This window comes from Amyelois transitella, chromosome 24 (assembly GCF_032362555.1).
Source record: "Amyelois transitella isolate CPQ chromosome 24, ilAmyTran1.1, whole genome shotgun sequence".
Lineage (NCBI taxonomy): Eukaryota > Metazoa > Arthropoda > Insecta > Lepidoptera > Pyralidae > Amyelois > Amyelois transitella.
The window spans coordinates 1,309,467-1,453,645 of NC_083527.1; the positions used below are offsets into that span (position 1 = coordinate 1,309,467).

Genomic DNA, 144,179 nt, shown 5'->3' on the forward strand with positions numbered 1-144,179 from the left:
TTCTTCCAGTCAACCAAAATAAAAAGAAAAATCTATAATCAAAGAGGCAGCGCAGATTAAAAGCATTGAGAATGCGTTACAATAAAATCAATTAACATACATACATACATACATACCGTCACGTCTATATCCCTTGCGGGGTAGACAGAGCCAACAGTCTTGAAAAGACTGAATGGCCACGTTCAGCTATTTGGCTTAACGATAGAATTGAGATTCAACTAGTGACAGGTTGCTAGCCCATCGCCTAAATAATCAATTAAAACCAAACTAATTAATGATAAACATACATAAATAAAATATATATAAACTTACATAAATATAAGAACACTCAAATGTTAGATGCAACAGAATAAAGTCTTTTCTTTTGTTATTTGCATTTGTGGTTTTCTTACCATGGTTGGCGGGTATTAATGCCAACTGCTCCCGTGGGCACGCGTGACGCCCTAAAAAGCTATCGCTCTTTCACTTATGTGTGGTTCCCGGCACCAATACAAAAAAGTATAGGACCACTCCATCTCTTTCCCATGGATGTCGTAAAAGGCGACTAAGGGATAGGCTTACAAATTTGGGATTCTTTTTTAAGGCGATGGGCTAGCAACCTGTCATTATTTGAATCCCAATTCTATCATTACGCCAAATAGCTGAACGTGGCCATTCAGTCTTTTCAAGACTTTTGGCTCTGTCTACCCCGCAAGAGATATAGACGTGACCATATGTATGTATGTATGTATGTAATAAACTTACATAAAAAATATACAATATATACCAAATTAGCAAGGCTTTAGCAAGTTAATAATTTTTAATTATTGTTTTTTTATTGAAATAGTGATTTACAGTCACGTATCTCAGGAGGCAAAGAGTTACACAAATTAACAGCATGATCGCACGGAATCGTACATAGATACACACCTTGTGACTCTTACCACTGATACAGAGGTCAATTTGCCCCTGTTACAACAATATAAACATCATTATGACACGGCAAAAAGTACCGTCAACATTTTCTATTGTAAGTGCCCCTGAATGGGTATGCGCAAAAAGAGTTAATTATACCAAAATAGGTCTTTCACGGTCTCACGCTAGTCATTGCCCAAATGGAGGTTTTAGTGAATGCTGATATGTTTTTGTTGACGTAAGAATTGGGAACATTTTCAGTTGTATGAAAGCAGATATGTTGTTATTTACAGTGCCGTGTGGTTCCCGGCACCAATACAAAAAAAGAATAGGACCACTCCATCTCTTTCCCATGGATGTCGTAAAAGGCGACTAAAGGATAGGCTTACAAACTTGGGATTCTTTTTTAGGTGATGGGCTAGCAACCTGTCACTAGTTGAATCTCAATTCTATCGTTGAGCCAAACAGCTGAACGTGGCCTATCATTCTTTTTTAAGACTGTTAGCTCTGTCTACCCTGCAAGGGATATAGACGTGATTATATGTATGTATGTGCTTACCTTTAATACAGTCATTTGGTTCTGTAACAGAGAAAAATATTTACCGAAATAATTGCGCAGGTGTGAAAGATTGATTAGTGCAAATCGATTTAGGGTATCAAAGAATTTCATGTTAGCAACAAAAGTGATCTCATTTGTAAAAACATAACATAACATAAAATCACGCCTTTCTCCCGGAGGGATATGCAGGGACTACATCTTTCCAATAGCCATTATCTCATTTGTATGTTGAAAGAATCTATCATTTCAAAATTCACACACACACACACTCACACACGCACACACTCACACACGCACACACTCACACACGCACACACTCACACACGCTTTTCATTTTCCATTGGTAAGAAAATACATACATACATACATATGGTCACGTCTATATCCCTTGCGGGGTAGACAGAGCCAATAGTCTTGAAAAGACTGAATGGTCACGTTCAGCTATTTGGCTTAATGATAGAATTGAGATTCAAATAGTGACAGGTTGCTAGCCCATCGCCTAAAAAAGAATCCCAAGTTTGTAAGCCTATCCCTTACTCGCCTTTTACGACATCTTTGGGAAAGAGATGGAGTGGTCCTATTCTTTTTTGTATTGGTGCCGGGAACCACACGGCACTATATGGTGTACGGTAAGAAAATAGCTTTCAAAATTCGTGTAGTAACACATGTACGAGTGATCTATTTTCTTAAAATAAATAAGGGTACAGATTTCGAGACCGAGGGTCGAACCCGGAACCTTGTCATTCTGTGGTAAGCGCTTTACCAAAAGCGGTACTAAAATTTTCTGTCCACGTTTCGAAGGCAAAATTTCTCTTTAGTTTTAGTTTTAGTCCACTCCATCTCTTTCTCATGGATGTCGTAAAAGGCGACTAAGAGATAGGCTTACAAACTTGGGATTCTTTTTTAGGCGATGGGCTAGCAACCTGTCGTTATTTGAATCTCAATTCTATCATTACGCCAAATAGCTGAACGTGGCCATTCAGTCTTTTCAAGACTGTTGGCTCTGTCTACCCCGCAAGGGATATAGACGTGACCATATGTATGTATGTATGTATGTAGTTTTAGTTCTATTCTTGTTTTTTTCCTTGATGTACATAAATATATATATATATAAAGACTAAGGACAAAGATGAGCGGTAGGTAAATTATACAGTTTCCCCTTACCAATTAGGTACTTCCTATAATAAAATTAAAGCCTATTTAATTAAACATTATTCCTACAAAGACGTGACAAAAACATTCGTACCATTAACAAACGCCGAAGCCGTTTTTTGGATAACATAAACACAAAACAAATAAACAGCTACAATTAATGAAATTCCTCAAATTATACGACCGGCGGAAAAAAGATTTACATCAAAAGGAATGCGAGACGAATAATGAATGTGCGAAGTTGGGAATGATGATTGCCGTAGTGCTTAGAATACATTAAATCAGTAACGTACATACATATGGACACGTCTATATCCCTTGCGGGGTAGACAAAGCCAACAGTCTTGGAAAGACCGATAGGCCATGATCAGCTTTTTGTTTTCAGATTGAGATTGAGATTCAAATAGTGACAGGTTGCTAGCTGTTCGCCTAAAAGAAGAATCCCAAGTTTATAAGCATATCCCTTAGTCGCCTTTTACGACAATTAAATCGGAAACTCATCAATCAACCAATGTTGTGAAACCAAATAATAGGACAATAATAAAGTGATGTGAAGTGTCCCATAATAACGAATAAAATTTTTAAATTTTGAATTTGAATTTTGAATTGTTCAATCATATTTAATTTGTGATAACTACCAATGTGTTAATTACCAATAATTTCAATATTTTTTTTTGTAAATAACCAATAGATAGTCGTGCCGTTGAGCATGAGGTAATAATATTTACTACATTCAAATAGTCTTTCTGGAAATCCGAAAATATCGTTACCTACATACCTCGGTTGGCTAAAAAGCTAATCAATCTTCATTCTCAAATAAGAAAAATATATTTATTTGCAAAAAACGTAACGAATCTTACAAATTCCTCTGCTTAAGTGCTTCCGAATCCATTGGGATCCGTCGAAAATGTATTCGTATTTTCTTTCATTCCCCATAACAACTATTGCTCCGTTATTTCATATAAGTAAACTCACTAGTTATTGCCCGCTACTTCATTTCCCTTCAACGGTCACTGTAAAAGCTGGCAGTCTTTAACTTTGCTACATTAAAGACTCTTAGTGTAAGATAAAAAACAATTAATAAAAAAAATAATACGGAATATAAAAAAGCACTAAAAAGCTTAAAAGTAATTGAAATTTATTTAACAAAGTACGTCGTAACTGGAGTATTTTTCATCCTGGTAAAAACTATAGTTTCCGTGGGGTTTGCCTGAGACCTGTATTATTTTGTAGCTGGCGCTAAATTCGCGCGGGCGAAGCTACGGTTTAAGCATGAAAAGTTTAAATGAATGTAGATACACATATAGCAAAAGAAGTTTAAATGGATCGTGGTATGTGGAGAGAAGTTAAAAGAGCTGAGTTTTATAAGTTGGTCTTCCAACTAAAAAACACACAAACAGGCAGACAGAATATCGATTTGACTAAGCTGTTGATTACGAGAACAAAAAATGTATAATATATTTTGAATACCATAAACAGCACCTGTCAGAAAAGTATTTACGAAAACTTATAACCTCTAACCCTCAATTACAAAGGATAGTGTTAATTACACACTAAAACTTTTAAATTTATTCATCCGCCATTTGCAATTCTAATCCTAATACAAGATGGCCGCGTGTGACCAAAACTAGCGTTAAGATTTTCGATCAAGCTATTTTAGCCTCTGTGTGTGAAACTATAAAGAACATTTTGCAATGGAAAAATATATTTTTAAGTTTAGAATTGTTATGATTTATTGTGTTAACACTCTGGGAGTAAAATATTTGGACATCGTGCTTGTCCCTTTAGGAAATAAGATCATAAAGTATATTATGAAAACTATGTTTAAAATGCTTTAAAATGCAAACTGTCTTGGGAATAGGAGCACTCTGTCTACTCTTTATGGGATTTAAACGTGATTGTATATTAAAAAAGCCAAATGTCTGTGGATTTATGAAATGAACTGTAGCTGCTTTGATGGTCTGGTTGGGAAGAAAAAATTAAGTACTATATGCTTCTGTTCCTGCGTTGAATTTGGCACAGACAATATTTTAGGCTTGCAGTAATAGTACGAGTAAGATTTTATCCATGAAAACATTTGACATATAATCACGTCTATATCCCTTGCGGGGTAGATAGAGCCAACAGTTTTGAAAAGACTTAAAGGCTCAGCTGTTTGAATTGAGATTCAAATAGTGAGAGGTTGCTAGCCTAAAAGAATAATCCCTAGTTTATAAGCCTACCCATTAGTCGCCTTTTACGACAGCCATGGTAACGAGATGGAGTAGTCCTATTCTATTTTTATTGGTGGTCAAGTTGGGTATATCTTACTATGTATTTATAAATACTATAGGTATCAAATGCGCACGACGATTTATCTCAGACGTTTCGAAACATGTTACAATGATCCGTGGTCACGAAATACGGTACGGTTAAAATAATGTTACCTACGCCTTTAATTATAACCGTAGTAGTATTAATAAATAGTACCTATAACGCTAAGCGAAAATTCAAAATTTGTATAAATACTCTCACTGTTCTTTCTTTCTTGTTTTTTCGTAGCATCGGCTGATTTTTATTGGTTTATAGTAAAATATCAAATGACGAACTTTAATCAATAGTATTTTCCAAAAGCTCTCGATATCATTTCTTGAATTATAGTGACTGGAGTCTCGATAAAGTCAAGTCTGTGATGATGCCATAACCTTGAACGGAAATAGGTACTAATGAAACTCGAATGCACAGTTTCCAGCATTAATATAAAAAATATTAGGACCACTCCATCTCTTTCCCATGATGTCGTAAAAGGCAACTAAGGGTAGGGAAGGCAAACAAAATTGGGATCGCAAGTAACCTGTCAATCCCATGCAACCTGTCAATATTTTTCAATATCTCCATTCCATCGTTGAGGCATATAACTGAATGTCGCCTGTCAGTTTTATACTGCTGGCTCTGTCTACCCCGCAAGGCTTATAGACGTGAAAATATGAACGAATGAATCAATCAAACAGTTTATGATAACAATTTGTGCAAAAAGATTATGGAGTCTCTTTTTGAAGGTGCATTCATTATCTGGTGCATAGATTTAGGCTCTCTATGTATCACGATTTCTACAAACGTACATACATATATATGGTCACGTCTATATCCCTTGCGGGGTAGACAGAGCCAATAGTCTTGAAAAGATTGAATGGCCACGTACAGCTATTTGGCTTAATGATAGAATTGAGATTCAAATAGTGACACGCCTTTTACGTCATCCATGGGAAAGAGATGGAGTGGTCCTATTATTTTTTGTATTGGTGCCGGGAACCACACGGCACTTCACGACTTCTTTTACATTTAATCACACAATCGAGAACCGACAGTATGTCCGATATTTTTATTTCTCCTTGAAAACGACGATAAATGATCAAGATGACGGATTTAAAACATTATTTAGCGGAGATTTAGCGGTTTTTCACTGTTTGGGAAATAACCCGATGCCCGATATAAGATTAATGGAGTGCTAAATGGGTTTAGGATGCGTTCGGGTGTTGGTTTTCAAGTGTGGCGTAGTATAAAGTTGTTTTTAATTTATTAGCTTATGCCAGCGTAAAACTGAACGTTCCTTTTTTCTACGTATATATAATCGTATATATTTATGGATATATAGGAGAGTGAACGCGGGGAACATGGTGAATGGAGCTTTGCATGCCTTTATGAGCAGTCAGAAACTATCCAAAAAGGCTCGACTGGCTGTGCACAGGGGCGTGTTGGTCCCGACATTAATGTATGGGAGTGAAAGTTGGGTATGGCAAAAGAAGCATGAAAGCAGAATAAATGCAGTGGAAATGAGAGCGTTAAGGAGTATGATGGGTGTGAAATTGAGTGACAGGATAAGGAACAGCGTGATAAGGGAATGTTGTGATGTGAAAGAAGATGTAGTTACAGGAATAGAAAAGGGTATGTTAAGATGGTTCGGTCATGTGGAGAGGATGAATGAAAGCGGGTTGACTAAGCAGATATACAAGGAGAGTGTGGAGGGAAAGGTCGGAGTGGGAAGACCTAGACGAACGTATCAAATGATCAAATTAAGGACGTCCTGGTAAAGGGTCAGGTCAAAAGTACCCGAAACCGCCGAGCTTGTATGAAGAGAGTTATGAATGTGGACGAAGCGAAAGAAGTATGCAGAGATCGTGGCAAGTGGAAAGAGGTAGTCTCTGCCTACCCCTCCGGGAAAGAGGCGTGATTTTATGTATGTATGTATGTATGTATGTATATTTATATACATATATAAATACGGGGTATATTTATATATATATATAAATATATGTAAATCTTTAGATAGGTAGATTGTGTTTTAAATATATTGGATATTTTTTGCCGTGTGGTTCCCGGCACCAATACAAAAGAATAGGACCACTCCATCACTTTCCCATGGATGTCGTAAAAGGCGACTAAGGTATAGGCTTAAAACCTTGGGTTTCTTCTTTTAGGCGATGGGCTAGCAACCTGTCACTATTTGAATCTCAATTCTATCATTAAGCCAAATAGCTGAACGTGGCCATTCAGTCTTTTCAAAACTGATGGCTCTGTCTACCCCGCAAGGGATATAGACGTGACCATATGTATGTATGTATATATTTTTAAAGTGCTTTATTGTTTAGTTGGCATAATTTCTATGGTTGGGTATACTAGGTATTAGTGTAGAAAGGATTGCGTCCATGGATACCTGCTATTTTTAATTAGGCCAAACAGCTTACCGTGGCCTGTTAAATTTTTAAGACTGCTGGCTCTGTCTTCCCCGTAAAGGATGCAGACGTGATTATATTTATGGATGGATGGATTATTGGTTAAGTGGCGGAATATTCTAGCTAACCATTTTACGGTTAGTTCGCTTGGCTTTATCTAATTTTCTAACGTCTGTTAGCTAGTCTAAGAGCTAGACTTTACTTTTCAGAGAGGGTCATCAAATATTTTCGCATCTATTAATTATTTATTGATTACCCGGTTCAAAGGATATCCATAGCAATCCAAAAAGTTCGCCGAGATAGTCGCAAAATCGTTCTCAGTTTAGCTTTTATGTAGCGGTTCAGCTTGTCTGTGAAACCGGAGGTCCCAGGTTCGAATCCCGGCCAATCTGTGTAATTTGTCCCGTATATATTTATATTTTATTATACCACAGGGAATCCTTCAATGGATCCTTTTGTATTGTATTGTATAGAATAGAATAGATTTATTTTCAAAATTGGATACAAGTTATCACTTATTGATGTCACATCACATAAATCTAATTATAACTACCACCGCTTCCAAAGCGCTTGAGTAGAAGAAGCGGCGGAACAAACTACACTGAAGCATTTTCACCTGACGTCAATTGACAAATATAGATATCTTAAATCAAAATTGTGGACGACTGCTCTTGTCTACATTAAAAAACATGGATGAAATGTAAAACTATTATAATTATTTCAATACGAATATTTCGTCAAAGTATTTGTAGCTAACTCATTTTAGCTGACTTAAGAATTTTCGATGTTAGCTCTCGGACTATGAATGTAGTTTGCAACACCGCACCAAGTTAATATTGTAAAAGATGTTAGGATCGCTTGCTGCGAGCATTTAGATTGCATTCCCCGCAAAATAAAAATGTGCATAGAAAATGTGACAAATTTTTAAGTTTGTAGGGTATTAATATCGGTTAAAAGTAGTTTTTTTTTTGATATTCACAATTGTAAGATTTTTTTTTGGCAAATAGTAGAGACTAGTATAATAGTCCCCTGCAAATGTCGCTGAGGCAGCCGGGAGTCGCTTAGTGGAAATACCTGACTTGTCCAATCCAGAATTCTGTATATACATATACATACCGTGATAGATATTTTCAGGCGGACGAATTTGCTAGCAACGGCTAGTATAACATGTCCAAACATTATTATAAATGGGAAATTAAGTTTGTTTGTTTGTTACCTCTTCACATGTTAGGTACCTACTGAACCATTCTTCTTAAATTTTGCGTATATTTAATTACAAGTCTGGAAAAGGACATAGGGATATTTTCATCTAGGTAGAAACTTTAGTTGCTGAGGGATGTTTAAAAAACCTGTATTATTTCGCCGAGCTTGCATGAAGAGAGTTATGAATGTGGATGAAGCGAAGGAAGTATGCAGATAGTGCCAAGTGGAAAGAGGTAGTCTCTGCCTACCCCTCCGGGAAAGAGGCGTGATTTTATGTATGTATGTATGTATGTGGCGCTTAAGTCGTTCAAGTAGGTGGCGGTAAATTCGCACGGTCGAACATACAGGTAACTCTTCCTTCGTTGCAGTCTGATAAAAACATAAAAAATAAACATCAGCCCATTGAGAAACCTTTATTCATTCATCTTTTCACCCCTCTGACATTCAAAGTAATTCTTACTCGAACCTTACGCTCTTAATTTTGAGGGTAACATCATTATAAATTAGGGTTAAGAAATGTGGAGGAAACAGCAGATTGCGGACGTAATTTATTTTGAAGTTGGAAATTTAAGATGTTGATTTGAACTACCAGGCCCCCTTTGTAAAGTGGGTGACATTTGAAATTTCTATTTCAAAAAACAATACAAAGAATATATTGATCTATGTGCATTAGTAGGACAAAACAAGTATGTAAAAGTACATACCTACATACCCCTTCACTTCTTCTTTTAGGCGATGGGCTAGCAACGCAAATATATAACCTGTGAAAGATTTATAACTATTTCTGTTATTATTAAAATTGTTCTCGTAAAAATAATATTATTTAAGTACAAAAAAGGCTGCCATGGATATTTCCAATTGCCATTTTTATTAACAGTGATTGTATATTTCTTTGAAGGGACTTCTAAATCTCAATTCCATCATTAAGCCATACAGTTGAACGTGGCCTTCCAGTCATTTACGAGACTGTTAGCTCTGTCTTCTCCGTAAGGCGTAGAGACGTAATTATATGTATGAACTACTTTATAATCAAGGGGGCTGTGTTTTATGATCTGCAGTAAAGTTCAAGTAAATCATTTAAATGGTGATTTTATGCAACTTAATTACGGTGTTTGTAAAAATAAACAAAATGAATTTTGTTCTACTTGAAGTGAGTCGTTTAGTCGTATCTTGCACCCAGATACAAGCGATCTACTACACGATTTATGATGATACTTTACAGTAATGTAGCTTAGTCATCAGAATAAAATAATAAGTTCAAACTTATAGATTATATAACGTATTTGAAACGAAAAATAAGTATTTTACGCAAAGGTCGGATTATTTGCTTAGGTTCTGTAATCATCAGTCGGGGTATAGCGAATTTTTATCCAACTTTTAATATCGACCCAGTTGTTTGTCAAAGGCCAAACAAAAGCGATACGCTTTTGTCTCACGGAGTCGCTTAAAACTTGCCCGCTACGGTTTCTTTAGGGTTGCCAGATATAATACAGAATCCATACTAATGTTGATCAAAGAATCAGCATTGCCATTCAAAGTGACAATGCTTCCAGCCATCGGGGCACACTCCCGCAAGTTGATGCTATGCAGGAAAAAAAATATGAATTAGCCTATCCTCTAGTCGCCTTTTACGACATCCATTGGTAAGAAATGGTGTGATCTTATTCTTTTTTTTTGGCACTAGAATTTGGTATTAATTAATTTAATTTATTTTTGTAGTAGAAAAAAAAGATCTTTATTTATGGCAACCCTAACAATATCAGAAAACACAAATGGATCATTGATTAGAGGGCGCCGTATCCGTTCGTAAATCGATACCTACCTATGTACCTATATAGATATAGTGTACAGTCACACAAAAGGTTTTACTAAGAGCCTCCACTTCGTTACTCAAAGAATTTTCTCCCAAGCAAAGGGGTCGTAGGAACAAATGGATTTTATTCTATTTAAGGAAATGCAATAAAATTTCTGTAGGTTTCTTTTTTTTTGGGAGCGAGTTAAATTTCGATTTCTCTATGGTCGCGGTGTATTCCCTTACCTGGGGACTTTTTCTACATTGGATCTTCATCTTCCTCATGGCTTTAGTCCCGGTTGCATCCTCACCTCTCTGGAGAGGAGCCCGGGGTATGCCTTTGACCATGGCTTTGGGTGAGTCAGGTTTTGACACGAAGCGACTCCCATCTGACCTCCGCAACCTTTGTATATAAACCTTACCCGTATTGGATCGTATGGTTACATACCCAGTTGCCTCATGATGCAGGTTTCCTTACGATCACTATAAGAGTATCGGTTGGTATTCAAACTAATGTAAGTAACTTTGAAAATAGTCATTGGTACATAGCCGCGATACATTACCGATTCGACCATCGATTCACTTACATATTGTGTTTAAATAGCAGTCGAAGTGATGATTCTATAATATGATTCTATCACATAAATTCTTACATACATATACATAATCATTCTCGTAAAGACATGACCACGTTCAGCTGTATGGTTTAATAATATATACATACATAAAATCACTTGCCACGATCTCTGCATACTTCCTTCGCTTCGTCAACATTCATAATTATCTTTATGCAAGCTCGGCGGTTTCGGGTACTTTTGACCTGACCCTTTACCAGGACGTCCTTAATTTGAGCAAGATACGTTCGTCTAGGTCTTCCCACTCCGACCTTTCCCTCCACACTCTCCTTGTATATCTGCTGGTTTAATAATAACTAATTAAATTAAACAATTACTAAAAGTATATCTAGTTACTATGGTTATATCTAGTTGCCTGCCTCAGTAGCGTGTCACGCGCCACTCTGTTTGTTTCTATCGCACGAAAAACTATCGCCGTCCCGTTTCACGGCATAATAAAAAGAACGAAACAGCTATAGTTTCTCGAAACTCCACTAATTTTTCATTGAAATTCTAAGTTTGTCTGGTGAACTTCCGTTTCCGTTTCCATAAAATATAGAACAAAACATGCGAGGCGGACAATACGCGGCAAAGGCAACTTTTGAAACAACGGAGCTTTCATAACGTAGCTCCAGAGCTGATAATCTAATAGACATGTCATTTGCTCTTCGAATCGGGCGACTTTTAAATTATCAACGTTAAATAAAAAGGTGAACAAAATTCGGCAGGTAATTTTGAAATTTTCAAAATTTTAAAATGAAGGTGTGGTACACATAAAATATTGAAATTATTTTGATGTTTTTTGTTTTATGGATTTTTAAGGAAATTAAAAAGACGAGCTTTCTAAAATAAAACCATTTGTTAAGCAATTTTTCATAGAAAGTTTTCAGTTTTCAATTTAAACGTCATGGTGAGTTTTTAATTATAAATCAACTATTATTATTTATTACAATCGCGAAACAATACTGAAAAGTACTATTCACTGGAAAAAATTGTAAAGTGCAAATGAGTGTGTGTGTTTATAACTCTTTCACGCAAAAACTGCAGAACGGATTCTCATGAAACTTTGCAGTAATACGGCTTACACATTGGCATACATTTATGACGATCATACATACATACATACATAAAAATCACGCCTCTTTCCCGGAGGGGTTCCTTCGCTTCATCCACATTCATAACTCTCTTCATCGGTTCGGCGGTTTCGGGTACTTTTGACCTGACCCTTTACCAGGACGTCCTTAATTTGATCAAGATACGTTCGTCTAGGCCTTCCCACTCCGACCTTTCCCTCCACACCCTCCTTGTATATCTGCTTAGTCAGCCTGCTTTCATTCATCCTCTCCACATGACCGAACCATCTTATGACGATTAAGGCGGACAAATTCGTCGGTGACAGCTAGTAATTAAGAAAACCGCTATCAGTTCATACAATAGTTGTATAAACTATACTAGGTGCCTAAAAAAACACGTCCACACTTCAAGGCCCGTCCCCCACTTACGCCCTGTAAACATAAAACAAGGGGTGACCTCATAAAAAGATAATAAATGGACGAGGGCTGTTTAAACTGAGGGTAGTTTGTTATTTATGTGGCGTTTGGTATTTAAAGCTAAGTATCATCTATACTTATATTATAAAGCTGAAGAGTTTGTTTGTTTGTACGTGCTAATCTTAGGAACTACTGCGTCGAATCGAAAAATTATTTTTGTGTTTAATAGACCATTTATCGAGGAAGGCTTTAGGCAATAAGGCAAATAATGGAGAATGTGCAAAAAATCGGGGAAAATTATTCAACCTTGAGGGCTTCGATGATGCCCAAAATAACTATTCCAGGCGGACGGAGTCGCGGGCACAGCCAGTCTGTATTATATAGTGAAAACTATTCACAGTAAGAGAAGACATCTTAGAGCGTAGGTGATCCTATAGGTAAGGTGCCGGTAAATGCGTGTGGCGCAAAAAGGGCACTGGTTCGAATCCTATCTCGGCCATGTACCAATGTTTACTTTCGAAGTTATATTAGTTTGATAACCGACGCTCTCACGGGGAAAACGTCGTGAGGAAACCTGCACATTCAGGCAACTGGATGTGTAACCATGATCAGTCCAATACGGGTTAGGTTCTCCTGCAAAGATTGCGGTGGTTAGACGGGAATCGCATACATACATATGGTCACGTCTATATCCCTTGCGGGGTAGACAGAGTCAACAGTCTTGAAAAGACTGAATGGCCACGTTCAGCTATTTGGCTTAATCATAGAATTGAGATTCAAATAGTGACAGGTTGCTGGCCCATCGCCTAAAAAAACTAAACGGGAATCGCTTCGTGAAAAATACCTGACTCACCCAATCCAGGATCCTTGGTCAAGGGCTTACCCCGGGCTCCTCTCCAGAGTGGTGAGGATGCAACCGGGACTACAGCTAGTAGGAAGAAAAGACATCTTAAATCACGTTTTTAGGCGTATGCAGGGATCGGGGCAAGTGGAATGATGTAGTCTCTGCCTACCCCTCCGGGATAGAGGAATTTATGTATGAATAATTTTGTGTAAGGTGTGGTTAAGAATAGGACCACTCCATCTCTTTCTATGAATAACGTAGAAGAAGGAAATTGGTTTTACCCGTAGTCATATTTTTTTGAAGTAGGTACCCCCTATTTTATGTATGTTTATGTTGGGCTTGATTATGAGTATGTTTGACTTCGGATGATATACATACAAAATTTCATCTTCATGCATACCATTTTCGCTTCATCCAGATTCATAATTCGTCCAAGCTTGCGCGTCATTTGTGTCGTATCTATAGTTTTCGATATCTGTGGCCCATAGATTAATGTCAGCTTCATATCCGGGTTGGAGCGAGCGACACATATACTTTGTAATACACCCTCCAATATCAGAATATTGGTTGGCTGGGAAAAAATATGGCGAGAATTTTCTAAAAAAATCGACCCATAAAGAGTACCTCCAAAGAGTCTTACTTGTACATTTATACATATACATAACCACGTCTTAATCCCTTGCAGAGTAGACAGAGCCAAGAGTCTCCAAAAGACAGAAAGGCCACGATTAGATGTATGACTTAATGATGGAATTGATATTCTAATAGTGAGAGGTTGCTAGCCCATCGCCTAAAAGAAGAATCCCAAGTTTATAAGCCTACCCCTAAGTCGCCTTTTACGACATCTATGGGAACGAGATGGAGTGGTCTTATTCTTTTTTTATTGGTGCCGGGAGCCACAGGATTCTTCTTTTAGGCGATGAGCTAGGAATCTGTCAGTTTTTAAAATCTCAATTCTATTATTAAGCCAAACAGCTGAACGTGGCCTATCAGCCTTTTCAAGACTGTTGGCTCTGTTTACCCCACAATGAATATAGACATGACCATATGTATATATGTATGCAGTTTTATTTTGTATGTAAATTCCCGCGGGCGAAACTGCAGGTAAAGACTAGTTCAATTATAATATAACTAAGTTTATTACAAAGCTATTGTTATGTAATGCAGATCTGATTCAGTATTCAGTGCCATATATTCAGAATAATCGGCAATGAACGACCGACAATTGGCATATTCAATTCAGCTTGTATACCCCGTTAATGCGCTGAATAGCGGTCTGAATGCTATTAGAAAGCAGTGGCGGATTTATTTTGTGGGACCCTGGTTTATCATAAAACTAGCTGTGCCCGCGACGTCGTCCTCGTGGAATAGTTATTTTGGTCACCATTGAAGGTTTTTTTCACATTTTCCATTATTTTTTGCCCCTAATAGTTGCAGCGTGATGTTATATAGCCTAAAGCCTTCCTCGATAAATGGAATATTTAGCGCAGCCATAACTTTTCAATTCGAACCAGTAGTTCCCGAGATTAGTGCGTTCAAACAAACACACAAACTCTTCAGCTTTATGATATTAGCATAGATTAGTATAGATAGAGTTTGATAGCAAGAAATCAATATTATAGTGATGCACAGAGTTTAAATAAATAAAATACTGTTGTATTTTATTTATTTAAACTTTGTGCATTCGTCCACGATTTAGATTAAGGATTATGACTATAATATTTAAAATAATATGTATATTTGTTTTTCTTTTGTTGGTATCCAAGAAAACCAGCGTCGTTGTGGCGTTGTTGTATCACGCACAACGACATAAAGCTGAGTGGAGACCCTGTCGGTGTTAGGAATAGTTTAATTATTTTTAATATTTGCAAATATGCCGAGTAAAATATTTCTTTATTTCTTTTACGCGAACGAAGCCGCCGTCACTCTCTCGTATTATTATAATTTAAAGGTTTTATGTTATCATGTCTTTTGGTTAAAATACAAAGACGATAATTTCAGGTTCTCGTAAGTCGGGAGAACAATACAATGTGAAGTTAAGTTACCAACTTCATCAAGTTAATCTACTTAATTGTTCACTGGTTGAGTGGGAAAGATCCCTTAATAAGATCAGTCTGTTGTTTATTTTGAACTTAACATCACTACATAGTATAAAACAAAGTCGCTATTTTAGTCTGTTTGTCTGTATGTTTAAATCTTTAAAATTACGCAACGGATTTTGATGCGGTTTTTTGTAACAGGTAGAGTGATTCAAGAGGAAGGTTTTTTATGTATAATAACATTTATAATTTTGCACCCGTGCGAAGCCGGGGCGGGTCGCTAGTAACATATAATCACATTTATATCCCTTGCGGGGTCGACAACTGTCATGAAAAGACTGAAAGGTGGCCTTTCACTGGTTCGTGGTTCAAATGTTTCAGCTGTTTGGCTTAATGATAGAATTGAGATTCAAATAGTGACAGGTTGCTAGTTCACCGCCTCAAAGGAGAATCCCTAGTTCATAAGCATATCCCTTAGTCACCTTTAACGACATTCATGGGAAAGATTACAACAGTCACTGGCACATTCCTAAAGTCTCATGAGTATTGAACCCTTAAAAAAAATTACTTTCTTTAATAAAATAAAGAACTGTTCCCTGTCCCTAGTTAGCATATCCCTTAGTCGGCTTTTACGACATTCATGGGTAAGAGATGGAGTGGTCCTATACTAACTGTATAAGTAAATAAATGGAGGTTTCGGTCTATTAGCAAAGACATATCTACAGGGTATAGGTATATATGATATCTACAGGGTGGGCGCCGGAAAGCTTGTACAGGGTGTTCGGTAATGATAAGCTAGTTCCAACTGAGTGCAACTGGGACGCTTGTTTCCGCCTAAGTCTAGACTTAGAGAGTCCATTTGACTAGACACCGACAGTTTGAAATAAATTACTTACATTATTGCTTGATGAATTTTTCCACATGTTGTCGTGTTGTTACCAGGACTTAAGAATGGGATCACTCTGTCTCTTTCCCGTGGATGTCGTTAAAGGCGACTGAGGAAATAGGAGACAGTTACACTAAAATCTCTTGCTTGGACCCCGCAGATAAAATGTTAGTCCTTGGTCTGAGAGATAATGAAAAAAAAATGGCGGAGTCCGATCAGCTGATTGCAGTGTTTTCCACAACTCAATGACGCTTCTATTTCGGCCAAAAAGTATACATACATAAAATCACGCCTCTTTCCCGGAGGGGTAGGCAGAGACTACCTCTTTCCACTTGCCACGATCCCTGCATACTTCCCTTGCCTCATCCACATGTAGTTAACTCAAATTTAAATTATGCTTTCTACGCTTAGTTTCTACGACCGTCAAATACATATGGTCACGTTTATATTCCTTGCTGTGTAGACAGAGCCCACAATCTTGAAAAGACTGAAACGCCACGTTTAGTTGTCCGGCTTATTGATGTAATATAAGTGGTTTGACTGTTGGCTCTGTCTACCTTGCAAGGGATATAGATGTATATATCTATACATATGTACGAGTATGTAGGTATGTCTATGAATGTAAGGTAACGTAGATTTTGAAAGAAAAAAATTTGATGTATGAAAACTAAAATTATATCAAAAAATAAAATGTACATAAATCTACATTAATGTAACTGAGAGGCTGGCAACACTGGCTATAACCCTAAAATACCTTGTTTTAGTAAACAAATTTATTATTAGCACTTGACTCGCTTTATTGAGTCGTTAACTTGGTGGTTATTTTCAGTTTTGGTAATAGCAATATCCAGGTGGCATATATTTGGGTATGAGGTAAAATGTGTGCAATTAATGATATACGAGTATATGGGAATAAGGTAAAATGTGTCAAAATATTATGATGAAACACTAAACATATTGCCGAGTCGTTCCCGACACCGATAGAAAAAATTGGACCACTCCATCTCTTGCCCATGGATATCGTAAAAGACAAATAAGGGATAGGCTTAAAGGCATGGGTTTCTTCTTTAAGGCGCTGGGCTAGAAACCTGTCACTATTTGAATCTCAATTCCATCATTAAGCCATACAGTTGAACGTTGCCTATCAGTCTTTTAAGACTGCTGTCTATGTTCACCCCGCAAGGGATATAGACGTGACCATATTTATGTATGAGAATAGATTGTTTAATCAAACAATCTATTCTCATACATAAATATGGTATAGCTATGGTTCAAGGAGAATATTTTGAAATAAAATAACGCATTAATTTCAATAATAATTTAATTAATTCCACAATAAATTAATCCTACTAAAATGCATTGAATGCATGCACGAGAAATATGACATTAGGTATATGTATTTACAAAAAAAATAATCTTATTTTAATTCATAAAATACTTATAAAATACGAATATTATATTTTATTGATATAAATTATGTACAAGTGACTTACAATATTTATATAAGAGCAGACTAGATTAATTAAAATCATTGAAATACTGTATTGCATTCATCATCAATCATTTTGCTGATGTTTTTTTCAGCCCAGTTGCAACCTCCCCGCGAAAACGACTCACGCGCACAAAATGCAGGCCAAAAGCAGTTCAGTTTGAAATCGGGCGTGCAACATGTTGTAAAGGGTAAAGAGTCAGGTCAAGAGTAAGTACCTACCCGAAACCGGTTGACTAATCTATATATATATAAAAGCGAAAAACACTCACTTAGGAATCACGAAATCTCGAAATCTACTGAGCTAATAAAGATGAAATTTGGCAGGAAGGTAGATTTTAATTAGGAGGGATCCACTAAGAAAGGATTTTTGGAAATTCAATTCCTAAGGGGGTGAAATAGGGGTTGCAAGTTTGTATGAAACTTCGTCATTTTTAGTGTGGGTTACGCGGACGAAGTCGCGGGCAACAGCTAGTAGGATATTAAAGGATAGTGTGGAGGGAAAGGTCGGAGTGGGAAGACCTAGACGAACGTATCTTGATCAAATTAAGGACGTCCTGGTAAAGGGTCAGGTCAAAAGTACCCGAAACCGTCGAGCTTGCATGAAGAGAGTTATGAATGTGGATGAAGCGAAGGAAGTGTGCAGAGATCGTGGCAAGTGGAAAGATGTAGTCTCTGCCTACCCCTCCGGGAAAGAGGCGTGATTTTATGTATATGTATGTAACATGTTGTAAAACAAGAAATTGGTCAAACTTGTCACTTTTCACGTTCGGGAGGTAAGTGATCGTCAGATATCCGGACGCAAAAAAAGATTGCTGGTTTCTCTAAGCCATATTGAGACGGAGATTGGAGATTGATTGAACTTTATCTAAGACTAGCTGTGCCCGCGACTTCGTCCGCGTGGAATAGTTATTTTGGGCATCATTGAAGCCAAGCTCAAGGATAAATATTTTTTTTTTCACATATTATTCCATTATTTCTTTGCTCCTTATAGTTGCAGCGTGATATTATATAGCCTAAAGCCTTCCTCGATAAATGGTGTATTCAACGCAAAAATATTTTTTTTAATTCGAATCAGTAGTTCCCGAGATTAGCGCATTCAAACAAACAAACTCTTCAGCTTTATAATATTAGTATAGATTGATTTTAATTTGTCGATTCGGATCAAATATTGGTTGCGGGCGAAAATTGAAACGCGGGCCTGCGCACGCGCTGCTCTGCAACCGCACCGCAGCGCAGTGTGACTACTTGACGAGTTTCTTGTATCATAACTTGGTACGGGCGGGCGTTCAAACCCCCGACCTCCGTGACCTCTTTTATAGACTAGATAACTTAACCCTGTTAATGTTCCCCCAAACTAATAAAATTTAAATAACTGCTTGATCACTTGCTATTTTCCCCGTTCGACCCGTAGTTGTAACAGACATAGGTCTATCTAGACCCCGTAAGAGGATCTCTGTTGTGCGACAAATTGGTGTTCATTTTATATGTCAATGGCAGAAAAATATTTGACGGACTCTGTGGTCAGCAGTAGTACGCTTGTCTGTGACACCGGAGATCCCGGGTTCGAATCCCGGCCAGGGCATGATGAGAAAAGGACTTTTTCTGATTGGCCTGGGTCTTGGATATTCATCAATATAAGTATTTATTATAAAATATAGTATCGTTGAGTTAGTATCTCGTAACAAAAGTCTCGAACTTACTACAAGGCTAATTCAATCTGTGTAATTTTTCCCGTATATATATATTTTAAATATAACCCCCTTGTCAAACAAACCATATGCGTGGGTCTCGATTTCTTTCGGTGACTTTATCTTTTTTTTAAACTGTTTCATTCGATACCCGTAATCCTTATTACGAAGAAAAAAATATTTTTTTTACTAGGTGTGATTATCAAGCTATCTTCATGCTATTATTATATTTAAAACGTTTAAACGAGCAACTTGTTGACATTACTTAAGCTAACTCTATTCGACACCACAGAGATATAGAATTATTAAATTTATGTTGTGACACGCTTAGTTTTCATTCGAATTGACCCTCTATTTTTAATCCAACATGATTTTCAAAATTAATATTTCCTTCTACTTATGAGAAGGAAAAATTAATGGGAAGAGAGGTAGACAAATAATAAAATTTTGATCAAATTAACACAAAGTAAACGTAATAACAGGCAAATAAAAAAATTGCATAGAAAAGAGATGAATGCTCCACTTAACTACACCGATAAGAGTTAACTCTTAATAGAAGGGTGACTTTGCGGTATCTAGTCAGATCTACATCTGTATTTTTAACCCTTTAAAATTTAAGCATCGTTAAAGAGTAGCTTAGCGCAGTAAGCAAATATCATATAGGGTTATTCACCTACAATTATCAAGCCAATTAGCAAGGTAAAGTATTTGAAAAAAATATTTTACGCTTATTCTGAAAAAGATAGACAAAAATGAAACGTAAAGAAATAATGATGATCGTAAAAGATAGAATTTTACCAAGATGCTAAATTTGATATTGCTGTGTTAGAAAAAGCATAATAGACATTTTTTTTAGTTTGCAATACCCAATTCTTTGGCCCTTATTTTATTTTGGGAATATTCAATCTGTGTGATTTTTACATACATACTCACGTCTATATCCCTCCCTATCCCTTCTTATTCTATCCCTTATCCTCTATCAGGTGGTCTCTCAGATGGAGAGGTCCTATTCTTTTTTCTATTAGTGCCGGGAACCACACGGCACGGTGAATGTTTAACATTCATATTTTCTCGCAGATCCTATGTCAAGTTGTTACAAAAAAAAAGAATTTTATTGCAACAATATGTTTGAACTAGCCATTTCAAGCCTACGTTCCGTACAACATATTTATACGTGTAAAAGTATATTATGAATGTGTGCTAATGAGTCGGTGCTTCGCGAATGCTCGGCGTTAGCGCTCTTTCGTATTAACCTTTACTCTATGACTGCTATTTTTTTGTTATGTCGCGTCTGGAAAATAGTGTATTTTGAACGAGTTTGAAATTGCGGAGGTTCTATATTCGAATTGGAGTATTTGTTTTCACATGGAACTCCTAACCAGGAGTAACAACTGAAAATCAGCATTTTATACTCTTTTAATGCAAAGAGATCTCTAGGTTATGACCATTTCGACTTGCAAATTTTAAGGATTTGTTTGTTTGTTTGTAAACTGTTTATTGCACATAAAAAATTAGAAAACAGTCATTGGATTTGGAAGAATATGTACAATGGCGGACTTATCCTAATCGGGATTTCTTCCAGTCAACCAAAATATAAAGGAAAATCCAGAATCATAGAGGCAGCGCACAATAAAATCATTGAGGATGCGTTACAATAACCAATTAATTACAAACTTATTAATAATAAACATAAAATATGTATATATATAAACTTACATATATTTAAGTAAGTAAACTCAAATAGATGCATCAGAATACCTACAGTCTTTTATTAAGTTCAAAACGATCTCTGTGTTATTGTTTGTTACTGTTTTATTTGTTTTGTGTCTGTAGAACTATCGAATGAACGTTTTAACTATCTATCTATAATATTAGAAAAATATTTATACTTTATCTTGTCACTGTGTAAATTTCTTTGCAATAAAGATAGACAAACAAACCAACAAATAAACATTAATTCTTTGCAAAATTGTGAAGTGATGTGAAGAAGAATTGTGAAAAAAAAAATATCTTAAAAAATCTTAAATACCGAAAATGTTGCGCATACGAACTTAATGACAGATAGATATAATAACATACATGTTTGTATGTTTGTTTGAAAAATACATATTTATTGCATAGAAAATTTACACAGTTATATGAAATAGTACACAGTTATAAAAGAAACAAATCACCTTTAAAATTTCCATCAAAATCACACCAACCGTTAAAGAGTTATCGCCTTACAAACATAGGCACTGAAAATGTACTCATTTATGCCTCAAATTGATTGTTAGATAATAAGTATGGATTCAGATCACGATAGTAGATACGTGCCTGCAAAGCCTGAAATGCCTTCAGTTCTATTTTCGTAAAAAGTAACCCGAGAATGAAAAAACTAGGTTCGTTAGTGGATCTCAATTAATTCGAGTAGAACGATCTTTTGCGAACGGTTTCAATCATCGAACGTGGTAAAATTCTGATTAAACAAGCAATCATTCTACCCTTTTTCATAGTTCTTAAATTTTTAATGCAAACGTCTGTTAAGTTTTCACAACTTTTAGCTGTCAAATTTTGTGGTAATATAGAACGAACATAAATTATATTTTAATGGCGGCCCCTGTGGCGCAGCGGTTGTACGCTTGTCTGTGACACCGGAGGTCCCGGGTTGGAATCCCGGCCAAGGCATTATGAGAAAAGAACTTTTTCTGATTGGCCTGGGTCTTGGATGTTTATCTATATAAATATTTATTATAAAATATAGTATCGTTGAGTTAGTATCTCGTGACACAAGTCTCAAACTTACTTCGAGGCTAACTCAATCTGTGTAATTTGTCCCGTATATATTTAGTATATATTTTAGTTTAGTATCTATAATGGAAAATGAAAACGCCAAAACTTAGTTCCACAAGATCTAAACATGTTCACTGTAAATCTTCCTCTCTTCCTTCGTTTTATAAAGATTTACCGAATCACCATTTTTTTTTAATAATGTGGAGGTTTTTAATCTTCTGGCAGGTGTTCAAAAAAATTTAGCAATGATAATTCGGTGGACAATTGATTTTAATAAAATATTAAAAATTATTAGTCAGGTAGGTATTTAGACAAACTATACAGGTAGGTATGTTTAGATCATTTTCAATAAGGACCAAGAGCGAGGTTATATTGAAAAAAGTGTTTGCTATCGGTATCTTCGAACGCAGTGGGAACAGACGATATCAGTCGTAACATGATCCTGCCAATCCTTGACATCCTTCTACCTACGATCTCAAGCATCATGAACAAATCCCTTACATCCGGTACCTTTCCATCTGCATGGAAAAATGCTAATATTACCCCCATCCCAAAAAAATCTAATCCAACTTCTTTCTCGGATTTTCGACCCATCTCCATCCTTCCATTCCTATCAAAAGTGCTAGAGCGGTTAGTCCAATTACAACTAAACAGTTTCCTGGTCAAAAACAATCTCCTCAACCCATTTCAATCCGGATTTAGGGCTGGACATAGTACGACTACCGCTTTAGTAAAAATCACAGATGATATCCGATATGGCATTGAAAATTCACAAGTCACAATCCTGGCTCTTCTGGACTTCAGTAATGCCTTCAACACTGTGGACTTTGACGTTCTCTTAGGTCTGATGCAATCACTGAACATATCTCCTTCAGCTATTAACTGGTTTCAATCTTATCTGTGCGGACGCCGCCAGCGGGTACGCATTGAGGACGAGTTTTCTTCTTGGTGCCACACCGTGGCTGGTGTCCCTCAGGGTGGTGTGCTCTCTCCTCTCTTATTTGCGTTATTTATAAACTCCATCTCGTTTCAGCTCTGCACTTCCTATCATCTCTATGCTGATGACCTTCAAATTTACTGCCACTCTTCTTTAAGTGACCTATCAAACGGCATCGGAAAAATTAATGGCGATTTGTCTCATATATCCAAATGGAGCAGGGATCACGGGCTTATTGTTAACCCCACCAAAACTCAAGCAATCATTATAGGCTCCCCGTGGCAGATTTCAAGAATTGATTGGTCTTCCCTCCCTCCTATTTCCTTTAATGGTGTAAAAATTGTTTATAGCGAAAGGGTCAAAAATTTAGGTGTTCTCTTTGACCGTCAGCTCTCATGGTCCCCTCAAGTGGCGGAAGTTAGCAGGAAAATATTCGCATCAGCAAGGTCACTCACAAGACTAAAAAAATTCTTACCCATTGCAACTAAAATTTCACTTGCCCAATCCTTACTTCTGCCTGTCCTTGACTATGCTGATTCATGCTATCTCAATCTTTCTGAAGATCTACTTAATAAACTTGAGCGCCTTCAAAATTTCTGTATCAGGTTCATATTTGGCTTACGCAAATATGACCACATCTCCTCTTTCCGTGCACAACTCAAGTGGCTTCCAATCAGGTTACGTCGCAATTATCACATTCTCACACTGCTTTTTTCTGTACTTTTCATCCCTTCTACTCCTCAGTATCTTAAAGAGCGCTTCACCTTTTTTCATCAGAATAACAGTCACATTCCCGTAGTCTAATTGCCCTTCGCCTCAATACTCCCATTAATATGACTGCAGCCTACTCTAAATCCATTACAGTTCAGGCCGTTCGTCTGTGGAATGCTTTACCCATTGAAATACGCACCTCACAAACAATAGGTACCTTTAAAACGAACTTGAAGAAGTACTATCTCTCTTCTTAACTTTATTCATGGTAATATTCATTTTAATCAATTTTTTTTTATATAGGTATGTATATTATTATGTATTTATTTATTTTGTGTAATATTATGTATGTAGTCTGTGTAAGTTTATATTTATAGTTCATGTTTGTGTGTAGTTTATTTATTATACACTAACTAACATATCTTAAGTATGCTGCCCACCCGGTTCCAGGATTTTACCTTTCACTACCCAAAGGTTGGCTGGAAGAGATTGCTTAGCGATAAGTCCGCCTTTGCTCAACATGTTCATAATGTATGTTTTTACTACGTTTGTATTTTTTTATGGGCAATAAAGATAATTTGTATTGTATTGTATTGTATATTGTCTGCCCTTATAGTGCGTTTGACAGTGATACAGCAGGTCCCGGGTTCAAATCCCCGGATCATCCAAGGCAAAATGGAAGAATGGAGAAGGATGAAACAAACTTTTCTGATGGGCCTGGGTCTTGGATGTTTATCCGTTATAAATATTTTAAAAATGTGTTGAGTTAGTATCTCGTAACACAAGTCTAGATCTTACTTCGGGAATTACTCCAATTGCTTACTCGATCTGTGTCATTTGTCCCGTATTATATTTATATATTGGGAGTAAACATTTCTAGAGATTTTTGGTAAATTAAATGGACAGACCGACAGATGATCTGGCTTGAAGTCGTCAGTGATTAATTTACATAAGACTCGTAAATGACGTTGCTGAAATCGAGAAAATGTAAAATATTAGGAAGCGAACCCAGGGTTCCAAAATCCAACAGCAGAGGATGCAACTGGGAACACGCAAAGATGAGAGAGATAAATGTTCCCTTATGACTAAATTCTTAAAAATTAATTAGATTACTGCAAATCACTCAGTTTATACTATCAAATTATATTTTGTTGTGCATTTATATACAATATTAGGACAAACACACACAATATATTTGTTATAGTGCCGTGTGGTTCCCGGCACCAATACGAAAAAGAATAGGACCACTCCATCTCTTTCCCGTGGATGTCGTAAAAGGCGACTAAGGGATAAGTTTACAAACTAGGGATCCTTTTTAGGCGATAGGCTAGCAACCTGTCACTATTTAAATCTCAATTCTATCATTAAACCAAATAGTTGAACGTGGCCATTCAGTTTTTTCAAGACTGTTGGCTCTGTCTACCCCGCAAGGGATATAGACGTGACCATATGTATGTACACAATATCTTTTAATACACTGTATTGACCTTCCTTTTATTCTTGATCTGACAGCTGTTTAAGCTACGATTGAACTTAAATTTAAACCCGTTTTTAGTTTCATCGTATACGTCCTTACATTCCTCTTCTCTGTAATCGGCGTACGTGTCGCTGTATCTTTCGTCAAGATCACATCCACGTTTTGATTCACATCCACTCGGACCGGCGCCTTTAAAGCAATCGTAATAAGGTTTACAATCAATACTGTTTGTGCTTCGAGCTATATAGTTTTCAATGCCGTCTTTCCTGCCGTCGTTGTAGCGCACGAGAAAATTTTTACCCAACTGTCAATCTCTAACCACTTCTGAGGTCAAAGTGAATCTAGTTGCGGACTCGCTGATGGAGTCATCACGAATTTTCGGCCGCCTATTACCGTTTAAATTTTCAATGAAAGACGTGTTCGAATTTCGAATGTAGTCTCGATGTATGCTGTTGTGGTTCGACGGCGATAGGTGCGTTAGGCGATAGCTTGCGCAGGAGTCGTTTCGCCTGACTATGGTCCTTGTTGTGCCGGCTCTGGAACTGCCAATGGGAGCGAAGGACGTCCCGTTCTGATCGGTGGTGGGGGAAGAGAGACAACAGCAGAAGCATTTGAAGTAAGACCTGTGGAACTCCCGTCGGAACTTTCCTGTAACAATGAGAAGAATTGTTGAAAACTTTAAATGAATAAAATATATACGGGACAAATTACACTGATCGAGTTAGCCTCGAAGTAAGTTCGAGACTTGTGTTACGAGATACTAACTCAACGATACTATATTTTATAATAAATACTTATATAGAAAAACATTCAAGACCCAGGCCAATCAGAAAAAGTTCGTTTCTCGTCATGCCCTGGCCGGGATTTGAACCCGGGACCCCCGGTGTCACAGACAAGCGTAATACCGCTGCGCCACAGAGGCCGTCAACTTTGGGATAATAATAAATACATACACTATCTTATGACAGGAATACACTGAACGCAAGGTAGCTTCTAACATTCAAACTTGTTAGCTTATTGTATGTTTTTTAAATAACATCATTACAAGCGCTGATACATGGTTAATTATAAGAAGCTGCTAATTAATTTTATAAAGTGTTACGTTGAAATGTGTCAATGTGCAGTATTACTTAAAGTATTATTTGTGTACGTAGCATTAAAGGTGAAGTGAAATTGATTAAACATAATAAGAAATAATCTACAAAAATCAAATTCAGTTGGTACCGCTACACATATAAAAATAAATTAATATACATTTTAAGTGCTGCATTTAAGAACCTATTTCAAAAACAATTAAATACTAGGTATTGATTATCCCCTCACCATTTTAAACTATTTGTTTTTAATGTGTTTATAGAATGAGATCATAAAAAATAATGAAAACAAAAATATTTCAGTTTCAAAACCTTTAAATTACACTTGATATATTATTAACGATTTTTATAAAATTAATACAACACAAACGTTGATATTCATAAATTAATTTCTAAACACTTTTATGAAATAAAATATGTTGTGTATATCTTTTTCTTATTAGTTTTTATAAAGATTTGTGATTTATAAAAAAAATAATAAAAAAACATATTTTTTATAAATATTTTGTTTACTTTAATTTTATTTAAAATAAAAAAATATATAAGAATATTTCTCAACAAATACTGTGCAGCAGTACCTTAATGCGACAGCTATTAACTCACTAACTGACTGACCTGAAAACCCAGGGAATCCTGTAAGCAAAATATAGTGGTGACGCATTTTTTTTTTCTTAAAACACCAAGCAAATATAAAGAGATAGACAAATACATGCAAAATATGAAATGACACATTATTTTTTTAATTAAGTACAAGGAAATAATTCTACGTTGAAACTGATTCAAATTTAATAAACAATAAAATTACTTTTAAATTAAAATTTTATAAACATTAATCAATATAGTAAACGTTGAAACTGATAAAAATTTAATAAACAATACAATTACTTTTATTAAATTTAATTAAAAACTAATTAAGGTGGTATGAAAACATCAAACAATAGAACGCGTAAAACTGAAATAAAAATTATAAAACTGAAACTTTTGTTACTTTGATGTTTTACTGCCAATAAAAGTCTGAAATTGGTTGCATCGCGTGTGGTTTTATACGACCGTTATAATGTAAAATTCTACCTGTCAGAGGCTTTTAACAACTTGGTAGCTGTTGAGGTTGAGAACGATTAAAAAAATAACTTTCATTCTTCGTAATTACGCTTCAGTTAATACGAGTTGTAATAAATGTCGTGACTATGTGTTGTGTGTAGCAACTACCTATAAATGTTTTTTAAGTTATTTCTAGTTGAAAAAATAATGTTTAGGGTAGGTAGGGACAACCCTTATCACTAAGGGGTATCAAAAATAGATGTTGGCCGATTCTCAGACCTACTCAGTATGCTCACAAAATTTCATGAGAATCGGTCAAGCCGTTTCGGAGGAGTACGGGAACGAACATTGTGACACGAGAATTTTATACATAAGATGATGATAATAGAAAAATATCGGTAAAAAAGCCGGAAGACAAAAAATGGTAAGAGAAATTTAAGAAAGCAACTGAAGATAAATTAGTGATCAAATATCATTTACAAAATTAAAAAAAAAAAACAAATAAATGAAACAATAACGACTTCATCCACAGATTGGGTTAATTACGAAAGAGTAATGGGCAAAGGTTTTTTTTTATTTTGCCGTGTGGTTCCCGGCACCAATACAAAAAAGAATAGGACCACTTCAATAGGATCTCTTTCCCATGGATGTTGTAAAAGGCGACTTAGGAATAGGGTTACAAACTCGGGATTCTTTTTTAGGCGATGGGCTAGCAACTTTTGAATCTCAATTCTTTCATTAAGCCAAATAGCTGAACGTGGCCATTCAGTCTTTTCAAGACTGTTGGTTCTGTCTTCCCCGCAAGAGATATAGACGTGACTATATGTATATGTATGTATGTTTTTTTATTCTTTGTTCATTAAAATTTTGATTAAATTTCCTAGTTAAACAAATTTTAAATTGATACAATCATTCATTATAAGCGATTCTTAATAAATTAATTTAAATGACGATGAAATAGAAATAAGAAGAAAACATTGATACACAATTAATGAGTAAGCATTATGAGAATAACAAAATTAATTAAGTCCTGTAATAAAATAACAGGAAAAGAAGTGAAAATTGCGAAAGAACTCACTTTAATTAATGAAGTTTAAGAAAATAAAATAATATTATTCACTTGTTAACTAAACAATGAGGGACAAAGATTGGAATCACGGATCCCAAGACTTCGTGCCGACGCAAAATATATTTTAATATTCAAGTGTATTAAGTATTTTAATTTCTTACATATTTTTGTTGAAATAATTAAAGATATATATTATACGGAACACGATCATGCCGAAAGCGCATTTATTTATTTAAAAAAAATATAAAATACACACAGAAACAAATATCTTCTGGAATAATGATATTAAAGCAGATTTAATTTAGCTCAAGTCACAATAAGTACTGTTTTTATTTGTAATGTACACCTTTAGTGAACAATAAAGCATTCATTTACTTACTTACTAAAAAAAAATTGATAATAAAGTCTCTATTGATGATAACATTGAGAAGATTACAATTCAAGATGCAACAAGTAAGATAAATAATAATTAAAAAGATAATTTTCTACATACATACATACGGTCACGTCTATATCCCTTGCGGGGTAGACAGAGCCAACAGTCATGAAAAGACTGAAGGCCACGCTCAGCTACTTGGCTCAACGATAGAATTGAGACTCAAACAGTGACAGGTTGCCAGCCCATCGCCTAAAAAGAATCCCAAGTTTGTAAGCCTATCCCTTAGTCGCCATTTACGATATCCATGGGCAAGAGATGGAGTGGTCCCATTCTTTTATGTATTGGTGCCGGGAACCACACGGCACTGCCGGGAACCACACGGCACTAAAGTAAGATAAATAATAATTAAAAAGAAAATTTTGTAAATGTAGAACATACCACTCATGAAGTTGTAGATGAGCGGATTGACGGCCGAGTTGGCGTAGCACATCACGTGGGAGATGAGAGCGATGCAGGTCATCACATCGCTTTGTTGAACGTCGTACGCCACTCTGTTCACAAGGGAGAATTATCAATAAATACAGTACATACATATGGTCACGTCTATATCCCTTCCGGGGGTAGACAGAGCCGACAGTCTCCAAAAGACTGATAGGCCACGTTCAGATGTTGGCTTAATGACAGAATTGAGATTCAAACAGTGACAGGTTGCTAGCCCATCGTCTAAAAGAAGAATCCCAAGTTTGTAAGCCTATCCCTTAGTCGCCTGCGAGAAAGAGTAACAAACATCCATATGTTTAAAAACTACTAATACTACGAAAGTTTGTGAGTATGTCAGGATATCAGTATGGACTGACATCCTGACAAACATATGGATGTTTGTTACCCTTTCACGCAAAAACTACTGAACCGATTACTATGAAATTTGGTATGTACGTAGCTGAAGACCCAGAATAACATATAGGTTACTTTTTATCCCGGAGTTTCCGCTGTATTGATTCCACGCGGACGAAGTCGCGGGCGGCCTCTAGTCCTGTAATATAACCTTAGCATTTCCAATTATGCACTAAGTTCCTGGCGCATAATATTACTGGCATTGGAGCTAACAAGGTGCCATTGTCAGGCAAAATGGATTTAGTTTATCTCGTGAGTTGGATAAACTATCCTAGTTTAGTATAGTATAATTAACCTGATGTGCCGTGTGGTTCCCGGCACCATTAAAAAAAAGAATAGGACCACTCCATCTCTTTCCCACCGATGTCGTAAAAGGCGACTAAGGGATAGGCTTATAAACTTGGGATTCCTCTTTTAGGCGATGCAATGGGCTGGCAACCTGTCACTATTTGGATCTTAATTCTACGAGTATCTTAAAGCCAAATAGCTGAACGTGGCCTATCGGTCTTTATAAGACTGTTGGCTCTGTCTACCCCACAAGCGATGTGGACGTGATTATATGTAAGTATGTAATTAACCTGCTTTTGATGTAGAATTTGTTATAGAATTATGATTGTGTCAAAATATTAACATAGAATTCATGTAATAAATTCAAGATGTTAATTCTACATACATACGTACATATAATCACGTCTTTATCCCTTGCGGGGTAGACAGGGCCAACAGTCTTAAAAAGACTGATAGGCCTTTCCGTCTATGCAAGATTGTTGGCTCTGTCTACCTCACAAGGTATGTACATATGTATTAAATGATCCTATTCTAAAATAATTATTCATTTCAATTTCATATTTCAAGATTGAAGAAAACATTTGCGGTAAAACTTGTGCAACATATTTGAGCGATGTGGCAGTTCATTAGGGAATGCATTCTGAAATGCACCGCATCATGAAAAATGAATTTGAGTGCTTGAACTTACTCTTTGTCATTTTTAATCCATACAAATAATTTTAAGAGAAACAAGTGCTGTTTGATTCTCGGCACTAATGCAAAAAAAGAATAGGACGTCGTAAAAGGCGACTAAGGGATAGGCTTACAAACTTGGGATTCTTTTTTAGGCGATGGGCTAGCAACCTGTCCCTATTTAAATCTCAATTCTATCATTGAGCCAAAAAGCTTAATGTGACCATTCAGTCTTTTCAAGACTGTTTGCAGCGTGATGTTATATATCCTAAAGCCTTCCTCGATTAAAGGTCTATTCAACACAAAAATAATTTTTCAATTCGAACCATCAGTTCCTGAGATTAGCGCGTTCAAACAAACAATAGAATAGATGTATTTTCGAAATCGGATACAAGGTATCACTTATTGACGTCACATCACTCAAATCTAAACATAAACTACTACCGCTTCAAAAGCGCACGTGTAGAATAAGCAGCTAAACAAACTACACTGCAGCATTTTCCCCAAACATGACTGACCTCAGGACCGACAGCAGATGAACTGGGAAGTAGCATACAGCAAACATAGCGACGACAGCCACCAGCATCTTGGCGGCTTTCCTTCTTGAACGCAACTGACCCTCGGTGGAAGCGTTCGCGTGGATTGATGGAGTGGTCCGACGGTTAACGGCTAACCCTGGGATAACATACATACATACATATACCTAACATACATACATACATATAACATACATATAATCACGTGTACATAACTATTCCGTGCCGTTTGGTTCCCGGCACCAATAGAAAAAGTATAGGAACACTCCATCTCGCTCCCATGGATGTCGTTAATGGCGACTGAGGGGAAGGCTTATAAACTTGGAATTCTTCTTTTAGGCGATGGGCTAGCAACCTGTTACTATTTGAATCTCAATTCTATCTTAAGGCCAAATAGCTGAACGTAGCCTTTCAGTCTTTTCGAGATTGTTGGCTCTGTCTATCCCGCAAGGGATATAGACGTGATTATATGTATGTTCCTCGAATTTCTCATTTCATCACCTCTATATTGACTTGCAAATTGCATCAGTCTTAACAATCAATAACGTGCACGCGTTAATTGCATAAAACGACATGAAACGGCTGAATAGTGAACCGTTAATAAGATTTTATTGACAATCTACATACATACCTACATATAATCACGTCTTTATCCCTTTCGGGGTAGACAGAGCCAACAATATCGAAAAGACAAAAGACCACGTACAACTGTATGGCTATATAGTCGAATTGAGATTGAAATAGTGACAGAAGACTGATGTCTATCAGTCGATCAACTGTTTGGCTTATTGATAGAATTGAGATTCAAATAGTGACAGGTTGCTAGCCGATCGCCTACACGAAGAATCCCAAGTTCATATACCTTTCCCTCAGTCGCCTTTTACAACATCCATGGCAAAGAGATGAAGTGCTCAAATTCTTTTCTCTATATGTGCCGGGAACCACACGGCACAACTGAACACAAATATTTCTAATCTCACTCTGTAAATGGTTTATGTTTATGCTGTTTGGTACATACATACATATGGTCACTTCTATATCCCTTGCGGGGTAGACAGAGCCAACAGTCTTGAAAAGACTGATAGGCCACGTTCAGCTGTTTGGTTTAATGATAGAATTGAGATTCAAATAGTGACAGGTTGCTAGCCGATCGCCTAAAAGAAGAATTCCAAGTTTGTAAGCCTATTCCTTTTCTAATTCCTTTCACTTTGGTGGTAAAATACAGAAATAACAAGAAGAATACTTACAATTGTTCTGTCCAGTAGGCGTAGCGCACAGTTTATGTGATTCCGTGTGTCCAGGAATGTTGTCAGACCTCCAGAGGACCCTCACGATTTGGCAGTATGCTATCATCATCAGAAGAAGTGGGAACCTGGTAAAATGAGGAATTGTTTAATTGTTTTTATTATGCGTGAGTGCCGTGTGGTTCCCGACACTTAAGAATAGGACCGCTTCATTGCTCTCCGATGGATGTCATAAAAGTCGAATAAGGAATAGGGATAGTTACTATTTGAATTTTAATTCTATTACTTAGTCATAAGGTTGAAAGTGGCCGTTCAGTTTTCTCAAGACTGTTGGCTCTGTCTACCCCGCAAGGGATACAAGCGGAATTATATGTATGTAAGGGATAGGTAAACAAACGTGGGTTTCTTCTTTTAGGCGATGGGCTTGCAATCTGTCAGGATTTGAATTTTAATTTCATGAATTAGTCTTACAAACTTGGTAAGTATTCTTTTTTAGGCGATGGGCTAGCGACCTATATCACTATTTGAATCTCAATTCTATCATTAAGCCAAATAGCTGAACGTGGCCATTCAGTTTATTCAAGACTGTTGGTTCTGTCTACCCCGCAAGGGATATAGACGTGACCATATGTATGTATGTAAATTAGGCCGTTCAGTTGAACATGACCTTACAATCTTATGAAGAGTGTTCCATTGAACCCCAAGTTGATTGAAGACTATAATTGTCTCACAGAGTAAGAAATACATACTCAGTGCTGCAGTGTAGTTTGTTCCGCCGCTTCTTCTACACATGCGCTTTGGAAGCGGTAGGTAGTAGTTATAATTAGATTTAAGTGATGTGACGTCAATAAGTGATACCTTGTATCCAATTTTGAAAATAAATCTATTCTATTCTATACTCAAATTTTTAAGATAAATTGCTTTCGGCACGAAAATATGTTACATGAGACAAAGTCTCCTTATTTTTTGTACACGCATAGTAAAAAGTGGGTATAATGTTTTTTTTATAAGTGGGTAAAATATGTTCTGTATAAGAAATATGAAAGAACTTTCTTATGCAAATTCTTCCCAATTTTTCGTGCGATAAAAAGAAACAAGTGTAAATAATTGTAGGCGTTGGAGATAAGCGGGGGTGTATCGGGAGTTTACCCAGAATTAGGGGTAACTACCAATTTTAAGGTTTGAACGTCGGTGGTCGAAACGGTAAGGTGCCTGGTCGATACGCGGTTGCGCAAAAAGGCATACATACAACCATATGGTCACGTCTATATCCCTTGCGGGGTAGACAGAGCCAACAGTCTTGAAAAGACTGAATGGCCACGTTCAGCTATTTGGCTTAATGATAGAATTGAGATTCAAATAGTTACAGGTTTCTAGCCCATCGCCTAAAAAAGAATCCCAAGTTTGTAAGCCTATCCTTCAGTCGCCTTTTACGACATCCATGGGAAAGAGGTTGAGTGGTCCTATTCTTTTTTGTATTGGTGCCGGGAACCACACGGCACTAAATATAAAGGCACAGGTTCGAATCCCACCGCGGCAATGTACCAGTGACTATTTTCAATCCGAACTTATCCAATCCAGGATCCATGGTCAAAGGTGTGCCCCGGACTCCTCTCCAGAGGTGATGAAGATGTAATCAGGGGGAAGAACAGACAATCACCGCGCGCGGCGGGCGTAGTGTGAATTTCAGCGTGAAGTTATCAATCGTAGTCAAAAGATGGCGCTTTGCAATTTTTTTATTACGATTTTTGACTACTTTCTTAAAATAAAAAAATAACACCTTTTGTAGCATACAACTTAGAATAATTATGAAATATTCTTTGACGCGTACGAAGTCGCGGGCTACAGCTATTATAATATAATTAGAAAAAAAAATCATGGGTAGACGAATGCGGTGAGATTCGAATAACCCTTTTTTTAAATCGTTCATCTTAACAGTGTATATCAGATTGTTTGCGTGTGTTGAAAAACACGACGCGCTGATCAATGACAGATTATGAGCGGAGATATGAAACATTTCATGGTTTGGAACATAATCCTCTGACTCAACATCGTCTGTCGCGCGGTTCCCCAGGCATAACACCTAGCCTGGCGGAAGATCGTCTTTTGTGGCGGTCGAGCCGAATCATCGCTCCCGCTACAATACATACATACGAGTACACATCAGAGCCAACAGTCTTGAAATGACTGAATGGCCACGTTCAGCTATTTGGCTTTTAGATAGAATTGAGATTCAAAAAGTGACAGGTTGCTAGCCCATCGCCTAAAAAAGTATCCCAAGTATGTAAGCCTATCCCTTAGTCGCTTTTTACTAAATCCATAGAAAAGAGATGGAGTGGTCCTATTCTTTTTTGTATTGGTGCCGGGAACCACTCGGCTCTCACTCCCGCTACAATTTCTTCCAAACTATTAGTGAATGCAATATGAATGGATAGAAATACTCACGTGTAAAGGAATATAGCCTTTATTATATGCCATTTGAGGTCACTATCGTCTGACCACGTGGACGCACACTGCATGAAATATTGCACGTTGAAACGCAGCTGGATCTTCCTTTGTACTTGCAGCATCACGAATTCTGGTATATCTGTATAGAAGAGAAGTTTGTTAAAGGTATGCACATCTTTGGGATAGACTGAGCTAAACATTCTTGAAAAGACGAAAAGGAGACTATGTTTATTTATGTGTTCTAGGGGTGCACTAAAAGTGAATTTCCCGAAATTCCGACGCGAACGGATATCCATGCGATTTTAAGTTATTTTGCGGGCGGAGTCGCGAGTGAATTCTAGTATAGTGTCTCAAAGTGACAAACATACATAATAATCATGTCTTTTAAACCTTACGGGGTAAATATAGCGAACAGTCTCGCAAAGACCGAAAGGCCACGTTCAGCTGCATGGCTTAATGATGGAATTGAGATTCAAATAGGGACAGGTTGCTAGCCCATCGCAAGTAAGGTCATCATCAACGGTAATCAACACCATCATTCACGATAGTCTTTTAAATATAAGATGCTGAATCTATTGTACATGTAATGGGATTACAATCACAAATTTTAATTAAGAACCTTACATATGTAACTGTATACCTGTAATTTGTGTTTTCATAAAAAAAGATCCCCTAAGTCCCTGTTATTGAATGTAGTATGTAAAACACTGTTGGTGTCCCAAATTAATAAATTAAGAAATCATTCATCATAAAGTTTTCAATTTCATCAAAATTCTGGGTTTTATTTCACAGCTCTTGAACTGCATAGAAAAATGTGAGCATTGCAAGATGATGATAAAATTAAGAAGTCAATTTTCGCGAATAAAATTGTGCTCAAAATGAAGTTTAGCAAAATACTAATAGAATGTAATGAAGCTTTACACATACACACATAAAATCACGCCTCTTTCCCGGAGGGGTAGGCAGAGAATACCTCTTTCCACTTGCCACGATCTCTGCATACGAGTACTTCCTTCGCTTCATCCACATTCATAACTCTTCATGCAAGCTCGGCGGTTTCGGGTACTCTTGACCTGACCCCTTACATATGAAGCTTTAAAATGTGTAAAATAACATGAACAACTTTTTCTAATCAAAGCTCTGGCCACAGCTGGCTTCGACGGCCATAAGCTAACGACTTTAGTGCAAAAAGCTCCTACGCGTTTGTAAAAGCTCTAGCCCAGATGAAAGGTATCGATTAGTTTTAAATGAAACCTTTTCGGAGCCAGCTTTTGTACTGGAATTAATTTGAAAGCAAGAATAATCGCATGACCAACTCAATTTTGTATCAAATCGATTTCATAGAACTTTCAAAAATGTGCGTAGTGCAAAGATTTGGTGTCTAAGATAAGGGAATATTTGGGTCGAGGCGACAACCTGTTTTTTTTGTTACTTAATAAATAATTGTAAATACTTACTAAAAAGCAGTGAAAGTAGCCATATGATGAGTATGGCGGTCTTGGCGCGGCCCGTGGTGGACTTGAACTTGAGCGGGAAGCAGATCGCGTACCAGCGGTCCACCGAGATGAACGTGAGGGTTAGCACTGACACTGTCACTGACACGGACTGGAACAATGGAGATAGAAATCAATCATTTAGAACGAACAATCGAAGTAGGTATAGAAACTATTGAACTGATTTCTAAGTAACCTCATGTTACCAGAAAAAAAGCAACTTTCGTAAAAAATATTTAGATAACTAAACTTGAGATTCTTGCATGCGGTAGGTTAGCAAACTGTTACTATTGAATTTAAATTCTATCATTAAACCATACAGCTGAAAGCGGCTTCTGGTCTTGTTAAAACTTTTGGCTCTATCTATCCCGCAAGAGATATAGACGTGATGATATGTATGTGTGTGCCCTTATTTTCAAGTTAATGGTGTAAAAGTAAATAGCCTTATTAGGAACACCCCAATTAAATACGAGAAAGAAAATTTTGATCTGCCGTATAAATTTTGAATGTCATTAATTTAACGTACCATACAGAACATTGCATTGTTAGCATTTTGGCTTTCGGAATCTGCAGAAGGTAAAACAACGAAGAAAGTTGTATGAACTTTATTCAGCTGCCAGCGCTTGTAATTGTATTATAGGGAAAAATTGCAAGGACTGAGCAGACCGAGCTACGACTAAGTAACTTGTGGTAGTAGATTCATTTTATATACATACTCGGTTGTCTTTCTAGTATTTTTGTTTTCAATAATTTAGAGTTTAAGAGACATAACGCTTTCACAAGTGTGAGTGTTTGCATATAAGTTTGTATCTTCGTTAATACTGGCGACATCTTCACCACTCTGTGGTCTTAAGACCACTATCCTGGATTAGGTGGATCACCAAGCGACACCAGTCTGATCTTTGCTTGGTAACCCAAACCGTATCGCATCAAACATTGTTTCCTATTTCTGTATCCTCGTCAATTTGAACAGCTCCATTATCATATCATACTGAGGTGTGCCAGTATACCTCGGACTAAGTTTGGGAATGTTTCGTTATGATAACTTAACCGCTCGAATTTCAACAACTGAGATATTAATACCTATGAATAATTACGTAGACAATTAGCTTCAGATCTGCGAAAGGTTTATGGGGCGAAGTTATTCGGGACAGGCAAATGGGACGGAATAATTGTGAACACGTTTATGTAGGCGTCTGTTTTGGGTTCGCTGTTGTTGTTGGTGTCGCGTATTTAGATGACATGTTACTTATCATCCATTTAGTTTTAGTCACGGGGTGGCCGCGCTAGTAGGTTTAAGTTCTACCGTGGCCATTAATAATTTTTTAGTTATGTGCATTACTTTTATTGCTAAACAGTGCGGCGAGGGAAAAATCATACGAGTACCTTTCTAGAGAGGGTAAGACTTAAATAAGACTATTGCCACGAAAGTGATGATGACTCTCGTCATTGAAATGTGTACCAGTAGTCTTAAAATACAGTTCAAACCGCTGGGTCTAGAAAAGCACTAAGAGATGTCCAAAATTACCTAGTAATTAATTTCGCTTCGGGTTCCCTTAATTATTTTGGTATGTTTTCTAGAATCTATTGCATACAACAGAACTAGTTGATCGCGGGGATTTTTGAATGAAAAATCCTTTAACGATTTTAATGCCCCACAAACTTTATTGCCAGAGAAAAATTTCTTCACGATTGGACCAACGGTTTGAAAGTTATCGCGTTACAAACATACATATGTATTTTCGCCCCAAGTTGATTAGTACATCTCTCTCGCTACTCTCGCTCGCTCAACTACTGCCTATAAAATTATTGAGTTTAAACTTTAACCTCGTCCCATTAAATTTTAAAGTGACACCGGATCACCTCCAAATTACTTTGATTTATTGGATTGCTTCGGCCCAATTAATTGTCCCACTGATTTAGAGGACGACGTTAAGATGGAATGCCAAGTATATTTCTGACTTCTTACTAGGGACAAAGGAATCCTATATTCTGAGGATACACGTCGGAAAAAATAGGAAGATTTTTTAAGAGATGTATATTGAGAAGGTCTTATAGGTATGTGCCGTGTTCTCGGAAAAATAAGACTATTTCTCATTGATGTCGTAAAAGGTGACTAAGGGAATAGGCGCACATTTACAATTTTACACAGTGCAAGGTTCCATACTGGTCTGGTAGCGAAAAAGATAACATGGCGCTTTCGAGACTTTTCGTTTTGTCTAATCCGTAAGGAAAAAAGACGATATTATATGTGGACACTATGGGGATAACCATTATGTTATTATAAATCAATCACTCATTTTTAAAAGATGTAACATACTAATTATACATAACAATTATTATTATCTCTAATATCACTATTATATCGTAACAACATTTGTTAAAATTAATGTCTCTGACTCCAAATCCAAACTAATTTATAAGTTAACTAATATGTTTTACAAATTGAAATGTGTGTTTATTTGTCTGTCAGAAATTAAAGTCCAAACGAAGCATTTTTTGTCTGAAGTTAGTCGAAAGGCCAGAAACTTTTTGCCTGAAGTTAGTAGAAAGTGACTGGCTGGTTTTTACCTCAGGAAATTAGGCCACGAAATCTTTTAAGTACTTTGAGCGTGTAAAAACTTTCTGTTGTCAATTCGATCAATTTTTCATCGACAATATGACAAGGGATTTGCGATTTGAATGGTTTTGTTTCATTAAGTAGTTTAAAGATGTGTTTTAATGTAAAAATGATTCGATATAAAGTAAGGGAATAATTACACAGATTGAGTTAGCCTCGAAGTAAGTTCGAGACTTGTGTTGCGAGAAACTAAAATATTTTATAATAAGTATAATACTTATATAGATAAATATCCAAGCCCTAGGCCAATGAGAAAAAGTTCTTTTCCCATCATGCCTTGGCCGGGATTCGAACCCGGGACTTTCTTTCGGTGTTACAGACAAGCGTACGAGTATTACCCCTGCGCCACAGAGGCCGTCAAATATAATACAAATAATATAAAATAAAATATGATATATCCTCTTAAGTCAGCAAAATTAACTACTTTAGCTATTAATTAACGTTTAATTGGTTTTTCGATTTCGTTAAGAAATTGGCTTTGCGAATCGTTCATCACTATATTGTGGTTGAAGACAGTGAAATGTTTATTCCGAAAACATACTCCACAATACTCCCTTTCTTGTGGGAATTATGAGATATCTTGTCTTAGGAAAAGACATGCCAAATCCTTGCACTTTTTAATGAACCTTCATTTAATCACGTCTATATCCCTTGCGGGGCAGATAGCGCCAGCAGTCTTGAAAGATTGACAGGCCACGTTCAGCTGATAGGCTTAATGATAGAATTGAGACTCAAATAGTGACAGGTTGCTAGCCCATCGCCTCAAAGAAAAATCCCAAGTTTATAAGCCTATCCTTTAGCCGCCTTTAACGACATCCATGAGAAAGAGATGGAGTGAGCCTATTATTTTTTATATTAGTGCCCGGCACGGTTTAACGAACATGCTTGCCAAATTCAGTTTCTTATATCCAATATTTTTGGGTTTATGTTGTCTGTCAATAACACATTGATTAAAAAGCATTAAACCTTTCTGGTTTAAGTAAGACGAGAATTATCTAGTGCTTGAATCAGTACTAATAATTTTCTTCCAATTTCTACTGCAACCGGTGAAAAAAATCATGCATCAATCATATTATCCCTAATACGATCAAGTTCAGGCCATTAAGGTAGGTTTTCACTTCGAACACTAAATGGGTTCTGTTCACAAAAAAAAAAATATTCACCAATTTTAAGTACCTACCAGTGAGCGAAATTTTCATACTGCAAATTGTGGCATCGTTACATTATTTTCCTTGTCTTATAAAAGACAAGAGATTCTACTTAACTTTAATTTTAATTCGTTACGCGCAACATCAACCTGGATAAAATTTACAAGTTCAGTGGATTGGCAACCCGGTCGTTTACACTGTCCTAATTTAGGGTGCTGATTTTAGAAGTGGCAATTTACATAGATACATATAATCACGTCTATATCCCTTGCGGGGTAGACAGAGCCAACAGTCTTGAAAAGACTAATAGGCCACGTTCAGCTATTTGGCTTAACGATAGAATTGAGATTCAACTAGTGACAGGTTGAGATTCAACAACTAGCCCATCGCCTAAAAGAAGAATCTCAAGTTTAGAAGCCTATGCCTTTGTCACCTTTATGACATCTGTAGGAAAGAGATGGGGAAGTTCTATTTTTTTTTATTTGGGTCTCGGGAACCACACGACATAAACTGACAATGCATTTGAGAAACCGTCATGATGAAATTGTGATCACCATTACTTTCTTAATCAAACTCTTAAAATCAGACGGTGTGATTATTCAAAAAGTTGTAGGAAATTGTAAATTAATTTCAACAAAGTATTATTGGTAAGCGTAAGCAGCTCCGGTGAAAATAAATTTTATCAAAGTTAACACAAAGTTTTGTTGTGTATCTAACAAGGCTATTGTAACGCCCCCTTAGGAAATGTTTGATAAATTGTAAACAAAAAGAGGTGTCTTAGAAGCTTAAATTTTTTTTTTATTTTTATTTTGCCGCCTCTGTGGCTCAGCGGTAGTACGCTTGTCTGTGATACCAGAGGTCTCGGGTTCGAATCCCGGTCAGGGCATGATGAGAAAAGAACTTTTTCTGATTGGCTTGGGTCTTTGATGTTTATCTATATAAGTATTTATTTTTTGTATGTATGTATGCAGGTATGTATAAAATATAGTATCGTTTAGTTAGTATATCGTAACACAAGTCTCGAACTTACTTCGAGGCTAACTCAATCTGTGTAACTTGTCCCGTATATATATTTATTTTGCCAGACTAGGTCAGTTTCACACTGATCCCGTACCGTGGCACGCGTGACACCGTTTATATTCCTCGTACAACTATCGCTGTCCCGTATCACGTCATTATAAAAAATGGCGATAGTTTTTCGTGTGAAGATTGGTACGCATTTACACGGGTGAATTCGCGTGGTTCCCGGCACCAATAAAAAAAAAGAATAGGACTACTCAATCTCTTTCCCATGGATGTCATAAATGGCGACTAAGGGATATGCTTTGAAACTTGGGATTCTTCTTTTAGGCGACGGGCTAGCATCCTGTCACTTTATATGAATCTCAATTCTATCAGTAAGCCAAACAGCTGAACTTGGCCTAATCATATATAAATTTCTACATATTGACCGCTTGTCGTCATAACCATAGACACTGTAATGACGGTTTATCAATCACTACATAATGCTAATAGATCGGCCATTAATTCTGTCTGTTTGTCACGCAACTGCCAAAAAGAACGCATGCGCTGATCTTACCACACAAAAAGTAATAAATGGACAATCTAGGTTTTAAAAGCTTATGTCTCGATCACCGTGTGGTGCCCTGTGCTTTAGAAAAGGAGCACTATATCTCTCTCCCACATACATACATATGATCACGTCTATATCCCTTGCGGGGTAGACAGAGCCAATAGTCTTGAAAAGAATGAATGGCCACGTTCAGCTATTTGGCTTAATGATAGAACTGAGATTCAAATAGTGACAGGTTGCTAGCCCATCGCCTTAAAAAGAGTCCCAAGTTTGTAAGCCTATCCCTAAGTCGCCTTTTACGACATCCATGGGAAAGAGATGGAGTGGTCCTATTCTTTTTTGTATTGGTGTCGGGAACCACACGGCACTCTCTCTCCCAGGAATGTCGTAAAAGGCAATTACATAAGAGAATGGCTAAAATCTTGGTATTCTTCTTATAAGCGATGGGCTGTGAAGGGGTTCTTTCTTCGGCAGATTAATGATGGGTCATCCTAATTTTATATTTTATGTATGTATATGTATTTATAGTGTATATAAGTATCTTGTATGTATTTACGCATTTTTTTGTAATGTATGTATTTTGTCAGTATGCATGTGCACTTTATCGCACCACCAACTTAAACTTTTTTCTGTTTGGTCAGCTGGTTGACTGGTGGAGAATGCCAAACGGCATTAAGTCCGCCTTTTGTACATTTTTGTTTTTGTGCAATAAAGTTTAAATAAATAAATAAATAAGATGGGCTAGCAATCTGTCACTATTACAATCAATCAGCTGAACCTCCTTTAACAATAGGTCAGTATCAGGCTCAGCTCCGAAAAAAGGACGCTAGTGTGAAGGGGGTGAACACATACATATAATCACGTCTATATCCCTTGCGGGGTAGACAGAGCCATCAGTTTTCAGCTTCAGCTGTATGTATTCGGTGATAATGGAAGAAGACCAATAGTTTTCCTTAAAAATAAATTCTTTTACAGTATTACCTTGCAAGGAAAATATTGCACACGATATTTTACAAGCCCCGTAAGCGGTACCATGCGATCAGCGTGTCTCTTATTTCTCCAGAGATGTGAAAAGTTTCTCGGATTCGCTTCTTGTAATCCATTTCGTATCTCTTCATGTTTATTTTTGTGCCGTGTGGTTCCCGGCACTAGTACAAAAAAAGAATAGGACCACTCTATCTCTTCCTTTGCTTTCATCTTTTCTTCTTCTTCATGGATGTCGTAAAAGGCGACTAAGGGATAGGCTTACAGACTTGGAATTCTTTTTTTAAGGCGATGGGCTAGCAACCTGTCACTATTTGAATCACAATTCTATCATTAAACCAAATAGCTGAGCGTGGCTCTGTCTACCCCACAAGTGATATAGACGTGACCGTATGTATGTATGTATGTTTATGTGCCGGAAACCTCACGGCACTTTGTCTAATCAAAATTGAAATTCTAAACACTGACCTGAAAATACAAGACGATCCTGCACATTGCTGTGCCGAAGAACCAAGTCTCAGTCACATCCCACAGCACGGTCGGCGGCAAACATATCAGTATCACCATGAAATCAGCCACAGCCAGATTCACTATGAAATAGTTCGTCACTGTTCTCATTGAGTGATTCCTGTACACTGCTATGCACACCAAAGCGTTCCCTATCAAACCGATGACAAACACTATCGCATGAGTCGCTATTAACACCCATTCATACGGATGTGGGTATATGTACGCGTTCAACATGTCCATATATTCTTCCTCTGTCATGTTACAATAGTCCTGATCTCCAACGCAATTCTCCGTATAGTTTAATACGTCAAATTCAGTTGTCGCATCATCCCTATCAATGAATTCACCTGTTACATTTTTCATATCAACAACACTAATATTAAATTTTTCGAACGCTTCAATGACACTGTTGTTATTATAACGTTTGTGTATTGTATGCATTTCTGCAATATTGAAATCACTATCTACAAAGTTCAAAATTGTTGTATTGTTATATGTTTCAACACTATCGTTTCTCACGTCACTAATTAGACACAGATTATAAATGATTACCATCGCAATGGTTTTGTACGTTTGATCTATTTTTGCGGCCATTTTTATTTTGATGTGTTATGTAAACATTTTTCGATGAAACGTTTTCGGCTCATGCTGATACGAAGCTTTTGTGATCACGCGAAGCTGTCGCCATCTGTAATAGAAAGGGCTTGTTAGAAATATCGGAGTTTTCACGAGTTTGAGTTTCGTAATGAGGGGTTCACAAACTCAGGTAGACTGTATCATTGTAGATCTTGTAATACGAACAGATATGTCATTCAAATTAAATATCGTTAAGGGTTGTAAGTTTTTATATTCTGTAATGATAGGGTGTTGGTATGTTGTGTTTGTGAAGAATACGTAACGAAATTAGACATGGCATACAATATTTTGAATAAATATTTTGAAGACAGCTTACCGGTACCATAAAAAAAAGAATAGGACCACTGCATCTCTTTCTCATGGTTGTAAAAGGCGACTCGGGGATAGGCTTTACAACTATGGATTCTTCTTTAAGGCGATGGGCTAGCAACCTGCCAGTATTTGAATCTTAGTTTTATCATTTAGCCATACATCTGAACGTGACTTTCAGTATTTTCAAGAGTATCGGCTCTGTCTACCCCGCAAGTATTTAAATGAGCATGTTTATCAAACACAACATACCTAATCGCGTCATTATGGTTTTCATTATTCTATCCATAGCATTATCGGTTTTATTTGGAACCGGTAAATTACAGAAATGGAATCAGGCCGCATCTAAAAGTTTCTTTGCTCTTTATAAAAAAAAAGTTTTCCAACTTCTTAGGTGTAATCATGCTGGTAGGGTTGTAATCGTAAAGTGCTGTTTGGAAGGTATAATAAAAGTAAATAGCATCTTAGGAAATTTACCGGTACCCAGTACCAGTAATCTACATAAAGACTTGTGTGGCTTAGTAGTAATGTAATGAATTCATGTAGGTCTCAAATATTCCTTCATCTTCAAATAAATAAAAATATTCTTAATATATGAAAGGTCACTGATACATAGTGTTGGCGCTTGGGTCTTGAAATGAATGATTCCTTTGGTTCAAATGCCTGTGTAATTCCGTTTATTTCTTTTGATGACAATATTTTTGCGAAATGAGGTTATGGCGAGCACAAGATCTAGCGTGATTTTTTTGTGAATTAAGGAAACGGATATAAATGCAATAGACAACCGCCGCGTTGTCGTTCAGAAACTAATTTTACAAAGTTAAACATTGTCTATGAAATGGTGTAAAAATATTAAATTAATATTCTTTATTTATGTATATATGCTCCAACATGCCCCCGGCCTTGGAAGCTCGTGCTTTCAATGTGTTCTCTGCTACTCGAGCAAAGGACATATCTTGCTGTACGATCGTTTGACAATGCCCGTCGAAGTCCGTATGTCTGCCACTCTTGCAACGCCATCCTTTCCTGGGAAGATGTCGATGATTCGTCCAAGATGCCACTTCAAAGGCGGCAAATTATCATCCTTGATAACGACGAGCATTCCGGGCTTCAACGGAGTATCATCCTTTGTTGTCTTGGTCCTTGCTTGTAGTTCAGAAACATATTCTTTAGCCCATCTGGACCAGAAATGCTGGCGAATCTGTTCCACACGTTGATAGCGAGTAAGACGATTCGTCGAAATTTCAGTCACGTCTTCACAAGCAGGCGCAGTAAGTGGACGGCCAAGCAAAAAGTGAGCTGGGCTCAAAGGAGTGAAGTCTTGCGGATCTGTGGACATAGGACTAAGGGGACGGGAATTCAAAACGGCTTCAATCTGAACCAAAACCGTGCTAAACTCCTCAAAGGTTAAGTGTGCATTTCCTACGACACGTCGTAAATGATACTTACAGGATTTCACTCCAGCCTCCCACAAACCACCAAAATTAGGAGAATATGGAGGAAGAAAAGTAAACTTGATATTTTGACTTATTGCGTAATCTATTATCTCCGATGAGCAATTAATTATAAACTTTTTAAATTCATTCATAAGCCCAACAAAATTTCTACCGTTGTCGGAGAATATTTCTAAAGGTTTGCCACGTCTGGATATAAATCTTTTTAATGCAAGTAAATACCCTTCAGTGGACAAGTCACTGACTAGCTCCAAGTGAATGGCACGAGTCACGAAACAAATAAAAATACAAATATAACATTTTGTAGTCCTCGAACCTTTACCCCTACGATTTAGCATGAGCATTGGCCCGGCGTAATCGACACCACAACGCATAAAAGGAAAAGTAGCGTCCAAACGTTCCATTGGTAAATTCCCCATTAAAGGAGTTGGAGTTTTTCCCCTTAACCGCTTGCAAACAATACAATTATGTACCACTTTCCTAGCAAGATTCCTACCACTAATAGGCCACCAGGTCTCTCGCAAATTGTATAAAAGCGCTTGTGGAGCTGCATGTAACAAACGGGTGTGCTCATACCGAAATAGCAAAGTAGCAAAAGGATGGCTACCAGATATGAGTATTGGATGTTTTTTATCCAACGAGAAAATTTGTGAATTGGAAATACGACCACCTACACGTATTAATTTATTGTGATCAATAAATAAACTTAGCTTTGCTAAATTGTGTTTATGTCCTAAACAATTATTTTTAGTAAGCGACATGTATTCAACTGGAAAAGATTCCAATTGAGACAGCCTAGCTAAAGTTATATCAGACTCTCTCAATTCATCGACACATAGGACGCCTGATCGCGGGTTATTAGTATTGCGTGAATTATAAATAAACCGATTTACGTATGCGACAGCGCGTCTCATGCGATTAAATTGAGAAAATCTATAGAAGGGAAACAAGGAAGACTCGGAAACTTTATCAGGCACAGCAGAAAGCGTCACGCCCGATTTTAACTCTGGTAACTCATCAGGCAAACCATTTATAAATGAAGGCACCAGATCGCATCTAAAATCGGGCTGGCGAAGATAGGCCGGGCCCTCCCACCATAACGTAGAAGTTGAGAGATCTTCTAGCGACATACCGCGGGACACTAAATCAGCTGGATTATTTTTTCCACTTACATGACGCCAAGGAAGTTCCCTCGTCAACTCATGTATTTCTGATGTCCTATTTTGTACAAAAGTTTTTTGTAAGTTAGGTGGCATGTGTAACCAGCCTAGTACAATTGTTGAGTCAGTCCAAAACATAATATTTTTAAATTGTAAATGAAGTGCCTTATTCACTTTGTCGTATAGCCTTGCACCTAATAAAGCTCCGCATAATTCTAGCCGCGGAATACTAACGGGCTTCAAAGGAGCAACCTTGCTTTTTGAGCACAACAGTCTCACCAATGAATTATTGTCACTGCTGACTGAGCGTACGTAAATACAAGCGCCGTACGCTACTTGCGATGCATCGGTAAAAATGTGTAACTCCGAATGTGTAGCAGTAGTGTTAATAACATGACGAGGCACACGAATGGTGTTAAGTTCCGATAGGGCGTTCGCAAACTTAGTCCATGTAAGTAGAACATCGCTTGGCACCACATCGTCCCAACCTAATTGCAATAACCAAAGTCGCTGTAATAATATTTTTACTATTATTATAATTGGACTAACTAAACCAAGGGGGTCAAAAATTTGAGATATGTGTGATAAAATACTACGTTTTGTTATCTTGTTAGTGTCACTCTTAAATTGCGTATTAAAATAAAATTCATCACTAGTGTTGTACCATCCTAAACCCAAAGTCTTGCACTGAACAGTATCACCTAATGTTAACTCCTTACCTGCGCTGAACGGACCTGATGACTGATCACATTGAAAGTTAAATGTCCATTTTCTCAATGGAAAACAACCGGACTGTAAACACTTTGAAGTCTTGTTACAAAATGATAATAATTCATGTTTATCATCCCAACCTGTGATCATATCATCAACGTAAAAGTCCTCAGAGATGATTCTCTTTACATCAGGGTCAGTACACTCAAGTGCCAGCTGTTTGAGGCATCTAACAGCAAGATAGGGTGACGCTGCCATGCCGTAGGTCACGGTGTTGAGCTGGTACATACTTAAAGGCTCAGAAGGATTATCCCGCCAGACAATCAGTTGCATGTCGCGTTGTGACTCATGTAATAGGCACTGCCTGTACATTTTTTGTATGTCTGCACACGCAGTAAACCTATATCGTCTAAAACGCAATAAAATATCAAATAGTTCACTTTGTAGTGGCGGCCCGACAAGCTGAATGTCATTTAAGGATACTCCATTACTAGTAGCAGCACTTCCGTCAAAGACTACTCTCAATCGGGTTGAAGAGCTATGCTCCCGATATACACCATGGTGTGGTAAAAAATAATGTGGTGTTCCATATGAACTTACCTTTTTCATATGACCCAAATCAAGGTATTCATGTATGAAATCAGTGTATAATTTTTTATAAGTAATATTACGTTCGAGGCGTCTTTCTAAAACTAAAAAACGAATTTTAGCCTGAGTGTACGACTCGCCAAGGCTAGCTGGTGACTTCTGAAGCGGCAGATGTACGCAGAACCTTCCATCACTTGTGCGCGTTGTAGTGTTAATAAAATGTTCTTCGCAAGCACGCTCGTCGTCCGTGTGTGTGAGACTAGCCTTAGGCAGTTCCTCTAGTTCCCAAAACTGCCGTAATTGTGTTTCAATAGCGTGCGAAAAATTACATTGGAAAGACCTATCAATATTGTGCGTATTACTGTGTATAGGCCCTGAAATTATCCAACCTAATTTTGTGTTTTGTAAAACTGGGCCATTTGGTAACCTTATTTTACCTTCGCATAATAAATCCCAAAATATTTCTGCGCCAATCAAAATGTCAATATTGTGGGACTCGTAAAATAATGGATCGGCTAGCTGTATATGTTCAGGGATGAATAGTTCGTTTTGATCATATGCAACCGCCGGCAATGTACATGAAATGTAAGGCAACACAAAACATTTTAAACTCGTAGAATAGGCACCGGTGCGCGATCTTATTTTAACATCACAGATCTGTGTTGAGTTTGTAACCGAGTTACCTATTCCTCGTATTTCACAAGTGGACTGTATTAAAGTAACATTAAGTTTTGTACATAAATCCTTAGACAAAAAACAAAGTTGACTTCCTGAATCGAGAAGACAGCGTGCAATATGATAATTATTGTGATTATCCGCTATTTCAATCATAGCAGTCGATAATAAAACAGAATTTATACTTTTAACTGATTGATTATTGAACGTATAGCGAGTGTTATCTATGTGCGGCTTGTTTACCTGTGCCGTGCTAGACCGATGCATGGGGACGTCGACCGCGGGGACCGCGGGGGTCGCGGGCGCGGTCGGTACATCTCTCGGCTCACGATTATTGCAATTTGAATGAAGCGTCATTACTTGAGCGTCATTAGACGTGTCACTATGAATTAGCGTATTATGTTTTCTATTACATTTTCGACACGGACCAAACTTACATGTTTCTAACGTATGTCCAGAGCGTAAACAGTTCTCACACAACTTGTTGGTAGCTATAAAGTGTAGTTTAGTGTCTATATTAGCATCCAAAAACTTTGGACAGGAATACAGTGCATGATCATTGTAACACATTAAACATGGCTTCTTATAGGTAGTGCGACTTTGTTGTGACTTGGTGGAGACATTGCATTGAGCCTTATGTGTAGTTTGTTTTTTGGAATCAAGATTAATCTTACTATGAGAGGCTTGCAATGTTTCCAACATCTCAGCACGGTCCCTGAGAAAGGTGAGTAGATCATCCACCTTTAGTGATGATTTAGTTTCATTGTGTTTACGAATAGTACACTTATATTGCTCCCACTCGCGTTCAGTAGTTTCATCTAATTTAGAAGTGACTATGAATATGACCAGTGTATCCCAGTGCTCAGTGGGTTCACCAAGCATTTTTAAAGCTCTTAAATTCTTAAGTATTGTATCAATTAGGCGCCTGAGCATGTGGTACGACTCCTTAGTTAATTTCTGAATGGTAAATAAGGCCTTAACATGGTTGTGTATTAACATACTGCTATTATTGTATCTATTGAGAAGTAATTCCCATGCTATAGTATAATTGCTGGCTGAGAACTCCACAGAATCTATAACCAACTCCGCACTGCCCTTTAATGAGGATTTTAGGTAATGAAATTTTTGAATATCGCTAATTTCATTAGAATTATGAACTAAAGACATAAATGTATCTCGAAACTCGAGCCAATGCTCATATGAACCATCGAATGTAGGCATAGATATGACAGGTAATTTAATTGATTTTATTTTACTATGACACACACTGGAGCCATCAGAGACTTCGGCTCGGTTAAGTAAGTATTCAGCTCGTGACAAGGCACTATAATAGCTATCCTCAAATAAATCTCGTTGATTTAATTGGCAATCTAAATCAGAGTCTATCACTATCTTCTCAATCATTGTTTGAATATTATTAAATTCAGTAAGTAAGCTGGCTGCGCCTTGCATACGCAGTTTTAAATCAATGCATTTTTGACTATTTAATTGATCTCGAGTTATGCTATTAATAAAGGTTGTTAGTCTTGTGAGGCGACCTTTGATTATGCCTCTGCCTTTTACTAAATCAGTCAACTTCTCACTATCTTTGTCACAGAAGGCGGTAGGGGGCCTACTGTACGGAGACCTATCGCGAGATTTAGGCTTAGCTTCATCATTAACTAGGCTCATTTTGGTTGTTTGTGAAAGGACTTACGGTTTGTGAATATTCCTGTTCGTACTGTGGCGTCAGCCGATGCTAGCAACGGCACAAAGCTGACTATAGCGATGCACAAGAACTGAAATATGAACAAAGCACGGTATTAGCACAGATTGAACTCACAGGGACGAGGTTAGGAAGGATGGCTGGCCGTACCGAATGTATGCAGCAGTTCCTCCGACGTCTTAACCTCGCTGGTTCTATGTCTTCATGCGGCGACGAAGGTCCACAACGTATGTTGGCGCTTGGGTCTTGAAATGAATGATTCCTTTGGTTCAAATGCCTGTGTAATTCCGTTTATTTCTTTTGATGACAATATTTTTGCGAAATGAGGTTATGGCGAGCACAAGATCTAGCGTGATTTTTTTGTGAATTAAGGAAACGGATATAAATGCAATAGACAACCGCCGCGTTGTCGTTCAGAAACTAATTTTACAAAGTTAAACATTGTCTATGAAATGGTGTAAAAATATTAAATTAATATTCTTTATTTATGTATATATGCTCCAACACATAGACATACATATGTACGTTTAATCATATCACATCTTTATCACTTACGGCGTAGGCAAAGTCAACAAGTCTCGAGAAGGCTGAACTGGCCCACGTTCGATGGTATAGCGATTCAAATAGTGATTGGATAATATAAAAAGCTTTACTAAAAGAATTTCCCTGTTCCCTTTGCCACCTTTTACGATATCCATGTGAAAGTGAGGGAGTGGTCGTTTAATAAATGCACACACGTTTAATGAATCACACGGAAATTCTAATCTAATTATAACTACTATCGTTACCAAAGCGCATGTGTAGAAGAAGCGGCGGAACAATCTACACTGCAGGCTAAGTTCCGCTGTATTAGCTTAGCGATGAATTTGAAAATTGAAATAGTGAGAATCCGCAGTTTTATTAAATATTCGCATGATCCATGGGAAGAGATGGTGTGGTCCAATTCTATTAAATTATATACATATAAGCCCAGTATTCTGTAATCTATATATGAAATAAAATAATAAAGGCTTTTACACATTCATTCCAGAACGAATGCTGGAGGCAATTCTTTGTTTGAGGTAGGTAATTTCTATAATAATTTTAATGCCACATCTTGATTCATAAAAGGTGTACATTATAGGGTCAATTAAACTTTATATTTTCCTGTTTTATTATTCAAAGGCTTAAATAGGTTTACCTGACCTAAAAGCCTTAACATTTATTTCTAATTTTCATTCTTTATTATTTAAGGCTTTTATCAGATTTACCTGGCCTGAAACCGTTACGCATAAATTTAGCTTAAAATTTATTAATGAGAACTCATTTTGTTCTAAATTTAAAATAACAGGTCCATTCTGTTTTAAAACGACCGAAAAAATACCGCTACGCGCAATGTTTAGAATAAATCTCTTAAATTAGACAATTAAAAAATATTGGCTAAATGTATTCCAAATTTGAATTTGGAAATAATTAAAACATTATGCGGTATGTACGTGCATGGCTTTTTATTATTGTTGCTTATAACAGAAAAAAAAACAGGATATAACAAAACTTTAGTTTCTAAAAACTATATTCTTAGTTCGAAAAATATCAGGTACTCCAAAATCAATTACGCACCTCAGTTAATAAAGAATTGAGGTAAATAAGGTTCGGAATCTGAATTTGTAAGTAGGTTCATTCACGGTTCTAAATTTGAATCAGCAGGTATATTCTGCAGCATTTCGAGTCGACAGTCAATTATTGAGTAATCCAGATTACTTTCTATCAACAATCGGAAATTTAATTATTTTTGACAAGTCGATGATATGGGATTAAGCTTCGAGTATCAGTTTCCCAATTTAAAAAATATTTTTTTCTTCCTCTTTCACATTTTCCAGTTTATTTTATTTTTAATACTCTTATTACCAATCAAATCAAAAAGTAATTCGTTGTGTACTTACGATTACTTATTTAAGATTAATTGGAGAATTTTTAGTAACATAACAGCCAGCTCTGCTGGAAAAGAAAAAAAATGATAAAAAGACGCAGCATGGCACATTCATTTGTTTTCTTAACCGACTTCAAAAAGGAGAAGGTTTTCGTTTCGCTTTTTATTATGCGGTAAAACGGGACAGCAATGGTTTATCGCGCGATAAAAACGGCATCGCGCGTACTATGCTAGTTCAGAAGGCTATTCTTTCTATAAATAAACCTAATTAAACAATCGAGTCATGACCTTATAAACTGGTGATAACAGAAGTAATAAAGGTATTGACATTAGTATCAATTAAGGTTATTTTAGATTCAATAGAATATTCTCCAAAATATTTCATAGCAATTGTGGTGTTATAAGGTGCGTACACACTAGATAACGGATCGTTAACATTCATTCATTAACGTTTATCTTTTAAAAGGCGCAGCTTCTTCTTCTCCAGAGAGCTGAGGATGTAACCAGGACTAACGCCAGGAGGAAGAAAGAGACACTAGCTACACACATACATAAATCACTCCTCTTTCCCAGAGGACTACATCTTTCCACTTGCCACGATCCGAAAAGACTGAAAAGCCACGCTACGCAATAAGGTGATGTGCAAATAAAAAAGCAATACAGTTCTTATCGGATCGACGACCGACATTTTTTTGTTCATTGGCCCAGTGTGTACACCGCTTTAGGAGAAGAGTTGAAGATGCTATTTATAAGTATACCAATAGCGTGGGGAGAACTTAATACTAGTTATTTTTGGGTCGCAATAAGTAAGACGGATTAAAAAGTTATTTTTAACTTAGCTTGGTCGCAAATCATATTATTAGAAAGATAAATATTAATATGTACTATTTCGGGTCTGGCGCAAATAAAGTTACAAATTACATATAATATACATACATACACACATACTTTCACGCCTGTGTCCCATTGGGGTAGGCAGAGACTAAAAATTTCCACTCGCTACGATCCTTACAGACCTCTCCCGCTTCCTCCACACTCATTACTCTTTTCATGCACATTCGACGATTACTACTCCTAACATCTCCCTTTTGTAAGATATTCGAAATACAAACTACATATATAGATATTGATTAGAATAGAATAGATTTATTTTCAAAATTGGATACAAGGTTCACTTATTGACGTCATATTAACTAAAATCTGATAATATCTACTACCGCTTCTAAAGCGCATGTGTAGAAGAAGAACAAACTACACTGCAGCATTTTCACCGGACGTCAATTTACACATATATGTATGTAGATCTCTTAAATCTAATTTCATATTTTTTTTTAAAAGACAAATTTCAGTTTTTATATCACGATTGTTTTGCCAAGTCTTTTTAAGCATTTGATAAGGAAGTCAGTAATTCATACAACGAACTATCGCTTATTATCAGACTAGCTTTTATCAGCAGCTTTGCCCGCGTAAATTAACCGCTGGGAACTACACGGCACTTATATTTATGAAAACGAAAGGTTGACATGACTGTCAGAAATATAATATGGCCGGATAAATGATTAACACGGCTCAAATGTTTTCTTGTAATAACGGCCTGAACAAACAATTGTGTATTTACCCGTGTTCTGGGTGACAAACACAGACATACATCTAGCTAGATACCGCGGCTTTAATCCGTAGTAACCTACTTATATTTTAGGTGCGAAAGTCTGCCTGGCTGTCAGCTTTTATAAGTGAATTGCGGAATATAAAAAAAAATGGAATTAGTTATTACATAAGGTTCCTAGGCCTTTCATCTACGAAAGTTGGAGTGAATGGAGCGTAGCCTCAGGCAAAAGCTTGTAAATAAATATGCAGTTATAAATGAGAAAACGGTACCTTATGTCTTTGTCCCTACTTTCAGTTTTGGTTATCATAAGCTTGAAAAGTGAACAAACAAACACTTAACACACTTTAATATTTATTACATTCCCAAATATGGATTTGCTAGTAAGTACATACAATATCCATCTACATCAAATGGTGATCACTGAAAATCAGCGTTTTTGTACTCTTTCAGTGCAAAAAGATCGCTGAGTTATGACCATTTCGACTTGCTACAGTACACCTGTCTTAGTTTTAAGGCTTTGTTATTGTTATATTTGTTTGTGTTTGTAGCATTGTCAATTATCATACATACATACATACATACATATGGTCACGTCTATATCCCTTGCGGGGTAGACAGAGCCAACAGTCTTGAAAAGACTGAATGGCCACGTTCAGCTATTTGGCTTAATGATAGAATTGAGATTCAAATAGTGACAGGTTGCTAGCCCATCGCCCAAAAAAGAATCCCAAGTTTGTAAGCCTATCCCATAGTCGCCTTTTACGACATCCATGGGAAAGAGATGGAGTGGTCCTATTCTTTTTTGTATTGGTGCCGGGAACCACACGGCTAATCATCATTATTATTATTATCACGTATCTTGATCAAATTAAGGACGTCCTGGTAAAGGATCAGGTCAAAAGTACCCGAAACCGCCGAGCTTGCATGAAGAGAGTTATGAATGTGGATGAAGCGAAGGAAGTATGCAGAGATCGTGGCAAGTGGAAGTCTCTGCCTAGCCCTTCGGGAAATAGGCGTGATTTTATGTATGTATGAAGCATTGTCGTATAAACATTTTATCTATCTATACATACATGCGAATCTAGCGACTTCTATGTCTGTGTCAACCTAGCGTGACGGGGGTCCGAACAAATATTTTTCTTTTCTTTGTCATAAATAATCCTCTAGGGGTTAAATTAGCGTGTGTCGCTCACAGATACAACAATATGGCGTTCAAACCTTCAGTTGCCCTTGGGACCATAGAGGTAGAGAATTGTGAATTATTATTGAACATACATATAATCACGTCTATATCCCTTGCTGGGTAGACAGAGCCAACAGTCTTCTTATAAAAAGGCTCCGTTCAGATGTATGGCTTTATGATGAAATTGAAAGTTAAATAGTGACAGGTTGCTAGTCCATCGCCCACAAGAAGATTAGCCTTTCCTTAAGTCGCCTTTTACGACATACATGGAAAGATATGGAGTGGTTGCATTCTAAAATGCCAGGAACCACCAACCAAGCACATAGCCAACAGTCTTTAAAAGACCGAAAGCTGCTAGCCCATTGCCTAAAAGAAGAATCTCAAGCCAATCCCTTAGTCGCCATTTAAGATATCTAAATTTGTACCTGACACATTCGAGTAAAACCATGCGATAGTTTGAAGGAATTAAGATGGGTTACGAGTTCATTTCACAATCAGAAGCTATAAATGAAAATAATTTATACTAACTAGTAAAATAATTTAAATATTTGTATTACTTTTTCAATCAAAGGTTATTTTAAAAACCTTTCAACTTAACGACAATTCTAAAAATAATCTTTCTATCATTTTAATTTTCTTTTTATAAATGATACAAAAACGTTTTTACAATGAGAAAAAAGTACCTACACACAATTTGCAAGGTTATTTTAGTGTTTCTATTTTCCCCGGCGCCATTTTGTTTTATTAAAATCGTCCTCTCGAGTATTGGACGTAGAAATTGGAGTGCGAAAATGTATTAAATTTATTTTATAGTTCTTAAGTACTGTTTGGTTTCGGAATGTTAGACGTAAGATTGCATCGAGTTTAAAACATTTGTTTTGTCTGTGGTAGAGCGCGCGCGTCTTTTTTGCTAGTTTTTTAAAAAGGTAGTTTCTGCCTACCCCATCATGAAAAGAGCAAAATTTTATTGCTTTATGTAGATGTAAAGTAATTTCCGGCTTTGCAATTTGTAAAGAATTAAAATTAAATTAGAACTTAGATAAATATAAAGTCATAACTAAACTAGTTTCATGGAGTTATTCCGGTCAGTTCTCCAAAATCTGATATCCTAGTGATTTTGTCTTATTTTAATTATTTTCCGTTTCATCCTGATGCGCCAATAAGGGGAACAGAATGGGATACAAAATATTTCAGAGTGGATTTGTAAAGACAAAATTTGTAATGACAAGAGTTTCGTTTGGAAGATCAAATCGGAATAACTCGGTTCGTTCTCAATAATATCAAATATTAAATTGATTTATGTATTGTTATGAAAAGTAAAATACTTGGTATATTAAAAATGAAACAAAATACATTAAGATACTTAAAATAAAAATATTAGGAAAATAACGAAATGTGATAAAACATGAAACGAAAACATTTTTTTTAATCTTCAAAAATGATGCCTGGTTTCTTATTATATTTTTAACCAATTTTTAATGTTTTCTAAATATTTTTTCACATTAAATCCACTGTTATAATTTTAAGTTTTAAGTTAAATATTTAATTTTAAATAATCAAACCAAATTAAAAAATAATAATAAAACGTTTTAAAAATTGTTGAGTATTTGACTTGAGCGCGCTCTACAAAAAAGTCACGCCATGCTAATGTATTTTTAAAGTGAACGTGTTGAAAGGAGATTCACTTGACAAATACTTAAGTAACAAAATGTACTTTATTTTTGCAGGATCTTGTTTAAGTTCTTTATTCAAAAACAGAGAATGCATTTTTTTTTACAAAAAAATAGTTTGACCATGATTCTTGAATGACTTCCTTCTTATAATTGTTAAATCCGTATTTATTATAAATGTCCAGTAACATAACGCGCGAATAATTATCGCTGTTCCGTTTCACGTCATAATAAAAAAAAATGAAACATTGAAAGTTTTTCGCGCTATAAAATGGCGTCGCTACGAGAGCAATTAACTGTTTCTGGACTTACCAAAACCATTTTTTTCCGTTTGTTTTAGTAAGTATGTGTAAAAAGAAAATGTGTATAACTTTTTCCTGATTTTAACACAACCTATCTTCTCGTCTAGTCGTTTGACGCGATAAGAAAAGTTTTTTCATAAAATACTTCTTGATATACTAGGATACTACGCAGTTGCGTATTTCGAACTGAGTACCTACCATAGTTGCGATAGATACGATGCAAGGGTGAATTTAGTACCATTTACAATTTACATACATATGCATAACCATGTCTTTATCCCTTCGGGGTAGACAGAACCCAAAATCTCGGAAAAGGCCACGTTCAGTGTCTTATTAATAGACGTTTTAGTTTGAATTTTGATGCCCTTTTGGCGAAAACCTATACCTATGCAGTATACTTAGTAGATACTAACTATAACTTCTTAGAAACATGTTGATTTTTGTTTATTTACATTTCAGTCAACGTTCAATCATCACAATCGATCAATATGTTTCCTTACCTGTAAAACAGGGGTGTTACATTGATCCATTTCATCAACACGTCACTTCTCTGAAATAGTTTACATAATATGTCAGAGTTGATGAGAAAGGCAAGCCAATGTTTGAAAACTTACATACATATAATCACGTCTATATCCCATGCAGGGAAGGCAGAGCTGATGACAGTCTTGAAAAGACTTAAAAGGCACGTTTAGCTGTTCTGCTTAATGATGGAATTGAGATTGAAATAGGGACAGGTTGTTAGCCCATCGCCTAAAAGAAGAATCCCGAGTTTATAAGCCCATAACCTTACTCGCCTTTTACGACATCCATGGGAAAGATGTGTCTCATTCTAAAGTGCCGAGAACCACACGGCACCTAGGCTCAGTAATAGGGTTTTTACCATTTAGGTACATAACCCTAAAAATGAGGAAAAATCGTAATAGATTTTCTGACATACACATGCAATGGTTTGTATAAGTATTCGTAACCCTTTTTTGTGAAGGTCAAAATGAGTTTTCCTATAACGTAACTGTACTCTATTGCTTTTTCATATAACGTCGTATGAAAAAAGGGTCAAGTGATCCCGTAGTGCCTTTATAAGGTTTTGACGTGACTTTTCATTTTGCATTAAATAAGTTTTTGTTAGATGTAGATTTTTCGCTAATCCCAATGGAACTATAGTTTTTACCGGGAAAAAGTACCACGTGTCCTCCGCGTCCCCGCACTATAAGTATGAGTGCAAAACTTCACCAAGATCGGATCAGTAATTTGAAATGTCAAGATGTAAAAAAGAACTTATTTTCCCATTTGTAATATTAGTAAGTTTGTGTATTTGTAAATTCTTTATTACACATAAAAAATCATAACGAATTACAAAACAGTCATTAGATTTTAAAGGATATGCACAATAGCGGTCTTATCCTAACTTAAAACTATAGATTTTGTGGGATTTGCAGATAAACCTGTATTATTTTGTAGGTGGCGCTATTGCGCCTGTGCGTGGCGTTAAATCCGCGCGTGTATTTAGCGCTTAATTCGCGCCACATACAACCATAGTGGATCATGGTTACACATTCAGTTTCCCGAATGTATGGATTTTTCCTCCCGATATTTTCCATCTCCCTAAGAGCATCGGTTACACTCTCAAACTAATGTACACGACTTAAAAAGAGTCATAGGTACATTGCCGAGGTGGGATTTGAACCTACGCCCACACGGATTACTAAGGGCATCTTAGAGACCTTAACCGTTCGACCACCGACGGACCAGAGTGTTTTGTCAAAATACGTATCTATTGTGTAATTAAGGTTTGTTGTTGTTACTAGGTACTGTATCTTTGACCCAAAACTAAAAAGGTTCACACTAAAAAGGATGCAAACGAATGATAATAAGGTTGGTTTTCGAAAATAAATGGACGGATCAAAGCTAGTTTATTCAACACTTAATTAAAGCCTATTTCAATAAATCCCTAAGGGATGAAGGACTAATTAGAGTCTCATTTCACTGTATAAATTAAATATACAAACAAACATACAATCACGTCTATATTACTCGCAGAGTAGACAGAGCCAACAGTCTTCAAATGACTGGAAGGCCACGTTCAGCTGTTTGGCTTACTGATAGAACTGAGATTCAAATAGTGACAGGTTGCTAGCCCATCGCCTAAAAGAAGAACCCCAAGTTTGTAAGCCTATCCGTTAGTCGCCTATTACGACGTCCATGGGAAAGAGATGGAGTGGTCTATTATTTTTGTATTGGTGCCGGCACCACACGGCACGTGTATTTTAAAATTAAATTGTTATTCACTATGGCGCACAACAAGATGACATAAATAATTAATTCGCTCGTTTTTATTGGCCTTGCTCTGTTAACAGTACGCTCTCAGTTTATTATTTGAAATTTTCCGAAATACCAAATATTTTCGAGTGAAAGTGATCTAAATCAATAGTATAACATCGCATATATCCACTTGAGTGTTATTCAAGAAATTTATAACCGGATTACGACAGCAAACATTGAAGATAAGTCATATTTTTATACCCACATAATTTTATCATTCAAATTATTCAAGATAACTACCCACATCTGTCAAATAACTGATTTGTCAATATCAATTGACAGCATCAAAATTGAATCTGACATATGAAGTGTTGCCGCACTTATAAAAGTTCCCAAAATAACAGGGAGTTTTTCACAAGAAATGTCTGTCTGCAAAAAATGTAAACAACAAATAAAAGCTGTCTATCAATGCGGCGCTTGAGATGTATGCGCTCTTAGCTCTTTGTGAGGTCTGATTGCCTTATACTGCTTGTTTTGTTACTTTTCCTACCAAAAATAACGAAAATGATTTGCCACGGTTGTAAATCAGTTCTAAGTGATAAAAACTTTTTGAAATGCAATAGCTGCAAATCTGAGTATTGTTTTGAATGTTTAAATCTGACAAAAGATTGCTGCGAAGCGCTTAACCCTGATCAAATAAAAGCATTAAGTTGTCCTTATTGCCAAAATGTTACTCGGCGAGTAAACAACGATGATACTCCATGCCGCCAGCGATATCAGAAAGGCCTGATTCAATCTCTCAACGAGTCTATGAATATTTCTTTCGGCGATGCAACACAGGACGTGAGTACCAATATTAGTAGCATGTCTCAAACTCAACCATGTACTAACTTAGCCAACGTACCGGTTACGATGGAAAGCATAAGTAAACTCTTCGACTTAAAGTTGGCCCCCGACTCATCTATTATGACTAACTTGAGATCTGCACTTAACAAGGACATTGAAAAAATGGTGGTTACTCACGTAAATAGAGCAGTTGAAAATTTGAAAAGCGATTTCACATCTACAACTGACTACTTGGCTGCCGAACAAGCTGACCTGAGATCGGATATCAGGGATAAGGACACTATTATTAAACAACTGCAGTCAGACCTGTCTAAAACACAGACTTCGCTCGTCAAACTACAATCCCGAATACAAACGATGGAAAAAATATCACGTGATTTGAATCTAGAGATACACGAGGTTCCCGAAAATAAAAATGAAAATTTAATGGGATTATTTAAAAAGCTCTGTGAGTGCTTAAAAGTTGATATTTCTGATAGCGACGTGAGAGCGTGTCGCCGGGTTGCTAAAATGGACCCTTCCACGGATAGACCACGTAATATTATTGTCTCTCTTTCATCTCAACGGCTTCGCGATCATATCCTGTCATCAGTGACTCGCTTTAATAAATCTCATCCAAAAGACAAACTTGCTTCGACTCACATTGGCCTTAAAGGAGAAACTCGCAGAATTTACGTGGCCGAACATTTGTCCCCAGAAGCTAAAGAAGTACATAGCGCTGCACGGAAGTTTTGTAGAGATAAAAAATACAAATTTGTCTGGGTTCGTTTCGGACAGGTATACATTCGGAAGGACGAACAAAGTCCTGCCCACCTCATTAAAACTATTGATCATCTTAACAAGTTTTCGTGATTGAGTTAAAATGTTGAACATAAAGTTTTATATTGTGTTTCTTTTAATCCTTCATAATGATTAGTGTAATATATCAAAACGTCAATAGAATACGTACTAAATTACCACAATTGTATCATAATATATTGAACTCCGACTATGACGTAATATGCCTAACGGAAACCAACCTGAATCAAGGTATATTTGACGGTGAGGTTATAGACTCTCGTTACAATATTTTCAGAAAAGATCGCTTGCAATATACTAATTCTTCTAAAGAGGAAGGCGGTGGAGTAATTCTTGCTATTAAAAAGTCTTTTCGGGTTGTTCGGAGGGCATGTTGGGACAGCAGTCTGGAGGATATCTGGATCACTATAATATTGAATGCTTCTAGTTCACTTAAACTTCATATATGTGTTTGTTATCTTCCACCTGATTTAATTGTTTCAAAGTTAGACGAATTCTACACAAATTGTCAAAATGTTTTGTTGAATTACTGCCAGGATGATCAATTCCTAATCGTAGGAGATTTTAACACCCCTGCATATTCTCCTATAGGTCTCGTTAGTGATGGGCCATTTCACACCCCACATAATAAGAAAAAATTGGTGCTCTTGCAAGAATTTATGTCACTTTGTCACCTATATCAGAGTAACAAAATACCAAACGAAAATGGTCGTTACCTCGACTTAGTATTCTCATCAAATGAAACTCTATCTGTTACTCAGGCCGAACCGTTGAGTTTAAAAGATAAGCATCATCCTGCTTTACAATTCCAATTTCCTTTGAAACCCTACATTGATAAAGAATTAAATTGTTTAAATAAAAAAAGATTTAACTTTTGGAAGTGTGATTATGAAAATATTCGATGCGAATTAAGCGTGGTGAACTGGTATGATTTATTGTCGAATTCTGATTTAGATGTATGCACAGACATATTTTACGATAAGCTTTTTGAAATTATTAAGAGACACACTCCCTTTACTTCTGTAAAGCCCCAAAATTATCCCGTTTGGTACAGTAAATCATTAATAAAGTGCATAGAAGAAAAAAATAAATATCATAAACTTTACAAAAAATTTAATAATCCTAGAGATTATGACACATTCTCTCTACTTCGGGCCAGATCGAAAAAAATTTCTGATCAGTGCTATAAGAAATATATTGCTTCAATTGAAGAATCATTGTCGGATAATATAAAACATTTTTGGAAATTCGTTAACAATAGAAAGGGACATTCCTCAATGCCTCAAGTTATGCAATTGGGTGATTCCTCTTCCTCTAATGGCCGAGATATCTGTGAAATGTTTTCGCAATATTTCGGATCAGTGTTTCAATCAGATTCTGAGGAAGGTGAATCATCCATAAATCAATCCGGCCGCAGTAATGAGTTATTCTCGAATGGAGCGATTAGCACATTGTCTCATATTAATATTACCGAAAAAGATATTATGATGAAAATCAAACAAATTGATGCCAAGAAAGGTCCTGGGCCTGACGAACTACCTCCGTTTTTCATAAAAAAATGTGCTAATGAGCTATGTACGCCGCTCTACATTTTATTTAATAAATCGCTAACACTGGGAGCCTTCCCTAAACGATGGAAAATAGCTCATATCATTCCTGTGTATAAAAGCGGAGATAAGTCTCGTTGTGAGAATTATAGACAAATAAGCATCTTGTCATGTCTTGCTATGCTTTTGGAATTGTTGGTTCACAATCAGTTATACAATCATTTTAAACCAATCATATCTGAAAGGCAGCATGGCTTTGTGAAATCGAGATCAACCGTGACCAATCTTCTTGAATACAAAAACTATTTATGTAAGAGCTTTGCGACAGGTGGTCAGGTTGACTCTGTCTATACAGACTTTTCGAAAGCCTTTGACAAGGTCAGTCATACTCAGCTTTGCATCGAACTTGCCTCCTGTGGTATTCACGGTAACCTCTTGCGATGGTTGACGTCCTACCTAGACAAAAGAAGCCAGCTGGTGACCTTGAGAGGGTATACTTCATCTCCCATTGCAGTGGCATCGGGTGTGCCGCAGGGGTCACATTTGGGACCTTTACTCTTTGTTGTGTTCATTAACAGTCTTATCGAGCGCCTATCTTGTGAATGTCTCTTGTACGCTGATGATTTAAAAATATTTAAAACTATTGAGAACACCAACGATTGTAAATTGTTACAGAGAGATTTAGATACCATTTCAAATTGGTGCAAGGAAAAACTTATGAATCTCAACATAGGCAAATGTTTCGTCATAACATTCACAAACAAGTGTAATAAGATTGTTGTTGACTATACTATTGAAAACCAGGTCCTTAAAAGATGTAATGTTGTCAAAGATCTAGGTGTTATGTTTGATGACAAACTGACTTTCAGAGCACATTACGACCATATAACAAAAAGAGCAAATCAGCTCCTTGGGTTTGTATTCAGATCCACTAAAGGTTTTAAAAAGCCTCAGTCAATTATATATTTATTTAATACCTTGGTCAGATCAATTTTGGAATACGGCAGCCCAATATGGTCACCACACTACAAGGTACATGTGGATGAAATAGAGCGAGTTCAAAAAAAGTGCTTACGATTTTTATGTTATCGTCAACATTTGAGTCGTACCGCTCTCGATTATGAGGCAAGACTATCAATGTTTAACATACAGAAGTTGGAATCACGCAGAAAATATTTTGATTTTATTTATTTGTACAAAATAATTCACTCTATAATTGATGTTCCTTCCTTGCTCTCTCAACTATCTTTTAACACTAGATATAGCAACCGCAGGGCTAATCGAACAAAACTTTTCGCTTTACAAACTTATAAAAATAATACCTCATTTTATAACCCCATTGTTAGGATGGCCCGTCAGTATAACGAGGTGATGTTAGATAACCCTGAATTTGATATTTTTAATTCAAAACTTGGCTCCTATATTAAAATAGTCAAAGACATCCTGTACTGTGTTACAGGAGCATAATAACTAGGGTACCTACTTAATAACTTATATATTTAGTTTCCTTTTTTGTATTAAATTCTTCTTTTTTGTATTAAATTTGTATTGAATTCTTCTTTGGGTTATCTCTTAGACCGTAAGAATTTTCTCGATTAATTGTTTTTTGTGTACACACATGTTTTGGATTGCAACCCGTTTTTAATATCTTTTTTTTTTTTTTTAATGTAATTTTTGTAATAGTTGTTATCTGTTTTGTGTGATAATAATAAATAAATAAAATAAAAAAAAAAAAAAAAAAAATAAAAAAATTAATTACATATACATATACAGATGACATAATACTAACAAGGGTTTTAATGGACACTAGAATTGTTTTACATTTATTTAAATTCAATAAATTATTATTCCAGAGTTGTTCTAGTTTGTATTTACCTTGATACCTATAGTATAGTATGTGATGGAATACATATATCATGTAACGCGTCACCCCTTACGAGGTTGACAGAGCCAACAGTCTCGAAAACACTGAATAGTCACATTCGAATTGACATTGAAAAGAAGAACACAGCACACACAGCTGAACGTGCCCTATCAGTCTTTTCGAGACTGTTGGCTCTGCCTACCCCACAAGGGATATAGACGTGACCATATGTATGTATGTTAAAATACACGTGGCACAGTTTATATTAATCTAATTACGTAGCTGTTGTCCGCGACTTTGTCCGCAATAAAATGAAAAATGTAGACTGTGTTGCCCCCTTAGAAGGGTGGGGGAGACATTTTTGTGTGCCGCAGTTTTGAAGTTGGACTTTTACAATGGGAAAGAGATACGGAGGTCCTATTCTAAAATGTCGAGAACCACTTGATACTATTGTATGATAGATAAACTCTTTATTGCACCATAAGAAAAAGAAAGACGTACGGACGAGAAGTACAAAGTACTACATTACCTGTGTTTTTTTCTGTCTTTTACGGACTTATCGCTAAAGCAATCTCTTCCAGTCAACCTTAGGTTGGGAGGAAACTGAAGAATTGAATGACTTTATCGTAAAGTGTCATAATATCGGCACAACCCACACATAAATAGCATACAGGCATAGTGTAATATTTACTGATAGGTATATCAGCGATTTACATAATATTTCGTAGAAGCATTTAGGGAAGACTCGATAGCGCCATTTTACCAAAATGTGGATTTAAGGGTGAGACGGAAAGGATATGAAATCCCGAGGATTTACCCGGGAATTTGAGTTATTTGAATATAGTATTAACAAAGCTGTCGCTTGGGTGATGTTGGTGTATAAACAAACGCACGTCCTTCGAAAATAGAAGAGAAACGGTGATGTGACTTGAGAGATTGAATAATACCTCTCGTATTATTTTTGTACTTTTTTAAATTTGAATTTAGATAAATATATTCTTTATTGCATCAAAAAAAATTCAAATGAAGGTGTTTGTATATAAGTGTATGAATCTTTTCTCATTCAATAGAAACGTACTGGCCACAAATTATTATTATTAACAGAAAAAAGTTTTTTTTTTTACATAGACATCTTATTCGGTTAGTTCCCTTCCGTTACAATACCTTTGTATCATGTAATAACGTGCATTGAAAAATGTAATCGCCTAATTTGGTTATGTTAAACTTATTTTTTTTTTAAATTTTATTAAACCTTAAAAAAACTAAATGCTTAAAAAATCTCTTCCAGTCAATGTTCAAATGTTTTTCCTTCTTCAGAACTAAATAATACCCATGTATGTGTGTAGGCAATTATCAAAAATTAAAATGTTTATACCTAACAGACAATTAATTTATATATACATACATACATACATATGGTCACGTCTATATCCCATGCGGGGTAGACAAAGCCAACAGTCTTGAAGACTAAATGGCCACGTTCAGCTATTTGGCTTAATGATAGAATTGAGATTCAAATAGTGACAGGTTGCTAGCCCATCGCCTAAAAGAAGAATCCCAAGTTTATAAGTCGCAGTCGCCTTTTACGACATCCATGGGAAAGAGATGGTGTTGTCCTAATCTTTTTTGTATTGGTGCCGGGAACCACACGGCAAATTAATTAATTTATTTATACAATATTAATTATTCCATATCAGTGCTATTTTATATATCGTCATTAATGTGTATGCACCTTAACGTGTCAAAACAAAGTCATTTTGAGGTACAAGAATTTCGTCTTAACAGCACCGCATGTATATTTTTATAGATTCACTTATCTAAGGATAATTTAAGGTGAGGTGCCTGGATTAAGGCTCGCATTTTTCGTGAAAATATTCAAGATGTTTTTGTTAAAGGTTTTTTGAAGATTGAGGCAATTTTTAAGGATTGTGAAAAAAGTACCTACATGACTTATTTTTATTATGGGTTTATGCTAGATTGCCTAATGTTACGAATTCCAACATGATATGTCATATCATAAATTTCGCAAAAGGCGACTAAGGGGTAGGCTTATAAACTTGGGATTCTTCTTTTATTCAATGGGCTAGCAACCTGTCACTATCTGAATCTCAATTCTATCATCTTTCAAGACTGCTAGCTCTGTCTACCCCGCAATGGATGTAGACGTGATTATATGAATGACTAAATGAATGATATATCATCCTCTAAGTGTTGTTATTTCTGGTCGTGTCCTTAAATATAGGGAGAGGATCCAGGGCCACCAATGAACCTGGATAAGGTCAGATTATTCAGATTTTTACAGGAACATACACAGTTATTGTAACTAATAAGTTTTAATGACACATCCTTGCAATTAGTTTAAGTAATAACCGATGCTCTCACCGGTGAGAGAAAACTACATACATACATATAGTCACGTCTATATCCCTTGCGGGGTAGACAGAGCCAACAGTCTTGAAAAGACTGATAGGCCACGTTCAGCTTTTTGGCTTGATGATAGAATTGAGATTCAAATAGTGACAGGTTGATAGCTCATCGCCTAAAAGAAGAATGCCAAGTTTATAAGCCTATCCCTTAGTCGCCATTTACGACATTCATCGGAAAGAGAAGTGTCCTATTCTTTTTTTTATTAGTGCCAGGAACCACACGGCACTATGTACAAAATATTCTCAATTTACCATTGGGAGAGTTGGGCCCGAGTTCTTAAGCTAGCTAATAAAACCACTGACAAATGGCTTATCAAGGCGAACCCTATCTTTAATTTATTACGCAATGGGTATGACGTTACAAGAAAAATGGCCAACGGCTCGCACTTCGCAGTAACAAAACATAGTGTGAACAGAGGTAAAGTTGTAGTAGTGAAACATTAAATTTGAAATAAGAACTCGAATTTATTTTTTACTAGAGGCCGCCCGCGACTTCGTCCGCATGGAAACCCTATAAATCCCGCGGGAACTCTGGGATAAAAAGCCTATGTGTAATTCTACGTCTTTAACAACGTCCACCTCACAACTATGTATATCTAATCGAAATCTCTTAGTATTTCATATGTCTCACTACATAGTCGCTTTCCGCGTCTGTCCAATCTGTATAATGTATGCTTATATCTTTAAAACTACACAAATGATTTTAATACATTCTTTAAATACCGATAGAGTGATTCAAGATTAAGGTTTACAGGCGGGTCTCTAGCGGCAGCTAGTATATTTCAAATTATTTCTCTGTCTGTATGTAAGCGCTAATCTCGGAAAGTTGTGAACGGATTTTGTTCGTGTTTGAAATGTTGCTAAGAGGGTTTACTGAGGAAGGTTTTTATCTTCTACTACTACTAACTGCTAGTCATATGAAGCCTGGTGTCATTAGTTAAAAAAAAAATTGTAAAAAGAAAACAAATTTAATCTCTCCCCTTTCACTGTTTTGTACCATGACTTTTCGGGGAAAGTATCTGAATTTCTGGATGACTGTTTATTATAAATAACTGCCGGTAGGACGGTGTGGAAAAGGGGGGGTAATAAATAATGTTGGTCCGTTATGTAGTGAGAGATATTCGGAAGCATTCCCGGAGGTGGATTGGGTTGGGTAAAATCGTGGAAATCAAAATAAATTAGTATTGTACAATTTGTACGGGTCTAAATTTTTAAAACATACATACATATTATCACGCTATATCCCTTGCGGGGTAGACGAAGCCAACAGGAAAAGACTGAAAGGCCACGTTCAGCTATTTGGCTTAATGATAAAATTGATATTCAAATTGAGACAGGTTGCTAGCCCATCACTTAAAAAAAAAGTCCCAATTTTCTAAGACTATCCCTTAGACGTCTGTAACGACATCCATGGGAAAGAGATGGAGTGGTCCTACTCTTTTTTGTATTATACAGACTAATTAAACAGTTTGAGTTAGCCTCGAAGTAAGTTCGAGACTTGTGTTACGATTTACTAACTCACCGATACTATATTAAAAATAAATACTTATATATAGATAAACATCCAATTAAACAGAGCAAGTTGGTTTTGTTATACAGAGCAAGTTGGTTGGTCAATGTTGTAAAAAACGATTAAGGGAATACATACATTCATAAAGTTAAAGTTTACATTCTGCAAAGTAAATATTATGTGTGCCAACTGCTTTCTGCACATACTACTAAGTATTAAAGTCGATCAAGGGATAGCAACCTATCACCATCTATGAATCTCAATTCCACCACTCACAGCTAAGTTAACCCTCCATTTCATGTGACTATTGACTCTGTCTAAACTACAAGTGATAAAGACGTGAAACGCGTGTCGCTAAATGAAGGGATTCCTCACGTCCCGTGTCCGTGACCCTGAACGTGACACGGACTCCGGGTGATATATAGTAGCTATGCCCGACTGTGGATAAATGAGAAACCATAGTTTATCATGGTCAAGGACGTTATTGGCCGAGTTCAAAATCCTATAGACGAGCATAATAAAATCAACCCTGTTGGATGGACTGTTGGCTCCGTCTACCCCGCAAGGGATATATATATGACCATATGTACGAGTATGTATGTATATATAAAGATAAATCAACCCTTAGTGCATGAGCCTAAAAAAAAAAGAAAAATTTCATTAATTCTAATAATAGATCTACATATATATAATTTAATTGAAACCCCTTAACAATTTTACGCATTTCATAAACGGTATATGCCGCAAGAAAAAAAAAACTAATAAAACTTTAGTATTGTCAGCTATAACTCTCTCAATTACTCGTAAAGTTTCACATATGAGAGCTCGGCGCCTAACTAAGCTTGCGTCATATCTCACGTTTGGTAAGGGCGCGTCATCTTACTAATATTGTAAATTAATCGTCGTAAAAGCCGATAAAGGTATAGGCTTATAAACTTACTTACTAATCTACATATAGTTACTAATATTATAAAGTTGAAGAGTTTGTTTGTTTGTTTGAAATAGAAAGGCTTTAGGCTATACAACGCTGCAACTATGAGGAGTAAAGAAATAATGGAATATGTAAAAAAGGGGAAAATTATTCATCCTTGAGGGCTTCAATGATGCCCAAAATAACTAGTAGGTATTGTAAATAAAAAGGATAGGGCAATTCCATTACTTTCCCATGGATGTCGTAAAAGGTGATTAAGGGATAGGCTTATAATCTTAGTAACTAATATTGTAAATAAAAAGAATAGGACCATTCCGTCTCTTTCCCATGAATTTCGTAAAAGCTGACTAAGAGATAGGTTTATAAACTTGGGATTCTTCTATTATGTGGAGGGTGCAACCGGTAAAGAGAGAGAGAGATTTAAGTGAATATCATCATTGAATAGCCCTCAAGGATGAATAATTTTCCCCAATTTTCTTCACATTCTCCATTACTTCTTCGCTCCTAATAGTTGCAGCGTGATGTTATATAGCTAAAGCCTTCCTCGATAAACGGTCTATTCAACACAAAATTATTTTTCAATTCGAACCTGTAGTTCCTGAGATTAGCGCGTTTAAACAAACAAACAAACTCTTCAGCTTTATAATATTAGTATAGATTAAATATAAAACAACCTCAATATAAGGCAACAAGGCAACATTTGGGGTAGTTATATATTTTTTATTCCAAACCCAATCAGCGACGGAATTAAATTGGAATTGGCCGGGACACCTGGGAGGCCATTAATTAATCACATAAACAAGATGGCGCTTTTGGTGAAAAATACAGTCTTAAGCGTTTGAATGTAAGAAATGCAGTGCCGTGTGGTTCCCGGCACCAATCCAAAAAGGAATAGGAACTCTCCATGTCTTTCCCATGGATGACGTAAAAGGCGACTAAGGGATACGCTTGCAAACGGGATTCGTAGTTAGGCGATGGGCTAGCAACCTGTCACTATTTGAATCTCAATTCTATCTAAGCCAAGGTAGACAGAGCCAACAGTCTCGTAATGAAAAGCCACGTTTAGCTGTTTGGCTAATTGATAGTATTGAGCCTAAAAAAAGGATCGCAAGTTTATAAGTCTTTCTCGTAGTCGCCTATTACGACATCCATGGGAGAGAGATGGAGTGGTCTTATATTCTTTTATCTATTGGTGCCGGGAACCGCACGGCACGCAGGGTAATTCTAAGCTTGATTAAAGTTGGACGAAGCTAAACACATCTGAGAAAAATTCGCATTCAAATCGGAACAATAGTTTTCGCGTGATGCAATACAAAATATACAGAGAAACAGCCAGACGGACATTGTTAAATCATATTTTTGGCTTTCATTGTTTATATATCGATAGAAATTCATATTGATTTTTTGCCAATATTTTTTATGTACAGATATCGGTCCGTTACAATGTCATTGTATTAATGGATTAATAGCTGTGCCCGCAACTTCGTCCGCGTGGAATAGTAATTTTGGGCATCATTGAAGCCCTCGAGGATGAATAATTTCCCCGTTTTTTTAACATTTTCCATTATTTCTTCGCTCCTAAAAGATGCAGCGTGATGTTATATAGCCTAAAGCCTTCCTCAATAAATAGTCTATTCAAAGCAAAAAAAAATTTTCAATTCGAACCAGTAGTTTCTGAGATTAGCGCGTTCAAATAAACAAACAAACAAACTCTTAAGATTTATAATATTAGTATAGATTATTATGTATAGTAATGTAATAGACGCACCCTTACATTCCTTCAATATAAACCTGTTTCTGGTATCTGTCCCTGCACTCACACATTTTATGTACGGAAATTGAGGCATCCAAATTGGCTATCCTTATATGAAGAATCCCATTTACAACATTTACCTGAATAAATTCAACTTTGTTATAAAAATAAGGAAAAATATAAATTGCGGGCTAACCGAGTTTATGAAAAAGTGCCATGTGGTTCCCGGCACCAATAAAAAAAATAATAGGACCACGCCATCTCCTTCCCATGGATGTCGAAAAAGGCGACTAAGGGATAGGCTTATAAACTTCGGATTCTTCTTTTAGGCGACAGGCTAGCAATCTGTCACTATTTGAATCTCAATTCTATCATTAAGCCAAATAGCTGAACGCGGCCTATCAGTCTTTCCAAGACTGTTGGCTCTGTCTACCCCGTAAGGGATATAGACGTGATGATATGTATGTATGTATATCATAGACGTAGAAAAAAAGGCCGACGTAGTGTGGTTAGAAAAAAGTGAAGCATCGTAATGGCGGCATTTTACGCATGTGTGTGACATAAAATGAGATAATCTTTGACGCATACATACATACATACATATGATCACGTCTTTATCCCTTACGGGGTAGACAGAGCCAACAATCTTGAAAAGACTGATAGGCCGCGTTCAGCTGTTTGGCTTAATGATAGAATTGAGATTCAAATAGTGACGGGTTGCTATCCCATCGCCTAAAAGAAGAATCCCAAGTTTATAAGCCTATCCCTTAGTCGCCTTTTACGACATCCATGGGAACGAGATGGAGTGGTCCTATTCTTTTTTTTTTGGTGCCGGGAACCACCGAGAACACACAATCTTTGACGCATCTATGATGAAATAGCGGCCGAATGTCACACTGTTTGTGAGAGTGTGTGCGTGAAGCGTGTATATATATATATATATATATGTATGTACAGTGGACATACTTAGTGCTTCATTTTGCCGTATAGTAAAACTCTGTTCACTGTTTTGATACGTCCATGTTTTTAAAATGCCTATAAGTAACATGTGAACATTTTTTTTGTGTAATTCCTGGCCTTTTTAATTAGGATTTTTTGGTATAGATGTGATTAGATGAAATTTAAGCTTAAGCTTTAAGCTTAAAACCAAGAGTTAAGAAAAGCCAATAAAAGTATAATAAAACTTGTATATACAATTTTAGTCTTGTGTTATTACAATTAAGTCCGCCAATTGTGCTACACATTTGAATTTTGTGCAATGAAGTTTAAATAAATAAATAAATTATTTATCAAGGCAGAGATTCTTGTCATTACAAAAACATTTTCACAGCCAAACGACCTTCGAAAACTAGTTTCTTATTAATTATCGAATAAATTATGCATTTTGCGAGTAAAACCGCATGTAACAGTTAGCAAGCAAGTAAAACTGAAGGGCACAAACTTCCATCGCAAAGAAAGGTGCGACGGCCTCAAGCCCTTTCAAGTAGCTATTTTGAGTGACGTCAAACTTAGTGTCGTGTGGCTATAGAATATAATAGGCCCGCTTCGTATTTTTAAGCTCTTCGTAGAAGGAGACAAGGGGGAAAACGTACATACATACATACACAAAATCACGCCTCTTTCCCGGAGGGGTAGGCAGAGACTACCTCTTTCCACTTGCCACGATCTCTGCATATTTCCTTTGCTTCATCCACATTCATAACTCTCTTCATGCAAGCTCGGCGGCGGTGGGGAAAACGTATTTATCAAAATTCCGACAGGCTGATATGATATGTCAAGGTCGTTGGTAGAGAGAGTAGGTAAGAGTGTCGGTGGCCGAGTGGGTAACGTGCGTGGGCACAGGTTCGAATCCTACATCGGCCTTGTATCAATGACTATTTCCGAAATTATATACATACATTAGTTTGATAGCTAAGCGATGCTTTTACGGCGAGAGAAAACATCGTTAGGAAACCTGCACATTCAGGACAGTGGATTTGTGACTATTTGATCCAATACACGTAGTAGTACGTAGAGTAGACAGAGCCATCAGTCTTGAAAACACTGATAGGCCACGTTCAGCTGTTTAGCTTAATGATAGAATTGAGATTCAAACAGTGACAGGTTGCTACACCATTACCTAAAAGAAGCCCAAGTTTATAAGCATATCCCTTAGTCGCCTTTTACGACATCCATGAGAATGAGATGGAGTGGTCCTTTTCTTTTTTTTTTTTATTTGGTGCCGGGAACCACACATCAAATGGCGTTCCTACTACTAATCAAACATTATCAGTAAATATTGGATATTCGTGACTAAAATGTCGATTCTTACGCTCAATTGAATGAACAAATACGGTGCAGTAATTAAATAAATATTGAATAATTTTAGATCCAAGGACTTTTAGAGCATTACCTATGCTAGATTATAAATTAAGTATTATAATAAACTAGCTGTGCCCGTAACTTCGTCCGCGTGGAATAGTTATATCGGGCATCATTAAAGTCCTCAAGGATAAATAATTTTTACCGTCTTTTCTTCACATATTCCATTATTTCTTATAGTTGCAGCGTGATGTTATACAGCCTAAAGCCTTCCTCGATTTTTTAAGTAAGTAGGCCTATCCCTTGTTTATTTACTAAAGAGGACTTAAGGATGAGAGAGAAAAGAGTTGTGTATGATGTATGATATCCTAAAATATCCGCAAAAACTACTGAACCGATTACGATGAAATTTAGTATGCAGGTAGCTGAAGACCCAGAATAATATATAGGTTACTTTTTATCCCGAAATTTTTGCGGGGTTGATAGGGTTTCCATGCGGACGAAGTCGCGGGCGGCCTCTAGTGAAAAATAAGGATAGGGGGTGAGTAACACACAATTAAAAGACACTATAAATATTTTGTAGGTAGTCTAGAAAAGGTGCAATGTTAGCGAGTGTGGCGACATATCTACGCCACACGTCTAAACAATAAAAAATAAAATCACGCAACGTTATCAGTCAAAAACAGCGAAAAACCTAAATCGCGCAAGCAAAGATTTCACGGATTGGAGCTATATATACAACCTCCGACACAACATCGTCTGTCGCGCGGTTCCCCAGGCATCACACCTAGCCTGGCGGAAGATCTTCATTTTGGTGGCGCGAGGGCAGCGCGCATCTCCCATGAACGTGATTCGAAAGGTATTTTTTTTTACGCTAAGTTGTACCTATAGTTGGCAATTAATTATTTAGTAAATGAATATTTGTATAGAAAGAGTAGCGTCGATGGATATGTGCTATTTGATAAGTACAGATAATTCGAAAGGTTATTAGTTCCATGGGTGGTGGTGAACTAATTAAATTAATTAAAGTAAAGAAAAAAAAAATCTTTTATTTTCAGACAACAAAATCCATAGAAAAGCCATGTTTTTTTTTATTTAACCGTAAAAGTTAAGTGTCAGGATTAAACAGGTAAAATAAAAGGTCCCCTCTCAAAATTGTGATTGACTCGTAAAAATTTTAACTACAGCTTGTTCAAGCGCAATAAGAACTGTTTGAGTTCGACCAAGATTTTAATAGCTGTCTGACCCGCGGTTTCAAGTGTTTAATTAGAATTGCTTGTGTGTTTCTAATATCTTTATTGCATAGAAATTTCAAATTCAAAGTCAAATTAAAAAACTATTTGACTTCTACTACTACTTACTACTTCAATTCCATCAAAAGCCATACTTGATCAGAACATGGCGTCTCATACTTTTCGAGACTGCTTGGTTTTTTATTTAATCAAGCCTTTTCCTGACTGGGTAGAGACCCCGATGTATGTATGTTTATATGCTGAGTGGTTCCCGGCACCATTAAAAAAAATAGGACCACTCCATCACTTTCCCATGGATGTCGTAAAAGGCGACTGAGGGATAGGTTAACAAACTTGGGATCCTTTTTTAGGCGATATGCTAGCAACCTGTCACTATTTGAATCTCAATTCTATCATTACGCCAAATAGTTGAACGTGGTGTGTCTTTTCTAGACCGTTATCTCTGTCTGCTCCGTAAGGGATATAGACGTGATTATATGTATGCAAAACAAAAATAAGTCATTATGCCTATTATCCTAGGGTAGGATATGTGGTCTTACTGTCATGACAGTCGGTCATAATGGTTTAACTTGTAATATTTGAGTTAGTCTCAAAGAGAATGTCATATTACAGGGCACTAAGCTTACAAAGTGGAGACTACGCAAGGACTAAATGGTAAACAATGTGGGGTCTCAGTGACAGCGGATTTAAACGCTTTTATGTCTTTTGCCCAATAATAAAATATACAAACATACATACATACAGATAATCATGTCTTTATACTTTACGGAGTAGAAAAATATATATAGCGTTCATCTCTTTCCCATGGATATCGTAAAAGACGACTTAGGGATAGCCTTATAAACTTGGGATTCTCCTTTAAGCCGATGGGCTAGCAACCTGTCACTATTTGAATCACAATTCTATCGTAAAGCCAAACAGCTGAAAGTCGCCTATCAGTGTTTCAAGACTGCTGGCTCTGTCTACCCAGCAAGGGCTATAGACGTGATTATATAAATAAATTCATAAATACATATAAACGGGACAAATTACACAGATCGAGTTAGCCTCGAAGTAAGTTCGAGACTAGTGTTACGAGATACTAACTCAACGATACTATATTTTATAATAAATAAATACTTATACAGATAAACATCCAAGACCCAGGCCAATCAGAAAAAGTTCTTTTCTCATCATGCCCTGGCCGCGATTCGAACCCGGGACCTCCGATGTCACAAACAAGCGTTCTACAGGTGCGCCAAAGAGGCCGTCATATATGTGAATAAATGGATGAAAAAGCACCTTACCTTTTGCGGCGTGCATACCAAGCAACAGCCGTAGGAACCGCCCATCCCGTGTCCCTTCAAAATGAGTTGACTTTCCCTTTGTTTAGCCTCGGCCTAAGTTAATTTCAACTTTCCTCTTTACCTAAGTAAATGTATTTATTAACTTGATGAGACAATTGTGGATTAATAGCTTTTGTCTCGTTTTAGATTGGCATACATACATACATACATAAAATCACGCCTCTTTCCCGGAGAGGTAGGCAGAGACTACCTCTTTCCACTTGCCACGATCTCTGCATACTTCCTTCGCTTCACCCAAATTCATAACTCTCTTCATGCAAGCTCGGCGGTTTCGGGTACTTTAGACCTGACCCTTTATCTTTAGATAGGCATCACACAAATAACAAAACATATATAGGTATTCTTCTTCCTCCTAACTTTAGTCCTGGTTGCATAATCACGTCTTCAAAAGACTGATAGGCCACGTTCAGCTGTTTGGCTTAATGATAGAATTGAAATTCCAATAGTGACAGTTTGCTAGCCCATCGTCTAAAAGAAGAATCCCAAGTTTATACGCATTTCCCTTAGTCGCTTTCCATGACACATCATGACGACATCCATGGGAACGGGATGGAGTGTCCTATTCTTTTTTTTATTGGTGCCGGCAACCACACTGCACCAATACTTACGAAGTAAGCAGAGCAAAAAGTCACATGACTTGAAGGCACTTTTATCTAAATGACTTAAATGAGCTTGATCAGTCAGACAAAGCGAACACGAAACAAACAAACACACATTGCCATTTGGTATTTAATATGACATTATTTTAATTTTCATTTCAATTTTAATTTTCATTTCAATTTTAATTTTCATTTCAATTTTAATTATCATTTCAATTTTAATTATCATTTCAATTTTAATTATCATTTCAATTTTAATTTTCATTTCAATTTTAATTATCATTTCAATTTTAATTATCATTTCAATTTTAATTTTTATTTAATTTAATTTTTCTGTATTCTTGCATGCCATGACTGGTTAAATGCGCGTAATGTATATGCTTTGTAACACCTATAATTGTACCGCATTTATAGCAAATAAAGTTATTTGTATTTGGATATATGGCTTCCTACCAATTATCCGGACTAGTGGTGCACCCTCGAACGTATCCTGGTAATTCAGGTTTTGTTAGCTACCTACCATTATTGCTATAGATTCTGTGATTATGGATAGGCTTATAAACTTGGGATTTTTATTTTAAGCGATGAGCTAGCAAACTGCCGTTTTTAAAATCTCAATTTTATCGTTAATAATTAAATCAATTCTATCCGTTGGCTCTGTCTACCCGCAAGGGATGAAGACGTGATTATATGTATCTTTTACGCGTTCAAAGTCGCCGATAAGTTTCCAGTTTTGGCGTTACCCACAAATTAGTGAGTCAGTCAGTCACGTTGTTCTTTGATAATGATGATTTAGTAATGCATCACCTTTCCTGATGAACGTATCTAGTGTTGCAACTCGACGCTCAATTATCGATTTTCTATCGATAATTATGCTAAATACAATGTTATACATGTGAAAATTAGTTTTTTTGTTCGTCTCTTTACAGCTAAACCGCTTAGTTATATAGATACATACCACTTTATAGATTTTAATGAATTTGGTACAAATATAGTTAAGATATAGGCTACTTTTTGTAGCATTTTTGAAACGTGGTCTAGGTGAGTGTAAAGACTTGTATATAATACACGTCTGTCACCCTTTCCATCATGTCTCTTATCTCGCGCCTGCTGGAAGAGATTTCTTTTGAAATAAACAGAACCTATTTAATTTTGTTTCTTGTGTTTAACATTCTCGATGGTTTTGTATCTCGTAACACATGTTTCGAACTTACTTCTAGAGAGAACTCAAGGCTAACTCAATCTGTGTTATTTGTCCCGTATATATTTTTTATATTATTTTATTATTAATACTATCGATAGTTATGAAAATTCGATAGTTATATGGTATCGATTAGTATCGAAACTGTCGATAATATTATAGTTGACTTCAATAGTCAACTATCAATAGTCAAACAGCCTGCTGCCCGATCCGAACTATCGACAGTCAAACTATCGATAGTTGGACAACACTACTCGCATCAAAGCATTATTAAGCGAACGTGTCGTATCGTAACCGTTTCACGTGGATATACACGTGTTTACGATTAAATTCCTCCTTATACACATTAACACTCTTTGTTAAAGTGAACTAGATTTTATAGTTTTGATTCCCAATTAAAAGGAGAGGTACTTACGCCTTCTTCTTCCTCCTGGCTTTAGTCCCGGTTGCATCCTCACCTCCCTGGAGAGGAGCCCGGGGTATGCCTTTGACCATGGATCCTGCATTGGGTGAGTCAGGTTTTTACACGAAGCGACTCCCATCTGAGATTCGCAACCTTTGCAAGGAACCTAACCCGTATTGGATCGATGATGGTTACACATCCAGTTGCCTGAATGTGCAGGTTTCCTCACGATGTTTTCCCTCGCCGTAAAAGCATCGGTTAGTATTCAAACTAATGTACCTATATAACTTTGAAAATAGTCATTGGTACGTAGTTTTTTAGGAGATTTGTAGGTCAAGATGTGCGAACGGGCTGAAGATAATGAAGAAATATTACTTATAAAAAAATACCGTGTGTATAACGAATAGGACCACTCCATCTCTTTATTAGGGGTGTCGTAAAAGGCGACTAAGGGATAGGCTAATAAACTCGGGATTTTTGTTTTAGGCGATAGCTAGCAATTTTTTAAGACTACAGGCTCTGTCTGCCCTGCAGGAGATATAGACGTAACCATATGAATGTATGTACCTACTCATATCAACGATTTTGGCTTAACTCCTACTTTATATCCATACTATCTACCGTTCTTCAAAGATGAGTCAAATTTTCCTCCAAAATATTCAGTTTATTCAACCAATACTATGTTCACGATGTTGTTGGGTGAATGACATTTTGTCAGGACAAATTGACAGCTAAGGATTCTGATGAGATTCCTCTTAGCTCGGTATTGCTGATGTTAGGGATGGAAAAATATCGGTAAATACCGGTAATCCATTCGAATACGTACGCATACGAAGTATAATTGAGATGGAGATGTGTATTAAGTATCATAGATAGTATAGTATAGATAATCACGTATATCCCTTGCGGGGTAGACAGAGCTAACAGTCTTAAAAAGACTGATAGGCCACGTTCAGCTGTTTGGCTTAATGATAGAATTAAGTTTTCATTCATATAGTGACAAGTTGCTAGCCTGTCGCCTAAAAGAAGAATCCCACGTGTATAAGCCTATCCCTTAGTCGCCTTTTACGACATCCATGAGAAAGAGATGGAGTGGTCCTATTCTATCCTAGTATATATATATACATACATGTATATATTATATTGTATATTGTATAAATTTTCAAGGGAGCGAAAAGTCATAAAACAATGCGGTGTACTCTTACACATCTCTCAAGGCTTTATTACGGTCGAAATAACTAGTCTATGTCAAGTATTCAAATAAATATTAAGAGAATTGATGACTACTCGAGATTCCTACCCGAATATTTCATCTGAAATTTGTAGCTATAATAAACATCAACAATATATTTCAGGAATTTGGGGTACGAAAATGGTAAATAAACATTCGTATAACCTTACTTCACTCGTGTTTGAAGAGTGATTAAATACAAAATGAACTTGGGATTCCTTTTTTAGGCGATGGGCTAGCAACTTGTATCTCAATTCTATCATTAAGCCAAATAGCTGAACGTGGCCATTCAGTCTTTTCAAGACTGTTGGCTCTGTCTACCCCGCAAGAGATATAGACGTGAACATCGCCTCAAAGAGGAATCCCAAGTTTACAAGTCTATCCCTCAGTCACCTTTTACAACATTCATGAGAAAGAGATGGAGTGGTCATATTCTTTTTTCTATTGGTTCCGGGAACCACACGGCACTTAAACAAATGTTTTAATAGTTCGCAAAAAACAAAGGTTTTCTTCGAATGCTACTGTCAAGGGTTTACTGTCAGCGTGACGGATCACTTCTAAGACCGATAACAAACTGATAACACGAGTTGAAATAAGAAAATTTGTTTTCTAGTGAGAATAAAAACATTTATTTTGTTGTTGATTTAAAAGCTGCTCGTAAAAGTATTCTCTATCAGTTTAAAATTAAACTTTTAAATTTTCTATTGCAAACAGATATCTAATTCGGTATCGAGTTATTACTATGTTAGTTCAGTGTCGTGTGGTTTCCGGTACTTCGTTCGTAAAAAGCGATTAAAAGAAGGCTTATACTTCCTCTTGAAGGTGATGGGCTAGCAGCCTGTCACTATTTAAATCTCAATTCCATCATTAAGCCACCTGAACGAGGCTGTTCAGTCTTTTCAAGACTGTTGGCCCTGTCTTCCCCGCAAGGAACATAAACGAGACTGTATGTGTATGTCTATTTATTCAAATGGGTAAAGCAACAGATAAACCTACATATTGGCACACAAACTTTCGTATTTATAAATATTAGTAAGAATATAGATAGGTTTTTAAGAATTCCCTTCATTGCGCACACATAGGAACATATGTACATAAAATCACGCCTTTTACCCGGAAGAGTAGGCAGAGACTATATCTTTCCACTTGCCACGATCTCTGCATACTACTTTCGCTTTCGGGTACTTTTGACCTGACCTTGTACCAGAACCTCACTAATTTGATCTGACCAAACCATCTTAACATCACAGAACACCCAAAATTCTTAACAGTCTCACATTTAAGCAAAGCAAATGGTATTAATATAACATATTTTCTCTACGCATATAGCAAAGATGTGGTACCTGTATCAAATAGCAGGTGCCCATCGGCGCGACTTGTGTTTATAATATATCAAGAAAACCGAATCTTAGAAAACTATAGCCAACACCATGCTTAATCATATTAAAAAAAAAAACCATCTTAACATACATCTTTCTATTCCTCAAAAAAAAAAAAAAAATCAAAATTTTTATTCATTATTATAGGATACTATTATATCGCTTAATAATTGTCGTAAAGTCCTGTAACTACATCTTCTTTCACATCACAACATTCCCTTATCACGTGCATAAATTAATACAAAAATAACTTATTAAAAACTTGAGCTACTGTGATGTATAAAAGGCGGCCTTATCTTATTATGCGATCTCTTCCAGGCAAAGAAATGATTGAGAAATTTTCACGAAGAGAGAATTCGGTGCGGGATAGTCAGAGAAATATTTTAAAAGTAAGTATGTTAGTAATTAAAGTAACTATAAATTCCTATCCTGAAGTGTATCTAACTAGTAATTAACTAACTATCTAACCAAATTGTCGATTTGAATGTTCATATCATTCAATTTTGAATCTCGCGCAGGAACCCAATCAGATCTAGTTTGACAAACTGCCAGGCACTATACAGCCGGTGGCTATATCGGAAATTTATCATCGTTTATTGGAGCGAATCGATATAACGTTGCATCGATATTGCACTTAATCGATAGCCTACCAAATCGTTTCTATAGTATAATAGTTTTACTTTTTCTACATTCTTTCTTGTTTTTAATGTAGATAATGTGCATTCGTCCACGATTTAGATTTAAGAGATCTATATTTGTAAATTGACGTCCGATGAAAATGCTGCAGTGTAGTTTGTTCCGCCGCTTCTTCTACACATGCGCTTTAGAAGCGGTAGGAGTTATAATTAGATAGAAGTGATGTGACGTCAATAAGTGATACAATTTTTCCAATTTTGAAAATAAACCTATTCTATTCTAAAATAGAATGAATAGGAGTGGTTAAGGTACTCGTATTAAACTCAAAAACATGTCTTATAAAGTGCACAGGTTCAAATACTACCGCATTCACGTGACAATGTTTCTTGTCTGAGTTATGTACATTAGTTTGAGTGCTAACCGAAGCTATAACGACGAGGGAATCTATCGTTAATTTCAGATGATCTAATTCGGTTTAGGTTCCCCCCCAAAGGTTTCGGAGGTCAGACGGGAGTCGTTTCGAGTTAGAACCTGACTTACCCAATCTAGGATCCATGGTCAAAGGGTTCAATACATCAAAAAGGATTGAATACCCCAGGCTTCTCGCCAGAGTGACGAGCTCGCAACTAGGACTTAAGACAGGAGGAATCAGGAGGAACCCCTGCGGGTTAGACAGAGCCTTAAATCTTAAAAATACTGAAATAAAATAAAAATAAATAAAACTTATTGGCTAAACGATGGAATTGAGTATAAATTATATGTTCAAGTTCGTACTTTAAGTTCGTAATTGAAGTAGATTTTACCATAAAATATTGTATTCATACATCCCATATAATCAGTTTTTTATCCCTTGCGGAATAGACAGAGACAAAAAGGATTAGAAATCCATGTTCAGCTGTATGGTCAGGTGGAATAAGGATTCAAATAATACCATGTTGCCAGTCTCAATGTTAGTATCCGAACTAATATTATACACTGCGCTCGCGCATTATCTACTGAAGCAATCATTTTGAAATTTCACGTATACGAGTCTTGAGAAGGAAATAGGGTACCTTTCATTCCAGTAAAAACTATAATTCCCGTGGGATTAGCGAAATATCTTTTGAAGGTCTGCAGGCGAAGCTGCGTAGAAAAGCTAGTTAAATAAATAAATGTCATTGAACTTGACATGAAGGGAATATTTTCCCTTTCCCTACACATGAAAACACGTCATACAATCTAAATCAAATATTTACACGTCTTGAATTATAATGAAATCATTTTTTTGAAATTCCTGTATATTTTCGCATGCCATGTTTTTCTCAAATTTTGGTTGGAATAATAATGATGGAATTTTACTTTCATTTTGCATTCTTCACTAGTATTTGACAGTGGGGGTGCCCGTGTCATCTATACTAATATTATAAAGCTGAAGAGTTTGTTTGTTTGAACGCGCTAATCTCAGGAACAACTGGTTCGAATCGAAAAAATATTTTTGCGTTGAATAGACCATTTATCGGGGAAGGCTATACAGGGTGACATTTAAAACAACTGCATCCTTTTAAACATAGACTATACCCATGCTTCTGAGGTGTTTGAGCCTATTTGTATTTAAATTAAACGTCATCATTTTCACATTAAAAAAACCTTCAGAAACTACGTCACACGCTTTACTAAAGACCAATACTATAAAAATAAATTAAAACTAAACATGTAAATAAATGTCCGGAAAAAAAAATATTTTTCTAGTATCAAGATAAAGTAAAGTAAGTAAAGTACAGAGTTGTCGAGATCGCTCAGCTGAATGAATTGTGTCGTTAACCTCTGAATGCTACGCGTCGCTTTTCCGCCGGCCGGGGTGATATTACGTATTTAGGATCGTGGATGTTGATACTTATATTTTTTTCGTACTCTCTGAAATATGAACCGATATTTTTCTTTTAACGTTTTTAAATATCCTTTAGATGAGTACACTTAACAGTTAAATTTATGCAGTTGAATAAAAAGTCACCTTGTATAACATCACGCTGCAACTTATAAGGAGCAAAGATATAATGGAATATGTGAAAAAAGACGGGGAAAATTATTCATCCTTGAGGGCTTCAATGATGCACAAAATAACTATTCCACGCGGACGAAGTTGCGGGCACAGCTAGTCCATACTAATGTTATAAATGTGAAAGTGTGTCTGTGTGTTTGTAAGGCCGTCTGGCACGCCAAAACCAATGAACCGGACTCCATTAAATTTTGTATAGGTACTTAAAGTGAGGAGTGCGGATAAAGACAAGGAGTGGGAGAAAGCTTGTCTTAATATGTAAAAGAGGATTCTGATTGACTGAACTATGAAAGTACAAACCCAACCGCTGCGACTAAGAACTTGAAATTTAGGATATAGGTGAGTAAAACCTGTTATAACACAATAACTATGAAGTGCCGTGTGGTTCCCGGTACCAATAAAAAAAGCATAGGGCCACTCCGTCTCATTCCCATGAATGTCGTTAAAGGTGACTAAAGGATAGGCTTATAAACTTGGGATTCTTATTTTAGGCGATGGGCTAGCAACCTGTCACTATTTGAATCTCAATTCTATCTTAAAGCAAAATAGCTGAACGTGGTCTATCAGTCTTTTCAAGACTGTTGGCTCTGTCTACCCCGCAAGGTACGTGATTTTATGTATATATGTATGTAGTTTTAAATATATACTTAATAAGTTATACTTGACAAGTTAATTTGAAAGCTTAGCTATAAAATTGGTCAGTTATTTAAACGTTTGATATTAAAGAAGAATAATTTAGATATAAAGTAATAATTAAATATAAAATTAAGTTAAAAGTAAGCAAAGTAATAATAATTACTATCGGTTTGACTTTCGTGTACAGTCGTTTAACGAAGCTAATAAATATTTTAAAAAGATAATTTTGATGCTAATCATTGTTTATTGTAAAATATAATTAGTTTGTTTTCTTCTAAGCGCTCGAAAGTTTTGTTGGCGACATTAAGGGAAACCTTGTATCCTATTTTGACAAGAAATCTAAGTTACGTATAAATTTAAGAGTAGGTACTTATAAAAATGTATTTCAAATAAAGAATACCTGTTTTAAACGTATGTTGTTACCGGAAAAGTGTTATATTTGTAACTGCCAAATGATACGCCTGGAAAAAAAAAACTCGAGAATCAAAACTCGTTTTGACAGCTGTCAAATTTTTTTTTACCATTGTTTTTGACGAGAGCATTTCACAATAATTCTGACTCAAAATACCTATATGAACTCATGTTATGTTCGTGGCTTATTTTTGACTTTGTTTTAGGGTTACACATGGTCTTTTAATTTAGGTTCATACATGTTTTTTAATGTAGACAATGTGCATTCGTCCACGATTTATATTTAAGAGATCTATATTTGTAAATTGACGTCCTATGAAAATGCTGCAGTGTAGTTTGTTCCGCCGCTTCTTCTACACATGCGCTTTGGAAGCGGTAGTAGTTATAATTAGATTTAAGTTATGTGACGTCAATAAGTGATACCTTGTATCCAATTTTGAAAATAAATCTATTCTATTCTATTCTTTGATATATCAAAACAAAATTATTATTGTCTATCTAATGTCTTTGGTTACAATATTTTTATTGGTGTACAACATTGTATATTTTTTAAACAAACTTTAACTCCCTTTTTGATCCCTTAAGGGGTTGAGTTATGGAAAATCCTTTCTTATCTCTGCAGTACGTGATAACAAAAAGATTATTAACAAATTACAAGTTTGAAGCTTCTATGGTTTAGGTTGGGCGTTGATGAGTCAGTCACCCTTGTTCTTATATAAATAGAATAAGATAAGATTATATAGATATAAATGGAGATATTTACCACTTAATTCCGTACGGTTAATTTGCTTTTAGAATCCCGAAGCCACATCAAACGGCAAACGAAATGAATTTTCTATTCACAGAATATCGCGGTTGACTGTACCTTCTTGCTGAATGAAGATGTTAATTAAATTTGGTGACACACAGAGACCAGTCGGGTGGAAATTAAATTTTCAATAGCAATATGGAGTAAACAAGATGATATAAATATATACGGTTGACTAAGCAGATATACATGGAGAGTGTGGAGGGAAAGGTCGGAGTGGGAAGACCTAGACGAACGTATCTTGATCAAATTAAGGACGTCCTGGTGAAGGGTCAGGTCAAAAGTACCCGAAACCGCCGACCTTGCATGAAGAGAGTTATGAATGTGGATGAAGCGAAGGAAATATGCAGAGATCGTGGCAAGTGGAAAGAGGTAGTCTCTGCCTACCCCTCCGGGAAAGAGGCATGATTTTATGTATGTATGTATATAAATATAATTATAATAGCTTTTGCCGTATGGTTCCCGGCATCGAAATAAAAATAGAATAGAACCGATCCATGTCTCTCTCATGGCGTGAAAGGCGACTAAGTGATAGGTTTATATCTAGGGTAGAGCAGTCTTGAAAGACTGACAAGCCACGTTCAGCTGTTAGGCTTAATAATAGAATTGAGATTCAAATAGTGACAGGTTGCTATCCCATCGCCTATAAGAAGAATCCGAAGTTTATAAGCCTTTCTCTTAGTCGCCTTTTACCACATTCATGGCTAAGAGATGGAGTAGTCCTATTTTTTTTTATATTGCTAGTGTCTCTTCTATAGACGGAATAGACTAGATATTTTGCGAACCAAATTGTAATAGTCCTAGTCGTCACTCCGTCAACTTTGGAACGGGTGTTCAGCGAGACAAATTTAATATTTCAGCTTTCAGACAGTGTTTCAGATCAAATAGCTGAAGACATTGTTGTTTCATTGATAAATTCCAAATTCAAATTCAAAATTTTTATTCATTATTTTAGGATACTTTTTATATCGCTTAATAATTGTCAAATCTTTTGGTTTCACAACATTGGTTGACGTCGAATTAATTACTTAAAACTAAGTTTGACGGCCTCTGTGGCGCAGCGGTAGTGCGCTTGCCTGTATCACCGGAGGTCCCGGGTTCGAATCCCGGCCAGGGCATGATGAGAAACGAACTTTCTCTGATTGGCCTGGGTCTTGGATGTTTATCTATATACGTATTTATTATAAAAATATAGTATCGTTGAGTTAGTATCTCGTAACACAAGTTTCGAACTTACATCGAGGCTAACTCAATCTGTGTAATTTGTCCCGTATATATTTATTTATTTATTTTATTATTTATTTAAGTTTACTGCCGCTTCCAAGGCGTCAGTGCAGAAGAAGCGGTAATAACTGCACTGCAGCATTTTCTTCAACAACGTCAACTTCACAAAATTATAATTTAGCGCCATCTACAGAAGAATACAGGTTGTTCACTAAACCCAAAGCCACTTTTTATTTTTCTTGACCCTTAATTGTATATACGTGATATTTAAAGAATATTAATTCAGTAGATAATCAGTGAAGATGTAACAAACAGATAAACTCACTTTCGCATTCAATATAATATTAGTTGGCATAAGCCTAAGTTTTAAATAGTATTAATTCTACTAATTGTGCGCCGCAAACTTGAGACTTATTTTTTACAAAATTTTGGTGGAATTCCAACGCGTAGGTAAGTGTATGAAATTATTTGAGAATTTCTTTAAAAAAGACGTCAAAACGACATTTATTTAAGTAATTTGTGGCGGTATCTTTACGCCACAAGTCACAAAAACAAAGAAACGCGACGCTATAAGTAAAAAACAGCGATAAGTCTAAATCGCGCAAGCAAAGATTTCACGGATTGGAGCATATATACAACCTCCCACACAATATCGTCGGAGCAGCGGTTCCCCAGGCATCACACCTAGCCTGGTGGAAGAAGATCTTTGGTGGCGGTCGAGCCAAATCATCGCTGAAAAGGGACTTTGTAAGCCTATCCCTTAGTCGCCTTTTACGACATCCATGGGAAAGAGATGGTGGTCCTATTCTTTTTTGTATTGGTGCCGGGAACCACACGGCACATTTAAGACATTTTGTCTTCAATCAGATAGATACACTTCAATAGTAGTATGATATCTCTTTCGAAATCTATATACAAGCTTATCTATGCCCGTAGCGTCTGTAAGTCTGCACGTAATGGGTTGAGATTGTGTCAAAAGCAGGAATAATTTTGTATTGATAAGAAGTTCCATTATAGATCCAGTACAAGGTAATATTTTGTTTTCATTGTACCTTTTAAGACGGGTTTTGTAGGGTTATAGTTATAAAATAGAGGTGTACTGGAATATTTAACGTTAAATCCAAAAACAGGGTTGTTAATTGATATAAAAATGTCGTGTGGTTCACGGCACAAATATAAAAAATAATAGGAACACTCCATCACTTTCCCATTGATGTCGTAAAAGGCGACTAAGGGAAATGCTTTAAAACTTGGGTTTTTCTTAAGCTATGGGCTAGCAGCCTGTCACTAGTTTAATCTTAATTCTTATGCCTAAAATAGAATCGTCTAAAAAAGAAACCCAATATTGTAAGCTTATCCCTTAGTAGCATTTTCTAACGGCCTCTGAGGCGCAGCGGTAGTGCGCTTGTCTCTGTCACCGAAGGTCCCGGGTTCGAATCCCGGCCAGGGTATGATGAGGAAACGAACTTTCTCTGATTGGCCTGGGTCTTAGATGTTTATCTATATAAGTATTTATTATAAAATATAGTATCCGTGAGTTAGTATCTCGTAACACAAGTCTCGAACTTACATCGAGGCTAACTCAATCTGTGTAATTTGTCCCGTATATATTTATTTATTTATTATTTATTTATTTTATGTACTTTGTTTTGTGACGAATTTACTTTATGGCAAAATTACAACATCCTCCCGTAATAGTTAGTAACTGTAACAGTTAAAAATCTAAACATATGTTTTAACAATACGCGCCAATCTGTCCGCAGTGATACAAGGACGGATGGCGGCAATTTTAGCGGCAAAATCGCCAACAGACCTCTGCCAATCTAATACCGACGTTACACACTCCACTTACTGTAGAAATTCGTCTAAACCCACTACATTATATGAACAAAATGTCTGTCATGTCTGTCCGTTTGGCTTTTATTGGAATTACTCACATTTGGATTGAAAGTGGGATAAGGATTTGTTTTGAGTGGGATCTATAGTTCAAAAGAATGATTTCTTGAATCAATTTTTACTGGCCAGTATTTTGAATGATAGTTTTGCATATATACTGCTACTGATATATACTATATAGAATACATATGTATGTTTGCACGGCATCTGCCGTAAACAGCAACTAAGGGATACACCTAAAAACTTGGGATTCTTCTTTAAGGTGATGGGCTAGCAACCTCTCACTACTTTGAATCTCAATTCTATCATCAAGCCAAACAGCTGAGTGCCATTCGCCATGAATCAGTATTTTCCAGACTGTTGGCTCTGTTTAAAAAATGTATGTATGTATGTATGTATGCATCAAAATAAACTGAATAGTCTGATGAAACCGTATATCTCACGTCACACACTCCGACAATGCCGACCTTGTTTACTTAAACGGGTCTGAATTAATCTTAAAGTTAGTAGTTAAAGTTACCACGTCTAAATTGATAGTTCACAACAGGAGATGAAACAAGTTGAGACTTGCAATGAAATTCAACGTGTTTGAACAAGCGTAAATATAGTGATAATCAAATCTGGGAGGTTCTGGTGAAAGGTCGGGTCAACAGTAAACGGCAAGTTTGAACCAAGAGAGTTACGAATGTGGTTGAAGCGAAAGAAGTATGCAGGGATTGGGAAAAGTGGTGAGGTGTAGTCTCTGTCTACTCTCACTCCAAATGACATGTTACACGTCACTATATAATTTAGCTCGTAAGTTCGTACTAACCACCCTTGAAAATGGTAAACCTTCTGAAAAATTGTTCTACTTATGAATTGTATGTACTTCTTCTTCAACCGCTGTGAGAGCATGGCGTACTGTTTTACACAGGCTTGAGTCTTTAACAGACGCCAGTCTCCACCAATATTTTGTACATTTTTTGTAATTTTTTTGTGCCTACGGAGACGAAATAAATACTTTTTACTTTTTACTCGACCGGGAAAGAGGTAAGATTTAAGTATGTATGTAAAATGTATGTATGTATATATGTAAAATTGCCGTGTGTTCCCGGCACCAATATCTAAAAGAATATCTACGACCACTCCATCTCATTTCCCATGGATGTCGTAAGAGGTGATTAAGACATAGGCTTATAATCTTGGGATTCTTATTTTAAGCGATAAGGTGACTATTTTAAGCGATATGGTTAGCCTGTAACCTGTCACTATTTGAATCTCAATTCTATCGTAAAGCCAAACAGCTGAACGTGGCCTATCAGCCTCTTCAAGACTGTTGGCTCTGTCTTCCCCGCTAGGGATATAGAAGTAAATATATGAATGAATTAATGAATGTATAACGGTATGCTATGCAGCCCCCGTAGTATAACGCAAGACCTTTTAAGCACCGTAAATTAAAAGACGTGAAATGTATGTGTCTTTTACAGGTCTTATCCAATATCCATCTTCTATATCACAATCCGTTGTTGATGAATTAAAAAAAATAAATTTTAAAAGCGCTCTCTTTGTTCAGATCTTTTGTTCAAATTCTATAAAACCTCACACAAGCTTTTTATTAAATTTTCATAATAAAGCCTTTTGTCATTTAAAAGCATGTCAATAAATCAATTCACTGATAATGCCAATGTTAAATGTTTTTTTTTTATTTGTCTATTGTCAAACTAAAAATTATAAGTCGACCGATAAGTTAAAATCTGAATCTATCTATTTATATTAATAAAAAAGGTCCACTCCATCTCGTTCCCATGGATGTAGTAAATTGTAACTAAGGGATAGACTTATAAACTTGCCATTCTTATTTTTGGCGATAGGCTAGCAACCTGTCACTATTTGAATCTCAATTCTATCATTGAACCTAACAGCTAAACGTGGCTTATCAGTGTTTCTAAGACTGTTGGCTCTGTCTGCCCCGCATGGGATATAGACGTGACTATATGTATGTATGAAGTTGACGCAATTTTACCAAACATTGTGTTTAAATAAAGTGCTATAAAATAGATTGATTGTACTGATTCGTCCACAATTTAGATTTAAACGATCTATATTTGTAAATTGACGTCCGGGGAAAATGTTGCAGTGTAGTTTGTTCCGCCGCTTCTTCTACACATGCGCTTTGGAAGCAGTAGTACTTATAATTAGATTTAAGTGATGTGTCGTCAAAAAGTGGTACCTTGTATCCAATTTTGAAAATTGACGGCCTCTGTGGCGCAGCGGTAGTACGCTTGTCTGTGACATCGTATGTCCCGGGTTCTAATCCCGGCCAGGGCAAGATAAGAAAATATTTTTTTTTGATTGGCCTGGGTTTTTGATGTTTATCTATATAAGTTTTTATTTTAAAATATAGTATCGTTGAGTTAGTATCTCGTAACACAAGTCTCAAACTTACTTCGAGGCTAACTCAATCTGTGTAATTTGTCTCATATATACTTATTTATTTAAATCTATTCTATTCTTGTACTCCATCATTTAATTGGTCTAGTTAAGTCAAATCCATCGACTGCAGTCGTGGTTCAATGCAGATTTTCTAATTACCCGCCACTTAGCGATTGTCTCGGTGTTAAATCCATTCAATATTGAACAAAGGTTCGTGGAATCCTATTCTCTGGTTTAAATTACCTTCACGATATGCATACATACATACATATGATCACGTCTATATCCCTTGTGGGGTAGAGAGAGCCAACAGTTCATTGAGATTCAAAGTAGTGACAGGTTGCCAGCCCATCGCCTAAAAAGAATCGCAAGTTTGTAAGCCTATCCCTAAGACGGCTTATCTTATTTTATTTAATCTTATTGTATTTAATTAATTTTGATGTTCTCCCAAGAAGTCAAGAGAAAGGGCACAGTAAAGCACCCGCAGCTATTTACGAGTACAATTCCACGACTAGAACGGTCTCAAATTGACACTGGCAAAAAAGGTCATGAAGAAGTTTGGTTGCCAGAACGAAAAAAAAAACAGAAAAAAGCAACAAAAAAAAAACCTTATCGCTTTTATCAAACGTCACTGCTGTGCAGCCAGTTAGCGAAAAAAAAAAGGAAAAACCCTACTTCTGTGTCAGTCAGTTTAAAAAAATAAAAATGTTCAAATAAGTGTCCATTGCGCAGTCGCATATACATCAGCTGTCAACCGCAGTGGAAGCAGAATTAAGTGGCGCTTCCCATTTTTATTAAATTGAGAGCAACCTCGTTTATCTTATGGCAAGACAATGGCTTTTCAGAACGCGGAATACATCATTTAAAAGAAAGACTATACATTTTTGACGTTTTAGTAAAAAGTCATATATTAATAATACCCGAAACAGACGAGCTTGCTTGAAGAGAGTTATCTATACATATAATAAATCTGTAGAAAGGTCAATTCTGTACATTGAAAATATTGAAAAAATAAATAGCAGGGGGTGTTACTGGATCGATACCAAACACAAAAATGTGATTAAAAAATTTTTTGTCTGTCTGTCTGTATGTTCAGGCATCACGTGAAAACTAACGGTTCGATTTTGATGAAACTTGGTATAATTATACCTTATTATCCTGGGCGTAAAATAGGATACTTTTTATCCCGAAAAAATACGAAGAAAAAAAAAATCTTAATTTTTCAGTTTATCCATAGACGTTGTTCTGTAGAACCGCGAACACACGTTGCGTTACCCGCAGTGGATTTAGCGCCGTAACCTGTAGTACCTAAAGTCGGCTTTGGCTTGAACCGTTTGCTGCACAAGCGGGCCGCTACTAATTACTATGAAAAAAATACTACATAGCTACATTAATTCCCATCAAGCTGAAAATGAGTATAATTATTTAAAACACAATCAAAAGCATTATTTCAAAATTCCCCATGATTCCGGTTTAAGGAAAAAAATTTACTCACGGTCAAAGGTAAAAAATGGGTGTATCGCAATTTTCTTTAAAACGGTAAGTTTTTCAAATCGGAAAATTACCTCAGACATAAATTGTAGATCATAAAGTTATCTATAAAAAAGGTATCAATATTTTTTTTCAACAAAGCTACCGTTTCTGTGATATAACGATGCAAAAAGTTGCAAGCGTCATAATATGCATCCGTTTCCTTGCCACCTCTGAGGTAGTGTACTATTAGCGCGTTTTTTTTTTTACATTTTTATTATTAAACTTGAAAAAGTCTGAAATAGGTTAGAATAAACACGTGTTTTCACTACGCAGTGGCACTCAAGAGTAACTTTCGCATTTATTATTTAAAAATAGAATAACCCTAAGTGAAGAAAATCATCTTAGGACAATAATAGAGATTACAATTATCAAATTCAATGCAATAATCAAATTAAAACTAAAACTACTTATAAAAAGAAAGAAAAAAGATGACTACAAACTAAAATTTAATTTATAAATTGTACAGTACAGTCCTTGCATAGCATCAACATGCGGGAATGTGCCCAGAAGGCTGGCAGCATTGCCAATTCGAATGGCAATGCTGATTCTCTGAGCCAGATAATTTCCAGCCCTCCGGTCAAGAGATACCTCAATTAGCTTTTTCGACAATTGTCGGAAAAGCTGATGGGCAGTTAGGCCCCCCGGTCCCAGAGTTTCTACCCCAAAAGGTTCAAAAGTATAGATATTACCGATAACTACATAAATACATACATACATAAAATCACGCCTCTTTCCCGGAGGGGTAGGTAGAGACTACCTCTTTCCACTTGCCACGATCCCTGCATACTTCCTTTGCTTCATCTACATTCATAACTCTCTTCATGCAAGCTCGGCGGTTTCGGGTACTTTTGACCTGACCCTTTACCAGGACGTCCTTAATTTGATCAAGATATGTTCGTCTAGGTCTTCCCACCCCGACCTTTCCCTCCACACTCTCCATGTATATCTGCTTAGTCAACCTGTTTTCATTCATCCTCTCCACATGACCGAACCATCTCAACATACCCTTTTCTATTCCTGTAACTACATCTTCTTTCACATCACAACATTCCCTTATCACACTGTTCCTTATCCGGTCACTCAATTTCACACCCAACATACTCCTTAACGCTCTCATTTCCACTGCATTTATTCTGCTTTCGTGCTTCTTTTGCCATACCCAACTTTCACTCCCATACATGAATGTCGGGACCAACACGCCCCTGTGCACAACCAGTCAAGCCTTTTTGGATAGTTTCTGACTGCTCATAAAGGCATGCAAAGCTCCATTCACCATGTTCCCCGCGTTCACTCTCCTTTCAATATCACTATCACACTTGCCATCTGATGTAAACTTTGATCCCGATAACTACATATTTGCGCCTTTTGAGGTTTTTTGCCTCATTTGAAGCAGAACGGCCTTAGATTTAGTAAACTGAAGATGAGACGGCGCAAGTGTGTCGACACAAGTAGCATCCCACACCAAAGGCCGCCCCAATCTCCAGGGTACCAAAGTCATACCATCCGGTCTCTTGGCATCATTCCGAGCCAGACCGTTTGGTTCTAGAACGGCTGGAACATGGATGGTGGCAAGAGCACGGAGGATTATATCATTTAGGGCGGCATGGCGCCCTAAACGGCCGGCACTCCTAGGACATGAGAGGCCGTGGTGTCCATAGCCGACAACGGTATCCCCGCAAGGACAACTATTATTAAAGACTAACGGTATTTCATGTGTTGAGCATTCTGAGATAAAGCAACTATACGACCCTAGCCACGTACACAATTAAACAGAGAGACAGATGTTGTCTCAAGGTTTCACTACAGTATAAATGAAGGGACTGGGTTTCATTATACTTATGTATATTTTATATTTTGAATTCAAGTTAAAATTACCGACAGAACAATATTTTTACTTATATTACTGCTACATAGAGTATATACGAGACGTGCTTATGCATATTATGACGCTTGCAACTTTTTGCATCGTAATATCTCAGAAACGGTAGCTTTATTGAAAAAAACTATTGATTCCTTTTTATAGATATCTTTATGATCTACAATCTATGTCTGAGGTAATTTTCCTATAAAACTTACCGTTTTGAAGAAAATCGTGATAATCCCATTTTCTTACCTTTGACCTTGGGTAATTTTTTTCCTTAAACCGGAATCATGGGGAATTTTGAAATAATGCTTTTGATTGTGTTTTAAACAATTATACTCATTTTCAGCTTGATGGTAATTAATGTAGCTTCATTCCTATTGTTTGGTCTAAATTGACCGGACTGAAAATAAAATGGAGAAATAAACCATCTACGCGAAGACCGACATCCGCGCGGACGGAGTCGCGGGGGAAAGCTAGTATGTAAATAAAGCGAAAAAAGTATGCAGAGATTGTGGCAAGTGGAACGATATAACCTCTGCCTACTCCTCCGGGAACAAGGTGTGACTTTACGTATGTATAATAGTATGATTCCCTTTGAAACAGGTTGACTAAGCAAATATACAAAGAAAGTGTGAATAAATAATGAATAAAATAAATAACTAATTAATTTCGGTCAATATTATCGATAGTCTTTATTTATTTTATTTATTATACTTTCCTCCTTTCGATCGTCCTTTCGATAATATTGCTTTTACTCTATTATCGATAGACTATCGATAGTAGACTACCTATAGATGGACAACACTACAGCAAGGTATAAATTGTCTTGTCAACGTTAGTAAATAGATTCGCATAACTTTTTGCTTCACCAAAGCACCTTGTATATCCTCATATGCAGGGAACAAAAACAAATATGTAAATCGACTGGATTTGAACCCATGGCCTGCTGACATGCAATGATCCACCTACGTCAGAGATCGTATCAGTGCATACAAATGCATGAATTGTATTTTAAGGTACGATTCCGAATAACACTGCAAAGTCGAGACGCATAGAGTAAGAGCTGTAAGGTGACAGTTTAACGTCACGCCTTTTGCGCAGAAAAAGCAGAGTACATCTTTCCGGCTTTTGACGGCCTCTGTGGCGTGGCGGTAGTACGCTTGTCTGTGACACCGGAGGTCCGGGTTCGAATCCCGGTCAAGGCATGATGAGAAATGATTTTTTTCTGATTGGCTTGGGTCTTGGATGTTTATATATATAAATATTTATTAAAATATAGTATCGTTGAGTTAGTATCTCGTAACACAAGTCTCGAACTTATTTCGAGGCTAACTCAATCTGTGTAATTGGTCGCGTATATATTTATATTTATGTATTCCATACATACACACCATCACACCCGTTCCTCATTGGGGTAGGCGGAGACTATAGATTTTCACTTGCTACGATCCTTACACACCTCTTGCTACGATTATTACTCTTTTGATGCATATTCGAATACAAGTACTCCTAACAGCTCCCTTTTTCAAGACATTTGAAATTTGGTCTTTGGAAGTTCGACGAGGCCGGCCCTGTCCCACTTTTATAGTCATTTTTATTTTTTTCATACATACATACATATGTTCACGTCTATATCCCTTGCGGGGTAGACATAGCCAACAGTCTTGAAAGGATTGAATGGCCACGTTCAGCTATTTGGCTTAATGACAGAATTGAGATTCAAATAGTGACAGGTTGCTAGCTCATCGCCTAAAAAAGAAATCCCAAGTTTGTAAGCCTATCCCTTAGTCGCCTTTTACGACATCCATGGGAAAGAGATGGAGTGGTCCTATTCTTTTTTGTAATGGTGCCGGGAACCACACGGCACGGCACGGCATTTTTTTCATTCACATTCATAATTCTTTTCATGAAAGCTCATCGTTAGGGCATACTAAAACATACATATATATGGTTACAAACCAGTGCTTTTCAGATTGAGAAAACATCCGCCACATTCGGAACTACACCTTATCGCCTACTATGTCAAAGATCAGAAATAGTCGGCTATTTTTGCGCTATTCAACGTGGAAATTGCATTATATTCGGTTTCATAGCTTTACTGCGTTGGTTGCATACAGCAAGGTCAATTAGACGGCCTCTGTGGCGCCGCGGTAGTGCGCTTGTCTGTCCCAAGTTTATAAGCTTATCCCTTAGTCGCTTTTTACGACATCCATGGGAAAGAGATGAAGTGGTCCTAGTGCCGGAAACCACACGGCAGGGCACGGTAAAGTCACATATTAATAAAATAAAAACAAAGCTATCTATCATGATCTAACGCGGATCGAACCTAGAACCTTGTGAATAAGAAACATGTCTTCCTTTTCATAGTAAAAATAAGTAGATACTTTCCGTACTGTAGTACCCTTAATTTATTCAAAAAAGGAACGTGAAAGTGTAACCGAAGCGTTAACGCGGGAAAATTGAACGAATTTTCAGACTTTTTTTGTACTAAAAATGTTAAAATATTGCTCCAATTCGAATTTCATTAAGGCTCCAGAGAGTTCCATTGGTATCCGATTATCTGAAGAGAGGTTTTTTAATTTTTTACCTAAACACCGTTGCTTGAGCGGTTAAGACATCCGACTGACTTTAAAAGCGTTCCAAGGAGCGCAGGTTTAAATCTTAAATATATCGGACCACTCCATCTCTTTCCCATGGATGTCGTCAAAGGCGACTAAGGGATAGGCTTACAAACTTGGGATTCTTTTTTAGGCGATTGGCTAGCAAGCTGTCAGTATTTGAATCTCAATTCTATCTTAAAGCCAAATAGTTGAACGTGGCTATTCAGTCTTGTCAAGACTGTTGGCTCTGCCTACCCCGCAAGGGATATAGACGTCACCATATGTATGTATGTATGCCAGTCTACAAGAAGAATCGTAATTTTAAAAGATTTTCCCTTAATTGACTTTAACAATTCGCACGGAAAGAGGCACACGCTATGTTCTTCTCTCGATACTAGACATCGAAGGTTGATATCGATCTTAATTGACAAAAACGGGATTATATTCTTTCACGAAATAACGTTGCAACATATTTCTTATCTGCGAGGGTGTAATGGATAATTTGAAGTCTATAATTGAGCGGCTCCTGTCAACAGATGTCGCCATTATCGCAAACTTTGGACAAAGAAAAAAAAACAGCCAGTTTCCTTTTCACTTCACGTCAAATTCACTTTTTCTTTTGTTCTTTGCAAGGGCGTTTCTGTTTGAGTTATTTTAAGGGATATTGTGAAGAAAGTCAACTAGAACTTTATTGAACGGTGGCCTTGTGAATACGGAACTACGTGGAAACTGGAAGCGAACGCTATTCTTACAAAATACATACATTATAATCACGTCTATATACCGAGCGGGGTAGACAGAGCCAACAGTCTTTAAAAGACTGATAGGCCACGTTCAGCTGTTTGGTTTAATGATAGAATTGAGATTCGTATAGTGTCGGGTTGCTAGCCCGTCGTCGCCTTAAAGAATAATCCTAAGTTCCCCTATCCCTTAGTCGCCTTTTACGATATTCACGGGAAAGAGATTTTAATATTTTTTCTATTGGTGCCGGGAATCGCACGGCAGTATTTAAACACTATTCGCTTCTAAAGTAGTAAAATGTCTCATCCCCTTACTTTCGAACTATACAGTGAAAATTTAAGAATAGGTATGTATGTATTTTTGTAACGAGATAACTGTCGAACCGAAAATTTTGATGGCACAAAACGGCACGATATAAAAAAGCTTGAATTTTCCTAAATAAAGGTACTTAGTAAGGCTGTAGCGAAATCTTTTCGCTACAAGTTGAAACAGCCAATCAAACGACCCTATGAGCCAGAATATACAAGTCTAAATCGCGCAATACTTACTTTTTTTTCAGGTGTGGCAAATTTCATTAAAATCCGTTTAGTAGATTTTGCGTGAGAAGTTAACAAACATACGTCCATCGCTTTAATTTTAGCAGGATTATAGCTAAGATTCTAAATATTCGTACCTACCATAGAAAGATCAACTAACAGCGATGACGCATGATATGGAATTTTTTTAAAAAGAAAAATAGAGAAAATAGGTTAATTTTCTACAAAATAGTTTTAAATTCATCAAACTTACTATGGTTTGCGCCGACGGTTTGTTTATTTTGGCTCGTAATATCGCGAGTATCAGGCACAAATCATTGACTTTATAGAAATAAAACTATTTGAAGAAAAAGAAAGATTAAGATCACTTCATCTTTTTCCCGTGGATGACAAAATCTCGTTAAAGACGACTAAAGGATAGGCTTATAAAGTTGCGGTTCTTCATTTAGGCGACAGGGTAGCATCCTTTTTTTTTTAGGACAAATTACACAGATTTTCACTATTTGAATCTCCACCTTATGTTGTCTTTTTCAATCAGACAAGAGCTAACGATTTTAATTCCTTAGCTAATATTTTGCAAAATTTGAGGATCGAATATTGACTTAAACTACAGACATTACATAAATATTACATTTCTATAACTTTACACAAGACTGGAATGCGACGTCTAGCTGAATGGCTTAATGATAGAAATAAGATAAAATTGTTATATCACTCAGTTACCGTGTCATTTCCGTAAGGTTCGCCTTAACCCGCCAAGTAACTTGTGGTGAAAATGAAATATATCTGTTCTCTCGATGTTTTGTGTCAGCCGCTCTAATCTAAGACATTATTTGTTCAGATCAGTGTATTTGTTTTGTATACTAATATTATTGATTTTGCGGTTCAACAGTTGTGATGTTGTTCGTTTTAATTGAATAGTGGGTGATGTCTTTATTGATAAATCAAATTTATTGGGTTATTAACTTACTGACTGAAAACGCATAGCTCATACCACTGGGTCTAGACAATTGTAATGAGCATCTTAAATTGTTTGGGAATGCTCTGAATCCTAAAAAATATTATAAATGCGAAAGTGAGAGTATTTGTTTGTTACCTTTTCTCGGATTAGCTACTGAATCTTCTTATCTTCTTGGAATATCAAGTTTGTATAAAGACATAACGTATACAGACATCCTAGGTATAGAAAAAAAAATTTTTCACTGGTCCAGTGTGTTTATCTGTACCAATAAAAAAAAAATTGCACGGAGTGGCCGCCTTATTCCCGTCTTATTCCCGGATGTCGTAAAATGTGACTAAGGGATAGTGTTATACACTTGGGATTCTTGTTTTAGGTAATATTCTCTCTACATTATTATTACTCTCAAATTCTATCATTAAGCCAAACAGCTGTACGTGGCGTGTCAGTCTGTTCAAGACGGCTCTGTCTACCACGCAAGGGATATAGACATGAAGATTATATATATATGTATGTATGTAAAACAAAATAATACGGAATAGTAATAATTCGTGCGCGAGTCTGACTCGCACAGAGATGAATGTTATTTTTTTTTATTATTTTTAAACTCGTCGACGTTTTTCATAATTCCAGTCATTTATCAACCGGGGAATTATTAAGTAAATAAAAATTTTCGGTCACGTCTCAGAAGTCGCCTAAATGAGAAATGTCACGCCTTTTCTTGTAATAATTCTTCTACACGTTCTAAGTTCATTGTAAAGGTCATTGGCGTCGGTTTTTCCTTTTATTAAGTTGGCTTCAATGAAACGAACGAATGAATGGTTTATTTAAGTGAATGGAACTCAATTAATTTAATTTCCCACTAATATTACATACAAACATACATGTTAACACGTCTTTATCCCTTGCGGGGTAGACAAGGCCAACAGTCTTGTAAAAACCGAAAGGTAGGATTCAAATAGTGACAGGTTGCTAGCCCATCACCTACAAGAAGACTCACAAGTTTGTTAGCCTATCCCTTAGTCGCCTATTATGAAATCCATGGGAAAGATATCGAGTGGTTCGATTCTAAAGTGCCGGAAATCACACGGCTTTTTGTAGATATCGCTTAATTCACGCGGGCGTAGCCGCGGGTAAAAGCTTGTTATAATATAAAAAGGCATTAATTTCTAATTCACAATTGCCAAATGTAAAACAAAAGTATTAAGTACTTGCCTTTGTGTTGCAAAAGTTTTAATGTTTACAAATGAGGGTTCTCAATCAGAGTGTGTGTTTGTCGGGGCGACATTAACGCATCAACATCGTTTGCGGCTGATGACTGTTTTTGTCGACTACAGATACAAGGATATGGGAAATGAAATATATTTGTCGCACGTCTAAAACCCTCATACTTTATATATAAAGAAATACATACATAAAATCACGCCTCTTTCCCGGAGGGGTAGGCAGAGACTACCTCTTTCCACTTGCCACGATCTCTGCATATTTCCTTCGCTTCATCCACATTCATAACTCTCTTCATGCAAGTTCGGCGGTTTCGGGTACTTATAAAGAAATTGTTTTTATTAACTTTTATTAGAAATTAATTATTGATCCATATAAAAATTAAGGGCGTCCTGACAGAAGGTCAGGTCTAGAGTTCCCGAAACTACTGAGTTTGCATGAAGAAAGTTATGAATGTGGATGAAGCTGAAGAAGTATCCAAAGATCGTGGCCAGTGTATGTAGTCGCTGCCTACCCGTCTCGGAATAAGGCATGATTTTATGTATGTATGTGTGATTTTTTGACAGTTTAAAATTGAACTCCGAAACTACACCCCGTACAGCTCATTCAGGCAATTTTTTTATAATAATCAAATGCTAAAAACAAGAAATTAATATATTTTTTAAAGTACGCATATGTCGCGGAAAGCAAGTAAATAATAATGAATATATCACAAGCACAACGTGAATTAGTTCTAAAAAAAAGAACTTATAAAAAAATTTACTCTTTCAAAAAAATAATTCACTGTAAACAATACAGAACTTTCATGCAAAAATAAAAGACTTATAGAAGCTCATTTCCACCATCTCCTATTCCGACTAAACTTTCAAAATAAAGCCTTACTTGCCAAATCCGATTGCCTAAGAAGCCGTAAGTAGGTATTACAGCAGATCTTAAATACAAAATAACGTGATTACAGATAAGGCCTTCACAAAAATAATATTACCTAAACAATGATATTATCGGGTTTCGGGTACCTGAAACCGCCGAGCTTGCATGAAGAGAGTTATGAATGTGGATGAAGCGAAGGAAATATGCAGAGATCGTGGCAAGTGGAAAGAGGTAGTCTCTGCCTACCCCTTGGGGAAAGAGGCGTGATTTTATGTACGTATGTATGTATGATATTATCTTGTGACCATTCTATCATTAAGCCGAACACCTGAAAGTGGCCTTTTGGTCTTCCCGAGACTGTTGGCTCTGTCTACCCCGCAAGGGAACGTGGTTATATGTAGGTATGTATCTCGTTACCGGAGGGAGGAGGACCGGATTTGATTTTGATAAATTGTTTTGTGTTATAATTGTGCTAAAAGCACCACAAAGTTACGAAATCGCGATGGATCATAAAAGTAGTCATCATTGAGTGATAGTCTCAGTATTGTGTGCGACGGTACTTGACGAAAATTAAAATGATGCTGATGCTGGATAAAGATTCCACCGCGTCAGTCATCTTATGAAATGTCAGAAAAAAACGATATTGTTCCCTTTGATTCCCTCTTCACGACAGACTTTCAGTCTTTCTTAACTGTTGCCTGTATCTATATCGCAAGTTATATAGACGTTATTATACTACTCTGTCAAGAAAGTAGCAGGAAAAGATCAATAATACACAAACTGTTTGTTATTCATCCAAATTTATTTTATCACCTTCAAAATATGCTCCTTTAGAAACGATACACTTACGCCAACGAATAATCCAATCATCAAAACATTTTTTAAACGCTGTTTCCGGAATTGAGGTCAGTTCTCGCCGCGAATTCTCTTTTATGTCTTCTACCGATTGAAAACGGGTGCCACGAAGTGGTAATTTGAGTTTAGGAAAAAGAAAAAAGTCGGCTGGAGCCATATCTGGTGAATATGGTGGTTGCTCGATGGTATTTGTTGAGTGTTTGGTTAAAAATTCGTTCACAATGATGGCCTTGTGCGAAGGTGCATTATCATGGTGCAAAATCCAAGAATTTTCTTTCCACAAATCTGGCCTTTTTCGTCGGATTTGCTCTCTTAAACGCCGCATAACACTCAAATAATATTCCTTATTTACCGTTTGACCTTCCGGCAAGAATTCCGAGTGCACAACACCGCGATAGTCAAAGAAAACAGTCAACATGACTTTGACTTTTGAACGACTTTGGCGTGGTTTTTTCGGTTTCGGTTCAGTTGGAAGGCGCCACTCCGAAGCTTGTTGACTAGTTTGCATGTCAAACTCGTAAACCCACGTCTCGTCACCAGTAACAATGCGTTTCATGAATGTTGGGTCGGAATTGACTCGTTCTAGCATGTCCTCAGCGACTCTCATGCGATTGAGTTTTTGAAAAAAATTCAGGTCTTTTGGGACTAGCCGAGCGGCAACATGTTTCATACCCAAATTATTAGTTAAAATGGTACGGATCGACTCGTGAGATACAGAAAGTTCGGTGGCTATCTCTCTCAAAGTTGAATGAGGATTTTCAGTCACTATTTCCTTCACTTTTGCGATGTTAACTTCAGTTGCAGACGTTGATGGCCTACCAGAGCGAGGCAAATCTTCCATCACATCTCGACCGCTTTTGAACGCTTTGTACCACTCATAAGCACGAGTTTTTGATAAAGTCGATTCACCGTAAGCCTTCTGTAACATTTTCAGTGACTCCGAACACGATATTCCATTGGCAATGCAAAATTTAAGACAAACTCTTTGTTCGATGTTTTTATCCATTATGAAATTAGCAATACACACTAGATATGATATAACTAAAAATAGCACTGTATTTAATGTAAACAACAGATGCAACTCAAACTCCGCGCCAAAATGGAAAACAGTTGTGCCAATCTAACAACAACAAAAAAAACAAAAATTTGAATTTGGAACCATAAATAAATAATCCATTCCCGATACTATCTTGACAGAGTAGTATGTACGAATGTAAAATAAATGTTCTTCTTTTAGGCGATGGGCTAGCAACCTGTCACTATTTGAATCTCAATTCTATCATCAAACCGAAAAGCTGAACGTGGCCTATCAGTCTTTTCAAGACTGTCGGCTCTGTCTACCCCGCAAGGGATATAGACGTGACTATATGTATGCATGTAAAATCTTCATCTTCGGGCATCTTATCGGTTTTACCACCGACATTCCGTTTCGGCCGCCGTGGCAACTCAGTTCGGCAATTTTACGGATGTGGTAACTTTCTGTTCTCTCGTTATTTTGTGATCCTAATCCCACTCTAACGTGCCATCGATAGGGAAAAGGGTCAAGCGTGTGTCAGATTATAGCTTTTGGATTCAGATGTTCTTTTTATTGAATCAGCATGATATGTTTATATAAGTAAATATACAAGGAGAGTGTGAAGGGAAATGTCGGGGTGGGAAGGCCTAGACGAATGAACGTATCTTGATCAAATTAAGTACGTCCTGGCAAAGGGCCAGGTCAAGAGTACCCGAAACCGCCGAGCTTGCATGAAGAGAGTTATGAATGTGGATGAAGCGAAAGAAATATGCAGAGATCGTGGCAAGTGGAAAGATGTAGTCTCTGCCTACTCCCCGGGCGTGATTTTATATAAGAATATGTAAGAAAGACAGTTCAAAAAGCATTGAGGAAGATCTATGCGATCAGGTTAATCCTAGGTCATGACGGAAAAAAAACTTTTTCAGATTGGCTTGGGTTTTTGACGCATATCTCTATATGAACTTGAACCTCTTGTTCTTCTTTTCATCTTTTAAATTACAATGTCAGTTTGGTCTAAAGGTTCGACTGGTAGAAAATGCCTTAAATCCACCTGTTGTTCATTATATTGTGTGCAATAAAGTTTGGTTAACTCATAAAATATTACTGTATTTCCTTATTATTCATTTAGGCGACAGGTTAGCAACCTTTCACTATTTGAATCTCAATTCTATCATTAAGCGAAATAGCTAAACGGGGCCTATGAGTCTTTTTAAGACTGTTGGCTCGGTTTACCCCGCAAGAGGTATATGTATGTTCATTTATTGTATTGTTATTAACTGTATTTTTGTGTTCTTATAAAGATATTACAAACAAATAAAATTCCATGTAAATACCGATTTTCTACCCTCACTAAAAAGGGGATCGGTACTTATGTAACTAATGTATTGAACTCAAAAAGTGGAATTACATGGTCCCAGTGAGATTCAAACATGAATACCTTCACTAACCAACGTAATACCTTAACCCCTCGTCCATCGAGGTGCAGGTATTAACAAACGTTTATAGCAAACAATAAAGATTTATTTCAATCCACCAAACATTGGAATACTAATGACATAATATTTAGCTAGATACCGCAAATTCGCTTTTCAAGCCAGTCTACACGTTTTAACGCTAATTGAAACAGAAATTTATTTATTTATAACGTAGAATATAAGGAATGACTTATAATTAAATTTACTATCGCTTTTACAGCGCAAGCGCAGAAGAAGGAACAGAACAAACTACACTACAGCATTTTCACCAAAAACGTAACTTCACATTAATCAAAATAAATCTATGCTATATTTGAAAATAAAAATGCGATTAAACATTAAAACATATATTGAACCTATTTTGCGCAGTCTAGTTGCTTAAATGTGAATTTTTCTTCACAATATTTCCGCGTGATTCAAAATATTGCATTTTAAAAAATGTACGTAACTCAGACAAGAGTCGTCGTTACGACAGGATGCCAACCTATGCACCATGGAACGCTTTAAACAGACTTTAACCGCTCTACCAATGACGCTCTGATATCGCACGGTCTATTTTTATCTATGTCTGTCTATGGGAATACTTCAGCGGTTAGCCGGAACATAGAAATTCAATTTCAAACCTTATATTGTTGATAGACATGTTTCAGTTATTTGCTAAATTGGATACCAAATAAAGCCGTAGTCCAAATATGTATTCATATACAAATTTAATGGGAATTCTGACATAGTATAATACATTCTTGCAATGTAAAAGCATTATGAAATAATATTTGTCGGTGTCTGTAGCATGCGTTATAAATAGTAATAGATTTATTTTCAAAATAACTAAATGACGACAACATATCTTACTTAAGTATTTATTTATTTAAACTTTATTGCACAAAAAATGTACAAAAAGCCGTTTGGCATTGTCTACCAGTCAACCAGATGACCAAACAGAAAAACTTTAAGTAGGTGGTGCGATAAAGTGCACATACATACTGAAAAATACAATTAAATAAGTATAATTAATAAATGTACTAATTAAAAATGTATTCCCACGAATGTTGTAAATGGCGACTAGGCTTTCATCAAAGCCGATAAAAACACAATGTGATATTGAACCGTTTTTGCACACATGATTAAGTTCCTAGTCCAGTTGCTTAGATGTGCAAGTTCCTTTACAATATTTCCGTTAGCGTATGAGACTAAGGGATAGGCTTATAAACTTTGAGTTCTTTTTTAATGCGATGGGCTAGTAACCTGTCACTATTTGAATATCAATTCTCTCATTTAGCCAAACAGCTGAACGTGATAGGTCACATTGATTTTTGATAGAGAATTGATATTCAAATAGTGATAGGTTGCTAGCCCATCGCCTAAAAGAAGAATCTCAAGTTTATAAGCCTATCCCTTAGTCGCCTTTTACGACATCCATGGGAACGAGATGTAGAGGTCTCTAAGTGGATTCTTTTTTTTATTAGTGTCGGGAACCAAATGGTTCTTGTTGAAAATTACGTTGAAATATTAAATAAGTGCCGTGTGGTTCCCAGCACCAATACAAAAAAGGATGGGACCACTCCATCTCTTCTCCATGGATGTCCACGCGGGAACAGGTAGTGAGTTATGTATATAGTATTTCATCGATCCCTGGAAACACAATTTTAAGCAAGTTACACTTTAAATTGACAATAATACATAAAAATATACATTATAATCAATAACACATATTAAATTTATTTCAGTACTTAAACAAATGGGCTATAAGACAGGTGTCAGTAAGAACTCTCAACTTAGGTTTCTCGACTAAGTCTAGAAATTGCTTCAACTGTCTTCAGCAAATACTGAATTCGTTAGCAAATCCTTTTCGAGACGGCGAATTTCTTAGGAGTAGGGAAATGGGCTGAAAAGTTACGAAGTTAAGCCTGTGTGGCTTAGTAACTTGAGTGTGAGGTAATGATGCGAAAACATCGATATTTTGTGTATCGACAGATGGGTCTAAAATTTGAATATCGATACACTAATAAATTAACTAACGACACATTTTTATAGAGCCGTGTGGTTCACGGCAACAATACAAAAAAAGCAAAGGACTACTACATCCTTTTCCCATGGATGTCGTTAAAGGCGACTAAAGGATAGGCTAATAAACTTGAGTTTCTTCTTTAAGGCGATGGGCTTGCAACCTGTCACTATTTGAATCTGAATTCTATCATTAAGCCAAGCAGCTGAACGTTTGCTTTTGTTCTTTTAGAGACCGTTGGCTCTGTCTACCCCACAAGGGATATAGACGTGATTATATGTATGTACGACACATTTTTAGTTTTGATGAAGAGCTTTAATTTTGTTCATAGGTGGATTTTAATTAATTTCACAATAAAATAAATACAATCTTAATTGACAAATGGATACATTCGCAGTCATAAGATTTTTTTTTTTTATTTTGACATTAGCACATGTTAGTAGATACATTTATAAAGATAACCAAGAATTAAAAAAAACATTTAGAGCATGTCTAAGAATTCTCATGACCACGCCTATATCCCTTGCGGGGTAGACAGAGCCAGCAGTCTTTTAAGACTGATTCATTGACAGTTTCAGCTGATAGGTTTAATAATAGAATTGAGATCCAAATAGTCCATACATGCTATGAAAATTTTCTAAACCAATAAAATTCCAGTAGGTACCTATGTTTAAATGAATAATGAGTAAATCGAGTTTTTTAAGACTCAGTTCACATCATAACATCCCTACGCAGATCCATTTAATTTCAATATGGAAATTTATACAGAGACAAGTACTTATGATATTCATTTCATTAATTTAAGCGTCAGGGCTTTTAGAAGTTATGTACCTACTTGCTTTTTTGTAAAATTTACTGATGTATTGTAATTAAGTTGACTAATCTATACTAATATTATACAGCTGAAGAGTTTGTTTGTTTGAACGAACGCCCTAATTTCAGGAATTACTAGTGTGAATTTAAAATTATTTTTGTGTTGAATATACCATTTATCGAGGAAGGCTTTAGGCTATATAACATCACGCTGTAACTATTAGCAGCGAAGAAATAATGGAAAATGTGAAAAAAACGGGGAAAATTATACCTACTAACCTAATACCTACATACCAAATTTCATCGTAATCGGTTTAGTAAATTTTGCATGAAAGAGTAAGGTAAAAGCACCTATTACGGAGGTATTTCGCAACATTTGAAAGTAAGAAGCAAAAATAAGCATAAGTAAGTATTTTTAAAGGTTCCAAACAAAGTTATTATCTAAAATGGAATTTAAATTTTGTATTGCTGTTGAGTCTAAGTATCCTTTCATGCGATTTCTTATTTAAAAAAAATATTTAAAAAGGCAGGTCGATTTTCCCTAATACGGAGGTATGATTTTGGTCAGAGCCTATTACTGCGGTAGACGGCTCCTAATACGGAGGGTCAGGAAGTACATTAATTTAGGTTCCGTACAAATAATATGTATAACAATAATAGAAATGTGTAAGTACCTTTATTGTAAGTTTTTCGTTCATTGACTATTTAATTACATTATTTTACTTTAATGAAATTAAAGACGACTTTGAATTTAAAGTATATTATTTATTTAAAGTATATATATGTATATATTATTATTTAGTGTTTTCTACACGCGTGTGTACAGCTTTCACGGATTTAACAATATAAAAAAATGCAGGTTCATTTAGGAATTAAGTTTTATTTTTTATTACAATTAGTTACTTTGGCTAAGAAATAATGACGAACAATAACAATCATCTAAAATCTTTCAAAAATCAACACTTCGTAGAGGAACAAAAAGTAACAATAATGAAATATTTATAACATCAGTCTTTCAAAAACTAACACTCCGCAGAGGATAGTAAACTGTAACTAAAAGTTTTACATATTAAAAAATAATCACTTTAGTAATGGTAAGTGAACTTAATATAAGATACCTAAGTAAAGTTTAGGGTCAATTCAGGCTGCAGTTACAGTGGTCGACAGCAGCCCGAAGAGCATTTACAGCTTCGGAAGAATTTTAAACGTTCGCTACTAGACTAGCTTCGCTTCAAAACTGCTGGCTGTCGTCAGCAACCGACGCCGCATCAGCCACCAACAGTTTTATTTTTTCGAGCGATTACTGGTCTATAAAATAATGAAAATAAAGTTTAAAACTCTTTTAAAACTTGCGTCAATGCTGCCCGCTGCCACTGCTGCCTGAATTGAGCTATGAAAAAATGAAAAGAACAATTACGTAGATTGCATTAATTGATATTAAAATATTTAATTATTTCAATGTTTTTGATTTTACAAAAAAAAAAAAAAAAAACATTTATAAAAAATAAGAATCAGAAAAAAGACGATTTTTTTATTTATTTACGAAACCCTAAAATCTTGTGATTTTCTGTTTAATTAATAAAGCCATAATAGGAAACCATATTACCAAATACAGAGTTACCTGGAAATAACTACCACCGTATTAGGAAAACTACTCGTGTTTTTAATAATCCTAATTCTGACCCATCAAAATTCCGATTAACAAAAGAGTGTAAATTTTTAATCAAACGACAACTATTTTGTGGCTAAGATGTGTAAAACTGAAGTAACAGTTATACACAGGATATTATTTGTGATAAATTAAAACACACCTCTCAATTTTTACCCCTCCTAAGAAACTAACATTTTGTACTCAACAGCTTTATTATTTAACTAGATTTCTAATTGAGAACACATACCTCAGAATATGGTTATTAATTTATGAGATTAATAATTATTTCAATTGAACTTTTAACTAATTCAAAAATTTAATAATTTGAAAGTTATAAACAATTAAATTTTATCAGTATTTTTCCTATTACGGAGTTATACCACCGAGTTAGGATTAGTCTATAAAATTCGTATCCTATTACGGCGGTATTTTATTTCTTATTTTTTGGGTAAAAACTGAGTTACAATCGTGAAACAAGCTATTTAATTTAAAAATTTAAAAGTAGGGAAATGCTATAAGTTATTCATAAACAAACTTGAACGGCCTATTAATACGAAAAATTGCCTTTGTAAATATTAGTGTGCTTACTTTTGTTGTTCCGCGTTTGTATGAAAACACCTGTCCCGTCGATGCCGTGACACAAACTGATTGATTTTGTTGTGTTGCCAATGTATTGTAGTTGCAAATGTCAGTTAAGTCGTGCCGTAATAAATTTAGAATAACACATTTGCGTTATGATTTACTTACACTGAATAGAACAGGAATAAAACTAAGAAATATAAATACCACCGTAATTGGAAGCGATTTTGACTACCGCCGTATTAGGAGCTTTTACCTTAACAAACATCCATACTGACATCCTGACATACAAACTTTCGCATTTATAATATTAGCAGGATATAAATTTTTAAATTTTATAAAGTCAATTAACCAAGGATTGAACATTGATATGTATGTCAATTAATTTATTTGTATGCCCGCAGGCAAGCGACAAACAATCTGTTTCATAATTATTATGGTAAGAATATGTTCAATTTAGTGACGTATTTCAGTGCGAATTGGATAAAATATTGGATGATTCCTCAATTTTTATTAATTACTAGTGGCCTGAAAGAATGTTCACGATAATAATTTTGTCTCAACAAGACTGCAAGGCTGGTTCCCAGCACCAATGAAAAAAGAATAGAACCACTCCGCCTCATTCCCATGGATGTCATAAAAGGCGAGTAAGGGATAGGCTTACAAACATGAGATTCTTCTTTTAGGCGATGGGCTAGCTACCTGTCACTAATGCTGAACGTGGCCTGTCAGTCATTTCAAGACTGACATATATATATACTGATACAGACATGATTATATGTATGTACCTACATATGTAAAAATATCGAATGGTAAATATGAAAATATTGCCTATCGATAGTTTCAGAAATTGTGCGGGTGACATCACTATTCCTAAATTCACAGGAAATTGTGATTGCTTAGTTTTGGGTGTCAAACACGAAAGTTATTTAATAGTTGATTGACTGACTTGAACTTGACTTACTGACTTTGTACTTACATGCACTTTGGCTATTTCATGGTATGTTATCTATCTATTTATCTATGTTTACTTTTTTTTAGCAAGTTAACACTAAACCAACGCGCTTGCTAAAAGATTGATGAGTGTGAATGAAGTGAAAGAAGTATACAGGGATCGCGGCAAGTAGAAAGTACTCTGCCTACCTTTTTGGGAAAGGGGCGTGATTTATGTTAGAATTGTAATTGACCGATGTCTGTACTTGAAAGATATTACCGTAAAACCTATATAAGGATCTATATGTGACTAAAAGAACCCAAATAGTGATTTTAAGAATTTAACCCATGGATCCTGTGTCGTGTGGTTCCCGGCACCAATACAAAAAATAATAGGACCACTCCATCTCATTTCCATGGATGTCGTAAAAGGCGACTAAATGATAGGCTTACAAACTTGTGATTCTTTTTTTAGGCGATGGGCTAGCAACCTGTCACTATTTGGATCTCAATTATATCATGAAGCCAAATAGCAGAACGTGACCGATCAGTCTTTTCAAGACTGTTGGCTCTTTCTACCCCACAAGGGATATAAACCGTGAAATCTTTGCTTGCGCGATTTAGCGTACGCGCTGTGATAGGCTTGTGGCGTGTGACGTTTGAGATGCCGCCATAGGCATTTCGCTGCTATTGGTCGAGCGCGTCGTTTCCTCACTGTGATTGGCTGATTGCGTGTGACATTAGTGAAGTCGCCAACCGTAAGGTTAGTTTTCAAACTAATGTATAATATATAAATTTCAAACTTTGCATTCTGTATACGTAGATTTATCTTATCTTGGCAACTGAGTTGGGACAAAGTTGGTTTCATTTGAATAATTTGTACTTACCTTCTTTATCGGTTTTATTCTGTTATCTGTTTTTTATTGTGTCTCTTCACGAAGTTCTTTTCAAGTATTTTACTTGGTAATGGCAATTTTTTGAGGGAAAATTTTCGACAAAACGTTGTTTTTATTTTATTGTGTGTATTTATTTTATTAACCAATGTCTGTTTATTTTGTTCATTCATGTTTCATGTTAAAAGCATTTAGAGTAAGATCCCAGAGCCATAAGACACAACTTATTTTCTAAAGAATGGATCTTTCGATTCTCAGTAGTCTTTCATGTACTTTTAATACCTGCATGTTTGTGAGACTTGCCCGATGACACCTGCGCAGGTACCAGGCGAGAAAGGTAACTAACAATCACAGTTACTTAACTTAAATTTTTATGACTGATTTTTATATATATTTTATAGAATATTACTCTGAAGTCATATCAGAGAAGTCAGACGCTTTCCATGCGCCAGAACTTTTGTCAGACGCCTTAAAGGTCTATCAAAAAAAAATTAACCTAATTTATTTTTAAATGTCTGACTTTTATATATGTTATTCAGATAACTATTACAAAGTTGTATTAAATCAGTCAGACAGTTTGTAATGACCAAACACCTCTTAAACACAAGAATTACTCAGCCTCGAGTATGAGCGCGATAGCACAATGCGCATGCGCGTCAGAGTAAAATATCTAATATTTGAAAAGTACTTACTGTTTTTAATTTCATATTTTTGCATATCTATTCAAATACGATGATATTTATATTTAAAATAATAATAAATCATTTTTAAAATAATATAATATTTTGCATATAAATAGGGGAAAATGAATTTTTTTGTAGCAATAGCCTTTCAAATAGAATGATTTTTATTTTATTTTAAAAAATATATCTATTATAATAATTTCAATAAGAAAATAATTAATTATGATTAATCAATTGAATTATTATTTTATTGTCTCTTAATAATTTTCATCATCAAAATAATAATGCAAATCAAAAACAACCAACTATTTTACTCCGGAAAATAATGGATGGACGTTAGAAGATAACCAGTACCGTTTTCATTGGTTTGATGGTGACCAATTACCCGGATTCGTTAGCGAATCACTTCATGAACCAGGTACCGTACTTTGACTTTTGGCTTACAATTTCAATTGATTAATCATAATTAATTATTTTTTTATTGAAATTATTATAATAGATATATTTTATAAAATAAAATTCATTCTTTTTGAAAGGCTATTATTGCTACAAATAAATTCATTTTCCCATTATTTTAAAAATGATTAATTATTATTTTAATTATAAATTTCATCGTATTTGAATAGATATGCAAAAATATGAAATTGAAATAGTAAGTACTTTTCAAATATTAGATATTTTACTCTGACGCGCATGCGCATTGTGTTATCGCGCTCATACTCGAGGCTGAGTAATTCTTGTGTTTCAGGGGTGTTTGGTCATTACAAACTGTCTGACTGATTTAATACAACTTTGTAATAGTTATCTGAATAACATATATAAAAGTCAGACATTTAAAAATAAATTAAGTTAATTTTTTTTTGATAGAGCTTTAAAGCGTCTGACAAAAGTTCTGGCGCATGGAAAGCGTCTGACTTCTCTGATATGACTTCAGAGTAATATTCTATAAAATATATATAAAAATCAGTCATAAAAATTTAAGTTAAGTAACTGTGATTGTTAGTTACCTTTCTCGCCTGGTACCTGCGCAGGTGTCACCGGGCAAGTCTCACAAACATGCAGGTATTAAAAGTACATGAAAGACTACTGAGAATCGAAAGATCCATTCTTTAGAAAATAAGTTGTGTCTTACGGCTCTGGGATCTTGGACTAATTAGTATTATTTTTCTTTTTATAGATTCAAACTTACATTAATTTTCGGATGATCAATCAATCGATTAATTTAAAAAAAATATTTAGATCTTTTTTATTTTGATATTTTATTAGTATGTAGAGATGATTAAAGATGCAACAAAATAATACAAAAATAAAACAAGACATTGTTGGCTAGACAGAGCCAACAGTCTCGAAAAGACGAAAAAGCTGCATGGCTTGATGATGGAATTGAGATTCAAATAGTGACAGCAAGTTTAATAGTATTTCCTTTAGTCGCTTTTTACCCCATCCATGGGAAAGATATGGAGTGGTCCGATATTAAAGTGCTGAGAACCACACGGCATGTTAAACTAATATCGTCGTTATTATGCTATTATTATAGGAATTATCCCGCATTAAGTAATTTGGCATTAGCGCCAAATTTCTTCTAGACTTTTAGGACAAGAGTGAATATACATTATTTAAGCTTGCGTGTTTAGTTTAGACCCATCCATCTTACTTACCATCAGACAGATTGAGGTCCAAGGCCATCATATTTTTGAATAAAAATAATTAAAGATAATATATTTTTTTACGATTTTGCGGTGTGAAAGGTAAGCCAAATCCTTCTCCATACACCACACTATATAATATGTCATTGTAAGCGAAATTTCATGATGATCGGTCCAGTGGTTTCGACTTCAAAGCCGGACAAACAAACACACTTTCAAATTATATTATTAGTAGAAAGGGTGAGAATTATTTGTAAATTCTCAAATTCAAATTCAAAATTTTTATTCATTATTATAGGCTACTTCATATCGCTTAATAATTGTCAAAACTTTTGGCTTCACAACATTGGTTGACGTCAAATAAATTACTTAAAACAAAGTTTACTGCCGCTTCCAAGGCGTCAGTGCAGAAGAAGCGGTAACAAACTGCACTGCAGCATTTTCTTCAACAACGTCAACTTCACAAATATCCAAACTTAGAATAGAATGTGGACGAGAGAATACATTGTTCTATTAGTAACTAATAAGGTTTTAAACGCGCTGGTAACTTGCCTTTATTTTATTTCGGACGTGTCCAATCATGTTACAATGATCCGTTGTTGTCACTGCAATGCGAAAGTTGAAAACTTCAGTTAGGGTGAAAGTTTTTAACTTCAATCAATCTCTCAAAACAAACAACCCGATCAACTTATCTTTAACTACTTAAAAAGTTTTTAAAATAAAATTCGTTAGCGAAACAATTGTTTTTTTTTTTTTATAATAGGTATTAAGATGTTATTTTCAAACTAAAATTGTTGAACCGTGTGGGTCCCGGCATCAATACAAAAAAGAATAGGGCCACACCATCTCTCTCCCATGGATGTCGTTAAAGGCGACTAAGGGATAGGCTTACAAACTTGGAATTATTTTTTAGGCGATGGGCTAGCAAGCTGTCACTAGTTGTATCCCAATTCTATCGTTAAGCCAAATAGCTGAACGTGGCCATTTAGTCTTTTCAAGACTGTTGGCTCTGTCTACCCCGCAAGTGATATAGACGTGACCATATGTATGTAAAATTGTTCTCCGTACAATTTCAGTTTCAAAATAACTACCAACAACCTCCTTTGGTACACAATTGCATGTCTTTTGATTAAAAGTGGTGAAAATGCGACAGGAAAATTGGAAAATTCCTGGTCGAATTTCAAACAGAGCGCTCTCAATTTTTACTCAATTTTCCAATATTTTCGACGATATTTTCAAAATTGTTTTTTTTTTTCTTTCCTTCCCCATACTTTTGATAATAAAAACGAAATAAAGTACGTACACTATAATGTCTTATGAATATTGTGGTTTTTGACTCTGTCTACCCCGTGAGTAAAAAGATGTGATATGGTAAATCAAAAAAAAAAAAATGTAAACTTACTTTGTCTATCCCAAATATTTATTAGTCTTTCCCTTAGTCGCCTTTTACGACATCCATGTGTAACATGTGGAAGTACCTAGTTCCTATTCTATAGTGCCCCGAACCACACGGCACTTAATAATGTTAAACCAAATCTAATATAACATTGTAATAGAATAGAATAGATTTATTTTCAAAATTACTAGGTATCACTTATTGACGTCACATCACTTAAATCTATTATAACTACTACCGCTACTATTATGAGTAGGTAACAGTTCATCTAATTGTTATAATTCATAACAAACAGAGTCTACCCATCCGTTGGAACGTTTGAAAACAGAAGTTATTTATAACGAACTAAAAGCTAACGGAAGCTATACAATAGGAGCTTGCAAAGCACTGCATAATTATTTTATCAAACACGTGTTTGCATTAAAATTTGTCGTGTTCAGAATCAATTTAGTTTTAATTGTAAATAAATATTTAAAGGACTTATTACACAAATTGAACTACAAATAGTATACATACATATACATACAGTCTTGAAAGTATTAAAAGGCCACGTTCAGCTGTTTAGCTTAATGATATTATTGAGATTCAAATAGTGATAGGTCCCATCGTCTACAGGAAGAATCCCAAGTTTATAAGTATATCCCTTAGTCGCCTTTTACGACATCCATGGGAAAGAGGAGTGGTCCTATTCTCTATTTGTATTGATGTCGAGAACCACACGGCACCCGTAAAATGAAATTTTATTACAAATTAATTCCTAAAATAATTCAAATTAACGCTCAAACGTCAAGAATACGTCGGAATTAAGAAGTAAACTTGAAATAGATTCCTACATACAAATGTACATACCATCACGCCTATTTCCCATTGGGGTAGGCAGAGACTATGGAATTCCACTTGCTACACCTACGCTTCCGCTACGCTCATTAGAGGAATCATTAGAGGAATCTTTTCATGCATAGGTATTCGACGATTCCTTTTTATGTCAAAAGCAAAAGTTTAGTAAGAATACAATAATCCAAAGTTGCAATTAAACTCTGCAATGATAACATGTGATATTCATTAGAAACTTACCTCAACATACAACCTTAACTATCACAGGACAGTTCGGCGAGATCTGGCACAAACTTTCTACAGTTAGCGACACCGGAAACGGCGCAAGTTAGTTATGTTGGTAAGTTGTCACAATATAAGTTTGAGTTCAACATTCACGCCCATTTACTGATGTGGTTCTAGGGTTTTAAACTGCTATGTATAATAATGTTATACATACACTAGCTGTGCCCGCGACTCCGTCCGCGTGGAATAGTTATTTGGGCATCACTGAAGCCCTCAAGGGTGAATAATTTTCCCCGTTTTTGTCACATTTTCCATTATTTCTTCGCTCCTTATAGTTGCAGCGTGATGTTATATAGCCTAAAGCCTTCCTCGATAAATGGTCTATTCAACACAAAAATAATTTTTCAATTAGAACCAGTAGTTTCTAAGATTAGCGCCTTCAAACAAACTAACAAACAAACAAACTCTTCAGCTTTATAATATTAGTATAGATAAATAAAATCACGCCTTTGTAGGCAGAGACTACATATTTCCACTTGCCACGATCCCTGCATTCATCTGTGGCGCCACAAGTCACAAAACTTAAAATAAAAAATCACGCGACGCTATCAGTCAAAAACAGCGAAAAACCTAAATCGCGCAAGCAAAGATGTCACGGATTGGAGCTATATATACAACCTCCGACAAAACATCGTCTGTCGCGCGGTTCCCCAGGCATAACACCTAGCCTGGCGGAAGATCTTCCCTTTGGTGGCGGTAGAGTCGAACTATCGCTCCCGCTACGCATCTCTTTCACTTCATCCACATTCATAACTCTCTTCATGCAAGCTTGACGGTTACGGGTACTCTTGACCTGACCCTTTGCCAGGACATAATTTGAGCAAGATACGTTCGTCTAGGTCTTCCCACTTCGACCATTCCTAATATGATAAATAAAAGTTAGTTTTTTTGTTACCTTTTCACGTGTTACTGAAATAACCTTCTCAAATTACCACCTACATAAAATTAAGAGTCTGAAGAACCTACCTAGGGTACCTTTCATCCCGTTAAAAAACTATAATTCCCTTGAAATTTGCGAAAAACCTGTATTCCTTTGTAGTTAGCGTTTAGTTCGTTGATTTTTGTAGATGTCGCTAAATTCGCGTGGGCGAAGCTACGGGTAATAGGTAGTATGATATATATACATATGAATTTTAATCTCTAAATAAATAATATACGAGACAAATCACACAAATTAAGCTAGTGTCAAACTAAATTCTAATAATGACAAACAAACAACCCGTGTAAATGATGATATTTTTAAATATACAAAAATCCGATTGAAAATCCTACAAAAATGTAATAGTGCTTTTTACCGACACTTCTAAGTGCAAAAATTGAAAGAGCCTAAAATAGATACGATGGAAAATTCAATTTCATAAATTCTATTCAAAGAACGAGTGACGTTTATTTTTAAACAAATCAAATATCTAACAAAAAAAAAAACGCAACGCGCGCCATATGCGATGTCTCCGGATGGCGAATCAAAGAAATGAAAATAGTAATTAAAAATAAAAATGATGAGTGCACACGAGACTGAACAACATTAACCGACTGTAAAAAATGGTGTTTTTGTCGATGCGCAATAAGCCAAGAAAAAGGAAGGCACAGGTTCAAATTAATATATGTATGCATGTCACGTCTATATGCCTTACGGGGTAGACGGAACTGACAGTTTCTCAAACACTGAAAGACCACGCCCAACCGCTTAATGGTGAAATTATGCATAAAAAAAAGAAAATTAATTTTACAATGAGTCGTATCTAGGCGATTGTTGGAGATTGTCAAAGTAGGTTAGGTATATTGTGCGCAATCTATCGTATATATCTACATATAATCACGTCTATATCCCTTGCGGAGTAGACAGAGCCAACAGTCTTGAATATACTGATAGATTACGTTCAGCTGCTTGGCACGCAAATGTACTTACATCACAAAGGACAACTAGCTGTGCCCGCGACTTCGTCCGCGTGGAAAAGTTATTTGGCATCATTTAAGCCCTCAAGGATGAATATTTTTTCCCGATTTTTTCACATTCTCTATTATTTCTTCCCTCCTAATAGTTGCAGCGTGGTGGTATACCTATAGCCTAAAGCCTTCTCGATAAAAGGTCTATTCAACTCAAAAAATTTTCAATTCGAACCAGTAGTTCCTAAGATTAGCGCGTTCAAACAAACAAACTCTTCAGCTTTATAATATTAGCATAGATTAAAAAATAATAATTAAATCGACATCAAAAAAAGTTTAAGACTAAAAATTATTAAAAAATTAAATTAACAATACGTCGTACCCAGGCGATTTGAGATTAATTTTCAGGATCGGTGCCGCCTTAAATACAAATAATGCCAAAACTTATTAGATTTATATGTCAATACGCTTATAAACTTGTTATTCTTCTTTTAGTCGATGAGCTAGCAACCTGTCACTATTTGAATCTCAATTTTATCATTAAGTTACATACAGTTGAACGTGGTCTTTCAGTCTTTTCAAGACTGTTGGTTCCATCTACGCTATGATATACATATATTCTTTATTTATTTCACAATATATATAAAAATTAAATATACATATCTAGTACATATATAAGAACACTGATAAAAACCACAGAGGTTTGTCCACAGTGTTAACATCAACGTCAGTATAAAATATTTTGTATTAATCACATAATAGTTAATTAAAAGACCATAAAATATGATCATATGTATGTACCTATGTATGTTTATAACTAGACATTAGACAAATTTCTGCGGCACCATACATACACTATTCTTTTGAATGCAAAAATAATTCTTCTGATAAGTAAAAACTCATTAAGGTTTAGTTTATTTAGAAACAATTCCATCGAACTTCTTTTTAAGAGTTTTGTGTGCCGAAATTATTATTCTAGTCTTGTATTAAAATAAAAGGTAATTTAGTACTTCTAATTAAACCAGAGTTACTTCCAGAAGATACCTACTTTGTATTACCAAAGAACTGTTATGTTTATGCATAATAAATTAACTTTTATAATTTAGTTGTTTTTATTAAAACAGAATATTCCGTAGAAGAAAAATCTTGAGTTGTTTTATATCCTGTGTTCTTTAGTTATAAAAAAAACTATTATTTTTTCCGAAAAAACCGTTTAGCACATCAAAAAAAGCTGTGTATTCATACTTATATACATATATAAAAAATTAAAAAAAAAGATAAGACTATTTTTTAAAAGGGTCAATCAAATTTTGAATTTGGAAATTATGAAAAAAAAAAGACGCCTATACGTGATCCTCGACCGACGCGGCACGCACGTTTCGAAATAATCGTAAATTTAAAATCGATTGGTCACGTCCTTACATTGTTTTATTATTTTTATACTTACATTTAGCGCTGGCTGTGATTCAACTATTTCTCAATCAACTGCAAACACTAATTATTCCACACTAAACAACACTTACAATTCAATCACTACCACATTAGATACTAGCACAATACCTATATGTATTTTCTATGCCACTCTTAAAATAAAAAAAATAATAATGTCATTTGACCTAATGGTTTTTTAAATCGAACACTAAAATCGGAATACGGCCAGTATTTTCAGATGAACAAAACTTTTTCGAAATCCGAACACGCCATTCCGTTCTCAGCTAGACATGCAACGCGCGCGGTAAGCCGTGTGGAACTAAAATTCCGTTCCCGCCTAACTCGATTCTATCATGGCGTAGATGTGTTGCATGGTTTTACGTCGAAATTGGTCAGAAATTAGATTGATTAGGTACAATGTTTGATTAATTAATGGATTTTTTAACGAGATTATATAGGGTAGGTTCAAAAGTTTTGGTCTTTAGTAGCCTTTGTTATTTTCATATTTTTCAAGTCTTCATTTACGATTTCAGTTTTTGAAAATAACAATTAAATTAAACACCTAAGCCATAAATGTAAAATGGAGGTGTTTTTTTAACCTTTTCGCAATACCGCACAGTATTTGTATTATTGTACTTTTTTATAAGCAATGAGTGATTTTTACTAATATTTTAATAATCATCGAAATAATTGTAATAATCTGAAGTATTGTATATGTAATCTATAATGCTAAGTAATTTTTTGCTGAATTAAAAAAGAAACATGTTCTCGGCATTTTAGAATAGGACAACTTCATATCTCTTCCGTGGATGTCGTAAAAGGCGACTAAAGGAATAGCTAATTTTGGTATAATTCTTGTAGACGATGGGCTAGCTACCTGTCACCATTAGAATTTCAATTCCATCAGAAAGCCATACAGCTGAACGTGACCTTGTTGTCAAGACTGTCGGCTCTGTCTAACCCGCAAGGGATATAGACGTGAAATGTATACATTGTAAAAAGCGAAAAGACAATAATGTTTGATGATGAAGCAGTGAAAATCTGCCGCCAATTTTCACCGTATTTTCGCGTATAAAATATAATTTATTCGTAAAAAGGGCCAATTTTAAAGATTTATGAAAGTGATGGGATTATTTAGAATAATGAGATTGACAATTTTTTGTAGGTTCGTGCCCTTTAAAAAAATACACGTACCTAGTAACTAGAGAATGACGCATTTGGGTGAATGTAACAAGGTAAATAAAATATTTATTTGTTTGTTTGTAAACTATTTATTGCACATAAAAAAAAATATAACAAATTAACAAAACAGTAATTGAATTTTGAAGAATATGTACAACGGCGGACTTATTCCAATTGTTATTTCTTCCAGTCAACCAAAATGTAAAGGAAAATCCAAAGTCGAAAAGAATTAAGGATGCATTATAATTATAATACATACTAAATCACGCCTACTTCTGGAGGGAAAGCAGAGACTTCATCATTCCACTTGCCACGATCTCTGCATACTTCTCTCGCTTCATCCACATTCATAACTCTTTTCATGCAAGCGGCGGTTTCAGGTACTCTTGACCTGACCTTATGCCAGGACGTCCTTAATTTGATCAAGCTTTATAATAATCAATCAATTTCTAAATAATTAATGAAAAATATACAATTACATATTTAGTTATCTTTACAACAGTTACATGGTTGTTTATACATACAAAAAATTACGCCTTTATCCCTCGCGGGGTAGACAGTGCCAACAGTGTTGAAAAGACTGATTGGCCACGTTCGGCTATTTGGCTTAATGATAGAATTGAATTTCAAATAGTGGCAGGTTGCTAAACCCATTGCCTATTAAAAAAAAAATACCAAGTTCGTTTATGAGCCTAAACCTTAGTCGCCTTTTACGATATTTGTTATATTAGTCGGATAATTTTTATTTGTCCTAATAAAAGCATAATTTTAAATGTGGTAAAAATTGCGACGCATTTAAATCACCCCGCTTTCCTTCCGCACATAATAAGAATTTTATTCACAAAAAATAAACATGTTTTGGGAAAACAGTTTCATTTTGCTCTCGATTTGCTTAGAAATTGTTGATTTAAAATACAAATGTGTTGGAAATTTTTTCTTGAATTTGCAACGGAATAAACCTTGTTTATTTATTGTCGCTTCAATGTGTTCTTTTATACGTAAACAACATGTTTAAGAGCAATAGATTTCCGTAAACAAATGGTAAATAAAAAGAAACCTGTAAAGTTACGTTAAGTCTATCTGTCCGTCAGTGTTTGAGGTTGTCTGTATGTGTATATATATATATGACGGTCTCTGTGGCGCAGCGGTAGTACCCTTGTGACACCGGAGGTCCCGGGTTTGAATCCCGGCCAGGGCATGATGAGGAAAGAACTTTTGTCTCGAACTTACTCGTAATTTGTCCCGTATATAGACATATATATAAGTTCAGCTGTTAGGCTTAATGATAGAGTTAAAATTTAAATAGTGACAGGGTGCTAGCCCATCACTATTTTAGGTGATGGGCTAGCAACCTGTCATCAAGAATCCCAAGTTCATGAGCCTATCCCATAGTCTGTATAATGTATATAAGAATGATTCCCGGTAGATAATGCGTCTAGCATAAGTCCGCCAATTGTGCCGCCAATATATTTGTGTTTTGTACAAGAAAGTTCAAATTTAAAATTTTATTTGCATAACATGAGTACAACAAGGTCTTATATTTCTACTACATTATTATATTTCTATAACAGATCTTAATATTTACCCTTTCGGATGTTGCAAATATTTATTATGTATTAGTAGACATACTAACTTATACATGAAGGTACCTGATTAGTATCACGTTATAATTTTAAATTTAACTATAATTGTTTAAACAAATAAAAAAAAATAAACAATTCCAGGGGAAATGAAACGGGAAAGATCAAACGCTGGAGTTTCTTTTATTAGAATTGTCTATTTTGAGGATTCTTTCTTCATACGAATATTTATCCTGAAAGGGCCTGTTAATATTAATTTCATTGAAGGCTGTTCAAAAAGATACTTGATGACTTTAGGAGTGTCGTTGAAGACGACTAAGGGATAGGTTCATTAACTTGTCTTAAAGACTGTCGGCTCTGTCTGCCCCGCATAAATAATATTATTTATAGATCGTTTAATATTAACATAGCATTCTTAGATAAAACACGCATCTTTCCCAAAGGGGTAGACAGATACTTCATCATTCCACAAGCCAAAATTAAATTTCATCCCTTGTTATAAATCAAAGTGAATTTGTATTAAGAAATTTTCACTTTGGAGGAAAATGCATACAAAATATTGTTCGTAGTAATAAAAAGTCTTCGTCAAAGCACCTTTACATTTGCTTATCATAATTTTTGCATCTAAGTAATTAAAATAATTTATGCATAAGTTTAAAATGGAAATTTCAGAGATTGAAAAGAATAAATAATGATTTGAATTCTTATAATATGAATAATTGAAACCCATTAGCATACACAAGTTATACATACATACATACGTCTACTCATATATCCCTTGCGGGCTAGACAGAGCCAACAGTCTTGTAAAGACTGATAGCACGCTCAGCAACTTGGCGCAATGATAGAATTGAGATTCAAATAGCGACAGGTTGCTAGCCCATCGCCTAAAAAAAGAATCCCAAGTTTGTAAGCCTATCCCTTGGTCGCCTTTTACGACATCCATGGTTAAGAGATGGAGTGGTCTTATTCATTTTATACTGGTGCCGGGAACCACAAATAATACATATGTACGAAATACATATATACACAAACAAATAATACATATAATATGAAATTAACTAAGGTACGTCTGAAAAGACAGGGGGAAAGGACTCAGTCATATTCTATACAACTTTAAATTGTTTTGAACCTGTGTTCACAATAAATGATTTATTTTCATTAATAAAATCACTCCTCTTTCCTGGAGGAGTAGGCAGAGAGACTACATCTTTCAACTTGCCACGATGCCCTGCGTAGCGTACTTCTTTCGCTTCATTCAGATTCATAACTCTCTTCATGCAAGCTCGCCAGCTTCAGGCACACACTTGACCTTTCGTCACGGCGGTCTTAATTTTAACAAAGTAAGTTCATCTAAGCCTTTTTATTTCAACCTTGCCATTCAAACTTACCTACATATATATTGAAATACAGAAATGTTGGCTGTATGTTGCTTGTTATGTCTCTCATGTGGCAAGTGGAAAGAGGTAGTCTCTGCCTACCCCTCCGGGAAAGAGGCGTGATTTTGTGTATGTGTATGTGTGTGTATGTCTCTCATAGTTTAATGATTGATCGAATTTTTTTTTAATTCACGTGTAATATTTCTTATTTATTTATTTATGTACTTACACAAAATTATATACAAGAGCATTTAATATAGTAATTTCAGTACAAAGGTGCTACTTAATTCAATAGAAATCTCTTCCAGCAGACCCATGAGAGGAGATGATGAATTTTGGAGCGGTATGGCTTGTGCATAATTAATATCCTTTTACATATTATATTATATTCCTTGTTTTTTTTTTTAAATTTACTTGGACTTAATTCCCTCTTAAACAGCACAATGTTAATTGCGTTCTTAGATCCAGAAATGTCGGTAATGTTAAAGACGGAACGGAACGGTCATTCCATTCAAAGCATTTTTCTAATTCAAATCGACTTAAGAATTATTGTTGTTTTTTTTTATAAGGTAAGGTGCTCAATTCGTATTTGTTCTCTTTTTAAATTTTCCTGGAGTACCTATAGGGAGAAAGGTTTTATAGAATTAGCGCGCATTTTTTTTAAATATTTTTGTACTCCATTTATTTCACAGTTTCTTTTCTTTTAAGTGTTATTTTTTCGCGATTTCGGTAGTGGCTCTATAGAGAAATTTGTTCAGTGTGATGGTGTGAGCAAGTAGGTAAAAAGGATCTGCGTTTGATAACAGTAACTCGTGACATTAATACGCTAAGTCAATTTTCTAAACTATATATTTTTTAAATGAATCTTAGTTTTAATTTGAACATGACCACTTTTTCAGTGATTTATGAAAATATTCTCTCATATTTTTTTTTTAAGGATTCGTAGCGTCACGTCGTCTGTTAAGCAGGTCATTGTGTAATGTATTTTGTTGACGCTGACTTTACATCAACTTGCGAACTATTATTTTAAGATGGTTTTATTTAGATTAACTTCTTATTTCTTAAATAAATAAGAAGCTGTGTCGTAGGAAAATTTAAAATCTGCTTCATATGATATGATGGTGTGTGTGTGTGATGCTGTGTGGTTCCCGGCACCAATAAAAAAACGAATAGGACCATTCCTTCTCTTTCCCATAGATGTAGTAAAAGGCGACTAAGGGAAAGACTTTTGAACTTGGCATTCTTTTAGGCGATGGTCTTCCAACCTATCACTATTTTTCTCTCAATTATATTAAGCTGAACGTGGCCTATCAGTCTTTTCAAGACGTACAAGACTTATAAACGTTATTATCGAATCCGTATTGACGTAATAATACGTCACGGGGATGTTGGCACAAATTATTTATTTACGAAAAAATCTTTACTCAAATAAAATAAAATAACCAGAAAAAGGTTTGAATTAAGCTTTTCTTTTTATAAAATTAAAGCTCAGAAAAGGTTTACTTAGCCAATTATCACGACGTCATTATTACATCCGGTGCAATGAACAAGCAACGTAATTTCCTGTGTAGATTCTGTAGAAAGCGATCATCATGGATACCTACGTTGTAACGGGTCTGAACGCTAATTTCCGAGAACTTGTTAACCATACATACATATAGGAACGTCTATATCCCTTGCGGGGTAGACAGAGCCAAATACGAATGAAAGTGAACGTAAGTAAAATTAAAACACTAGTTTTTGAAATAGAGAAAGAAATGACAGAATGTAATATTTTGATCGGAGGAGAAAAAATTGAGCAAGTGAAAGAGTTTGTATATCTAGGATCAAAGTTTACATCAGATGGCAAATGTGATAGTGATATTGAAAGGAGAGTGAACGCGGGGAACATAGTGAATAGCTTTGCATGCCTTTATGAGCAGTCAGAAACTATCCAAAAAGGCTCGACTGGCTGTGCACAGGGGCGTGTTGGTCCCGACATTAATGTATGGGAGTGAAAGTTGGGTATGGCAAAAGAAGCACGAAAGCAGAATAAATGCAGTGGAAATGAGAGCGTTAAGGAGTATATTGGGTGTGAAATTGAGTGACCGGATAAGGGAATGTTCTGATGTGAAAGAAGATGTAGTTACAAGAATAGAAAAGGGTATGTTGAGATGGTTCGGTCATGTGGAGAGGATGAATGAAAACAGGTTGACTAAGCAGATATACATGGAGAGTGTGGAGGGAAAGGTCGGAGTGGGAAGACCTAGACGAACATATCTTGATCAAATTAAGGACGTCCTGGTAAAGGGTCAGGTCAAAAGTACCCGAAACCGCCGAGCTTGCATGAAGAGAGTTATGAATGTGGATGAAGCGAAGGAAATATGCAGAGATCGTGGCAAGTGGAAAGAGGTAGTCTTTGCCTACCCCTCCGGGAAAGAGGCGTGATTTTAAGTATGTATGTATGTATGTATGTATATAAATAGAACCACTCTTTCTCTTTCCCATGCATGTCGTAAAAGGCGACTAAGGGAAAAGTTTATAAACTTGGGATTCTTATAGGCGATAGGCAGGCAACCTGTCACAATTTAAAATCTCAATTTTATCATCAATCCAAAAAGCTGAACTTGAGTCAGTCTCTCAAGACTGTTGGCTCTGTCTACCCCACAAGGGATATAGACGTGACTATATGTATGTTAAAAGAAAACACAGCACATTCTCTTAACTGGAGCACTTCTCGATAGATCCTATTTCCTGTTACAAAATAAAGTAAAACATAGAATTTACTTTCGCAAAAATTATCAACAGATGTTTTAATGTTACAGTGCTGTGTGGTTCCCGGCACCGGTTTAAATACCAACTCGGCCATCAGTTACTCTTCTTGAAGTTATGAACCTATACTAGTTTGAATACCAGCCGATACTGTATGTGTAACCATAATCGATCCAATACGGGTGAAGTTTCCCTGCAAATGTTTCTCAGGTCACTCAATCCAGGATCCATGGTCAAAAACAAACTCCGAACTCCTCTTCAGAATGGTGAGGATGCAACCGGGACTAAAGCCAAAAGAAAAAACAAAAAGAAAACAAAGCTTAGAATAATTAAAATATATATTTTTTTACCATTCTCTCACAATTTTTAATTGTTACCTATACTTACTTTTAAGGGCAAATTGTAAATTTGTCTTGATAAATAAAGTTTTTAATTATTATTATTATATATTATATATAATTTTTTTATAGAAGATTTTCTGTGGAATTATTATTTTTATTACGACGTCAGCTTAGGAAAATATTGGCTTTCAAGCTTAAAATAAAGAAACAAATTTTGTCATAAAATATATTTTATGCATAAAATACAGTAGGTACCAAACCAGCGTTGATGCTATGCCCTATCTACCTTGTCCATTCGTTAATTTTATTTTTGTTAGCATCCGCTGCTTTTGTTTAATCTCAGGAACTACTGGTTCGAATTGAAAAATTCTTTTTTCGTTGAATAGACCATTTATCGAGGAAGGCTTTAGGCTATATAACATCACGAGCAAAGAAATAATGGAAAATGTGAAAAAAAACGGGTAAAATTATTCATCCTTGAGGGCTTCAATGATGCCGAAAATAACTATTCCACGCGGACGAAGTCGCGGGCACAGCTAGTGTGTGTTATATGTAGGGGCTTAACTACCAAGTGAGTATCCCAAAATATTATTCGACAATTTAATAAACCAGTGAAACGCCCCGAATATCTGTGCCCGCGACTTCGTCCACGTGAAATAGTTATTTTGGGCATCGTTAAATTACATACTTTAAATATAAATAAGTAAAACAAAACAAGTTTAATTTATTAATCGATAATAGTTCTATGGATGTTATAACGACGGTCGTAAGAAATCGTATCGGCAACTATACACAACGAGCTCTCAAAATTAAAATAAATGGTTGGACAAGGTATAACTATAATATACCATTAAGTACTCCTGTACTTAACAAACAAAAGGCATTGTATCCGTTTGAAAGGTTTTAAGACAGCTTTTTGTTCCGATTTCCATTCAGGATTTCACGAGAAAAGCGTATTTTACCTCTGTTGATGTATTTGTAGCGTGAGACTGAAAAAAAAGACATTTTCCAGGTTCCAGTAAGAAGATTCGGCGAAAAAAAAAGCAACATTGGATAGGTTCGTACTTATTCCTCTTTTTCTGAAACGACTAAATACCTAACGATAACTGACATTATGACTGACCTGTGACGTGTGGTTCCCGGCACTACTGAAGGACCACATCATATGTTTCTAATGGATGACGTAAAATGAGACTAATAAGTAGTAACATTCTTCTCGTGCGTTTGTGAACTAACAACCTGTCACTGTTTAAATCTCAATTTCATTAATAAGCTATACAGCTGAACGTGGCCTACAAGTGTTTTCGAGACTATTAGCTCTGTCTACCCTGCAAGGGATGTAGATATAACGCCATTTGTGAGAAAAGATAGAGGTCTATAATTACTCTTCAGAATTCCACGCAGCTACTACAGTTTTGTGTTTCAATAAAATATTCGTTAAGTTATTGAATTGATATAAAGCCAACGGTAATAAAAACAATCTATGAAAGTGATGGGAATAGTGTTGTGAAAGCGTATCATTTGTAGTTTTATCGATAAAAAGCTTTAATCATAATTCATCGATATCATGTTTTCGTAGTTAACCATCAGTTATCATGCACGTGGGATTTCTTCGCTGCGGCTTTTAACTAGTGTATGGAAATCGCTTCATATTGTGCTAAATATTAACAGTTTGAACCCAATGTCATGGCAGAAGAAGAGCTGGTATATTTCAGAGCAATAGTTAACCTTAAGATTTAAGACTAAAATTCTATCTACGAGTGTATTGTCGAATTACCAGTATTGTCGTATGCATTTTGTATGTATTTTATGTAACTTCTATCTATGTATTTGCTGTGTGGTTCCCGGCACCAATACAAAAAGAAGGACCACTCCATCTTTTTTCCATGGATGCCGTAAAAGGCAACTAATACTAACACATAGCTGAACGCGGCCTATTAGTATTTTTAAGTGTGTTGGCTCTGTCTACCCCGCAAGGGATATAGACGTGACTATATGTATATATATATATGTTTAATAAAATCAGCACTAGGTGACCCTCTCTGTGAATGCTCCAGAAAGGCAGCGATGCGCGACGAGTGGCGAAGGATTGTGAAGCGAGCCACTAACCCTTCTGTACGACCACGACCACTCTGACAAGAGTGTAACGCATAAGAAGAATATGTATATATGTATGTATTTTATTCTCTCATTTTTATCATTATCCATTTCAATTAATAGACATAAAATTAGGCACTGATAATGAAAACCAAAAAAAATATATAATAACAATAAAATCTCTCGTAAAAGTTTCATTCCGTATTCGCCAGAGGGCGCTAAACTTTCATCGACAACAATACCTATTCGATAGTTTCCCATCCCAAAACCTTGTTGGCTCGTACATGTTCCCGAATCAAAATAATACGAAATTAAACCCGTATTGAGTAAATTGATGCTATAAATTCAACCATCGTTGGATGTTGCGTAGCTTGTCAATTTATTTTCACTTTACATACATCGATTACAATATTTTCTGTATTTCAACAATGACACAATAATTAATGAAAATTAAATTACAAAATATAGTTAAAAAAATTTAATGATGGAATTGAGATCCAAATAGTGACAGGCTGCTAGCCCATCGCCTAAAAAAAGAATCCCAAGTTTGCAAGCCTATCCCTTAGTCACCTTTTACGACATCCATGGGAAAGAGATGGAGTGGTCCTATTCTTTTTTGTATTGGTGCCGGGAACCACACGGCACTAGTCCAATAATGATTGTCGTTATTTTATGAACTTAAATATTATCTCTCAACGTCTTTGCCTACGACGATATATACCAATCATATACATATGTGGCAGTCCAAGCATAAAGGTACCACTTGGGTGGTATTGAGTTAAGGCCATATTTGGATAGTTAAATAGTTGGTTGATCATATGGAATTAAAAAAAAATTAATCATAATAACATTTATTGGAATAAAAATTTTTCAAAGTTCACACTTACAAAAATCAAATTGTTGGGAAACAGGCATTGAAAGTTTAAGCTGTATTATCTAAAGATCTAGTTGTCAGTTACATAGATTATTATTTATTATTATAGAGCAATATGTTTAGTATAAAATCAATTAGGTAATGTTATGAAAACATTATCGAATAAAAAAATAGAAGCTTAAAACTAACTTTATAATAAGTTTAGTAAAAGGGCCCAGTTGAATACAATAAAATTTTAAACTGTAATAGCTAGAGATCTAGTTGTCAGTTACATAGATTCTTATTTATTACAATAGAACAATATGTTAAGTATAAAATCGACTAGTTATTATTATGGCAACACCATCGAATAAAAAAATAGAAGCTTAAAACTAACTTTATAATAAGTTTAGTAAAAGGGCCCAGTTGAATACAATAAAATTTTAAATTGTAATAGCTAGAGATCAAGATGTCAGTTACATAGATTCTTATTTATAATAATAGAGAAATATATTAAGTATAAAATCGACTAGTTTTTATTATGGCAACACTATCGAATAAAAAACTAAAAACTTAAAACTAATTGGTAGTTAAATTAAGGAAAGTTAAGTGTGTAAGTTTAGGAAATGGGTCGAGTTGACCGAAATTAGGTTATATTTCGCGTACATTGTAACACACATTTATTAAGAACTAGCTTTCCCCCGCGACTCCGTCCGCGCGGATGTCGGTCTTCGCATAGATGGTTTATTTCTCCATTTTATTTTCAGTCCGGTCAATTTAGACCAAAAAATAGGAATGAAGCTACATTAATTCCCATCAAGCTGAAAATGAGTATAATTGTTTAAAACACAATCAAAAGCATTATTTCAAAATTCCCCATGATTCCGGTTTAAGAAAAAAAATTACCCAAGGTCAAAGGTAAGAAAATGGGATTTTCACGATTTTCTTCAAAACGGTAAGTTTTATAGGAAAATTACCTCAGACATAGATTGTAGATCATAAAGATATCTATAAAAAGGAATCAATATTTTTTTTCAATAAAGCTACCGTTTCTGAGACATTACGATGCAAAAAGTTGCAAGCGTCATAATATGCATAATCACATCTCGTATATACTCTATGTAGCAGTAATATAAGTAAAAATATTGTTCTGTCGGTAATTTTAACTTGAATTCAAAATATAAAATATACATAAGTATAATGAAACCCAGTCCCTTCATTTATACTGTAGTGAAACCTTGAGACAACATCTGTCTCTCTGTTTAATTGTGTACGTGGCTAGGGTCGTATAGCTGCTTTATCTCAGAATGCTCAACACATGAAATACCGTTAGTCTTTAATAATAATAGTCCTTGCGGGGATACCGTTGTCGGCTATGGACACCACGGCCTCTCATGCCCTAGGAGTGCCGGCCGTTTAGGGCGCCATGCCGCCCTAAATGATATAATCCTCCATGCTCTTGCCACCATCCATGTTCCAGCCGTTCTAGAACCAAACGGTCTGGTTCGGGATGATGCCAAGAGACCGGATGGTATGACTTTGGTACCCTGGAGATTGGGGCGGCCTTTGGTGTGGGATGCTACTTGTGTCGACACACTTGCGCCGTCTCATCTTCAGGTTACTAAACCTAAGGCCGTTCTGCTTCAAATGAGGCAAAAAACCTCAAAAGGCGCAAATATGTAGTTATCGGGATCGAAGTTTACATCAGATGGCAAGTGTGATAGTGATATTGAAAGGAGAGTGAACGCGGGGAACATGGTGGATGGAGCTTTGCATGCCTTTATGAGCAGTCAGAAACTATCCAAAAAGGCTCGACTGGCTGTGTACAGGGGCGTGTTGGTCCCGACATTAATGTATGGGAGTGAAAGTTGGGTATGGCAAAAGAAGCACGAAAGCAGAATAAATGCAGTGGAAATGAGAGCGTTAAGGAGTATGTTGGGTGTGAAATTGAGTGACCGGATAAGGAACAGTGTGATAAGGGAATGTTGTGATGTGAAAGAAGATGTAGTTACAGGAATAGAAAAGGGTATGTTGAGATGGTTCGGTCATGTGGAGAGGATGAATGAAAACAGGTTGACTAAGCAGATATACATGGAGAGTGTGGAGGGAAAGGTCGGGGTGGGAAGACCTAGACGAACATATCTTGATCAAATTAAGGACGTCCTGGTAAAGGGTCAGGTCAAAAGTACCCGAAACCGCCGAGCTTGCATGAAGAGAGTTATGAATGTAGATGAAGCAAAGGAAGTATGCAGGGATCGTGGCAAGTGGAAAGAGGTAGTCTCTGCCTACCCCTCCGGGAAAGAGGCGTGATTTTATGTATGTATGTATTTATGTAGTTATCGGTAATATCTATACTTTTGAACCTTTTGGGGTAGAAAGTCTGGGACCGGGGGGCCTATCTGCCCATCAGCTTTTCCGACAATTGTCGAAAAAGCTAATTGAGGTATCTCTTGACCGGAGGGCTGGAAATTATCTGGCTCAGAGAATCAGCATTGCCATTCGAATTGGCAATGCTGCCAGCCTTCTGGGCACATTCCCGCATGTTGATGCTATGCAAGGACTGTACAATTTATAAATTAAATTTTAGTTTGTAGTCATCTTTTTTCTTTCTTTTTATAAGTAGTTTTAGTTTTAATTTGATTATTGCATTGAATTTGATAATTGTAATCTCTATTATTGTCCTAAGATGATTTTATTCTATTTTTTTTTAAATAATAAATGCGAAAGTTAGTCTTGAGTGCCACTGCGTAGTGAAAACACGTGTTTATTCTAACCTATTTCAGACTTTTTCAAGTTTAATAATAAAAATGTTAAAAAAAATGCGCTAATAGTATACTACCTCAGAGGTGGCAAGGAAACGGATGCATATTATGACGCTTGCAACTTTTTGCATCGTTATATCACAGAAACGGTAGCTTTGTTGAAAAAAAAATATTGATACCTTTTTTATAGATAACTTTATGATCTACAATTTATGTCTGAGGTAATTTTCCGATTTGAAAAACTTACCGTTTTAAAGAAAATTGCGATACACCCATTTTTTACCTTTGACCGTGAGTAAATTTTTTTCCTTAAACCGGAATCATGGGGAATTTTGAAATAATGCTTTTGATTGTGTTTTAAATAATTATACTCATTTTCAGCTTGATGGGAATTAATGTAGCTATGTAGTATTTTTTTCATAGTAATTAGTAGCGGCCCGCTTGTGCAGCAAACGGTTCAAGCCAAAGCCGACTTTAGGCGCTACATGTTACGGCGCTAAATCCACTGCGGGTAACGCAACGTGTGTTCGCGGTTCTACAGAACAACGTCTATGGATAAACTGAAAAATTAAGATTTTTTTTTCTTCGTATTTTTTCGGGATAAAAAGTATCCTATTTTACGCCCAGGATAATAAGGTATAATTATACCAAGTTTCATCAAAATCGAACCGTTAGTTTTCACGTGATGCCTGAACATACAGACAGACAGACAAAAATTTTTTTAATCACATTTTTATGTTTGGTATCGATCCAGTAACACCCCCTGCTATTTATTTTTTCAATATTTTCAATGTACAGAATTGACCTTTCTACAGATTTATTATATGTATAGATATACTACTCGTATGACATTATACAAAGACAGATTAAATTTACGTCAAAAGAATAAAAATTAATGAATTAAAATTCATTAATACGACACATTACAAAAAAAAAAAGAATTAACCTATTACAGGTTTCAAAAATCAGAATTAAATCTCAAATATTTTCTGACCTGCGCTTTGGACAAAAATATGACCCGTTTCTTACTTGATTCCTATGACCGACTTCCTTGCAGTATGAACAAGTTGGCGTTTTTCTAACACTCTTAGCAATTTGATTGGATGATGTATTAGAAGTAGAAGTAGTTGTTCCTTCTACTACACTACATTGACTAGGAGTGGATATGTCGTCTAAGACTATTGGTTTGGGACACAAAATATCTTTAGATTCTTCTTCGACAAATTCACGTATTTTGTTATACAAATACCATTGCCTTTCTATAGTCATACCTGACGGGAATATTTCTGTTGGAAGTTGGTCATATACTTTATTTGGATTTAAAACTTTTGCCACGACCGATGGTAGCATTTCAGAAATATTTTTCTAGCAAAGCATGTGCCCTTTGTTATTTGCGTTAGATTCAAAATGGGAAAATGTTAATAGCTGGCTTATGGTAGAAGCATCTGATTGAAAAAATTTTGCCCAGTCATACATTTTTATAAAAGTATCACCTTTCTCATTATCTGTGAGAACAGCTGTAATTGCGTTAGTTTTTTGACAAGCTTGAACTGCGGCTACAACCAAATCCATTTAAGTATTTATTAGATTCTCTATTTCTAAAACTTATTTTAAAAAGTCCAAAGTACATGACTGGGGCGAACTTGGTATGCCCTACGGGAAGGAATGACATGCGAAATGACCGATGCCTACCTGTAACAACTCGCCACGTAGCCTACTGCATAACATAGTTATTTTTATTTTGCCCAGCACAGTTATCAGCGTGGCACACAACATCGGTTTCACCTAATCCGAAATTTGCAAAAAAATGATGCAGCAATGAAATGATTACGTTAGCCCCTTTACCTGTATGACATGATTCAGGGATAATATATAAGACAAATTTCTTTAATGGCTCTACAGCAACACCAAATAAACTGACTTTGAACCCTGTCAAAAAATATAATGGCCCTATCTGTTGAGAGCTATGTGGTAAATGAACTTGCTGAGCAAAATCAAAAGAGTAATGCATAACACCATCGTAACTACAAGTAATATGAGGTCCAAGCATAGGGAAAGATTCAGAGAATGAATCCCTTACACATCTGATTATATCACTGTAATATTTTCTTTCAATTTGTACTAGGTCTAAATGTTGCTTTGATTTAATTATGAGATTTAATTTTTCTTCTTCACTCAAAGCGATCATTTTTCCTAATGTTGTTACATTTTTTTGACAAACTGCGCAAAGGTCAGTTTTCGGTTTCTGCACAACAACATTTGGGCAAAATGTTTCCCAGAGGTCGTACCAAGTACTCTTACCAACAGGAATATTATTCAGTGAAATTAGTGAATCACAATATGTTTTATAAACGTATAATTTGGTCATACTGCAAGGAAGTATTACTAGATCAAAATTGTATCGGTGACCTGGTAGATCTCTATTATAAAATATCGCTGTTGACAGTAGATGTCTTTGTGGTTGGTTAAACATCGACATTAGTTGTTATTTAACTCATTATCATTATAGAATTCAATTTCAATCATTCAATTTAAAGGGTGTTGATAACTGGTCCCTTTTCACTAAACATATAATTGCAATTTTCTCACGTTGTGTTCGTTATTTACAGACGATTATTATACGAAAATGTAGCCCATTACATGTTGCATTAAAATCCATTAAAATCGCATAATGCCAATTTTCCACCTTTTTTCACAAAATCTCAAATATCTCGGAAACTAGAAAGTGCTCAGTGGGCCCTTTTCGCTTGGACGGCCACATATATACTCCTGGCCTTACCGATTTTTATGTCTGATCTATTACTTCTGTATAACAGGACCACACCATATCTTTCCCATGGATGTCGCAAAAGGCGATTAAGGGATAGATAGATAGATAAAAACTCTTTATTGCACCTTAAGAGTAAAACATACAACACAGCACAAAACATATATGTATAGATAGATGTCGTAAAAAGCAATTAAGGGATAGGCTTATACACTTGGGATTCCACTTGTAGGCGATGGGCTAGCAACCTGTCTCTGTTTGAATCACAATTCCATCATAAAACCATAGCTGAACATGGCCTTTAAGTCTTTTCAGGATATTTGCCTCTGTCTACCCCGCCAGGGGTATAGATGTGACTATATGTACGTATGTATCTATCACTTCATTTCTCTTCTCTCCGTTGCCAACTGTGAAGTGTGTCTGAAGCATTTTGGCAACTTCCATTATGTCAATTTTAATTGTAGTAGAATATATTTAATATTTTAGCAGTGTACAAAGTTGCTACTTTATTTGGAGCAGACATTAACAGATTCATGAGATGTTTACTTTGTACAAAACTTTTTAATTATTAAGTTAATTAGTTCGAATTTCAAGACGTAATAACTGTAAACAACGATAAATAAAATTTATAAATCTCATAAAATGATAAACTTAGAACGTAGTTTAAAAGATAATTAAATTGTGCCGTTTGGTTCCCGGCACCAATAGAAAAAGAAGAAAAAACAGTGGGATCACTCCATCTCTTTCCCATGAATGTCGTAAAAGGCGACTAAGGGATAGGCTTTCAAACTTGGGATTCTTTTTTAGGCGATGGGCTATTAACCTGTCACTATTTGAATCTCAACTCTATCATTAAGCCAAATAGCTGAACGTGGCCATTCAGTCTTTTCAAGCTCTGTCTACCCCGCAAGGGACATAGACGTGACCATATGTATGTATGTATGCATGTACCAATAGAAAAAAGTAATAGTACTGCTCTATCTCTTTCCGATCGATGCCGTAAAAGGCGATTAAGGAATGCCCTGCACTAGACAAATATTGAACTAAACGGTGTCTATTGTTGCTTTAACGACACCCAAGTCCTTTGTTAGGTAAAAAAAATTGGTATATTTCATTTTCGTTCAGTTTAAGACCCATTTTTATAAGTCTGAAACGGCATGGAAAAATTTTATAGCGCGCCATTTTTTCCTCTGAAAAAAATGCGATATCTGACTTGTAAGTTGCTCTCATAACATAAATTTATAACAAAATTAGAATTTTAGACTTGAACATTGAACTCAATACATACATACATACACACATAAAATCGCTCCTCTTTCCCGGAGGGGTTGATAATGTATATGTTTATGTAATGCACGCGAGAGAACCTGCGGGCAAGACAATTAGCGTTAGTCATAGCGACTTCAGCATTCATCATAAATATTAGAACCGTTTACATAAAACAGACATATTTTAAGAATTCCTAGGGACTGTTTGACAATATTTACTCTGCCTTCTGCGTCGTTTGAGAGTAGGGTTGCCAAATAGTAAGAATACCCGGACATGAACAGGTTAATAGATACATAATTTTTTTATTTTTATTTTAATGCCGTGTGGTTCCCGGCACCAATAGAAAAAAGATTAGGACCACTCCATCTCTCTCCCATGGATGTCGTAAAAGGTGACTAAGGGGTAGGCTTACAAACTTGGGATTCTATTTTTAGGCGATGGGCTAGTAACCAGTCACTATTTGAGTCTCAATTCTATCATAAATCCAAATAGCTGAACGTGGCCTATCAGTCTTTACAAGACTGTTGGCTCTGTCTACGCCGCAAGGGATATAGACGTGATTATATGTATGCATATACATATGTATGTTTATTTTAATTTTAGAGATTTGTCACAGTTGCAACCAGCTTGTTTTGTTTCGCTATGTGAAGGTTTACTAGTGATGTTTACTTTCATCGTAGGGGAATCGGTAAGCAACCAAAATAATTTAATGTTCGTCACATCACTCACAAAATAACTAAATAATACGCGGCTGTATTTGGGTTTAAACTCATTTTGGCGGAGTGTCGATACGGCGTCGGGTTTAAAAATGCTTGGTACTCGTACGCATATGCCGTGTGGTTCCCGGCACCAATAAAAAAAAGGAGCCGTAAAAGATGACTACAGGATAGACTTATTAACTAGGGATTTTACTTTTAAGCGATGGGCTAGCGACCTGTCACTATTTGAATCTCAATTCTATAATTAAGCCAAACAGCTGAACGTGGCCTATCAGTATTTTCAAGACAGTTGGCTCTGTCTACCCCGTAAGGAATATAGACGTAAATATATATAATTATTATATTAAACGAAACTTTCTGAAATCTCAAATCCGATTCACATTTCCATCTTATCCCGGACAAAGGCCGGTATGACCGGAATCGTACGGAAATTTCCGGAAGTGTGGCGACTCTGTCAGGGATGTCAAAGCTTTGAGGCCTCACCGCACATCCGATGCACGCCCTGTTTATTATTGGATTTCATCCGGCTTTCTTTGTACACAAATATGGCGTCAAATGATAAGGGTTTTTAAGTTTCGTGACAGGAGGTAATGTTTGCTTTTATTTGTAAAGTAATTTGTTTTTAGTATGTAACGGGAGCGATGATTCGGCTCGACCGCCACCAAAGGGAAGATCTTCCGCCAGGCTAGCTGTTATGCCTGGGGAACCGCGACTCCGACGATATTGTGTCGGAGGGAGGTTGTATATATGCTCCAATCCGTGAAATCTTTGCTTGCGCGTTTTAGGTTTTTCGCTGTTTTTGACTGATAGCGTCGAGTGATTTTATTTTTTATTGTTGTGACGTGCTGCGTAGATATGTCGCCGCAGGTATATTTTTTTCCTTTTGTTTCTCCCTCCAAGCTTTAGTCCCGGTTGCATCCTCACCACTTTGAAGGGAGCTGAGTCATTAAATCAAATAGCTGATCGTGGCCTGTCCCTCAGTCCGAGATTGTTCTTTCTGACTTCCCTTAAGGGCCGAAGACGTTCAAAATTGTCTAGACATTTCTGCCCAGAGTACTTATTGTCCACCGAACTCATTTTCGGGACCGCAACCTTTGCTCTGTGCCTAAGTACACAGTGGGATTTTCCCACAAAAGCAAAACCGCTATATCGAGTTAATTTCTACAATAGGAGTACGCTCACGACAGAAATTGAATTTGGGACAATATCGGAGTACAGAGGGGAAAGTTGGTTGAAGTCCAAGCTGTAAAAATAAAAATTACGTGTCAGTATGGATGTTTGTTACTCTTTCACGGAAAAACTACTGAACCGATGACGATGAAATTTGGTATGTAGGTTGCTGAAGACCCAGAAAAACATATAGACTACTTTTTATCCCGAAGTTCCCGCGGGATTGATAGGGTTTCCTTGCGGACGAAGCCGCAGGCGGCCTCTAGTAAAGAATAAAATATACATGCACACATATAATCACGTTTATATCCCTTGCGGGGTAGACAGAGCTAACAGTTTTGATAAAGCTGTTTGGCTTAGTAATAGAATTGAGATTCAAAAGAAGGATCCCAAGTTAATAAGTCTATCCATTAGTTGTCTTTTACGGTATCTTTGTGGAAAAGAGATAGAGTGGTCCTATTATTTGTCTATTGTCGGGAACCACACAGCTCAATAAAAAAATGACTATATTTCAAACTATCTGAATGTCAAATGTAATGCTGGTGGAAAAAGCATATAAAAAAAGAAAAATTAAAAGCTTGTTCTCTATACCGGGTAATCTATAACAAAGACTCACGCGACTCAACCTTTAAGTAGGTTCCGTAAGATTACAAGGAAACGGCTTTTATGTCAAAATCAAACGTTTCTCGGCATAAAATGAAATTTCGCGTACATTTTATATAGGCACGTAAAGGGTAGTTATTTTTCATTGAAAAAAAAAACCGCTACGACTCGACATAATAATAATACGCATCCTGTTTCCCCTCTGCAAACATATAATCACGTCCTAAGTAAGACGTAAGAGTCTTAAAAAGGCCACATTCTATTCAGCTATAAGGCTTGATTGTGTGATTGGCCCATTGAGATTCTAATATTGTTTAATCACTATTTGAATCTCAATTCTATTTTTAAGCCAAATAGCTGTACGTAGCCTGTCAGTATTTTCAAAACTGTTGGCTCTGTCTACCCCGCAAGGGATATAGACGTTAGGGATTATATGTATGTATATTGTTATATATCGCCTTAAAGAAGATATTTAAGTTTATTAGCTTTTCCTTGATTGGCTTTTACGATTTGCACAGGAAAAAAAAACAGCTGGCTTAATCTATATTTTCTTCGCTACAAGACCGGAAGATATAATAGAATTGAGATTCAAATAGTGACAGGTTGCTAGCCCATCGCCTAAAAGAAGAATTCCAAATGTATAAGCCTATCCCTTATTCACCTCTTACGACATCTGTGGTAAAGAGATATAGTGGTTTAATTTTTTTTTCATTGGTGCCGGGAACCACACGACACAGATATTATGTTAACGATATTATAAGTCTGCCTGATTTATTACTATATCTAAAAGACTTAATAGATTCGCCTCTCAAGGTCGGTCGCCATCGTAAATTTCCTGAACGCTATTCTCTTCAATCTAAATAATTGCTTTCAGGCGAAAGATTACTTAAGTTCACCCCTCTAGGCATTAAGTATTGTGTCAAAAGAGCTTTTTAGTGCCCGCTATAGTAATATTATAGCGGGCACTAAAATTGCCGTGTGGTTCCCAGCACCAATACAAAAAAAATAGGACCACTCCATCTCTTTCCCATGGATGTCGTAAAAAGCGACTAAGGGATAGGCTTACAAACTTGGGATTCTTTTTGAGGCGATGGGCTAGCAACCTGGCACTATTTGAATCTGAATTCTATCATCAAGCCAAAAAGCTGAACGTGGCCTATCAGTCTTTTCAAGACTGTTGGCTCTGTCTACCCCACAAGGGATATAGACGTGACCATATGTATATGTATGTATTATGCTTAGGGGGTACCCTTTCGGGAACACCATCCTATCTGTCTACTTTTCTACATATTCTTGTTTTTTTGTCTTTTCTTGATATGGTTGGTGTTTTAATGAATAAATTCTTAAAATTTTTTTACATTATTTGAACTTGTAAAGTATACGTTCATTATTTATCAGTTCTGGAGTTTTGAAGATAAGAGTTGACTCAGATGAAAATATGCTATGATAAGGAAGAAATAAGAGTACAATATTGAACCAACGTTTATTTTCGGCAACACAAAGTGAATATCAGATATCACGCAGAACCAAATGAAATAATAAATGTTTTCAGACATGCGGAGAAATTCCGTCTAACTTGATAAATTCGGTATTTACATTCGGGCATTGTAAAATATGGTAAGTACAGAAAGGCATGTTTATAAGCCAAAATGTAGCTCTTGCTACACACTCATTAATGGTTTTACATACATACATAAACATATAATCACTTCTTCAAAGTCAAAATCAAGTCTTCAAAGACTGACAGGCCACGTTCGACTGTTAGGCTTAATGATAGAATTGAGATTCAAATAGTGACAGGTTGATAGCCCATCGCCATAAAGAAGAATCTCAAGTTTATTAGCAAAATTCAAAATTCAAAATTTTTATTCATTATTATAGGATATTATTATATCGCTTAATAATTGTCGTATGGTTTAACAACTTGGTTGACGTCAAATAAATTACTTAAAAACTAAGTTTACTGCCGCTTCCAAGGCGTCAGTGCAGAAGAAGCGGTAACAAACTGCACTGCAGCATTTTCATCAACAAGGTCAACTTCACAATATTAAATTATACTTAGAATAGAATGTGGACGGGAGAATACATTGTTCACGGGAGATTTATATATTTATGAGATTTAATATTGAAAAAAGAAAAAAAATATATATATATATTATATGGATTGCCAATTTTAAAAAAAATTATGTACAGAGAGTACTGAAATTTTGATTTAAGTTCAAATTAAACTACAATTAATTACGAGGTTCCTGTGCCAAGCTCGAGCCAGATGTTTTTATCATTAAGGTAATCATCAGTCCTATAATAAGCCTTCTCACAAAGTACTTTCTTTACATACTCTTTGAATTTTCGGTTGGGCATATCAAGAACAGACTCCGGCAACCTATTATAAAATCGTATACAGTTCCCCATAAATGATTTACTGACTTTGCTAAGCCTATGAAACGGCATGACTAATTTATGTTTATTACGTAAATTTCTATCAGTTGTGGCACTAACTTTTTGAAAAAAAGAGGTATTTTTCCTAACATACATTATAAGATCAAAAATGTACTGGGACGCTACTGTAGGTATGTTTATTTTCTTAAAGAGTTGTCTTAACGAGTCTCTTGGTCCTAAGCCGTAAATTGCGCGAACGGCCCTTTTCTGAATTATAAAAATAGTTTGTATATCAGCCGCGCTACCCCATAAAAGTAAACCATAAGATAACAAGCTATGAAAATAGCTGAAATAAACAAGCCTAGCTGTAGCTACATCTGTCAATTGTCGGATCCTCCTAACAGCATAAGCGGCAGAGCTAAGTCTATTGGAAAGTTTAGAAATATGAGCACCCCACTGTAGCTTTGCATCAATTATAATTCCTAAAAACTTTGTATTTTCAACAAATTCTAATTTCTGGCCTTCCAGTATTATGTCAGTATTGGCCTGCCTTACGTTTGGAAGGGTAAATTTAATGCATTGGGTCTTATTAGCATTTAAAAGAAGATTGTTGGTTGAGAACCAGATAGATATGGCCGACAGTATATTATTAACCGAACTTACATTTTCGCTATGGCGCTCTAATTTAAATATTAAAGAAGTGTCATCGGCAAACAGCACTATACCCGCCTGTTTTTCCACCATAAAAGGCAGGTCATTGACATACACCAAGAAGAGGAATGGTCCTAAAATTGAGCCCTGAGGAACACCCATTGAGACGCTTGATCCGCTTGACTTTACTCCATTAATATCTACAGTTTGAAGCCTATCAGTCAAATAGGATGCCATTAGCCTGTCCCTTAGTCGCCTTTTACGACATCCATTACATGTTGGGTCTGTCTATCATATAAGGGATACAGTCGTGACTATGTATATGTATGTAAGATTCGTAGTTTTTACTATTGAACTGTGACTGATGGGATGATTCGGAATTAGAAGAGCATAGAGTATAAAAACAGTGCATATCGGTAAAATCTTAACAATGCCATCTAGTATAACTCGGTGGAACTACAACGCGGACAATCAATCAGATGGCGCTGTCGATAGACATTTCACTTCTTGATGTTTCAGCGGCAGAACGTTGATATGAAATGATAGTCTATAAATTGTTGAAAAATAAAAAAATAATAAATATTTTTTTTTAATTCATCATCATCTGTTTGTTTTAATTTTTCTGAATTGTTATAAGTTTTTAATTTAAATCAACTTTTTCAGAGTTTTTTTCTAAAATCATATATTTTTTACGTTTTATTCACAAAATTGGTATGCTTCGAGAGTGCTGATGGCAATATTCTACACAACGATCGTAATCTTACTAATCATATTTTGTTGAAATAAATGTTCCCATTTCTGCTTATCACCTTAATTTTGTGGCGAGATGAACTGGTTTGATCCGGTATTGTCCGGTTCTGCGCCGGTGTCAAATCCGATATCTGTGAGTTACAAGGATTTCTTTCTTTTGTACGAGTTATTTGATATTTTCATTGTTGTAAAAATTGAAAGAACGTTATTTTTTTATGTCTATATTTAAAAGATGTGTCCGAAAATTTCTGTTGGACGGGAGAAACAGGAATTTCGTTTAAAGCAGGCCGAATAAATCAATTATCAATCAATTAATAATGGGTAATCCTAATTCGATATTTTATGTATATATGTGTACACACACACACACATATATATATATATATATAATGTATTTTGTGTATCTTGTATGTATTATGCATTTTTTTTGGAATTTATGTATTTTCAATGCATGTGCACACCACTTAATTCATAATGGTAACCTTACTGTAGCAACATAAGTTTCGACGACTTTTTATGAAAATACTTCGTTAATATAATTTTAGAGCATCAGTTGTCGAACGGTGTCTACGAGACACACGTATTATTTATACGTGTGTGTCGGGGGCATCGGTTCAAATCCTATCTCAGCCTACCAATGAATTTTTCTGAATTATGTACATTAGTTAGAGTGCTAATCGATGCTCTAACGTTGAGGGAAAACATCACGAGAAAATCTGCACATTAAGGCAACTGAATGTGTAACCGCATGATCCAGGTTGAGATATATTCTCCTGTAAAGATTGCGGAGGTCAGATGGGCAAACCTGTCTCACACAATCCAAGGTTACGGTCAAAAGGTCAAGAGTTATGAATGTGGATGAAGCGAAGGAAGTATGCGGAGATCGTGGCAAGTGGAAAAAGGTAGTCTCTGCCTACCCCTCCGGGAAAGAGGCGTGATTTTATGTACGTATGTAGGTGCACCTCAGGCTCCTCTTTAGAGAGATAAGGGTGTAACAGGGACTAACACCAAAATGATAATGAGTCTAGACAAAGATCAATCTACTGGATTGAATACCGGAGGTCCCGGGTTCGAATCCCGGCCAGAGTATGATGAGAAAAGAACTTTTCCTGATTGGCCTGGGTCTTGGATAAGTATTTATTATAAAATATAGTATCGTTGAGTTAATATCTTGTTACACAACTCTCGAACTTACTTCGAGGCTAACTCAATCTGTGGAATTTGTCCAGTATATATTTATTTATGTCTTATTGGCCTGAGACTAAACCAAAAAGGAATGTTTACGAACATGTTTTACGACTCGGCATCAGCGTTTTTACTGGGACCGATCCATTTTACGCAAAAC

At 35.9% G+C, this 144,179-nt stretch overlaps 2 protein-coding genes across 2 annotated transcripts; both read right to left on the reverse strand.

Moving 5' to 3' along the window:
• Positions 1-24,734: 24,734 nt before the first annotated feature.
• On the reverse strand, positions 24,735-119,877 carry LOC106137104 (orexin/Hypocretin receptor type 1). Its single transcript, XM_060951197.1, has 8 exons — positions 119,598-119,877; positions 43,214-43,943; positions 36,385-36,532; positions 34,925-35,066; positions 32,483-32,607; positions 31,218-31,374; positions 29,284-29,396; positions 24,735-25,910 (listed from the first exon to the last, which is right to left on the reverse strand). Exons 2-8 carry the CDS (start codon positions 43,847-43,849, stop codon positions 25,570-25,572), a joined length of 1,662 nt encoding a protein of 553 aa, XP_060807180.1. The 5' UTR covers positions 43,850-43,943; positions 119,598-119,877; the 3' UTR covers positions 24,735-25,569.
• LOC132903291 (uncharacterized) lies at positions 45,033-50,992 on the reverse strand. The gene has a single exon (XM_060951196.1). It carries the CDS (start codon positions 50,457-50,459, stop codon positions 45,135-45,137), a length of 5,325 nt encoding a protein of 1,774 aa, XP_060807179.1. The 5' UTR covers positions 50,460-50,992; the 3' UTR covers positions 45,033-45,134.
• Positions 119,878-144,179: the final 24,302 nt, after the last annotated feature.

Excerpts from the sequence above, each read along its gene's own strand:
- LOC106137104 (XM_060951197.1), bottom strand. The coding sequence starts at position 43,849 with ATGGCCGCAAAAATAGATCAAACGTACAAAACCATTGCGATGGTAATC. Across the intron at positions 35,067-36,384 it reads GCTACTTTCACTGCTTTTTA|ATATACCAGAATTCGTGATG; the intron begins GTAAGTATTTAC and ends TCTTCTATACAG. Across the intron at positions 29,397-31,217 it reads CATCTGCTGTCGGTCCTGAG|AGTGGCGTACGACGTTCAAC; the intron begins GTCAGTCATGTT and ends CCTTGTGAACAG.
- LOC132903291 (XM_060951196.1), bottom strand. The coding sequence starts at position 50,459 with ATGAGCCTAGTTAATGATGAAGCTAAGCCTAAATCTCGCGATAGGTCT.